Source organism: Sorghum bicolor, chromosome 3, assembly GCF_000003195.3.
Source record: "Sorghum bicolor cultivar BTx623 chromosome 3, Sorghum_bicolor_NCBIv3, whole genome shotgun sequence".
NCBI lineage: Eukaryota > Viridiplantae > Streptophyta > Magnoliopsida > Poales > Poaceae > Sorghum > Sorghum bicolor.
The window spans coordinates 71665276-71803380 of record NC_012872.2 but is presented as its reverse complement, the minus strand read 5'-3'; the positions used below and the strand labels follow the sequence as shown (position 1 = coordinate 71803380).

The window sequence follows — 138105 nt, the reverse complement described above, 5'->3', positions numbered from 1 at the left end:
TGTTTTTAAAGTAGTTATAAAATACTACCACTAGTCAAAATACTAGGGAATCCTACTAGGAGACATTTAGTAGGGAAAGTTTATACTAGATTTTGAATGCTAAAACACTAGGAGAAGTCCACCTCACTAGGAGAATTAGTAAATTGTGGTTGTGCATAGAGCACTAAATATAGACGAAAATAAAAACTAATTACACAGTTTATCTGTAAATTGCAAGATGAATCTTTTAAACCTAGTTACTCCATGATTAAACAATATTTGTCAAATAAAAATGAAAATAATACAGTTCCAAAAACCTAAAAAATTTCAGAACTAAACAAGGCATGAGTAGCCACTAGCACATGGATGTTCGTTAATGGGTTGGTTAATGGCGAGAGCCCGGACGTACCGACACCATGATGCATGGGCGTTTAACTGGGGCCACCGCAGACCGCACCGGGGCCCGTGGGCGGGTGAAGAGAAGCATTCCTCCGTTCCTCATTTTTACTGCTGTAGCCTCGGTCGCATTTGAACTGCCATGACACAAAGACATATCTTGCCAGTGACGAAGCTATGTTATAGCTTGTGGGTGCAAATGCACCCACAAGAATTTAAAAAAACACTACTAAAATTAAATTTTCACCATAGTTGTTGCTTATATTTTTACATCTACAAGAAAAATACACCATCCTCTAAATTGTTCTAGCTTCGCCACTGTATCTTGCCATGCTGGCACGATCCAAAATGACTCACATGGTTAGAGGTAAACGGTCTAAGCTTTACCTCTACTACCGTCTAGGTCGTTTATAAACAAACCAACCAAATAAGACCATATTTGGATCCTATCAAGAGTTGAGTTTAGACTTTGGGAGAGCTGCACTCCCCGATTCTTCAGTTTTGCTCTTGGATTCTCTAATAGAGTGATTTCATTGGATTTCTAGGAGGGAGCAAGATGAGAAGCTGATGAGAGTTGATTCTCTCCGCTGATTCCACCATAATATACCTAGTTTTTTTTTTGTTTTAGCTCTTGGCTCCTAATATAAATGAAAAAGTGATTCTCTTCTGACCCTAACCTGAATTAGTTGGTATTTTAAGCGTTTGGTTGGTTGAGAGCGATTCTGTTTGAAGAAATTGAAATCGGAGCTCTCCCAAAATGCCTCTTAGTTGGCTAGGTAAGAGCACCTGTGGTGCTAGAGCCAACCGGTGAAGTCGAACGAAACCAAAGTTCAATTGCTTCAGTGCAAACGATGGTTGGGTGCTCCAGTGTTCACGGTTTGATAACGAGCCTTCAGATGACAACTGCTCTAAAGATAAAGGTTAAACTTTAGATCACCCAAGCTCATACGTACGGTCTGATAAACTAATGATATTTTTATGAAGTTGTATTAATTAGCTAAATTTTAGATAATACCAGATTATATAATTAGAGTCTTATGAGTTAAGGTGGCATGAAGTTTAGTGCCTAAACTTTGGAACATGTAAGATCCAAATAGGACCTAAGTAACTGATATACTAATGAGCAGGCCAACCACCCCCAGCTGCCGATCAGCCCGATGGAGCCACGAGCCCACCTTACCTAATTGTCACGTCGGGCCAACAAGGCGCTGCACGACCCCACTCCCTTCTCGTGTCCTGGCTGGCCTTCTTCTTCTGTAGTAGTTCTGTGACATCTTTACAGCTAGACAGGCTGTACGTGAGACGAGAGATGGAGAGGATGGAGCAGGTGACCCGCATTGGCACGCCTCCGCGCCTGCGCCTGCGTGATTCAAGGACGCCAACACAGTAAAGTAATCTCTCGAATCAATCATCAATACATTTTCAAAGAAAAGGGGTTGTTCCTAACACGTGCTGCCAACCTTTTGGGCAATGCTTGGATCTCTACAAGGCTACAACTGCCAGTGAGCTGCTAAAAATTAGCTGGTGATCTATTTAGATCCTAAGCTGATAACAAGCTTAGCTAATGTCTTATCTACCCTTCAGCTAACAATTAGCTATTAGCTGAATTTTTTTTTACTAACACAAACGTGGATCCCAAGTTCCCAACACGGTCTAAGGCCTTGTTTAGTTCGCAAATTTTTTTGTTTTTGGCTACTGTAGCATTTCGTTTTTATTTGACAAACATTGTCCAATCACGGAGTAACTAGGCTCAAAAGATTCATCTCACAGATTACAGGTAAACTGTGCAGTTAGTTTTTATTTTTACCTATATTTAATGTTCCATGCATGCGACCAAAGATTCGATGTGACGGGAAATTTTAAAAAATTTTCCGAACTAAACAAGGCCTAAGTTATCAATAGCATGATATCTCTAGTATATTTCATCCAAAAAAACTTTCTCCACTGCTCTCAAATCATACTTAGGAGTCTGTTAGGGTTAGGACGTTAGTCTTTAGCCCTCTAATGCGAGTATATATTAGCAAACATGTCCTTGTGAAGGATACACAATTTGTTGCAAGTGCTTTTGCCAATAATAATGACCTAGCTATTTTCATTTAATTTTGTCATTAGGTTTGGTGAAACCTTAAATCAAATGAATTACAATGCACATATTAAATGCTACTACTATAAACGATAGATTTTGTATGTGAAATTAACAAGAGATTGACTCAACTGAAATAGGTAGCTATCGCGTGCATATGTTATGAGTAAGAAAGGTAGGCGAGCCACATGTCCACACGTGCGTCACACACGACGGCCTCAGGAGGTGAGGCCAACAGATGAGTGGTGTGATGTTAGTGAAGGTTTTGCATCCTAGCGAGAAGAGACTAAAAGAGAGAAGAGTTACGAGTAAGGAAAGGATAAGAAATATGTGAGGGATAGACAAGAAGTGAGTGAAAGATGGACTAACAACAAGAAGTGTGTGAGAGATGAAAGAGGTGGTAATGAGGAACGAACCGATGAAGAACGAGAAGTGTATGAGACGGAAAGTAAGTGAGTGGCGGATGTATGGGCAAATGGACAAGGGTGCAGAGATGAGAAACATTTTAGTAATATCAGATATAGATATAAATATGACTCATTTCATGAGAAATAGATGTGAGAATTTATATAGTATACACCGGAGAGTTGCACTAATTATAGAATCCACGGAGTTGCTCTATTGTGTTTATTACTAAATTTTATTTACTTACAAAAGAGTTGTTTTTTTAAAAAAATACAGTATTAGTTACCAACATAATAAGGCTCCTTTTAGCACAACTTCTTTATCTAACGTAGAACCTGTTTGGACATGTTCTGTGCAAAACAAGGCAAAATAAATAGCTTTCGACGTGCTATCACAAAAGATAGATGAGAGATGAAGTTGCAAATAGTAGCTTCTCCACTTGCTCTGTTGGCGTGTGTAGGATTCCATGAAAGTATGTTTTAAAGAGCTTCATATGTTGAGTTATTTTGTTAAATAGTTTGCTAAAATAGCTTCATCACTAGAGCTAATTATTGAGCTAACCACAAAAAATAGCTCTAGCTTTACCAATAGAGCTACTCTTAAAAAATAGCTTTACTAAGAAGGTGAACCTTTGCCAAAGGAAACCTAAAACAGCGTGCTACGTCATTGTAAGCTACAGCAACAAAACATTTTTTTACGGAGGTAAACTCCTGCTTTTTAAGAAAGGAAAAGAATATTTTTATGACCAATCCACGCACTTATGCTAGGATACCGTCTTACAATATCTGGCACACTGCCAAACAGCGACAAAACGAATACAAACGCCTACATAATTAAACAGAAACACCAACACAAGAGAGTCGTGCCGTGCATGTCTTTAATTAATTAATTCACTTCGAGAAACCTTCTAACCAGTTTTTCACCATGGAAGACTTGCTGTCCAAGATCTTTCTATCGTCTTTCTTCAGCTGCGCACGCTGCTGTCTCTGTAAAAAAATTTGAAAAGTTTATACTTAAATAAGACGAGTGGCCAAATTTAAAGTAAAATAAGTCAAACATTTTATAATTTCAGATAGAGTATTTCATTAGAAGATTCTGGGAATATCTTCTATTTGCCCAACTTGTTTCTGTTGTTATTACATAAACCTCAAAAAAAAAAAACAGCGGCAACAAAACACTATATGTATTATTTGCAGCCACGTAGGACGCCTTAGAGCATCCCAACCGTTTTGCAAATAAGCTTTGCATTCATGTATTTGCAAAAAAGTCTTAAAAACACTTATCCAACGGTTTAGCATTTAGACTTTGTAATTTTGTTAACTTGGCAAAAAGAGAGTAAGGATTGGCATATATGCCAAACCTGTTCACACTTGGCATTGGGAAATTGGCGCGAAGTGATTAATGTCAAACCATTGGAGATTGCCTCTTTTCACCTTTGCCATATTTTTTTGAAACTTGGCAAACTCCCTCATTTGCCAAACCAATTATGCAAAACGGTTGGAGATGCTCTTACCTACTCAATGGCACAGCGTTAGGCACATGATTAGTGCTACAAGTTGGGTAAGTAATTCCGTAATTACTGTACCCCCGGTGTAATTATAAGCTGTGACAAGTCTCCACAAACCAACCACGCACGCATGTGCGAGCAATTGGACCCGCACAACACCGCACCCGGACTCGGCCAGCCTTTGCCTTGCCTGTCTTGTTTCTGCTGCGTCACGCCACCCGCCGCGTGCAGCGCAGGCCATGTTGCAGCAGTACTGAAAACTGCACAGTACAGGGAGGCACCCGCGCCGTCCGCGCTCTCCTTTTTCTTTTCTTCCTCCCCCGCCCCCCTTCCCTGCTGTCCGCCGTCAGTGCTGCGTGCGACTAGCGGAGGCGGAGCCGAGCGGAGCGCATCAGCAGGCACCAGATTCCGCGCCCCCAATTCTCCCCCCATTGGCTCGCCACCGCCGCGCCCTTGACTACCTCGCCTCACCTCATCCCTAATCTCCCTTCCTCCCGGGGTCATCGGGTCCTGACGGCGACATCCTACCGCACACGCAGCCGAGAAACCAAACACAAACAGGGCAGCAGCAGGAGAAGAGCAGAGGAGAGGAGGGCCGCTCAAGCAACCTATCAAGCGAGTAGCCAGCAGCAGCTCCTCAGTCGGCAGCAAGAGGGGGATCAGGGCGCTCGCCCTCCTCGCTTCGGCCAGCTCTCAGGCCCCTGCAGCACCAGCAGCAGCAGGATCAAGCGCAATGGGGCCGTGCGTCGCCGCCGTGGTCGCTATTCTGCTCGTCGCCACCTGCGTCGCGGCGGCGCCGCCGCAGCAGCAGCCGCGCAAGCCCGGCAGGATCTCAGGTGCGTGCCCTGCCCTGCCTCCTCCTCCTCCTCTTCGACTCTGAGTTCGTTCGCCAAATGCCCAAATCTCAAAGCTCGCCGCCGGAACTCATACCAGCTAAAGCCGCCATCCCCCTTCCGGCTCACGACGAGATTCAGATTTGGCCGCGCGAGCTCCTCCTCCCGACCGCAATGCCGGCGCGATCCGCGCCCAAATTGATCGCGCTGCCTGCCTGTGCCTGTGCCTTTGCCTCGTGCCGCCGCCGCCCGACAACCCCCTGCCCCGCCCCGGGTCTCGTGCTCGCTGCCGCGCCGCGTTCCGTTCCGCCTGGTTTGCACGCAGCTTGGGAATTCGGAATTGGCAGCCTCTCCTTCTGGGATCGAGCAGCCGCGGTTGCTGTGGCTGTCTCTAACGGTACCTGTGTGTGTGCGGCTGCCGCCCTGTGACCCTCCGTGTGGCCGCTGCCTGGCACCAGCTGTACAGTGTACACAGCTGTACGTACCTGCAATGGTATAGCTCCCGTAGGCCGTAGCCGCTACTCTGTACTCAGGAGGAGTAAATGCTTCCGTCTCCGACTGCATCAAGCAATGCATGCTTGTTGCCTTGCGGAAGAGATCGGTTGGTAGGTGAAGCGAAATTTGTACTGTAGCAAGAGGACTTCAGCTTTCCTCTCATCCTACATTGTGTTTGCGTTGCGTCATGCTTGATCAGTTATTGCTTGTGGTAGGAGCCGTAACTAGTATCAGTGTTCATCACGGTTCAGAAGTTCACCCTAGCTCTGTTGTACCTTCTCCCCAGCCACGCATCCTCCATAGCCTTGCTTCAAGTTAGGATGAAGCAGCACCTTCCAGAATTGGTTTCTCGAACGAGTAACAGCATCCAGGATCGGCGGTTCCTGTGGGGACAACTGCTGTACTGTGGCGTGGCGCCTAACTTGTGATAAGACTATCTCTGACGATCGTCATCCAAAATACAAAATACAAGACCCATTTGTTCTTTGGGTAGCGCTACAGGTAAAAGTTTCCATACCTATTTTTAGTCTTCTCCAACAACAAGACCTAAAAGACAACATTCTCTGCAAATGGGTCTCGAGAAGAGAGGATACCCAAATTTGGATTATGCCTCTCCTGATACCCAAAATAGATCTTCTGTATGCATACTCTGTTGGAGGTATTGTGTTGGAGACCCATTTTAGGTTTGGGTTTCCAAATGCCTCTGCGGTTGGAGACAGCCTAAGATTGGCGTTCCATTGCCTGCAACGCAAGAGTTTTTCTTCTTCTTCTTTTGTGATTTGAGGGCATTGCAAATTTGCAATGCAAGAGCTCGAACTGGGTTTTTTTTTTCGAGAACATGCGCGGCATGTAGAGCTCGAACTGGTGTGATATATACAACCATAAACAAAGGATAAGTGGCAGCTAGATTGAGCGGTGGCCATCCACTCGCTCAACTGAACTGACCACTAGCACTTTCAAGTGGTTTTCAATTTTTTTTCCCTTGAAAACCGGACATGCTCACAACCAGATTTGTGTGTACCGATAAAGAAAGGAGGGGATGAGAATAGCGTATCATTAAAGTAGACACCACTTGAAAGGGATCGGTATTTTATTGATTAAAGTTCAAAATTTTGTGGTTGGTGGACTGCCGAAAGCAACAACTCCACCAAGATTTGTTGTACTCAGCGGTACTCATGTCTTTTTATGCCCTAGTACTGGAGTGGTTACTAGTATAATCATATTCCACCTTTTGTATATCCATTTTTAAACTGGTTCTGCAGAGATCCCATCTCTCTACAGATTTCCGCACATTGCATCGATGGTAACAACTACTCCCTCAAGTTCCAAATTATAAGTCGTTGCCTTTTCTAGATTTTTCTATGTACCTAGATATCCTACCTTTTATTTGTAACAATTACTCCCTCAGCACATTTCATTTTGAATCGTAACTCCAGTTTGAAGCGGTACTGAAACTGGTTCTGCAGAGATCCCATCTTTCTGCACATTTCAGCACATTGCATCGTTAGGTCCATCATAAGATATATTTTCATAGTTATACCTCTTTTTTTCTATAGAATTGATCAAACTTTAGAGAACTTTTGGCTAGGGATAAAGGTAGAATTGCGTTCTTTCCCCTTCCGATGAAGAAAGAATTGGTTTCTCCTAATATGGACGAACGTTGGTTTGGCAGGGAACGCGGTGGGCGTGCTGGACGACGACCCCGTGGGGAAGCTGAAGGTGTTCGTGTACGAGATGCCGCGCAAGTACAACAAGATGCTGCTGGACAAGGACAGCCGTTGCCTGCACCACATGTTCGCCGCGGAGATCTTCATGCACCAGTTCCTGCTGTCGAGCGCGGTGCGGACGCTGGACCCCGAGGAGGCCGACTGGTTCTACACGCCCGTGTACACGACCTGCGACCTGACGCCGCAGGGCTTCCCGCTGCCGTTCCGCGCGCCGCGGATCATGCGGAGCGCGATCCGGTACGTGGCGACGACGTGGCCGTTCTGGAACCGGACGGACGGCGCGGACCACTTCTTCCTCACCCCGCACGACTTCGGCGCGTGCTTCCACTACCAGGAGGAGCGCGCCATGGAGCGCGGCATCCTGCCGCTGCTCCGTCGCGCCACGCTGGTGCAGACGTTCGGGCAGCGGAACCACGTGTGCCTCCAGGACGGGTCCATCACGGTGCCACCCTACGCCGACCCGCACAAGATGCAGGCGCACCTCATCAGCCCCGGCACGCCGCGCTCCATCTTCGTCTACTTCCGCGGCCTCTTCTACGACATGGGCAACGACCCCGAAGGCGGGTACTACGCCAGGGGCGCGCGCGCGTCGGTGTGGGAGAACTTCAAGGACAACCCGCTGTTCGACATCTCGACGGAGCACCCCTACACGTACTACGAGGACATGCAGCGGGCCATCTTCTGCCTGTGCCCGCTGGGGTGGGCGCCGTGGAGCCCCAGGCTGGTGGAGGCGGTGGTGTTCGGGTGCATCCCCGTCATCATCGCCGACGACATCGTGCTGCCGTTCGCCGACGCCATCCCCTGGGAGGACATCAGCGTGTTCGTGGCGGAGCGGGACGTGCCGAGGCTCGACTCCATCCTCACCTCCATCCCGCTCGCCGACATCCTGCGGAGGCAGCGCCTGCTGGCCAGGGAATCCGTCAAGCAGGCGCTGCTGTTCCACCAGCCGGCAAGGACAGGGGACGCCTTCCACCAGGTGCTCAATGGGCTGGCGCGCAAGCTGCCGCACGGCGACGGCGTGTTCCTGCAGCCCGGGGAGAAGGTGCTCGACTGGGACGCCGGACTCGACAGCGACCTCAAGCCCTGGTAGTACTAGTACTAGTGTACCACTTGTTGTGCAATCTGTTCATGTTCGTTTCTTCTCTTTGATTTGACATCGGTGGATGGATGGGTGTATCACGCATTAGTTTTTGTACCACGGCCCGTTTACATGCATAACAGCAGCAGTATAATATAGAGGGTATATTCGTCGGGAGATGTCAAGTTCAGATTAACGTATAGTGATCGCTACTATGCAAGTACATCAATGATTCAAATGTGACGTGATTTCGCATTTGTAATAAATCGAGCTGAATTAATTAACTGTTACGATCCCACAGGATGGGTCCCAAATTAACGCGAGCACAAGCAGATGCTCCAATTCCACAATAAATTTAAGCACTAAATGGTACTACAATATGGTGGCTACAGTCAGGGATTTGGGAGAAGATACAGCAGGGGTTGGGAACTGGAAGAACAGAGTTCAGGAAGGAAGGCTAGCGCCTGGTTCTCGTGTCATGTCGGCGCTAGTGCTGGCCCATAATAGCGGCCCAGCCCACATAGTATATGGCGGCATTAACCTGTTTGTGCCTCTCTTTTTTTTTTTTTTGGTTTGCCATAGGAGTACAACCGTCAAATCGGCAGTCTCGGTTTCTTTTATCTCGTGCTGTCTGAAAAGCTGTTTGGAGGGAAGGCAATCGGAAGGTCAGCTCTGCAACTGACAGAAGACAACCGTGTAGGGAGAACTCTGAACGGCAGAAGATCCTGATCTGGATGTTCTTTCAGCTGTCAGTAGGGGTGGGGCGTCGTCTACCAGCTGGGGTGCTCTCATGCTGAGCGGTTGAGCCCAGCACGGCCGACCGTGAGACTGTCACGGCAAATGCTGCAAAGGGTCAAGCGGCTCTTGGGATGGGTCAAGTTTCACCTCCGATGGAGTGGCCTGCTCCGAAGCCCAAGCACAGGGGCATTTCTCTGCGTGAGCCCGTTGGATTTCGATGTACAGCACTAGCCCGTTGAATGGTACTCAATTCATTCCAAATCACAATACGTTTGATTTTTTTGACACCTCTTGTCTTATTCAAAAATTTATGCAAAACTAAAGAGATAAAGTTATTTGCTGGTGTCAAACTAAGAAGCTGCCTCCATTATGAGTTTTCAGAGTTCTATTTTCTTTTTCCTACACATAACTCTGCTTTTGGCAACTTGTTAGCTTACATTAGTGAAACCCTCAGGACTGTTTGCTCCCTTTTAAATTTCCACAACATTATAAGTATTGCTACTTTGGCTTCTAAATAAGCAACGGCTTTGACGATAGTTTGCCGTTGCTTGTTGGAGTAAAGCGCGAAAGAACTTCACATCCATGCAGAGTACAGTTTAAATATAAAAAAACTCATATATAAATGGATAAACCTATGATGGAAGACTCACGGAAACATGAACATTAGGGCCTTGTTTAGTTCCAAAAAATTTTGCAAAATAGGAATAGTAGCACTTTCGTTTGTATTTGATAAATATTGTCCAATTATGGACTAACTAGATTCAAAAGATTCGTCTCGTCAATTCTGACCAAACTGTGTAATTAGTCTTTATTTTCATCTATATTTAATACTCCATGCATACGTCTAAAGATTCGATGTGACGGGGAAACTGAAAAATTTTGCAAAATTTTTAAAGAAGTAAACAAGGCCTAGGTGGTTTTAAGATGTATGGTCATCTTCGATCTTCGAATGGTTTGTGCAGCACAAGAGATGAAGAGAACCTAGACGGTTTTGCAGCCTCCTCCTGTCATCCTGTGCGATGCATCTCTCGGGCTGGCTGCGAGCCTGCGACTCGTCTGTGTAGCAGCCAGGGGGGGGCATCAGGGTTGTTGGACTTTTCGTTGGTCCAAGGGCCGCCCCAAGTTCGCCATTTGCATTTTGCTTGCGTCACGTGTGCCTTCACGTTACGATGCCATTGACTTGAAGCATGAATACGATAAACACCACGGACCTAAATGCATACGTACAATTGAATTTCAAATACACACCTCAAATGAGCAAGATTCTACTGAGCTCCCTTAAATTCTCTTTTAAATAGAAGACTTCCTGGTGTCATAATGTTCGTCGGTGTTTCCTAAGAGCACCCACAAGTGGTGAATTATAAGCTAGTTTTAAGTGTTTTTTATATTCTATTTTTGAGCGATTTTTTATATTTTAATATAAGTAAGAGAAAATCTAGCTCTTAATTAGAGGTAGACTTATACACGTATTTCAAAAACATATGAGAGTGTCATGTAGACCTAATTATACTATGAGCAATTGTTAAAAGTTAAAATTATTGGAGAGGTTGGTTTAGAGCTAGTGACTGACTCTTACCATTGTGGATATCCTAGTAAATTCTTCTTTCATGTTATTTTTGTCATAACAGATACACTAATAGTATCCTAGGGCCATGAAAATATGTTGTTTATAACATATTAGTGAAATCTTGAAAATACCAAACACAAGCAATTTAATTATCTAGTTTTAAAATATATAAAATGCTTGCCAAAATTAGATTATGAGTGAAGTATTTTGTGAATATGTTCGACGTAAAATTAATCAGGCAAGGTATGCATGGATGCCTTGCAAATTAAACGTGACAAGTGTTTTGGACTGACTATACTATGTCGTAAAGGGGCTAAACACACAAAATTCAATATATATTGTGAAATGTCATTAAAACTTAAAACCAAGCCATGGCATATCCATCAAGGTCAACCATCTTTGTTGTGTGTGTACAACGTCAAAAATATCTTCAGCAACCCAACGCATCAATTACACCACAAACCCTGAACACACTCCTCTTTTCCCTTTACAACCTTTTTTATAGAGGAAAATGATGAATGTTTCAGTTTTACTACACACATTCTATTTCTCCGATCATTTTCAGAAACTTGGAACGTCGCTTTCACTCTAAGAAGGATGAAGAAGATGGCTTGTGGTGTACATGGTTGCGTTTCATGGAACTCGTCGAATCTTAATTTATTGTGTTGTTTCACATGTGAGGAGACGTGTGAGCATCTGTTTGGCAGCTAAAGGTATGTTACTCGAACCTAAAAATTAGACCAGACGTATCTAGATCTCGAGTAGTAATAGATACTTACATCTATAATAATAAATTATTAGCTCATTTTAGCTAGTTATACATATACTACTTGGCTAATAACTAGCCAAGACTAATCCACTGTTAGAATCTTCTGTTTATATTGGATGGACTCGAGATAAATTTTACAGAGTTGTTAGCTATAAGATCTAAATAAGCGTTGACTACACCAAATAGTGGAGGAGGAAGCGACGGGAAGACTAGAGAGGTGAATAAAGCGTAATCTAGATAGTTAGTTTTCTTATGGTGGATTCTACCCGTTCGATTCTAAGTAGTCAACTTGGAACGGTGTTGTTTGTTTTTCTTGGATTTTTTTGTGATCTATCATTCTTTTTCTTTAGGAGCCGTGTGTGTTTATGAGAGCAAAGTATGTGTTTATGAGTGTAACTATGCAAATTAGAAGACAACTTCGGCAATCAATGCCAACTCAGTCTTTCGAAGATGCTTGTTAGAGTCTGCTATATTCATGAGCAGGGTTGTCCGTGTACACGTCGTGTAATTCGCGACAGAGAATAGAAGTCAGCTGCGTCTTTGCGTTTGACAAAATACGCGGGACGGCGGAAGGACGAAAATAAAAAATGAGGCCTTGTTTAGTTCGTAAAAATTTTCAAGATTCGCCGTCACATCAAATCTTGCGGCACATGCATGAAGCATTAAATATATATGAAAACAAAAACTATTTGCACAGTTCATCTGTAAACCGCGAGATGAATCTTTTAAGCCTAGTTACTCTATAATTGAACAATGCTTGTCAAATAAAAACGAAAGTGCTACAGTGCCGTTTTTCACGAGTTTTTCGAACTGAACAAGTCCTGAGGGTTGTCCGTGTAAAAGCGGCGGGCGGAAACACACGGAGGCGTCTGCTACTTATGGATGCTGACGAGCAGCAAAACCTCGCAACAACCCCCGTCCCCGTGAGCGACCAACCCACCCATCCCATCTGCTCTTCCCACCAACAACCCCCGACGAGCGGCGATGACCGGCACGGTGTCCAAGCTAGCCGCGCCCCGGCCGGCGGCGGCGCCGCTCCGACCGGCGTCCCTCCGCACCGCCGCCCTCGCGTTCGCCCCCTCCCCGCGCCGGGTCACCGTCTCCGTTGCCGGGCGAGCCAGGAGCCCCATCATGTGCGTGACTCTGACTCCACCCTCCCTCCCTTCCCTCCTTCCCCCCTCTCCTCTTTCGCGCCCGAGCTCTATCTCATCCGTGGAATTAGATTCGCGGTCTGGTTGGCTGAAGTGGGCTTCGCATCCGTGCGTGTGCTTCAGTCAGTGGGCGGTTAATTCTCGCGAGGTTTGATAAATTAGATTCGAGCTGTTCGTTGCCTGCGTGCTTTGGATTCTTCATTCTTCGGGTGGGAGATCGATGGCATCTTAGGCTAGAATCGCGGGCCAGTGTTCTGCCGCGTCGATTTGGAGCGTAGCCCACCATGCCGCCTGGCCTGATGTGGCGAGGGACGGACCCCACGATCTGGTCCTGGATGGAGCCTCCTGTACGTTTCTGCGGTCGTTCGATTGGGAAATGGACGGGTTGGAGCCTTCTGGCATACCAGCATCTCCACTCGCCGTGCGGGCGCGAGATCCGTGTAGGGGTGGGGACTGGGGGTTCCCGTGACTGCCGTGCCCGGAGCTTCCTCCTCTTCCCGTGTCGCTGACCTCTTGATAGCAGCAGCAGCAATACGCTGACAAAAGCACCGGCGCTTTCCATTAACGTCGAAAGAATTCTAGCTGCTCCAAGAAGGATAACATGAACGCCTTTGTGTACACCACTCTTTTGCAGTCCAGTTAACCTGTGGACATGACCTTACTTGGTGAATTGCAATTTTCAGTGCGATGGCTTCTGCCAAGGAAGGAAATGGTGCTCCGACCAAGAAGACCGCGCTTCATGATCTCTACGAGCTCCAGGGCCTGTCCCCGTGGTACGACAACCTCTGCCGCCCTGTCACTGACTTGCTGCCCCTTATCGCCAGCGGTGTTCGTGGAGTCACCAGCAACCCTACGGTAATCCTCTATTTCCACATTTTGCTTTGCATTGTACGTATGATCCATTGATCGCTTGCATGGTTGCGCATTCACTCCTGACTATGTTCTCAACACAATGCAGATTTTCCAAAAGGCTATTTCATCGTCCAGCGCATATGATGATCAGTTCAAGCAGCTCATTTCGGGTGGAAAGGACGCGGAGAGTGCTTACTGGGAACTCGTTATAAAGGATATTCAAGACGCGTGCAAACTTTTTGAGCCTATCTACAATGAGACTGATGGGGCTGATGGGTATGTCTCTGTGGAGGTGTCTCCTAGGTTGGCAAATGACACTCAAGGAACTGTTGAAGCGGCAAAGTGGTTGCACAAAGTGGTCAACCGCCCTAATGTCTACATAAAGATCCCTGCTACTGCAGAATGCGTTCCTTCCATCCAGGAAGTTATTGCTAATGGCATTAGCGTCAATGTCACGGTAATTGCCGAGTTTGCCCAGTGCTTTCTTATGATAGTACTACACTTGTGATAAAACTCTAGTATAACTGTTGTGATAAGCTTATTGATCTCAAATTCATTGCTGTCACTACAGCTTATTTTCTCGATTGCAAGATATGAGGCTGTGATTGATGCTTACCTTGATGGACTTGAGGCTTCTGGCTTGAGTGACTTATCACGAGTTACCAGTGTTGCATCCTTCTTTGTCAGCCGAGTCGACAGCCTTATTGACAAAATGCTCGAGAAGATTGGAACACCTGAGGCACTTGCCTTGAGAGGAAAGGTAAATAAAACTAGAATTAACTGCCTCTTAATGTTAGAATTTAAATTGTTCACGAAGTTATGCAATATGTTCATCCTCTGTTCTGCCAGGCTGCTGTTGCACAGGCCAAACTAGCAAATCAGCTCTACCAGAAGAAATTCTCTGGACCAAGGTGGGAGGCGTTGGCCAAGAAAGGTGCCAAGAAACAGAGGTTGTTGTGGGCATCCACCGGTGTCAAAAACCCAGCTTATCCTGACACTCTTTATGTGGACAGTCTCATTGGACCTGACACGGTATGTTTTCGTGACGAGTTTCCACTTGAATCGGCATTGTTCTTATCATCACAAAAATAACTCTGGAATGATGCACTTTCAGGTCAACACGATGCCCGACCAAGCTTTGCAGGCATTCATAGACCATGGCACTGTTTCAAGGACAGTTGATGCGAATGTGTCCGAGGCGGAAGGTGTATACAGCGCCTTGGAGAAGCTTGGCATCGACTGGGACGCGGTTGGAAAGCAGCTTGAGCTGGAAGGTGTGGACTCCTTTAAGAAGAGCTTTGACAGCCTACTTGTGAGCCTGCAGGAGAAGGGCAACAGCCTCAAGACGGCAAGTGTGTAAAACTGAAATGATTGGGTACTGGCTGGTGGACGATTACTAAATAAAATGCTAGCTTGCTGGCGCTCTTAGTTTTTTTACGATGTACCTTTGCTCTCAATTTTCTGAATCGGCTTTGTATTAGAGGCTTGCCTGGCCGTCATTGTGTAACCAATGTTCATGGCTTGTAACTGCTATGTGAGTATCCGATAAATAATTTTGATCAAGTTATTTCTTCTGTCCGTATAAGTCATGTTTTTTTACGGAATTTTGTCTGAGAATGTACAGTTTATTTTACCCACGACATTATATGTGGCTCGTGAATCACAGTCGTGGTTTGATGACCCTGACTCACTTGAAACTGATGCAGCTTGTTCGTTTAAGATTATCTGTCGGATCTGTTAGTCATTTAGTAGTATTTTTTTTCGCAACTACTTTCAGCTGTTGCTTATCAGCAAACTAAAGCTCATTGTTTGCTACTGCATCTATATGCTCTCTGCACTTATCTGTTCTTGATGGCTTGCAACAGGATGTTCATAGCATTTCTACGCACTTAGGCCTTTTTTAGTTCTTACTGTAACACTTTCGTTTGTACTTGGCCATTATTATCCAATCATAGACTAAGTAATCTCAAAAGATTCGTCTTGCAAATTACAGACAAACTGTGCAATTAGTTATTTTTCGATCTATATATTTAATGCCCTATGCATGTGCCACAAAATTCAATGTGACGAGAAATCTTGAAAAGTTTTTGAATTTCATGTTTAACTAAACAATGCCTTAGGTAAAAGATTCATCATGAGATAGCTACAGCAACCACCAGACAATCTCTATGATCAGGTTAATCCGCGCTTCCATCCGAGCTACCATTTGCAAATATAACAAAGACTGAGCAAGCAAATTCTAGCATGAATTTTAGTTAGATAGCCATTTCAGTACATGTAAGAAACTGATCTCGAGAAAGAGATCTATTTGGACATCCCATAAGGAATAACTATTATTTACAATTCTCCAGCATTCCACACTCTGTAGACTGTTTCCCTTGCTCCGATGTGAGATCATGTAAACCGAATGGCTATCACGGGCTCTCGCAAAACTCCATTTCCTGCAGCGTAATCAGGTTGGAGGAGAAATTGTCAGCTCAGCAAATAAAACTACATCTTAGGTTTTTTTTTTTTGTGCGATTCTAGAAACTGATGATAGGTGATTAGCAATTATGAGATGTGAAAACACAAAGAGTGCAGAACCATCAGTATCATACCTTTCCACAAATTGGGCATGTATCACTTCTTTCCATCCATTCATAAATACAACCAAGATGAAAATGGTGACAGCACTTGGTTATAATTTTTGGATTGTCTGGCGTGTATTCTGCACAGGGAATTAATCATAATGAATCCATGGAGAAATGTTCAAGCACCAAGATAAACTGCTATGTGTTCAGGCAGATCTATATAGACACAAACCTTCAAGACAAGTAGGGCAGACATCCTCATCTTCTGAAGCGACAACTGCATAGCTGCTACTATAAGCTTTTGCCGACAAACTCTTAGTTGATTCAGAACGATGGACCATATATTCACCCTCATTTTCAGTGCTACTCCGTTTCTTCTGAGCAGCTAAATGCTCAATACCAGAGCTGCTGCCATTTCGTCTAAGGGCTAGAGACTCTTCTTGTGCAAGATTTATGGATTTTTCACGCCTGGAGACTAATCCCTCTCTTTGAACACGGGCATATCTAGGATCGGTATCATAGGGAGGTGGTCTAGAAACAAGGTGATAAGTTTCAGCGAGCGAATTGTCATTTATGTTGACACTTGGATTAGTGGATCCCGGTGGAGTAACCCCTTGAGCTGGGTTGTTTGGTCTAGACTCAAGCCTCTGGAATGTTGCAGTATACTACATAGAAGGAAATATTATAGTTAGAAGGAACTTTATATGTGAAACTGGATATAGAAAATACTACAGAAGTGCCATTAAGATGCACAACATAATTTCTCCACAGTAGAACTCGTAAAAGAACACCAGTAGGTTTACCTAGCCATGTCAAATGTGCCTACCCCTTACTCGTCGATGTTTGCATTGTCTCAACAAGCTTTGCTGTTTTGGGTTTCATAGTACTACAGAATGGTCGCTATGACTCTGTTTCCTTTTAGCACTGTACCTAATACTCTAAAAGAGGAATATAGTACTCTTCAGTTTGTAACACCATGCAATAAAAAAGGCCAATACACCTACCAGCACACAGAATACCTCTTGACAGAAGAGAAAATGTACCATTTTGAAAAGAAAAAAAAAATAGTGGTGAATATCTAAATCCCCACCAGAATCATACCAACATGCTACTGCCAGCAGTTCCATGGAATCAGAAGTATCAAAATCCACATATCAATCAATGTAACACGTGACATTTTGGATCAGTTGGTTAGAGCCTAGAATATAATTGAAAATATGGACAGAAGTTCATATTACCCCGCCAAAAATGCTGTGGAAAAAATGCCTCAAGGATATGCATTGCCTATAGATAGGGTTGTTTGGATAGACATATTCCTCAAAATCTTCAGTACTGAGGCAGCAGCAGAACCCACCCATAATTCACTGGAAAATGTACAAATCCAAAGTATCAGACACAATTAAACAGCGTCGCCGTTGTACTGTGTAATTCTCAAAAGAAAAGTTCTGCAGCTTCCACATCCAAGATGTGATCATAATGCTGACTGTCTAAATGAATATGAAATAAAGTTTCAGGAAATACCTTCAAAGTAGTCCTGTTGCCCCTCTGTAGAAGAAATTGGTTGACACTAAAGATGGAGCTGATACAAGTTCACGTTTCCCGACAGTTGATGGAAACTCTGAGTTTACCATGAACAATACTGGTAAAACATTCCCTAAGCTGGTCAACTAAAACAAAGGAATCGCCTTTAGATTACTGCATTGAGGAAAAAAAACCTACTTTTTTTTTAAAAGATCTGGGATGATTACTGGCTTATTATGAGAAGAGTTACATGTACAAGACGCGTCTACAAGTACCAGAAGTCCAGAACCAGCAGACGGCTGCATCTGGATGACGAAACCAATCAGGAGGCAAAATTACCATACAGACTCCCCTTATTCAGCTTCCTAGTTACAGGGAAGAAGGATACAATGGCTCTGTAAGTTGTAATCCTGCAGAGCTCATAACTGCGCTATGCAGCCGAAATTCAACTAGTGCATCGATTCATGAGTGCATTCTACTACCCATGGCAGGTTGACGCATGAATGCTAACTGAAAGAAAGATCGAGGACTAGGGGCCACAACTGTAACCCAAAATGCCACACTTAATTTCTGTACAGAGTACACATTCTCTTTCTTCTGGGCGAGCAAGAGAATGAAGCCATTGCCCCAAGAATACATGTGCTCAAGATCAGGCCGCTAGATCCTTACAGCTTCTCAAGGGAACTAAAAGTTGCTAGCCTGCTATGAGTGGCGCGAAGCACTTGCTGACAGCACTGGCATCTGCGAGCATAGCACAGCTGCATCAGCGGCCGATCTGCATCTTGCGCTGATAGCCTTCGAGATGAGTCCCACTCCCACAGTCCCACGCCAAGGCAATAGCGGCGATACGCAGCGTCCGAGAAGCGAGCTGGAAGGGGAGTACGGGAGCGAGGGCAAGGGAAGGCGAGCGGCGCCGACAGATTACTGATGGCTGGTTGAGGAACTGGGCACCGACTGACAGAGACAGGGACTAGAGAGAGTGGGCGCGTGGGTGGAGCTCACCTGTCGTGCAGTCCGCCGCCTGCGACGCGAGGACGTCCACGGGATCGGGAGGGGCCGCGGCGCCCGGGCGGAGGGGAAAGCGGCGAGACGCGGAGGAGACTGGACTGGAGCGCGGTGGAGTTGAGGGGGCGAGGGGACTGGGAAGGGGAAGCGGAGCGGAAGGAAGGGGAGGGGAGGGGATCGGACATGGGAGGGTGGGTGCGCGTGCGGCTTCCCCGTGCGTTGCCGTGTCGCTGTGTGCTCACGCCAGATGCTAAATTTTGGCAGTACAAAATGTGGACATGTTTGAAAAAAGTACTACGGTAGTTCGGTGGAACGAAAAAAAAGATTAGGCCTCGTTTAGTTTACCCCGAAATCCAAAAAGTTTTCAAAATTTTCTGTCATATCGAATTTTGTGGCACATACATGAAACATTAAATATAGACGAAAATAAAAACTAATCACACAGTTTGACTGTAAATCGCGAGACGAATTTTTTAACCTTAGTTAGTCTATGATTGGACAATATTTACCACAAACAAACGAAAGTGCTACAGGTCCGGAAACTTTTCAGTTTTCGGAACTAAACAAGGCCATAGTATATATGTTTGGTTCTTCTCTCAATTTCTCCATGTTTTAAAAAAGATGTAAAAAACCATGTATTTTTCTATATACTTAGATACATATCTGCATTGCAAAACTAAATATCTAGAAAAACCAAAATAAATTATAATTTGGAACACACAGAGTGGACAACATATATAGAAGCAATACATATCGAAGAAATAGACAACCACCGATACCACCATAAAAAAGGTTGTATTATCCATGAATCACCGCAATTGAATACCATTTTTGTCTACCATACTCTCTACATTCTGAATTATAGGACATTTTATGATTTTATTTTTTTTATAAAGTTAGGACAATTTAGCTTTGTAGTAACTAAAACTTATTTAATTTTGATAAGGTTTTGTAAACGATCTGCCAACATCTAAAGCATCAAATAAATTCTCATTGAAATATATCTTGATATTACATTAATTTCAACTTTTAAAGTTTAGCTTAACACAGATAAAAGTGAACATAGTATTTTTCTTTCAATATTTTGTTGCCAAAAATGAGCATACAAACAAAGGTACCTAGGGTGACTACAGCGACGCGCCAGTTACTCCTGGTCAGTGGCATGTCGCTGAGTGGCCTAAACAATGTAGTAAATACTAATACCACTGACTGTCAGTGCTAACTACCTTTTTGCATCATTGTGCAACGTCACACCGGCACTGTGCTTTGTGCTGTTGCGCAAATACACATCTTCCTTCACATTCTTTTTGTCTTCTTCTAACTTCAAGTGCTAACCACTTCATCATGTGTGTTGCATTGAACGCTAAGTAATTAACCAGATATGATGGATTAATTCACACATAAATGATACTACAGTTGGTTAAGTTGTTAAGTCCGCCGAAATCTATCAGGTTGGAAATTCAGAAAATGAGCTTAGCTCAAGTTGATACAGCCTAAGTAAAATAATCGTAAATCTAACAGAGTTTATTGAGAAAAGTATCAACAATTATTACACCAAACAAAGATATTATTTTTTATAATAAATAGATGTATTGGAAATTATATTACATGATAAATTGAATACGTTACTAACTTATATATGGACATATTTTCTATAAATTTGCTTAAAGTTACAACAGTTTGATTTTGACTAAACATGTAGTCTTTTCTTTTTACAAAGTTGTGGCGTCAAGAAAGAGCCTTTTCTCCAATCAAGGAACGTGGGGTGGCTCTTCATGACGATCTTCTTGAAGCTGCTGGAGATGATCCCATAGCTCCATGAGAGCTTTTTCTCCAATCAGGGAACATGGGGCGGGGCCATTGTTAGGATGTGATCTGAGAGCAATAGTGTTCAAGAGTGAGGAAGAAAAGGTCAAGACAACGGACGTAGTAGACCATGGTGAGGTTGAGTACGATGGGCACTGATGTTTTGAACATTGTTAAATTGGTAGCCTAAGCATGAAGGTTGACAATGTCGGTGCCCTCATGCTGGACCATATCATCATGGACGTTGAAAAGTTAGATCGGATAAATGATCAAATAATAAGAGATGCTTCAAAGCGGAGGCGCGGTAGCCGTGCTTCGGCGCATGCACGATGCCTTGAGATGGCGACCTCTTGCTTGGTGTCCTTAACCTATGCAAGAGCAGAAACATTTGTTTGTTCGCTTGAGCTTATCAGCCGAATCTGTCAGCCATTCAGTAGTATTTTTTCCTCATAAGAAATCAGCTCTCAGTTACGCTCGTGGCAAGTGCAATCAGTGGCATATTGCTCGTCCTTGGCAACCACAATTGCCACTCATGTAATCTTGTTCAAGAGTAGCAGCACCGTTGGCGCCAATGGGACGAGGGACGTCAGACATGGAAGACTAACGACTAGGATTTAGATGAAGTTGAAGAGTCACGTGATCATCATTCAAATATCTAATATGCGTGAAATATTATTGGTTGAATACTAAAACCCTATTTGGTGCCGCTCCAACCCACAGGAGCTCAATGAGCTGCACCAAGCACAATCGCGCAATGAGAAGCGCTTATGGGTGTCAATTAGAGGAGCTAGAGCCGAATCCATTTTATGTGTATGGACATAGTGACATGTTTTGGTGCTCTGGCTTCAGCGGCAAAGCAGTGCACGTGGAATCATGCCAAACACGCTGCTAAAGAGGCAACCCTAGGCGCACGATCTTTGGCCCAAACACACCACAAAGCTTAAGTCTACTAACAAAGCCTGTCTAATAGTGAAACATGCATATTAATATGTATTGAAAACTATTCTAGTGTGTACATCTTTTAAAAATTTGAGATGCGCAGGAGGAGTTCTCTTATTTATGGAGAACATTTTTAAACAACAAAAGTTGTAGACAGAGAGAATAATAACATGCATGTACTAATACAAGATCAACAAGACGGAATCCATATGTACATTACTAAGTAGGTCTTCAACTCTTCATATACATTTCTAAGTGCAACGAAACAAAATGGGCTCTTCCTTATCTTTATCATGAGTTGGTTCTCCACTGTGAGCCGATGATGATCAAGGCCCATACAACCTACAGAAATGAAACAACATGCTTCTTTAGTGACACAACTAGCCACACTCTTTCAGCAAGAGAGAGAAGAGAGAAGAGACAATGGAGATAATATACTACCACATGTTCGCTAGAATCCCCTAACTACATTGTGGTCAGAACATGTAAATTATCTTTTTGTGCAACGTGTAACTTATTACTTTATCTCTAGCACAAACAACGATCAGATCGAGTATACATGTTGTTATAGCCTAGACACTTCATATATTGACACTTGACCTATGAACACAATGTACCAGCAGACATTGATGAAGATAAACCACGTCAACACACGTGTCTTGTTGGTGATGGCACGCGATCCATGGAAAAAGAATAACTAACTAAAAATATATACAACCGCCACTTAGGTTGAATTAGGGCTTGTTTGGTTTTCCATGAATAAAATTTAGCTACTAAAACCAATGATTAAACTTTAGTCACCCATGTTTGGTTCTAATGACTAAAAGTGACTAAAGGTCATTAAAGTAGTTCAATAAAGACCAAACTACTCTTAATGAATCCACAAATCAAGGTGGAGGGGCAATAATATTAAGGGACAACCCTTGTCCATTGGGCACTTTAGCCCACTTTAGTCACTCCTGAGATACTAATAATGTGACTAACTTTAGTAGCCAAAGTTAGCAGAGGGAAACCAAACAGACCCTTAAAGACTTTAAAACTGGTTTGTCTAACGTTCTATGACACGTGATAAGAATATATATCTCCAAAAAACTCCTCTCTTTATCATAAAATTTATAAATCAAATAAAAATTGGGCTCAAATAGATTCTCGAAATCACTCCACGTCTTTTTCGCTCTTCAAAACTACCATTCTCGTTCACTAAATTCAATACTTATTGGTTTTCTTATGAATTATTTTCACACAAGAAAAACTTTGTTAAGTCATTAGAGTATAGCCTCTTCGTCCTTAGATAAATCAGTTATTATAATTGTCTGAAGTAAAACTTGTTTATGTTTAACCAGGTTTAGAGAAAAACAGATAAATATTTATATGGCACCAAATTAGCATATTATAAGGAATATATTTTATGATGTAATTAATTATACTAATTTGGTTTCATAAATCTTGATGCGTTTTTATAACTCATTCAAAATTTGAAAAAAAAAATTGATCAGAGACCACTGTAGAAATAGATTTATATCAAGAAAGAGTACTTATAAAGGTATAATATGCATGAAGTTGTTGTTCTAAATCTATCTGTATACGTGCAGAACCGATCGATAACTGCAACGAATAGAAAAAGAAATCTCAAGTGTCCACATCAAACACAACGAACTATAGGGCTATAGGCTATATATAGCCCTCATGCGAGGAGGAACTGAAACGGAGCCGTGCCGCAGTTTGACGACAAGCAAGCATGCATCGATCCACAGTTTGTTGTTGCATTGGCTCACGAGTCACGACTGGGTCACGGAGGCGCGACGTTGGGATAAACAACCAAATCGTTTGGTCAATCAAAACGTGCTTCACGCCGCCTATATATGTAGCACTCTAGTATTCTACTGGTACTGTACTACTAGAAGCAAGAAAACAAATGTACTACAGTTGTCACACACATGACAGATTGATAACAACTTCTCGTTTGTTTCCTCAAAATACTAGTTCTTTGTTAGAGCAAGTATTATAATACAGTCAGCTGTTGGCTGTAAGATTTCTTTATAGCCTTCTTGCAGCCCACTCATATAATAGTTAGCTCATCACTATTAATGCATGGCTCACTTGTCTGTCTCACAGACTTTCTTGGTTTTTGTGTCTGAGCCGGCTGTAAGCTTACAGCCCGCTTTTACTCTCTCTCCTCTTCTCTCTCCTCCACCTCAGCATTTAGCTGGCTTACAGCCTGCTATAATACTTGCTCTTAGTAGATATACTCCCTCTCAATTCCTCATAAATCAACTTTTAGAATTCATTGTTCCTCATAAATCAACTTCTTGTTTGTTAATGTACTCCCTCCGTCCTCGAAAGAATCAATTTCTAGAGTTGTCCTAAGTCAAATTTTTTAAACTTTGACCAAATTTCTAAAAAAAAATGCTAAGACTTATATATGGTATTAAATTAGTATCATTAGATTCATTATAGAATATATTTTCATATGATGCACATTTTATGTCATAGATGTTGATACTCTTTTCTATAAAGTTAGTCAAATTTAAAAAAATTTGACTGGCACGAATTCTAGGAATTGATTCTTTCCTGGATAGAGAGTAGTTTGATCTAGCTAGCTGGCTTTTGTTTGGAACAGTAAACTCATGATGAAACCTATAATACCACAGGATCGGAGATGAGGTGCCTGCTTGCGTACCTCTCCTTGCGCTTCTGGAAGAAACGCTGCAGAGATATCTTGCTTGCCGCGGGCATCCCTGCGTGCGCAACAGAACAAGAAAGGCCATTATTCCATTGCCCTTTTTTCATTTATCAAAGCATGCATGTATGACATATATAGTGACATGCACTACACTTTTTATAGTGCCGTTTCTCCAAAAAAAAAAATACTACACTTATAGGGCCAAAAAAGTAGAAATAAGGTGTATTAATTATACTACTCCCTCCGCCACAAAACGATAACTTTGTGGTATTTAAAATTTGTCTTGAAAAAATAATATTCTGTAAAAAAAATGGGATATCTGTGTTCTAATACTGCTAAAGTTATGGATGCATGCAAAACATAATTGCCAAATTCAAGAGATATACCCTAGGAAAGGAAAAGATATGAGGATATGTATGCGTCTTTTACCAATGTCTTTAATCCATATGAAAGTTTTAAGAAAGTTATTTATTTTGAGACTAGGGGGGTGGGGGGAGTATGTAATATGTTGATAGATTTTGTACATCAAAATCTGTCGAGGGTTGAGTCTAAATCTTGAGACATCTGATTCTGCTTTGTGATGTGCACCTTGGCTACCCCCCTCCCCCAACACCCCCCCCCCCACCCCCAACACACACACACACATGGTTTCTGGCTGTTTCAAATTAACATAACTTTTTTTTTGGTAAAAAATGATGTAACTTTAGCTGTTCATATCGTTTATTATAAAGATCATTTACAATTCTTCTCACAGTTTCTTCTTGTTTCAAATTTTCAGATAAATCTAAACATAGCAAAAAGATGGATTATATATTCCAGTATTCCACAATAACCGAATACAGGATGGTTAAGATCGAATGACAGATGTATTTGGTTACCAGAAAGAAAACTGTAGACAGTTATCTAAACATAGTTGATTAATGGCCTAGTACTACTATACCTTGTCTCAACTTGGCGAGCAACTCGTCGCCGTGGTTTGGCTGCAGGTGGCGGCCGCCGCCGCCGCCGTCCTCACCCGCCGCCATGTTCATGACAACCTCCGCCTGTCGTCATGGCCGCACGCATATCATCAGCATACACGTGAATAGGCACGCCAAGGCATGAGATGGAAAACGAGGCGAGATTGATCGCCGCCCGATACACACAGATGGAAGGCCATCGGGATGTATAGTATAGTTAGTCCATGGACACCTTATCTTGTGGGAGATGGAACACGGCGACGCCGCCGTTGTAGAACATGGTCAGAGGCTTCGTTGTCGTCTGGGCGCTGGAGGTGGCGCCGCCGCCGTTGGTGAGGTCGCCGGAGGAGGTGTCCATCCTTGGTCGTGACTCGTGAGCAGCGGCCGGCGGCGAGGATCGGATCGATCCCACGCACGACGACGACGACTAGCCGGCGGTACGGTTGGCGTCGTTGGAGATGTATAGAGATGGATCGATATGCATGGACAAATAAACACACGCACGCACAGAGACACAAGAAAATGGCACGAGCAATGTATAATAATAATCAGATCGACGAGATGAGGAGGAGGATGCTTATTTTGAGCCCGACCGACGTGATGACACACAGAAAGGCAAATCGATCGGCAGCAACTATACAGGAGCCGGCCGTCCCAGCCGATGATGGAGATATCAGATAGGGAGTATGTGAGGACGACGGATGGAAATATCAGGACAAGGAGTTGGAGGCTTTGGAGTTGGGTGCCCCTGCCCGTCGTTGGATGGCAGGCACAAACAAGGACACAGAGAGGAGTCGTCGAGGAGACGACAGAGACTGGGCCGTGAATGAATGCATACTCTGGCCTTGTTGAGTTCGTAAAAATTTTTAGCTTTGGCTACTGTAACACTTTAGTTTATTTATAATGATTATTATTTAATTATAAAATAATTAGTCTTAAAAGATTCGTCTCGCAAATTATAAATAAATTGTGCAGTTAGTTTTTATTTTTGTTTATATTTAATACTTCATACATGTGTATAAAGATTTGATGTGATGAGGAATATTAAAAATTTCTAGAAACTAAACAAGGCCTCTATCTAGGTACCAAAAAGAGAGAAAAATCCTTTTCAACTAGGATATTGTTTTTTTTTTGAATTTTTTGGCTTTGGCTACTGTAATATTTTTATTTGTATTTGATAATTATTGTCTAATTATTTATTAAGTAAGTTTAAAAGATTTGTTTCGCAAATTATAGACAAGTTATGTAATTAGTTATTTTTTTATCTATATTTAATGCTCCATATATATATCCAAAAATTCAATGTGATGAAAGATCTTGAAAACTAAAGAAAGCCTGGTAGTAGTAGACTAGAGAGGTGCTGGCAGTGGCATGCTGTGCACGTCTAGGAAACAATTCATCTCACCCACTGTATAGTGCATTATTCTGGAAGAAATTTATTAAAATGTCAATGAGCACGTGTAGAATAAGGTAGTGGCAACCAGATCGAGGAGATATACTATTATCTCGGTGTCGCTATCGGTTTTTTATTTGCCACGGATAACGATGAAACCAACAGGCTATTTTGGCTGCAGTTGAATTTGGATTCTATACGCTCCATCAGAGAAATATTTGGGCCATTTGGATCTTTTTATTTTTTTAAAAAATATATAATGATAGGCTATTTGGCTTAGAATTTGATGTTTCATAACTTTTCTAAGTTAGACTATCTCAAATTTATAGTATGAGACATAAAAATTGATTCTATGAATCACCATGATATATTTCAACTCTCCAACTTATTGCATGGTCTTCAACTCGTCTTTATATAGTATAAATGGAACATATAAGTAACTTCCTTGTATGACTAACAATAATATACAAACATATTCTATAATATTAGCTTAATTAATTTGTGCCTAAATTATAATTATTAGAATAAATTCAATTCAAAAGAACCAATGGGGGGATTTGAATTGTGATAAGCAATAGAGGAATTTTGTACTAGTGTGGTGCTGGTGGTCTGCATGCTAGTGGGGAACGAAGGAAGTAATGATGTGTTTTATCATCTGAAAGCACGGAGTTTATTGCAAACAAGAATGATCCATTACACAAACAATCTGCCATTTTTAGTAGGGTGGAAGATACCCCCGACAATTTAGGCCCTGTTTGGTTACTCTCGGTAAAGTTTACCGCCCGTCGCATCGAATATTTGGACACATGCATGGAGTACTACATATAGACTATTTACGAAACTAACACAGATATAGAGTAATTTGCGAGACGAATTTTCTGAGTCTAATTAGTCTATAATTGGATACTAATTTCCAAATAAGACGAAAATGTTACAGTACCTGTTACCCTCTTATAAGATGAATTGTGATGGGGCCCTTTTGCATGAGACTAACCAAGGAGGGTGGTGGTTTAAATGTTGTAGGTACAAATTCAATGAAGTATATAGTTGTATGCAATGCGATTTTAGTGTGCCTTCGTTTTGAATCAGAGACCACAGCACAAGATTGAGTATTAGATTTGAGGGTCCCTTATGTCAGTGTTTGTTATAATGGATTTGAGGGCTCTGATTTGAGAGCTAGTGCTGAATTAGATGTAGAAAATCAAGCTAAAAATGAGGGGTCTCAAATCAAGAGTAGGGGCTATAATTTGAGGGCTCTTGATAGAGGTGGGTACTCAAGGTGGCTCCAACAAAGAGAGATATGTATCGTAAAATGTACAAGACTATCTCTTTGTACACGCTAGTCTTTGTTTTTTATACTGTTTAGCAAGAAAATTGATTCAACTAACTCTGAGCTAGATCTTGACATACACGACCAACAAGATGGAATCCACACATACATTACTAAGTGGTAACTAAACCAAGCGGGCCTCCATATATGCATTTCTAAGTGGTAACTAAAAAAAACCAGGCCCTCCATCATCGAGCTGGCCTCCCACTATACCATCAACCGCTGATGATCAAGGCCCATACAGCCTGTAGAAACAAAACAACATGCTCAAACGAACTTCAGCGACATAACTAAAATCACATTCAGGATTTTTTTTTGAATGAAAATTATGGAGCAAAGCTCCCCGGCGCTTGCATTAAAACTTAACAGAGACAAGCAAGATTACAATAGGTTAGCCAAAAGCTAACTGAGGGCTACAATATTTTTTCAGGAATTGATACAGTATACTAGTCATGTTAGTTAGAATCCAGTAACTGCACGAATGTCAAAACATGTAAAATATCTTTTTTGCAACGTGTAAATTATTTATCACACAAATAACGGAGTATAAATGGTAGCTTAGACTTCCTACACTGACATTGTTTTGAAAATGTCCTATACTGATACTTGACCTATGATATGAACGCAACGTTCCAGCGGGGATTGATGACGGACAAACCATCACAACGTGGGTGGCATATGATAAGAGAACTCTAAGGAACATGACACTTTATCACTAAATTTAGAAAAAAAAATAACAGAAAAATAGGTTCCATAGATTCTCTAAACCATTGTTTATCCTTTTCCATTCTTTAAAACCACCCTTCCTGCTCTATGTTAATGAAAACATCACTCTCTGAATTTAATACATGTTAGAGGATGTTTGGAATTTGGATCACCTAAAATAAACTTTAGTTCTGGTTTTGGATGCAAAATAGAAGTACTAAGGATCTATTTGGCAGTGCTCCTCACGAGAGGCTCCTCTAGAGGAGTTAGAGCCAATCTTATTAGTTCTGCTACATGACAACCAACCTTGTCTGGTGATCCAAACACAACCTTATTAGTTCTCCTGTGAATTTTTTCACACAAAAAAAAACTATGATAAATTATTGGAGCATAGAGACCGTTACTGGAGAGACACGAGAGATATAAAAAGAATATATTCAAAAAAGTGAGTCTTTAAATACAGAGATAAAAATTATAGTTGAGATTCTTGGAATTGCTCTGAATTTCTCTATATACGACGTGCTGAACCGATAACTGCGACGAAAAGAAAAGGAATCTCGAGTTCACGTCAAGTGGAACTATCGCCCTCATCCGAGGAGGAGCTGAAAGGGAACTCTACTAGCAGCTTGTTCTTCATTGGCTCACGAGTCACGACCGGATCACGGGATGCCGCCGATGGAATCAAAACAAGGTTGGCTGTCATGTAGCAGCAGCAGCAGCTCCGGTCGCTCGAAAACCAATTGCTTGGTCAATCCAAACGTGCTCCACGCCGCCTATAGATAGCACTCTATAGAGTACACTGCTAGTATACTGTTAGGCTTGTTTAGATGCACTCAAAAATCTAAAAATTTATAAAATTTTTCATCAAATCGAATCTCGTAACACATGTATAAAGCATTAAATATAGATAAAAAATAACTAATTGCATAATCTACCTGTAAATCACGAGACAATTTTTTTAAGCCTAATTAGTCCATGATTGGACAATATTTGTCAAATACAAACGAAAATACTACAATGTCAAAATTTAAAAAAAATTTGTACCTAAACAAGGCCTTAGTATACTGTGTACTTAGGGTCATATCTTTGCTTTCCTTAAAGTACACTGCTAGCATTCTGTGTACTAGTAGAAGCAAGCAACAAAACAAATGTACTACAGTTGTCATGCATGACAAATTAATAATTCTATTGTTTCCTTGAAAAAGAAACTTCTTGTTTTGTTAATATACTCTCTCAATCTCCCAATTAAAAAAGTAAGTTTAACTAAAGTTGTTTTAAGTTAAGCATTCTTAAATATGATTAATTTTATACAATTGCACAACTAGAAGCAACAAAACGAATATACTAAAGTTGTCATATACTTGACAAATTAGTAACAAAGTTCATTTGTTTCCCTCGAAAAAGAAGGAACCACTCGTTTGGAGAAGATGGTATATATTTTGATCCCATTAAAAGATTCATCTCGCAATTTACAGACAAACTGTGTAATTAGTTTTTGTTTTCGTCTACTCTCTCTGTCCCTTTTAATTGTCGCTATTGGTGTACTGCTATAAATTTGACTCGATTTGTAAAAAATACATGCAATATTTGTATTTCTAAATAAATTTATTAAAAAACTAGATTCAAAAATCTTTCTAATGATACTAATTATGTATTATAAATATTAATATTTTTAAATATATAATTGCTGGTAGTTGTTTTTTGGTAAACGCAAGCGATAATTAAAGAAAGGACGAAGGTAGTATATTTAATACTCCATACATGTGTCATAAGATTCGATGTGACGAAATTTTTTTGATTTTTTTTATTATTAGGATGAACTAAACAAGGCCAAAGATGTGTTGCTTGACATGGGCATTGTCTCTGCGTGAGCAACAGAACAAGAAAGACGATCATTCCCTTGCCCTTTTTCATTCCCAAAGCACATGCATGTATGTACTATAGGCCTATGCATCTAAAAAAACTCAAATTCTCCATCATATCGAATCTTGTGACACATACATAAAATATTAAATAAAAATAAAAAATAACTAATTGCATAATTATATATATATATAAGTGCAAAAAGAAAAGTAGTTATCGTGGAATATATATAATCTGTGCATCTTCACTAAATAAAATATAGGACAGTTAAAAATCTGACAAGTTTATTATTTGGTTACAAAGTAAAATGTAGACGGTTATAGATTCTGAAATCAATTTACCAAATTTTGAAATCAAATTACTAGAGGTGTAATTATAAAAATCTTTTGAAAAAAGTCAGAAACGAAAAAGACGACAAGCAAGGCAAAGCAAGACCGTTAAAAGCGAGATGAGCATATAGCTCATGTACTTGAGTTTCTTGTGCGGGCACATGTCTGTCTAGTTTAAATCCTTAGTTTGACATATATGCTCATATTTTTCTAATTTGTTTTATAATTTAAAAAGTGTTATTCTATTACTACACCTATGACGTCTTCGTTAATCTCATATAATATTAGTGTTATACTCTGATTAAAAAAAATCAGAAAAATCTAAATTGTTTTAAAAAAAACTCGTAATCTCATCGTCTCGACACCACTATTAGTAGTTCAAATATTGCCTATCATATCATATAAAACCAAAACAAACAAACCGCGGGGATGGGATTAGGAATTCCCGGCAGCGCAAGGCAAGCAACCAAAATTCCAAATCCGAAAGATTCTCCGCTCAACAAACAAATTACTAATCAGAGTAATTAAGTACTACTCCAGTAATATTAATATTAACAGCAGCATTACTAATTATTACTGTACTAATTTACTACTGGCTGTATTATTAGTAGCGTGGCGGTGGCGCTGCCGTTTCCTGCAGCAGTCCCACCCCCACCCTCCTCGTCCTCGCATCCCACCCCATCGCGCCGCTCCCGACGAGAGCCAGGAGGAGGTGGCGGCGGCGCCGCGAGGAAGGAAGGGATCGATCGAGGATGGTGGACGTCTCGCGCGTGCAGAAGGAGCTCACCGAGTGCAACCGCGACCGGGAGGTGTCGGGCGTCTCCATCGCGCTCCACGACGGCGCCAACATCTCCCACCTCACCGGCACCATCGCCGGGCCCGCTGACAGCCCCTACGAGGGCGGCACCTTCGTCATCGACATCCGCCTCCCCGGTGAGCAACCCGCCGATCCTTCCTCCCCGGATTCCGCCGCTCCCGCGTCCTCCTCTCCTCGGATCCCCCACCTCCGCCCGTCCTTTGTTTGCCGTTCCACTCCTCGTGCGCGGGGGATCCCATTCCACCATTCCGGGCGATTCGTGGCCGGGTAGATTGCTTTGGCGCGCGATTGGTTCTCTCGGGGTGGGGTTTAGGGCGGATTAGGGTTTGCTGCCTGCGCCCTCCGCGCTATCTGGCTGGTTTCGATTCCGGGTTAGGCTATGGATTCACCCTCGTTGGCCGCATCGCAGTATGCGGATTCACCTTTGCATCGTTGTGCAGTGAAGCGCCGTATCTCAGCAGGCAGATGTATTCTGTTCCAAGCTAGCAGTCTACAACTCTACGCATTTCAGTTTTATCTGTTGGGATGCAAATAATCTCTTTTGATACTTACTCTCAGAGTTATGTTTTGTGTACGCTCATGTGCTAATAACTGGGGAATATACAAAACTAGAAGTCAAAAAGTACTGTCTGATTGGCTTTGGTCTTTGGTTGGCAGGTGGATATCCCTTTGAGCCTCCGAAGATGCAGTTTGTCACCAAAGTATGGTATGCAAGTTCACTCCCTGTTATGTTATTTGAAGTTGTATTGATGAATTATCATCCTGGTTACATAATGTACCTACATATGTGAGTTGATAGGTGTCCTGATCATGAACGAGTACAACTAGTGGTGATGGACTGATGGGTGTTTTATATCCTTTTCTTTAGTACAGCTCTGACTTCTCCAATCTATTTTGAAGGCATCCTAACATCAGCAGCCAAAATGGAGCAATTTGCTTGGATATTCTGAAAGATCAGTGGAGCCCAGCCCTTACCTTGAAGACGGCACTCCTTTCCCTTCAAGCTCTGCTTTCTTCTCCTGCACCTGATGATCCTCAGGATGCTGTTGTTGCACAACAGGTTTGAACTGAGTATTCCCTATCTGGTTATATTTTTTGTGCATTACAATATCGCCAGTGAAGCTACAGTTGGTTGGGAGCTAATTGAAATGACTGTTTATCAGTTTTTGAAAAAAAAAGGAATGCCTGATACTTATGCACAACTGTCTCATTGTGGCCCTGGTTGATGAATGGCAGCTAAGTAGGCATGGCCATTCAAAGTGAGTTTTGTAGCATCCACCACATGAGCTAGTGCCTGCAGCACCATTGGCTGTAATGTTACACCAGTGAATATGTTTGTGGTTATGACATCTGATAACTTTTTTCTCTCTGTTATGGATTTCCCCTGTTGTTAAATTACACCTGTATATTCTGTGTGTAACGTTAATGTGGATACTACAAGATAAGGTGTAAAGTTGTTCAATTCAATTTTCATCAAGCTCTTATTCATTTAGTTTGGTCCACACTGCTTTGTGGAAATCCGAGTGCAAGAAGTTTCTAATCAGCTATTTTCATATGTGAAGTGCACTTCTGTACTATATTGTTCACCATTAAGCATATTCTGGACTGAGCTGAAGGATAGGCATTCCAAGGAAATACCCATATTTGACATAAATGTAGTGAATAAAGCTGCCAATTGTCCAGCAAAACAGCTAGGTGTTTTCTGCTGGAGTGTACCAATGATATTTTGATGGCTATTACTTTGCTAGCCGGACTAGGCTAATAGGGTAGTCCCAGACCAGGCATTATATAGACTACAGGATGGGCCTTAGAAATTCCCTTCTGGAGTTTGTACTGGGTGTGAGGCGATGCATTATTTAAGCGTAATATCTAAAATTTCACTGCAATAATGAACAAAGCATCATCTCCATAGAGCTGTAGATGAACTTTTGAGATACCTAACTGAATCGATATTCACTGCAATCTTGGATGTAAGCATAAAATCTGAATATCACATCAATGATGAATTGGAACAACAGCCGAACAGAGCTATGGATGAACTTATGAGATACCTAAGTGAATTGCTATTGCAGACCTCGTCTCAATTAATTTATCTGTGTTGATCTGTTTCTGCAGTACCTGCGTGACTATCCAACATTTGCTGCTACGGCTCGCTACTGGACAGAGGCCTTCGCAAAGAGTGCGTCAACTGGCATGGAAGAGAAGGTACTGTGAACACTGTTTATCACTCCATTGTATAGACTGTATACATGTCATTCCATTGTGTATACAAGACATGTACGTGTTTGCCAGCGGTGGTCACCTCTTGTTTGCACTTGTTTGCAGGTGCAGAAGCTGGTTGAGATGGGCTTCCCAGAGGACCTGGTGAGAAGTACCCTGAAGAGTGTGGATGGCGATGAGAACATGGCTCTTGAAAAGCTCTGCTCTGGGTGAACCATCTGGCCAGTACATGAGCTGTAAATTGCATCCCCATTGATTATATAATATAAGAACACAATGCCTGCTAATGCTCCTGCTCAGCCATTTCAGTGTGGCCATTTTATTAAGACAATATATATAGGGGAGGTCGTGCCATGGCCCATGGGACTCGAGTGAAATTCGACTTCTTCAGAGTTCGTTCGCTTTGTTTGCTTTTCTTTTTCTCAACTTTTGCTTTTGTGTCTGGTAGCCTGAATCATCAACTCTTTGCCCATGGAACTCTGGTAATATCTGATGCAAAAGAAACATCAGATTGACATAAACCCCTTGCAACCTGGATGTGATGGCCTGATGGATAACATCTCATATTTGATTCTCATGTTAATGATGGTGGTTTGTGTCTGAGTCACGCTGAACGTTGTCTGCCACTAGCCTGATTGCAACGTTGTGGTTGATTTGATTGCATGCTGCTGTTTGAGATGGCTGTTGTGGCATATTGGCATGTGTCGAAAAACTGATTCGTCTGGAGAGGGCGTGGGGCATGAGTGCATGACGCATGAGGCCAGGATTAAGACATGACAGTGTCAGGCTTTGTTGTTGTTTTTTCTTTCTTGTATGCATAATAGGTTACGTGATAAATTACTGTCCTGCGTTGTAATGGAAGTGGGATTAGATGATAATGACTGGTGCATCGTTGTCACTGCATTGCATCCTGTTTACTGCCTTCTTACGTTTGCAGTCACGTGGTGTTATTTTTTACTTAGCTGACCCAATGGTTTACAATACAAGTGATTTCACCATCCCAGGAGCATCTTCAGACAACTGAATTGGGGCGGATCGGTGATAAGGGCCTGTTTGAATCCTTAGATTCTAGGATTGTGGATTAGAAAAATCTCAGAATCCTAAAGTCTCTTCCAATTAGATTTTGGCCCTGTTTGGTTCCCCTTCTAAATTTTAGCTAGGTAAACTTTAGTCACTTTAATAGCTAAAGTTCTAAACACATTGACTAAAAGGAGCTAAAATAGTTTAGTTCCATTAGTTATCAAAGAGTAGCTAAAATAATTTTAGCTAGCTAAAATTTAACAAAGGGAACAAAGAGAGCCTTTATCTCACAGACACGAAATGCAATATATAGAACACATTGTTTTTATTCCGAATCTTAATTAAAACCATAAAAGATCCAAACGGTGCCTAATTACTGGAGTACCTCTCTACTCTCAAGCGTGAAGTTTATTCCCTGCGAGGCTACGAGCACATACATCTCAAAAAAAAAGATGTGTTTTATTTCTGCTCTCAGTGAAATCTCATGTTGCACCACTGGAAGTCTAGAAAGGGCGACGGCAGGTGCAGGGTCTTGGTCTCGTGGCTCTGTTGGGTCAAACACGTTGAAACGAAGCCTGCGACGACTGACCAAGCTGGAGAGGTCCATTGGCCGAACTCGGTAAGCGGTAAAGCCGGGTGTGCGTTGACCTTGAATTGAAGAATAGTAAGGTCTTGTTTACTTCAGAAAATTTTTTTGGTTTTTGGTACTGTAGTATTTTCGTTTTTATTTGATAATTATTGTCTAATCATAGACTAACTAAACTCAACAATTTACTTCCACCAAAAGCCCAAAATTTTTCAAAATTCTCCATCACATCGAATCTTTAGACGCATGCATGGAGTATTAAATATAGACAGAAATAAAAACTAATTGTACAATTTGGTCGAAATTTACGAGACAAATCTTTTAAACCTAGTTAGTTTATAGTTGAACAATAATTACCGCAAACAAACGAAAGTGTTACAGTGTTGCGAAATTTTTTCCTCTACAAACTAAACACGGCCTAAATGTTGTATGGACGCGTACGTCCCACACGACAGAGCCATCAGCCAAGCCACGCACGCAGTGACGCCGCGACGGAGACGTGTATGGCACCACAAGTGGCTCTGCGTGCTTCCGGCTTCGGCTCTTGCTCCTGCTCTTGTAGGAGCTACCTGTATCAAACTTTAGTATAGAAGATGATTTTATTTGAGTAGTAGTGGTGGAGAAAGAGCCAGGATTTCTTGACTTGTTGGCAACCGTCAGAATCGAAGCTGTTTTCAAGGATTCAGCAGAATACTGCGGCCCTAGCTAATTTCATCACAGATATTATAGGATAATGGCTAAAACCGATCTGCAGGTGTCGTCTGTCAGGCACGGCCGGGCCCGAATCCCAGTAGGGTGCTGCATGCTATCCGTTCCGATCATGCATCCCTGGCTGGAGTGGAGTGAAGAGTGCAAAACGCTGAGTGGCAACTAATATAAACGGGAAAAAGGAGGAGCTGAAAATGGGGGTGCACTAGCACGGCGTCCACACCGTAACCTGTGTGTGTGTGTGTCGATCTCCACCAATGCAAGCAAGTGTTGGTTCAGCGGCGTTGCATGGTTGCAGGTCGGTCATCAGCCAGCGCGAACGACGACACGTACGTAGTGGCAGTCACACACGTCCTCCTCAAAGATCGCAACGAAAGGAAGCCCCGCACAAGACCCGCTTGCTTGACCCCAAAAGCAAGGCACCGCATGCAGTTGATCGGTGTGTGATAAACAAGCATAAACACTTATTTATTTATTTACTTATTTATTTATTGTGCCAGCTAGCAACACGAGGGGAGAGAAAAAAAAAATCATGTTACTACTGTACAAGGAGATATGTAATCCAGGAATTGCTCCATACTTTTCAGCGTCACCTTCGGAGTAGTCAAAGGCAGGAGTACACAAGCAAGTGATGAAGACGACACATGCACGCTGACACTGGGCATTGTTTAGTTTTCAAAAAAATTTTACAAAATTTTTCAGATTTCTCGTCATATCGAATCTTTAGACGTATACATGGAGTATTAAATATAAGCGAAAATAAAAACTAATTGCACAATTTGATCGAAATTGACGAGATGAATCTTTTGAGCCTATTTACTCCATAATTGAACAATATTTGTCAAATACAAACGAAAGTACTGCAATGTTGATTTTTTCAAAATAATTTGGAACTAAACAAGGCCCAGTGCAAGCAGAAGCAGCCGAGCCAAGCACGGGCACAGGGCGACCAAACCATGCACATTTGGGCAGGCATGGAGCACGGTGACCGGTGCCGGCCGAGACTAGCTGCATAGACAGCCGTGCAGGGGGCGTGGAAGTGGAACCACCCAGCTGCATGCATGGCGGTGGTGATTATTTGGTTTGGCAGAGCCCATCCGGCCGGCGTTCCGGTCCTACTAACTCCTGTGTGTAGCCATGGCAAGCGGCGACTTTACTCTACAGCTAGCTACGCTAGTCAAAGCTCCACGCGTCTATTTGTTTCGTTTTTCCGCGAGTAGTTGGCCTGCCTGACCGTGACACACACATATCAAACTGTGTGTCTAGACCTTTAGGGAGGGAAGGGTCCCTGTTCATATATTATACTTCTCTTGTCAAAAAAAAACCAATTTCTAGAGTTAACTCAATTAAACAACTAAATTTCTGCGAATCAGTACCCTTTGATACATCATATAATATGTGTATATTAGCATGGTGTCATATATATGTATATTGGTACTTTTTTCTATAAAATTAGTCGAACTCATAAAAAAATAATTACTCAGAACCATTTTAGATATTGATTTATTTAGAAGCAAGACAATAAGATCATGTTCTGTGGCAAAGCTAGAACAAATTCTAAAATGATGCACTTACATATATGATGAAATATTAATAAATCAAAAGTTTTTGTATTATTATTATTATTATTATTATTATTATTATTATTATTATTATTATTATTATTATTATTATTATTATTATTATTATTATTATTATTATTATTATTATTATTATTATTATTATTATTTGGGGGGGGGGGGGGGTGTCTTTGCGTTTGCACCCACTGCCCCCCAAATGCTCGCCCCTGAAATCATGTTGCACGTACGGTCAGTTGGTCACGGTGTACAGTACTAATGATTGGATGTATATGTTGTGTCACGGTGAAGCATGGCGATGGTCACATTTTTCCTCGCGCCGTGACGAAACGTCACGTCCACGTCCTTCCAGACGGCTGGCTCAGACGACGATCGGAGATGTTCCCGTCCCGCGCGCGTGTTCTTGTGCTTCCAGAACAGCAGAGTACTAGCTACTGTAATGTAGGAGCTAGCAGCATGCATGCTTTTGTCTCCTCTCTGCTGCGTGTTTACATACGTGATTCACATGCAATTTGGTCAGGTTAGTTGGAACTTCAATGTAAACAGGTGCTCTGCACGGTCAGGGTTGGTGCCATACCATGTGTAGGCCCTCAATGAAGGGTGCTCCAACTCTCAAAGATATGCATGCCGCTGTTAGTTAAATGACTATAACTCCATTTGGATCAGTTAAGCTTTTTATAAGATGCAATAGTTCAAGAGAAAACTACTTAATAGTTTTTTAATTATTGTATAAATTGGTTGGTTAAATAGTTCAAAATAAGCTATAAGGTGGACTATAAAATAGGTTGGTCAGATCAGCTAGAGCTTCTTTTTTATATAGATAACAACTTATTGGTCAATCAAATAGGACCTAAATCCATAAACTCGTTTTACTTTTCTTTTTGCAAACATATACTCGTTTTACTTTTAGGTCTTGTTTAATTCCCTGGGTAAAAAGTTTCTGGGTATTGTAGCACTTTCGTTTGTATTTGATAATTATTATCCAACCATAGACTAACTAGACTCAAAAAATTCATCTTGCAAATTACAGATAAATTATGGAATTTATTTTTTATCTATATTTAATGTCTCATGCATGTGCCGTAAGATTTGATGTGACAGAGAATCTTCATAAGTTTAATTTCAAGTGTAACTAAGGCCTTGTTTAGTTGGTGAAATTTTTTGGTTTTTCTATTGTAGCACTTTTGTTTGTATTTGATAATTATTATCCAATCATAGGCTAACTACGCTCAAAAGATTCGTCTCGTAAATTATAGGCAAATTGTGCAATTAGTAATTTATTTATCTATATTTAATGTTCTATGTATACGTCTAAAATATTCAATATGATGTGAAATTTTGAATTTTTTTTGAAATTTTTGGATCAACTTGTTGGGGAAAAGCTGCATCCTTCCCCCTGGTAGCGCCGGAGGTTATCCTTCACCTGAGGAACCTCCGACGCCTGAAACGTCGGAGGATATCCTTCGACGGGTAATGCTAATGTTGACGACTCGTCTGGTCGTGCGGAGTGTGTGCAGGGACTGAAGCGCCGGCGGAGGTCCGCAGGTGAGGAAAAGGTTGGAACCTCCGACCCTCCCGAGTCCGAGGATGGCAGGAGAACGCAGCCGGGCCAAGGAACCTCCGACTGGACCAGACCAAGGAGGGACTCTCGGGGTGGCCGGGTGAAGCAACCTCCGACCAGCCGGGCTGCGGAACCTCCGACACCAAAGCGTCGGAGGATCCACAACTGGGCGGAGGATCCGAGCCTCCGACCTGCTGAGGCCCCAGCCAAAGGATGAACGAAGGGTTTGCGACGTGAAATTACGCGAGTACATTGGGGTCAGTAGACTGCGATGAAAGAATATGCTGGAATATTCCTCCACCGTCACGGGGCATTTATGTAAATGTCGTCGGGTCGGTTTCCGGGCCCTATATAAGGGGCGTGATGCCGCCATTAATAGACAGAGAGCATTCACTGCATTCACTTACTGTTGAGCCCACTGTCCGTTACTGCTCAAGCCTCTCACGGCATCGAGTGAGAAGGTTCTCGATCTACTGTACTGCTGGGGTGTGCGAAGAGCATTTTCCCAACATTGGCGCCCACCGTGGGGCCGGAACTATAACCTGCGATGGCTGGAAAGAGAACAAGCACCACAAGACCTCGGGGAGAGCCCTCCAGGAGAGGAAGGCCAAGGAGGGCCGTGCGGAGCACGTACGCGACCGTGGAGGGAGAAGGTTCTGAGGGCGAGCAGCCAGAGAACGAGCAGCCGGAAACACGCCAGGAACCTCCACCCGCCGCAGACCCGGCGCAGCCCTCGGCCACGCAAGAGCTCCAGCAGCTTCAAGCACAATTGCGGAACCTTCAGCAAGAGCGAGACCGGATCGCTGCTGCCTACGCCGCTAGCCAAGAGGCAGCGGTAGCCGCGACGCAAGCGGCTGAGATCAGGCAGCAGCTTTCACTCCTGCAGGCAGAAATCCTTAGCATGCAACCCCCAGCTCAGCCGACAATTCAGCCCGCTGTTCTGAACAGCGCTGGCCCAACATTAGATGTGCAACCGACGAACTACGGCGGCATGTTGCGGGGCACGTTGGACCTTCGTTCCCCTCTGTCCGAAGGATTGCAGACCTCGCCTTGGCCAACAACCTACAAACCAATCACGCTCCCTAAATTCAGCGGAAAGGCCGATCCGCGCCAATTCCTGATGAGTTTCGAGGCAGCCGTGGCCTCAGCTGGAGGGAACGAGACTGTGATGGCAAAATCCTTCGTGATCGCAGCTGAGGGAGATGCCTTAGCGTGGTACTCGATGCTCAGACCCGGGTCGATCTATTCCTGGGAGAACCTTCGAGACAAGATTTTAGCGAACTTCCAGGGATTCGCGGTTGAATCACTAACCTCCACGGACCTGTTCCAGTGTCGCCAGAATCAGGGAGAGGCACTGCGGGAATACTTCCAGAGGTTCGTGCAGACTAAGGCGAGAGCACCCGGTGTGCCGGAGGAGGTTGCCATCGAAGCGGCCATCAAGGGTCTTCGCATAGGACCCTTCGCGGCTCATTTGGCCCGAGAAAAGCCAGCATCCATGCACGAGCTGTACCACGAGTTTGAGAAGTATTGCAGGTCAGACAACGACTACCGCAAAAGGTTGGAAGACCAAAACTCTCAGAAGAGGCAGAGCAATGATAGAAATTCACAGAAGAAGAACCTCAGCCGGGATGAACGCCGGCCACAGCGAGAGGCTGGTGGACAGATGATGAATATCGAGCAACCGAAAAATGACAGGCCGGAAGATAACCGTCCACCAGTGGAGGCGCGGAGCTCGGAACGCATACCCAATCAAGCCGGAAGAGGGAGTCGAAATGTGGGATGGCGAAAAAATCAAAGTCAGCGACCACGGAAACAGTACTGCTTCTTCCATGGAGAAGAGAAGGGTCACTCCACCAGAGATTGCCCAGATGCAAAAGAAACTCAGGAGAGGATCAAGAGCAGGTCGGCTCCGCAACCTCCGATACCAGTTGCTCAGCCTCGGGAAGTAAACCACACATTCCCTCAAACCTTCTACCATTCATATGTCGGAGGTTCAAGCCAGCAGCACCCAGCTCCACTTCAACCCAGCGCGCTAGCCTCCGCTTACTATCCCAGCTTCCTACCAGCTTGGCGCCCAGCCCAGCAAACCGCGGACCACAACCTTCCACCAAACTATGTTCCTCCACGACCTCCACATATTACGTACATCGAAACCCCGCAACCCCACCAGCAGTCACTACCTCCTCCCCCAAACCAGCTACAGCTACTCCAAGCCCCACCACCACCAAAAACCGAACCCCACCCTGATAATCAGATCGGCCCCCATACACCCCTGCCCACAATTGGAATGATCTTACCAATAGCCGGGGGGTCCTCAATGGAGTTCCAGACAAAGAAACAGAAGAAGGATCACCTCAGGCTCGTCAACAACGTTGCAGTTCAAGGGCCAGTAAGATGCACTGATTGGTCCAGAACCCCAATAACCTTCACCGAGGAAGACCTAAGATTGGAAAGCTACCCTCACACAGACGCCTTGGTCATAACAACAAATGTTGCGGGTTGGGGAGTAAGCAGGATCTTAGTGGATTCAGGGAGTTCCGCAGACATAATATTTGCTGGAACCTTCGACCAAATGAAGCTCAGCAGAAGCCAACTCCAACCTTCGGAGTCACCTTTGATCGGGTTCGGAGGAAAACAGATACATGCTCTGGGAAAGGTCGCATTGCCCGTATCCTTCGGCACAACAGAAAACGCAAGAACAGAGTACGTCACCTTCGATGTGGTAGACTTGCACTACCCATATAATGCCATATTCGGGCGAGGATTCTTGAACAAGTTCAATGCGGCCGCTCATATGGGATACCTGTGCATGAAAATCCCGGCTCTGCACGGAGTGATAACGGTTCACGGAAGTCAAAAGGAGGCAAGGAACATAGAGAAAGCAATCTACAAGTCCTTCCGGAACATAAACTCCGTAGACTCTACGCAACATGAAGCTTCCCAGCCACCAGACATGCCAAGGGGGAAAACAAACCTGGCTGATCAGGAGGAAACGAAGTGTATCCCTCTGCAGGAAGCTGTTCCAGATAAGAAGGTCACCATCTCCGCCACCCTTAGTAGAGAGGAGGAACTCGAATTGCTAGACGTATTGCAAAAGAACCAAGATATCTTCGCTTGGAGTGCCGCTGACCTACAAGGAGTCAGCAGAGACATAATAGAGCATTCGCTGGACATTGATTCGAGAATGAGGCCGAAGAAGCAGAGACAGAGAAAAATGTCTGAAGAAAGAACCTTAGCCGCAAAGGCAGAGGTACAAAGACTCCTGGACGCAAAGGTCATTAGAGAAGTCATATACCCGGAATGGTTGGCAAATGTGGTTTTGGTCCCCAAGAAAAATGGCAAAATGAGGATGTGCATAGATTTTACGGATCTCAACAAGGCTTGTGTCAAAGACTCCTTCCCCTTGCCAAGGATAGATACCTCTGTGGACAAAGCAGCTGGTTGTCAGAGATTCTCACTGCTGGACTGTTTCTCTGGTTACCACCAAATTTGGCTCAAAAAAGAAGACGAAGGAAAGGCAAGCTTCACAACCCCATTCGGCACATATTGCTATACAAGAATGCCAGAAGGTCTCAAAAACGCTGGAGCAACCTTCTCCAGAATGATGGGGAAGGTTCTAGGAAGTCAGTTACAGAGAAACATCATAGCCTACGTCGACGATGTTGTCGTCATGAGCAAGCGCAAGGAAGATCATATCAAGGACCTGCAGGAAACCTTCGTCAACCTTAGATCTGCCGGGCTGAAACTTAACCCGGAGAAGTGTGTGTTCGGGGTCAGCAAGGGAAAAATGCTGGGGTATATCATCAGCTCCGAAGGAATTAGAGCTAACCCAGACAAGACAAAAGCAATCATGTCAATGGCAGAACCTTCAAACAAGAAAGAAGTGCAAAGACTGACCGGCCGAATAGCAGCCCTCAACAGATTCATTTCAAGATCGGCAGAACGGAGCCTCCCATTCTTCAAGGTGCTGAGAGGAGAAGGTAAAACAGAATGGGGTCCAGAGCAATCAGAGGCCTTCAGGCAGCTCAAGAATTACATTGCAACCAACCTGGTGGTAACAGTGCCCGAACCAAACACTCCACTACTATTGTATGTGGCTGCCTCCGAGCACGCTGTCAGTGGTGTTCTAGTGCACGAGACAAGCGACACTAAAGGAACGGTGCAAAGACCCGTTTACTACGTATCCGAAGCTTTGTCAGGAGCAAAGCTGAACTACACGGAGATAGAAAAAATCGCATACACGGTTCTGTGTGCATCAAGGAAGCTCAAGCATTACTTCCAAAGCCATGAGATTAAAGTGCCCACTTCACAGCCATTGGGTGATATCCTTAGGAACAAAGAGGCTTCCGGACGTATAGGAAAATGGGCAGCCGAACTATCACAGTTTGATATCACCTATGTCCCCAGAACCTCCATCAAATCTCAAGCCCTGGCTGACTTCATGGCAGATTGGACACCTTCGAACAAAAACGAGGAGAAGGTAATCGATCAGCCGTGGACGCTGTATACAGACGGCGCCTGGGGTCAAGCGGGAGCAGGAGCGGCAGCCGTTCTAATCGCACCATCTGGACTCAAACTAAAGTTTGCTATACGACTCGAATTCAAAGCAACAAACAACATAGCTGAGTATGAAGGTCTCATCCTCGGGCTGAACAAAGCTAAGGCTTCAGGAGCAAAGACACTACTCATCAAAACAGACTCCCAAGTGGTGGCAGGGCAAGTGGAGAAGGAATACCTAGCACACAACCCGGAGCTGGCAAGATACCTGGCCGTCGTAAGAGGTCTGGAGAGAAGGTTCAAGGGATTCACTCTGCATTACATTCCAAGAGCAGAAAACTACGAGGCAGACGAGCTAGCCAAAGCAGCAGCCAACAACACCCCCTTGCCAGAAGGAACCTTCCACCAGATTGTTGCAACACCCGCAACCGAATCGTTGCCAAAAGCCTTTCGCTCAGTCCTGCTGACAGAAAGCGAGGATTGGAGGCAGGCAATAGCTGATTGCCTCAAAGGCGAGAAAGCTGTAGATGACGAAGCAACAGCCAAGAGGATGGAGGCAAGAGCAAGGAATTACACCTTCGTTGACGGGACCCTGTACAAGAAAGGCGTAGTCCAACCTTTGCTGAGGTGCATATCACAAAGCGAGGGCAGAGAACTCCTACAAGAGATACACTCCGGGATGTGCGGGTCTCACATCGGACCTCGCGCATTGTCCGCTAAAGCATTAAGACAAGGCTTCTACTGGCCAACTCACATTAAAGATGCTGAAGAAATAGTGAAGACATGCAAAGCCTGCCAAACCTTCTCACCAATTCAGTCAGGACCTTCAGCACTAACTCAGCTCATACCAGCATCATGGCCGTTGCAGAGATGGGGAATGGACCTGGTAGGACCAATGCCAACTGCCCAGGGGGGAAACAAATTCACAGTCGTGGCCATCGAATACTTCACAAGATGGATCGAAGCTAAGCCACTGGCAACCATAACCTCTGAAACAATCAGGAAATTTTTCTGGCAGAACATAGTCTGCAGATTCGGAGTCCCACGCTTGCTCACAGTAGACAACGGGAAGCAGTTTGATTCAGACAATTTCAAGGAATTCTGCCATCACATAGGAACCAAAATTGCTTTCGCATCTGTGTATCACCCAGAGTCAAACGGGGCCGTGGAGAGAGCAAACAGAACAATATTCTCCGCAATCTCCAAGACCTTACTCAACCTACGCAAGGGGAAATGGGTTGAAGAACTACCAAGAGTTGTATGGTCACATAACACAACAGTTTCAAGAACAACTGGGTTCACTCCATTCAAGCTCTTGTATGGGGAAGAGGCAATGTTGCCCGAAGAAATCAAACACCAAAGCCTGCGTTCCATGAAACAGCAGTTGGCTGAAGATGAAGAGTACTGCAAGGAAACCTTAGAATCAATAAGACTTGAGGCAGTGGAGAATATTACCAGGTATCAACAAGAAACCAAGAATTGGAGAGACCGCAAGGTAGTACGAAAAGACATACAAAACGGGGACCTGGTGCTCAGGAAAAAAGGAGATCACCCAAACGCTGGTAAATTGCAACCCAAGTGGGAAGGACCTTACACAGCAATACAAGCGGGAAGGTCGGGATCCTTCTACTTAAAAGACCTCGAAGGAAGAACCTCCACCCACACGTGGAACGTCGACAACCTACGTAGATTTTACATTTGAGTGTAAGGATGACCCCTGCAAAATAAGCGGCGGCATCCACATCCCTAAATACGCTTTTTTCTCTTTTTCTCTACTTTTTCACATTCCAAGGTCTGCACTCTTTTCCTCACAGGGGTACTCCTACCAGGAGGTGAGGTTTTTAACGAGGCAGAACCTATGTAAAAACCTCTGAAATATAAAGAGGAATCCACCCCAGAACCAAAGCCCAAAAAGTCGAAAAACAGCCAGCAACGAGGCTGCAGCATTCGACAAAACATCACGTGATTACAAGGACCCTCCGCAGCTTTCATCCAAAAGCTAAGAAAGCTCGGAACGTCCTCAAAGGTGAAAGAACACCAAATCCTTAGCAAAAGACCTAGCCAAGAGCCGGGCAGCAAGGTTAACATAGCCAAAAAGTGAAAAAGTCCTGTCCTTCTCAGGCATCACAACATGGCCGGAAGGAGCAAAACCTTCAAACCTGACAAAGACCTGATGAGAATCAGGCATCAGGAACTATATTATTTTTGCCAAAAGGCAGCGGACGTTTAACATTCACAAGACAGACCTCAACAAAATTCACATAACCTTCACCAAAATAAGGTCGAAGGTATCCTGCTACTCTAAGCAGACCCCCAACAAACAAAGTGTGAATACAATAACCCTCAGTCAGGTACAGCAAAACCAACTACCACAACAACCATCAATAACCCAACAATAAGTTTTAACCTAACTAAGTACATAAAATAAATGCACGAAAGCCTATAAAACCTGACTAAACCTGCCCCCCACCCTCAATCAGGATCAGTATACAAAGACCCGATCATCGAGTGCAAACCTAGCAGTCAAAAAGCAAAAATCCTAGGCCACCATGGAAGCAGGAGTTAGCCTCACAACAGCAACAAAACTTTGTATCGCACGAAGCTTCGTAATACTAGAACTACGGCGTTGTGATGAACATCGACCACAAAGTCGTGTACAGCCACAACAGAAACAATGGAAGTCAGACTCAGAGGTCTCTGAAGGGTATCGCACGAAGTCTCGTAACATCCCTTCAGAACCTCCGACTTAGACAGCCGAAGGTTCTCCTCGACAACACTCCACGGGAGTCGAGCAAAGGAAAAAAATAGCACAATTCAGCGAAGGATCCTTCGCGTCAAAAAGCTCGAAGGTTCCAAGCCCAAGAAGCAACGATCCTCCGCGCAAGAAAAAATCAAGAACTCCTTCGCAACAACAAACATCAAGAACAAGCAAGCCACAGCAACACAAATATCCTTAGGATCAACACCACCGTAACGTTGCAATATATAAGTGCTGTAGCGCGAAGGTTGTAATAAAAATGAGATCGAAGGTTGTAGCAAACTTAAAAACTTTATTATCGATGAAGAAATCATTACAAAAGTTCGTTTACAAAAAAATGAATAAAATCATCCTTCGACCCATAAAAAGTCGAAGGTTATGGGTAGCTTGTACAAGTTCAACTTTCAAACCCTCCCTCAACTAAACAACCGAAGGATCTATGAGTCACGTACAAACAATAGCGCGAAGGCTGTCAAAGTTAAAAGGTTCGAAGGCCATGCGGTAAAAATATCTGATCTTTATTAACGGTATACAATGTACATAACACAAGCTTACAACAAAAAATGAAAAACATCCTCCGACCGTAAAACTCCGAAGGTTCTAAGACCCTCGCACAATTCTAACATACGAATCTGGAAAAAGCCTAAGATCATCACAGTAATCACGTACAAGGAAATCAACTAAGTCATCTATACTACGCGTAGGATACTTGTGGCGCCACCAGTCAATTAGATAACCCCTCGCATACAAATCTCCACGCTTGAACGTCACCGGGGTAACGTAACTTCCTTCGACAAAGTTCGAAGGAAGATCTCCCAACGGAGAGGAATTGACAACCTGCGCGCAGAAAATAATAACTTCAAATCCAACAAAAACGAAGGATAAAACTAAAAAGCCAAACGAAGCTTTCGAACCTCCGGAAAACCTTGAAGAAAAGGCTCAGCAACATCCTCAGAAGCCTCCGCCACCCAGCGTACCCTATCTCTCTCACCAAAGATGCGAAGGATAGGATATGACAACTACATAAACACATCAAATCATGTCATAAAAAATATATAACCAAAACCTACGATAAACGAAAAGAAAAACAAAATCATCCACCTAAGCCGGAGGCCATGAACCTCGGCGCGCAAGCGACTGGATAAATCCAGATCCTTCGCCATCAATATCATATCCAACAAACTCGAACATATCCACCAATCTCATATTAGGGAAGGCAACTTGCCAATACTCCCACAATTCACCAGAAACATAAATCCCTTTGTAAAAAAACGAAAGGGGAGTAATGAAACGATCCTGCGCAGGTCCTCCGCCAGAGACCTGCGCAGGATCAAAGTGTAAAACAAAGGCTTATCTGAAAACAACTCAATATATTATATTTTCAACAGTCTTTACAAAATAAAACACAACCTCCGGCCTTACTTACAAAAAAAAAAAGCGTCACACACTTGGACGCCAAAAAGACTAAGAAAAACCTAAAAACTAAAAAGCCTCACACCTGAGGCGGAGGAGGAGCAGGAGCCTCGGGCGTCTCTGAAACCTTGGCACCAGATCCCTCCGGAGCTTTGGCACCAGTATCACGAGCCTCCGCTTCAGGCTGGGTCGGAGGACACACCTCACTCGGGGGACGCGAAGGTCCGGCCTTGACAACCTTAGCCTTCTTCTTCGCAATCTCCTACAAAATACCCATCTTAATAAACATTGCAAAGCAGCGAAGCAAAGTACAGAAAGAAATAACCAAATAATACAAACCTCAGCTCGACGATCCTCCGCCATTTTCTTCGCCTCATCCCGCCCAAACCTAATCCAGAACGAACTGATGAAGTTCCGGACAGATTTGCGCAGGGAAGGGGTCCCTTCGCCAACGTCCTCCGCCGCGGTAAAATCCTCCTTGGCGACTCCCTCCGCGTGAGAGCAACCTCCGCGACGCAAAAGCCTAGCGAAGGAGCTAACCGCGGCCAAAGCCCCAAAATCAACAGCACCTCCGACAAAGTCGGGGAGCATGCGGATATGAGACTTCAGCCACGCGAGGGCAGCCCCAACATCGCCGCCGGGCGGAGGAGCAGAGGTGCTTCCCCCAAACTTCGCAAGCGAGTCGGCATAGAGCTCGACAATAGCTGCAGCCTCCGCTTCCGCCTTCCGTATGCGAGTCTGCAGCTCAGCCGCAGACGTCCGCTCAGCGTCAAGCTCTTTGCGAAGGCGTTCAGCAATGTCCTCCGCCTTCTCAGCTCGCTGCAGGGCTACGTCCCTAACTCTCCCCGCCTCAGCAACACTTGTGCGGAGGACCGCCACCGAAGCTTCGGCATCCTCTTTCTCCTTCTTTAAAGCCTCCGACCCAGCCTTGTAGTCATCCCTCTCCTTCTTCAGGGAGTCAACCTCCCTCCTGACGGAGGAAAACTCCCTAACCTCCTCCGACAAACGAGCCTTCTCAGCCTCCAAGGTCTCGTTCTCCTTCTTCAGAACACCAATTGCCTCATCACGGCAGATAACCTCCCGAGAGCAACGCTCCTCTAAGGCTGCAGCCATGTGATGACCCTGCGCAAAAATAAATAGTTACAACAAACCTCCGAGTGAAAAACCGCGAAGGAAAATACAACAAAGCGCAAACTTACAAGGCTATGGTGCTCATATTGCACGCGAAGAAGCGTGTCAAAGTCCATGCCGCGAAGCTTCTGACGAAAACGATCTGTAAACCAAAAACAATTAAGAAAAACCATCGTAAGAAACAAAAAACATTTGGCGGAGGCCAGAACACTAACCTCCGACCAAGGAATGAACCTCGCGCAAGGCATCAGTCCAACCTGTGATCGAAGGTTCAGAAGCACCTGCATATAACAAAAACGAACCTTAGAATAAAATGCCAAAAACAAACCAAACCGTTGAAACCAAAAAAGAGGAAACTCACCGGGACCAATAACATCAGCAGGCGAAGGCCTGTTGGCCAACGCAGAAGGCGCAGGCTCACGCGGCGGAGGAACGGCAAGCCCTTCCTGCGCGACGCTGGCGCCTTTAGCCATCTCCTCCGCGGTAGCCAGCCCAGCAAAAACCTCCGCTGAAAGATAAACAAAAAACATGAGAACAAGTCAATCAAAACTTGCATAAAAACAAAATAATCAATAAAAAATCATTACCCATGTATAACGAGTTAATACCGTCACCAGCCGGACGAAGGGGAGCCTCCGCCCTCCTGATCCTCCGAACGGAGGCGGACTCAGCTTCGTCGCTGGACTCCACCTGAACCTCCTTAGGCGGAGACCCTCCGCCAACCGAAGCAACGCGCGGACCCTCAGACTCTGCAGGATTCGCCTCCCGCGCAGGGCTCGCCACAGGGGCCTCCGCGTCGGAGGACTCCTCCCCAAGCAGAGACGCGAAAGGCGCGCGCACAGAGGAGACCGCACGCGAAGCTTCAGCTTCAGGAGCTCCACCAGCAGCAGCGGCCTCCGCAGGCGCAGAAGCCACCGAGTTCGACTCGGCACCAGATGAGCGGGCGGAGGAAGACTCCACAGGAGTCTCTAGCACAACCTCCGCCCTCCGCTTCTTCGCAAGCTGCTTGACTGCGCCACCCCCTCTCCTCTTCTTCGACTCCGCCAAGGCGACAGCCTTCGAGGAGTCCTTCTTCTTCTCCAACCCAAGCAAAACATCCGGAGGAATAACATAATCCTCATACTCAATCCCCAATTCCTCAAAAACGCGGTTAAACCGGGGCATCGTCCCGAGCGCAGACCTCCGCTGGAGATACTCCTTCTCCGAGATCTTCCCGACGATCCTCCGCGCAGAAACCTCCACGCGATCAAGGAAGGACTCCTTGGTCTCATCCTCCGGAATACCCGCGCCGAACCGGGGAAACGGCAAACCCTCCGGAGGACCAAACACAGGAACTTGCACCATCTCAATGGTGAACTCATCGGTCCTGCGGCCAAGTGGCCAGTAGTCAGCAGCGACCATTTCCTCAACCAAATCCCGGCCTCCGGAGTATCGGCATGCCAACGCAAATGCCTTGTCACAAGCAAGTCGTTCCTCCGACATCTCCTGCGAAGGATCAACCTTCGAGAAAGGCTTCAGCTCCTTCATCAGCGACGCGTAAGGATAAACTTTATCAACGCTGCCGTCATCCAAAGTCTTCGACGCAGCGGGGGTCCTCACGTAGAACCAGGCTCTCATCCAATCCTTCTCCCACTTCCCCTTTTGGCAGTAGGAGATCTCGCACCTCGGCCCAGGCATTGTGCGGCGCGGCATGAACGCGCAGCTTCCGAACTGCGCAATGCACTCGACACCTTCGGCATCCTTCACCTTCTTAGGCTGGCGCTGGAGCTCAAAGTACGAGCAGAAGGTGTCGATGTGGGGCATGGCTCCGTAGGATTCGCACGCCCATGCGAATTTGCTAAGGGTCAGTATCCCATTGGGGCTGAAATGCTGCAGCTCCACGTTGAAGCTCTCCATCACTTCGCGAAGGAAATGATACGGAGGCATCCGAAGTCCGCAGGTGAAGAAGTCCCTGAATACCACCGCATACCCCTCTTCGGGCGCAGGCACCGTCTGACCAGCAGGAGGAGCCTCCGCACGACCTTCCTTGAAAAATCTAGCCTCAACCATGTCAGCGATATCCTCCGCCCTCACAGTCGACTGCCCGAATTCAAAAGTAATCGCCGCCATCCCCTCAAACTCCTTCGCACTTATCAGATCACCGACAGAAGCTTCGACGTCAGACAACGTCTCCTCCAGATCTTGAGCTGCAGCCACCTCAAGCATCCACTCCTCAAACTTCCGCAGCCAACCTCCGGACCTAACGCTAAGAAAATTGCGCAAAGGACCAGAAAAATCTGACCTCGAAGGACGCGGTGAAGGAAGCTGAGCCACCGTAAAACCTCCGACAACACTTCAGAACTAAACGCACGCGAACAGCTCAGAGAGAAAGACGTAGCGAAGGAAGGTGTGCAGGCAATGAGCAGCAGGGGTGAGAACTCAAAGCTCCCCAGCACCTCCTTTTATAGGGGGGGGCCTGCGACCGCGCGGCCGTTGCGATTCCCCACGCCCAACGGCTATAAGCGGAGGAATCGGCCAGACCGTTGCACTTCATCAATGCCAACGGCTAACTCCAACGGCAACAAAATCCTCCGCAATCCTCCGCAATCTAACGCGCGTAGGATACTTAGCAGCAACGATCGGAGGATCCCGGCAAAATAAAGAAACAAGAAAAATTACGACTAAGTAAAAGAAACAGTTATCCAACATTTGCTAACACACACATCCTGCGCACCAGGGGGGAAGGCAGCAACCATGCTCGTGACCTCCGCAGTGTAGCATGTTTTTGAGCACATGGACCGCAGGAGTGCCATTAGCCCAAAAAGGGGGGAACTGTTGGGGAAAAGCTGCATCCTTCCCCCTGGTAGCGCCGGAGGTTATCCTTCACCTGAGGAACCTCCGACGCCTGAAACGTCGGAGGATATCCTTCGACGGGTAATGCTAATGTTGACGACTCGTCTGGTCGTGCGGAGTGTGTGCAGGGACTGAAGCGCCGGCGGAGGTCCGCGGGTGAGGAAAAGGTTGGAACCTCCGACCCTCCCGAGTCCGAGGATGGCAGGAGAACGCAGCCGGGCCAAGGAACCTCCGACTGGACCAGACCAAGGAGGGACTCCCGGGGTGGCCGGGTGAAGCAACCTCCGACCAGCCGGGCTGCGGAACCTCCGACACCAAAGCGTCGGAGGATCCACAACTGGGCGGAGGATCCGAGCCTCCGACCTGCTGAGGCCCCAGCCAAAGGATGAACGAAGGGTTTGCGACGTGAAATTACGCGAGTACATTGGGGTCAGTAGACTGCGATGAAAGAATATGCTGGAATATTCCCCCACCGTCACGGGGCATTTATGTAAATGTCGTCGGGTCGGTTTCCGGGCCCTATATAAGGGGCGTGATGCCGCCATTAATAGACAGAGAGCATTCACTGCATTCACTTACTGTTGAGCCCACTGTCCGTTACTGCTCAAGCCTCTCACGGCATCGAGTGAGAAGGTTCTCGATCTACTGTACTGCTGGGGTGTGCGAAGAGCATTTTCCCAACACAACTTAAGCAACCTAAGTGACATGCCGCCCGGTGTCAACGCTGCCGCCATGCCGTCCATGCAGACTGAGGCTGCCTTGTGTTTTGCCTGCCTCACATCTGGGGCTCAGCCGCTGCTCGGGTCTCCCTCTGAGGGAGACTGGAATATGACTGCTCAGACTTTTTAGATTTTTGTGAAATGGCCGTTGTCATATGTAAAACCATCCGTTTCAAGAGGTGTTTGGTTGAGTTGTTAAAGTTGAATAGATACCGTAGTATTTTTGTTTTATTTAACAATTAATGTCTAATCATAGACTAATTAGGCTTACAAAATTTGTCTCGCAAATTAATTTATAGGTGTGTTTTTAGCATAAATAGTCTATATTTAGTATTTGGTTAAACATTCGATGTGACGAGCGGTAAAATTCAATGGGCGCAACCAAACAAATGTAATCCGTGCAAGGGAATTGACTTCTCATACATAATGCGACCAAAAACATCGCTGTAACCATTACGATTTGACAGCCCTGGTTCGTTTACGAAATCAGAAACAGACAAATATACTGTTAGACGATTAGTAGCACTCTCTCAAGGTTGTTTTGTCTTGCTGTCAGGGAGTAACTGCTGCTGCTCAGGGGAGGTGGCACCACGGTACTCTGTGCTGCTGCTAGTTGTCGTCGCTGCAGAACGCAGGTGGCGTCTAGGCTGTTCGCCGCTGTTGTTGCAAGTTAAACAGTGCCGTGGAACGGATGCACACCGATGGCAACTCCTTAACTAACAGCCTTACCAGAGCTGATGACCTGATGTTATCCACCACATGCATGCATCTAATACCTGCATCCAACTCTGCATGCCTCTCTCTCTCTCTCTCTCTCTCTCTCTCTCTCTCTCTCGTGAACAATTTGCTCCATCGAGAGGCTGGCCATGCATAGAGAATCTTATACGGATGATGGATCAATGTGTTCAACTGTTCTCGCCGGTAAGCACAAGATGGGCTAGACATGTAGACGTCTAAACAGATAGACGGCAACTCGTTAACAACCTATCTAATTGACCGGCTAGATATGATTAGAGGCATCTAAACTGTTTTCTCACGGCCGGCTCCAAACAGCTCCAGCAGAGCCGGTGATGAAGGAGAAAAAAAAAGATTACCAGCTCCTAAACATCTGTTTACTATATAGTGCATGCACGGAAGAGCCAGATCCAGAGCCCTACGGATGTGAGGCCTAAAGTTGCTGTTGCACTCTTGGGACAGTTAGCATAGATGATAGAGAGTGAGTAGGCCATGGCTGAATATTTCTTCAGTTGTTTTAGCCAAGCCAAACCGACGCAAGGAGAAGGTCGGCGGCGGTTAAGACCTACGAACAACATGGATCGGGAGCTGATTAAATCGCTCTGTGGAATGATTTGGTATGCCTGCTGCCCTGCTGGTTGGTGTGTGAGTGAGAAGAGCACTACTACCACATACAGTATATATGACCCAATAATGATTGCCATCTTGTGTTGTGGTGTGTTATCACCACCAACACCAACAGCAAGCAACTGCTGCTGGTTTATTGGTTCCTGTTCGTCCGGCAACGCAATGCTCAAGTTTGGCCGCCTGCTCTATCACTAGGCTCGGCTGGGCTGGCTACGCTGCTCTGCACTGTGATGTTACTGTCATGCTGCTCCTCGGCACTTCTGCTCGAGCTCAAGCCGTAGGGACAGTTTAGTTGGCGAAAATTTTTAGTTTTAGTTATTGTAATACTTTCGTTTATATTTAATAATTATTATCTAATTATGAATTCACTAAGCTCAAAAGTTTCGTCTCGTAAATTACAGACAAATTATATATTTAATTTTTTTATTTATATTTAATGATTCGTACATATATAACACGATTCAATATAAAGAAGAATTTTAAAAAATTTGTAAAATATTTGAGGAAGCCCATAGCTGCACGCTGCCTGGTAGCTGATGACACAGACAACAAACACAAGTGCAGGCTCCGAGATCTGTGCCCGGCGGTGATTCCGACCCATCAGGGGATCGGGAAAAAATGGCCGTTGATGCAGGAAAGAAAGAGAGGGAGAAGGCTGCCAAAGGACTACTGTTAAAAGAGAAACAAGGTCTTGTTTAGTTCCGAAAGTGAAAAGTTAGTACTTTTATTTCTTTGTAACAAATATTATCCAATCATGGACTAACTAGGATCAAAAGATTTGTCTCGTGATTTACAGCTAAACTGTGTAATTAGTTTTTGTTTTCGTATATATTTAATGTTTCATGTATGTGCCACAAGATTCGATGTGACGGGAAATCTTAAAAACTTTTTGGTTTTCAGAGTGAACTAAACAAGGCCCAAGTTTTCTGTCTCAAAGAATATCACTCTGCTAATAGCCTTCGTTTCCCACTACTGTACTGTCTGATAGCTACTGTGCAGTTCATGCATGCAGCAGGTGCAGGTCCACAGCGCATGCGTGGAAAACCGGATCCATAATGAATTAGTTTAATAGGTATTATAGTAATTTTATTTTATTTGATAATTAATATCTAAAATATTTATCTCATAAATTATTCTCTAGTTGTATTTTTAGCTTCGTAAATATTTTATATTTAATACTTAATGCATAAGTTTAAATATTTGATGAGATAGGTGGTAAAGTTTACCGCCTCCAACCAGGTTTGAGAGTCACCGCATCGAATGTTTAGACACAAGCATAGACTATTTACAAAACTAAAAACACAACGGTTGAACAATAATTGCTAAATAAAACAAAAATACTATCATACTGAACGTAGAATAAATTGATAACAAAATATCATCATGAACTTGGGAGTTCATGTAAATGCGAAAATCAAGTGGATTTTATTTAGACCTTGTTTAGTTCCGAAAAATTTTGGGAAATCGACACTGCAGCACTTTCGTTTGTATTTGACAAATATTGTCTAATTATAGACTAACTATGCTCAAAAGATTCGTCTCGTCAATTCCGACCAAACTGTGCAATTAGTTTTTATTTTCGTCTATATTTAATACTTCATACATACGTCTAAAGATTCGATGTGACGGAGAATGTGAAAAACTTTGCAAAATTTTTTGGGAACTAAACAAGGCCTTACTTGCGGTACCAGTGGTATGAAACGATTTTTTTCAGGTGTGAAAGGACCTTTTGAATTTTGTGTGTCGAGTGTGAACCCCTTAATTCCTGGGGAACTTTTTTATCTTGTCAAACGGATTTGGGGGTTGGGCCCCTCTCATCTATCAACTCTACTACCTAATTTTCAAATCCAAATTAGTAGGGACAGCAAATGGTTTAACTCTAGAAGGCGGCCCATTTTATATTATGTCTAATCCTAAATATAGCTCCATAGGATAGAAGAATCCTCTTTTATATGTTATTTCATACAATTGTGTATAAGGTCTTAGTTGAGATTGGACGCCAAAAAAAAAAGTCGCACCCCGTACTTGGTCAACATTTGTTTCAATATTTTTAACTATCATCTATGGCAATAAAATCATGTACCAAAAGATAAGCACAATCATTCATAATTTCATATCCATTGTAATATGCATAGTTTAGCTTCCAAAATGGAGTTGGTACTGAGCTAGAAGGTGATAATTTATTTACATTTCTTGGCATGCGCCTATTATGGAATCTCGAAATTAGTTGACCATATCCTTGTTAAGGATTTCCTTGATAGAGGTCTAACTTGAACGTTATTTGATTTACTTGTTTTTGTAGGACAAAGTTTTAAACTCTACTTCCTCTGTTTCAAATTAGAAGAAATTTTGTTTTTTTAGATGCATACATTGCTTTTATCTCGTATCTAGACATGGTATATATGTAGGTGCACAACAAAGCTATTGTATCTAGAAAAGTGAAAAGCTAAAACGTCTTAAATTTGGAACGAATGAAGTGGTTTTAGTCCAAAATAATGCACCCCCGGCACCCTTAAGAGAAAATGATGCTCTAAATAAATAAGAGATATGTTATATCTTTTAAAAAATAATTAGACAAAACAAAAAAGAACAAAGCTAGATCCATTAACTCTAAATATTAAACCATTATATCATTTAAAAATAATAACAGTTTCATATTTGATTTACTTAAGATAGGTAAGTTATGAAGTTTTTAGAGAATAAATAAGTTTTAAAATTACTTTAGAAAAAAATATAGAGAGGAAAAACTCGTTTGAAACCACCTAAATAGCCAATTCGTTCTTTTTTAATAACTCGGTGGTCAAAAGTAATTTTTTTCCAGTTTGGTGGCCAAATCGAACTCTAAGCCTTGTTTAGTTTCCAAAATATTTTACAAAAAATTTTAGATTCTCCGTCACATCGAATCTTTGCAACACATGCATGAAACATTAAATATAGATAAATAATAACTAATTGCACAATTGACCTGTAATTTGCGAGACGAATCTTTTGAGCCTAGTTAATCTATGATTGCACAATATTTTTCAAATGCAAACGAGAGTGCTACGGTGTCCATTTTGTATTTTTTTGAACTAAACAAGGCCATAGTGTTCAATGGACAAGAAAAGAACAAAATGTTTTTGATGTGAACTGAACGTAACTGGCACCAGAATTTAATTTCTCGCTTAATATGAATAATCGTATTTTTTAGAATTATTTAAAAATTAATTATTTTTTATTTTCTGATGCAAATGACGTGTCGACATCACTGATGACTTTAATCTTAGCAATTGTTATGATTCATTCAGCCTTTCAAAAATGGTCGTAGGGTTTACATATGGGCGTTCGCATAGGTGTCCGCGTAATTTGAAGGAAAAAGAAAAAGAAGAAGGCGCTGTAATATTCTGCCAGGTAGTCAAAAATCGAGCAGAGTGCCAAACCGTCGTCACAAAAAGCACAGCACGCAGCAGAGACTCGAGACGGTCTCCCATCCCACCCATTTCGCTCTCTCCCTCAACCTTCCCGCGTCCTCCCTACGTTTCCCAGCAACCGCCTCCGCCGCCGTGGGCGACCTGCCGCGCCCGCGGCACATGTCGCGGCCCCGCCATGGGCTGCATCCTCGGTAAGCTCGCCACCGCGCCCGGGTCGTCCCTCTTCTTCCCCGCCGCCGCGACCACCGCCGATGGAGGAGGAGGAGGCGACAACAAGGAAGTGCAGCTGCAGGCGCCGCAGCCGGAGCACATCGCGGCGGTGAAGAAGGACGCGTCCGGGTGGCCGCTCTGGCTCTCCGAGGCCGCCGGCGACGCGCTCCGCGGCTGGGCGCCCCGCGGTGCCGACGCCTTCCAGAAGCTCGAGAAGGTGAGTGTGAGATCCTTTCCCCCCCACGCGCCCGTGCTTGCTTGCTTGATTGTTTGTTTGTTTCCTTGGTTTAGTAGAAACTTCACCTTTTTCATGGGAGCCGGGGGTTGTTGGAGAAAGATTTCAGCTTGCCTTTCTTCTCCGTTGCTCCGATTTGTTCGTTCGTGCTTGTCGTACGCGATCGTCGGTCGCGGAATTCGGCGAGTAATTTGAGCTCTTGCTTTTTCTGGTTGTCGTAATTGGGAGTTGTTAGCGTATCATATCACCTATTCAGTACTGGGCACCCGCTGGGAAAAAAAAGGAAATCCTTCCTTTTCCTTGCTCTGAGTTGAAGAGAACAATCGATTCTTTTATGTCCTGTTATGAGTCGTAAGCATCAATCAAAGAGAGAAATAATGCAAATGATGATCTCAACACGTAAACAAGCTTTGAGTTGGGTGCCAAAAAAAAAGCAGAGATGAACTAATCCCCTGCTTTTCTTGTGAGATTTTAAAAGCCCCACAGCTCCATCATTTATGTTCATACTTTATATGTTGTCCGTGTCACAAGAATTCGTAATCCGTAAGGACGAATGGAAAAGTCAACTTGCATGCGTTCGTATTGAATTGGAGTACCTGCTAATTATCTTCTCCGGTCTTTTCAAAGAAACGAGTTGTTGTGGATTTTTCTTTTCTTTTCTTTTCTTTTTATTTTTTAAAAGAGAACCAAGTCAATGGATTGATGGATCAGTGAATAGAAAGAAATCAACTAAATCCCATTGCTTGCCTTGCGCAACTGGTCGATTTTTATTTATTTTAAAAATATAGTATTATCATTTACGATCTTTGTTTCTTTTGCTACTGTGTGCGTGCAGATTGGTTCGGGCACGTACAGCAACGTGTACAAGGCGATCGAGGTGGAGAGCGGCCGCGTGGTGGCGCTGAAGAAGGTGCGGGTGGATGGCGTCGGCGAGGCCGAGAGCGCGCGGTTCATGGCGCGGGAGATCGCCCTGCTCCGCCGCCTCGGCGACCACCCCAACGTCGTCCGCCTCAACGGCCTCGTCACCTCACGCCTCAACACGGCGCCGTCCCTCTACCTCGTCTTCGACTACATGGAGCATGACCTGACTGGCCTCACCGCCTGCGCAACTGCCTCCGGCCGCCGATTGTCCTTGCCTCAGGTATGGTCACTGTGACCGTTGTTGTGCATGTAAATTTGAGCACAGTAGTTCCCAAAGCTGAATTATAATCTGATCACCTTGTGAAATGAGCAATACGAATTATAATCATTGGTGATGCATGATAAGATTGATAACTTGGCTACCTAGGATTCTAGATTCTGATTGGTGATGTGGAGGGTTTAACCAATCTTTTGGTTTCCTGGTAGTCTGCGATTAGGAAACTTAACACAAAATGAAAATTTGGCGTCTTGTAGCTGGATTGCTTACTGCTTAGGATAGTGGGTCAGGACTACTGTGCTTGTGAATTCAACTGCAGCAAGGAATGGACTCTAATTGAACATGGAGTTTCTTTGCTGAAACGCGTTGTGAACTACTTAAAGTTACTATTTACGAATGGTGTAAGATGTGCCATTCTAAACTTCATTTGACCCCTTCTTTCGACGGAGCATAAAAGGGTACACGAGCAGCTCTCAGGTGTTGGGGAATGGGGAAAAAAAGTGAAACTGAGACATCTGTAGCGCTGTCTGAATATATTTTTCAGACAAGTCTTCTATATGGGAGACCGAATGCTGTGTAGTTGATGTAACTTATTTCATTAGTTCTAGAAGAAGTATCATTGACTGATTATTAGCAGTGGAATTCTGATTTGGCCTTTTTGCAAGAAGCAAACAAATCCATCAGACTGGAACACCACAATGATGTGGACCAGTAAATCTGTTAGACTAGGTGAAGCAGAGTATTCCTAGGTTTGAACACAGGCTGCAGTCCAATTGACAGAGACAGCTGCCGTGTGTTTTTTGTGCGCACACTGCTTCCGGGAAATCCCTTCAACGGACTACAGTCATTTCAACCGTCAACATTGGCTGCAGTTAACTGACTGGAATCTGTCTCTGAATCTCTTTATCCTGTATAAAAATGCTGTGTATTGGCGTTTGGACTAAATGGAAATGGGCCAACCTGGTTCAGTAAAAATTGACCCACTGGCATTTGAAATTGTGAAAGGTTCTCAATTACTTTCTTTTTCTGAAAAGGAAGGCTCCAACTATGAGATGTTTTCCAGCTACATGGTTACTGACAAATGTATGCCTTATTTTTTGATTACATGTTTGTACTCATGAAGCCTGTTTCCTCGTTTGCAGGTGAAGTGCTACATGAAACAGTTACTTTCTGGGATTGAACACTGTCATAACAATGGTGTTCTGCACCGTGACATCAAGACCTCGAACTTACTTGTCAGCAGTGATGGAATTCTTAAAATAGCTGACTTTGGACTTGCTACCTCTTATGATCCTGAGAACGTGCGCCCCATGACTAGCCAAGTAATTACGCTTTGGTATCGTCCACCTGAACTCTTGTTAGGAGCAACTCACTATGGTGTCGGTGTTGATCTTTGGAGTGTGGGTTGCATATTGGCAGAACTGCTTCTTGGCGAGCCGATATTCCCAGGAAGAACAGAGGTACTTGGTTTGGTCTAGCTGAAATGTGTCTTGGATATGCAGGGTGTCATTTGGTTTGTCTATTAACAAGTGGTTTGTTTAGGTGGAACAATTGCACAAGGTTTTCAAGTTATGTGGTACTCCATCAGAGGATTACTGGGAGAAAATGAAGTTCGCTCATCCTACATTCAAACCGTATCAACGGTGCCTAGCTGAAAAATTTAAAGACGTACCACCATCTACCCTATCACTTCTCGAGACTCTCCTATCGATTGACCCAGATATGAGAGGCACTGCAACTGATGCTCTGAATAGTGAGGTTAATACTACCCTATCACCCTCAAGGCATCTAAAATGAACTGCTGCATCAAACAAATACAGAAAAAATAAAATATAAACTATGACCAGACATTATGCAAAAGAATAATCCGCATCTGATGATGATTGCACGGATTAGGATAATTTGCATTCGTGTATCGTAGAGATCAGTTTTTTAATTGGAAAAATAAGTGGTCCTTTGTTCAGCTGTGCTTATCAACTTATTATTTTCTGTGGATTCAGTTCTTCAGAACAGAACCATATGCCTGTGAACCATCGAGCCTTCCACGCTATCCACCATGCAAAGAAAGAGATGTGAAGTTGAAGTACGAGAAGCATAAAAGGTTTGGTGCCACTATTTGCACTTGTTGCAGCTATTTTCTTTTGTTCATATAAAGCTTCAACTTGTGTTTATTTTTCAGGAAGTCGAGGATTAACGGGTCAGTAGAACGTCACAGAAACCGACAGCACACATCGCAAAATCCTGGGCGCAGAGTTTTTACTCCAGATGTCAATAATAAGCCACAAGCAAATCCAAAGGTGCTTATGTTTTTCCCTTTTCCTCATAAAGAATTTGATTGTATCCTCAACATCATCATGCTTAAATTCCCACCACTCATGGGCATTGTTTACATCGATGTTTTTACATAAAAAGCTATATTCAAGCAACTATGCAGGCATAGAAAACACGAATAAATGGTTAAATGTGTTAATTTAATCTTCAGGTACCAAGGTTGGTGACAAGCACGAGCACAACCAAATTTGAGAGATTTCCTCCGCCTCACTTGGATGCGTCGATTGGTTATAGTTTAGATTCATCGGCTGATGGAGCCACAGAAGAATTCTTCTCGTCATCAGTCGTTGAGCTAAAGAAAATGCCAAGCCTAATAGTTGGTCATGTGAAATCTTACCTGAATAGCCCAAAGAAGGGTATGCACAAGGCAAAGCCAAGCCTCAACATGGCGCCTTCCACCGTTCTCATTGGTGCATTCCGGCCTTATTCCTTTGGTCAGCCAATGGAAGTGAGAAGAAAGAATAGGGAGCAATTCAGAAGCAAAGGAAGAAATGCAGTAGGTGCAGTCAAGTGACATCCTAATCATGTTACCTTTTTTTTTTTGCCCTTTACCCTTTTATAGATGCTAGATAGTAGCCGGTGAATTCCAACCACATTTGATAGTTTTTACCTTGTATAGTTAGAGAGTATTATAAACTAGAGTTGTGTATAATGCATTTCTTCTGTATAAGGGATCACAAAGTTTTCATCTGCAACACAAAGCAAAATCTGAGAGCACCCATGCAAATTTGTATCTTCAACCTCTGCATCAAAATCAGAGAGAAGAGAAAAGGAAGGGGTCAAGCCGTCAAGGGGATTGTTGAAATACTTGCACATGATCTTCTTGTGTGTGCAAATTAACGTTTCCGCAACATGAGCACGCAGAATTCAAAAGTACAAATAATCAAATTACGCAAAAGCTTGGATGAATTTCCAGAATGCCCTCCTTTCCGAAAGATCTGCCCTCCTTTCCAACACTAATTTGTATTTTCTCTACAACAGGAGCAGTCCAGAGCTGATGCTCCTTGCACCATTTACAGAATCAGCTTCTCACAAACGGGGTTAGCTTACAAGAACTAACCAAGATTGAAAAATGACAGCAAATGATGCAAAGCTAGCATCAATGCATCATAAACGATGACTGAATGAGCCATGCGTGTGTGTGTTTACAAGCTGAGACGTAGTAAAATGTAGAAGATCCCATACAGCGCTGCCTGATCAGGGTTGAGAGCTTGCAGCTGAAGCGGCAGCAGCAGGCGGCGAAGGTTTGCTTCTTTGCCGGCAGAACAAGTTGTGACAAGCAGAAGCGACGACCGAAAAGCCACTGTATCTAAGCCATCTGTTTCCCTCTTTAGGTTGGGAGACCTGCACATTAATTAATCTATCAGAAATTAGCAGATGTAATATATCTCATATACCACAGCTGACAGCTGCAAGTGCATAAGCATAAGCAATGCTTAATGTTCAGATCTCATCATTAGGACTTTGCAGAGGTCATGCATGATGCCATGAAGGATATGATGTTCAGACCTCGTTGGAGTTGTGTGGCTTGGTCGCCGAGATTTCGCTCCTATTGCTCAGCTGACGCGCCGTCGCTGCATAGGAGGAGAGAAGGATGGTTCGAGAAGTGTCAGCGTCAATGGAGCTCACGATAAGACAAGGAAGGAGGGGGGAAAGCTAGCTGTGAGCGAATTATTAAGTTGAAGTACCTTTGATCGTGACGGAGCCGTCGCTGTTGTCGGCGTCGGCCACGATCCTGTCGACGGCAGCCGTCTTCTTCTGGCAGTAGTGCCGGAAGCTCGGCGAGCCGGGCCCGGTCATCGGCGGGAGCGCGGCGGTCCTCTCCTCCAGCTCCTTGGGCTCCGGCGCCACCTTGCTCCCTCGCCTCCTGCCCCCGGACGACGACTCCGCCTCCTGCCCCTGCCCTTCCTGCTGCTGCGGCTGCGGCGGCGGCGCCAGCAGACCCGAGGTGGACGCCTCGCTGTGCCCCGCCGCCCGCGCCCGCGCCCGCCGCCGGGGCTCGGCCCCGTTAGCGGTCGACGCCGCGCACCCCATCGCGGCCGCCGCCAGCGTGGGGGATGGGGGCGCCGGTGAGAGCGAGGGCGTGCGTTAGCGGGAGCGCGGTCGAGAACCGGAGCACGGGGTGGTCGGAAAGGATGGCCTCCCATGCCGCGCCGCGCGGCCGGCCTTAGTAGGGACGCGCGCGCGAGGCGGTTTCGACCGTTGCGGCCGGCCATCGGCGGCGCGGGCTTCTCGGGTCGAGGCGGGGCCCAAATTTGGCGGCATGATGCAGCGGGGTCCCACCTGGCAGAGATCCCACTCCTACTAAGACGGGCTTCGTTGGGCCTGATGGGCTGTCCAGAGATGAACGAGCGCAAAATTGGAGCCCACTTCAGCTATGGTCTTTTGGGCCTTGAAACTGTTTGACCGACCAATTCTCGATGATACCTGTTAAACTGCAACAGAACCCAAACCTCGCCGATTTTCGCTCCCCTCGGAGGTCGGAGCTCCTCACCGCGCGCGTACGCCGCCGCTGCTCACCTCACCTCAGCGAACCCTAACCCCGGTGGTCCGCCGCTTCGAGCGGGACCCTAGGCGTCGCCGGAGCCCCCGCGGTCGGGGCGAGCGGCGGAGGAACCCGGAAAGCGTTTTCCCCTCCCCTCCCCTTACCGGGGGAGGGAGAAACTAGCGGAGGCGGCGAATCAGGTCAGAGGAGGGCACGATGAGGATCATGATCAAGGGAGGCGTGTGGAAGAACACGGAGGACGAGATCCTCAAGGCGGCTGTGATGAAGTACGGCAAGAACCAGTGGGCGCGCATCTCGTCGCTGCTCGTCCGCAAGTCCGCCAAGCAGTGCAAGGCCCGCTGGTACGAGTGGCTCGATCCGTCCATCAAGAAGGTAACCGACTACTCGCCTCTCTCACGGCCTCTCCCGGCAGACTAGCCTCTCCGCCCGGTCGCCCTTCCATTACTGATTTTTTGGCGGTGTTTGGAGTGTCATTCTGCTAACGTTTAGAACATTGTCTATAGTTTTTTCTGAATCCTTGCAAGACTGCTATTCATAATGAGAGGGTAACTATCACTAGATGGTGTCTGGTTCGTTCAACAGTAGAGATGTGATTATTAAGGATTCTGGAATGGTGTTGTGACGACACAGTTTAGTTTGTTTAAATTAAACCTTTCAGCAGCCCAGCATGTTGTCTGCCGAGAAAGTGGAAATCACCACAGTTTTATAAGGGTTCGTTTGGATCCTTTCATTTGGAGGAATTGAAGTCTACTTAATAAACTAGGCTATTTGGCTTGGAAGTTGACATTCCACCACTTTCCAAAGTTCGCATGTAAGCCTATCTCAAATTCATAGGGCGAGAGATGGAAATTGATTCTATACAGCATCATGCTATGTTTTTACTTTGCAACTTATAACACGCTCTTCAACTCGCCCCTCTACGGTAGAAATGCAACACATAAGTATCTCTCTCGTATAGCCAACAATAATATACAAATGTAATCCGTATACAACCATATTAGCGTAACTAATATGTGTGTAAATTATGATTATTAAAATGGATTCACACTGTGAAAATGCACCTAGATAGATTTTTAAGTTTGAATGAATAAGCTAAACTGGCTGATTCAACGCTTAATTTGGTCAAGTGAGTTCTAATTTTACCTTCTCTAGTCTTGATGTATTTAATTACAAGAGCAGGGTGAAATATGATTATTAAATTAATTAATGTAACATTAACATGCTATAGTTATGAAAGAAAGAGTCTACTTATCTTGTTTTGGAACTGGTTAGCTTCTGGAAAATTTGTGTTCATAGATTTCTAATTATTACTGTGTAAATGATTGGTTATTACTGTCTTCTGGCCTGCAGCTATTTTAGCAAATGTCAAGTTTTTAATCAACACGAGTTTCTCGGTAACCTAGAGCTATTAATCTTTTCGTGCTTTAATATGTTTATGAGATGAATGTCCATGTAAGTTTATCAGTCGATAGTTTGTATGACAAACAAAATCAATACAACCTATGTTAGCATTTTCATCATTGTATTGACATAACCTAGAATGTTACTAGCCAGTAGCCACTATGAATCATATTTAGAAGTAGTGCATTAATGACGTTTGGAAGAACTGTGTTCTCTATATTTTTATCTCTTACTGTCAATATTCACAATTTGCTGCTTGACAAGGCCCTTTGGGTTCCTCTTTAGAATATTCAGTTATGTGTCCAGAAGGTTGCTGTGCCTGATTGGTTAATCAATTAGCGCCTTCTCTTTATTGATTGAAATGTGGACCCATGTTGTTAAAAGTATAATGGGCGCATTAATATCTTTTGTTTGTTAATATAGGCTCTAAAATCTAAATGAATGTGCGGTACACCAGTACTTGTAATAAGGTGTTCGGTTACTATACCAAGGGCACTATCATCTAATTTTTGACTTTACTGAAATTCTCTGTGTTCACATTATCTGCATGTATTGACACGAATGGTTTAAATAACCCATAACCTTCAAAATAGTTCTTTCATTGGTCATTTGCTCTATTATGGCATAGGTCTTTCTTGTTTACTGATGTCAGTCACAAAGATGATTGTTTTATTGTTTCTCACTGTGCTAACTCATTTATGTTAATTTCAGACCGAGTGGACAAGGGAAGAGGATGAGAAGTTACTTCATCTAGCTAAACTCATGCCTACTCAGTGGAGGACAATTGCACCTATTGTAGGTCGAACACCATCTCAGTGTCTTGAACGTTATGAAAAACTGCTTGATGCTGCATGTGCAAAGGATGAAAATTATGAGGCTAATGATGATCCTAGGAAGCTGCGGCCTGGCGAGATTGACCCAAACCCTGAGTCAAAGCCTGCACGTCCTGATCCTGTTGATATGGATGAAGATGAAAAAGAAATGCTTTCTGAGGCTAGGGCCCGCTTAGCTAACACTAGGGGTAAAAAGGCCAAACGAAAGGCAAGGGAGAAACAACTTGAAGAGGCAAGACGGCTTGCCTCACTACAAAAAAGGAGAGAATTGAAGGCGGCTGGTATTGATACACGCCACAGAAAAAGAAAGAGAAAGGGGATTGACTACAATGCTGAGATCCCATTTGAAAAGAGACCACCTTCAGGTTTTTATGATACTGTTGGTGAAGACAGGCCACTTGAACATGTACAGTTTCCAACGACCATTGAGGAGCTTGAAGGGAAGAGAAGAGCAGATATAGAGGCACAATTAAGAAAACAAGATATCGCCAGGAACAAGATCCTGCAGCGACAGGATGCCCCTGCTGCTATAATGCAAGCAAATAAACTAAATGATCCAGAAGCTGTCACAAAGAGGTCAAAGCTGATGCTGCCGCCTCCCCAAATTTCTGACCATGAGTTAGAGGAGATAGCGAAGATGGGCAATGCTGGTGATCCTGCTTTAGCTGATGAGCTTGGTGAAGGAAGTGCTGCCACAAGAACCTTGCTTGCCAGCTATTCTCAGACTCCAAGGCTTGGTATGACACCATTGCGAACTCCACAGCGAACTCCAGCTGGGAAGGGTGATGCAATTATGATGGAGGCAGAAAATCTTGCACGTCTTAGAGAATCACAGACACCTCTATTAGGAGGTGACAACCCAGAGCTTCATCCATCAGATTTCTCTGGTGTTACACCACGTAAGAAGGAGATACAGACTCCAAATCCAATGGCAACACCTTTGGCAAGCCCTGGCCCTGGTATTACTCCAAGGATTGGTATGACACCATCCAGAGAGGGGCACAGCTTTGGTTTAACACCAAGGGGAACTCCTTTCCGTGATGAACTTCGCATAAATGAAGAGGTGGAAATGCAGGACAGCACTAAACTTGAGCTTCGTAGGCAAGCTGAACTGAAGAAAAGCCTGCGATCTGGTTTTGCTTCTATTCCACAGCCAAAGAATGAGTACCAGATAGTCATGCCACCTATTACGGAGGATGAGAAAGAAGAAGCTGAAGAGAAAATTGAAGAGGACATGTCAGACAGACTGGCACGAGAAAGGGCTGAGGAACAGGCTAGGCATGAGGTGTTGCTCAGAAAGAGATCCAAAGTGTTGCAGAGGAGTCTGCCTAGGCCACCGGCTGCTTCAGTAGAGATTATCTGGCAATCTCTTATTAGAAGTGGAGAAAGCAGAAGCAGAAGCACCTTTGTGCCTCCTACTTCGCTTGAACAAGCTGATGAACTAATAAATGAGGAGCTCTTTAGGCTTCTTGAGCATGATAATGCAAAATATCCTCTTGATGAAAAAACTCAAAAAGAGAAAAAGAAAGGAAGCAAGCGTCAGCAAAATGGAGGACCTCTTGTCCCTGAAATTGAGGATTTTGATGAAGATGAACTTAAAGAGGTGTATTAGAATATTCATGATGAACTGTATCTCCTCTTTCTTGATAGTTTCGCCACCCACCACATGCACAGTTTCATGGAACTATTTAGGTGGACAAACAGTAACCTGAGAACCTATATCCACATCTGCTTGTATTTCACTGACATGATACTGTTCATTATTTGTGTTAATTACAAATCACATTGGGTCATTTTAACTGAGGTCAACTGGCATGCATGATTTGATTTAATAGGAAATACATAGATTTACATTAGTTATATCCTGTAAGGCAGAGGATGTAGTTAAAATAATTCATTGAAATTTCTGGTACACAAAATTTGAACATATTGGCCCTGATTGGCTGTCATTTTTAGGTTGTGGCGGTACGCTGTAGCTGCAGTTATAGAAGTAGTAGAAATCTATTTGCTGTTTGCAGCCACAGCTGCAGCTGCAAAAATCTGCAGCGAGCACAGCTATTCTTTAATACATGAGTTTTACAATTAGAATCTTCTCTTCGAGTGCGGATGATGAGAATTGTCATCTGCAAGTGATGTGTGAATTAGAACTGTCATTTTTATGGCATTCAACTTTGTACACTAGAGTACTCTATATATGCACTACAATGTTGTCAACTAGTTTGAGCTTTGCATTCTAGTTTTCATGAAATTCCTACAACATACATTGTATCTGCGAAGAAATTCATGCCAGTAACACTAAATTGGACATTTCAATGGCTGTACATAATCTACAAACATGGTAGTTATCAAACCATTTATAGTGCGTGATTTCATATGATCCTTCATTTTGATTGTTTTTCTCTTATTCTATGACCAGTCCTCTATGCTTATTGCAGTTATGTAATGATGGAATTTGTCTAAATGGCCATCTTTTTTTAATTGGCAGGCTAGTTCTATGGTTGAAGAGGAGATTCAATACCTTCGAGTGGCCATGGGTCATGAAAATGAATCGTTTGAGGACTTCGTGAAAGCACATGATGCATGCCAAGAGGACCTTATGTTTTTTCCTACCAACAATAGCTATGGTTTAGCTAGTGTTTCTGGAAATGCTGATAAGGTTTCTGCTTTGCAAAATGAGTTTGAAACTGTGAAGAAGCGAATGGATGATGAAGCAAAAAAGGCTTCTCGGCTTGAGCAGAAGATTAAGCTGCTGACACAAGGATATCAGGTAAATTTGGCATGGTACATCATCTGTAATCAAGAGCATCTATATTAACTGGATTTAAGCAATATGTCATATAGCATAGCTTCTTTAGAGTTCTCTTTATTTGGTTTCTGTATTCGTCTCTTTCCTCTGCCAATAATGGCCCCTGTTGAAGCCAGCTTGAAAAAATGAATATGATAGACACTGGACTGCTGCAAACTAGTATTGTTAGCTCTTGCTGTTTGCCTAACTGAATTTGCTCCCTTATCCATTGAAACAATTGTTGACAATACGATAACATCTTATCTCACTGCATATCCTATTTGAGTGCTAATGTTTTGCTAACTTGCTGTTTGCCTTTTATTAGGTAAGGTCTGGAAAACTGTGGTCACAGGTCCAAGATACATTTAAGCAGATGGACACTGCTGCAACAGAACTCGGATGCTTCCAAGAGCTGCAGAAACAGGAACATCTTGCCGCTTCATACCGAATCCTAAATTTGACTGAAGAAGTGAATAAGCAGAAAGCACTAGAAAGGACCCTCCAGAGCCGCTATGGTGAGCTTGTTTCTGGTTTCCAGAGGATCGAAGAACAGCTTGAGGAGCACAAGAAGCAACTCAAGGTACAGGAGGCGATAGAAGCTGAAAACCGTGCTCAGGAAGAGGAAGTTGCGGCACCAAACCATGCTGCTGAGGAAGAGGATGAAAGGAAGCCTCCCAGCTTTGAAGAGAAATCACAGCAGACAAGTAGAGCTACTGATGAAGAAGCTGCAGGAAGCAAAGGAACCACCGAGGATCAGATGGATGTGAACAGCGGGAATGGAGACGGTGGAGTCGTAGGCCCTATCCCACCAACACCAAACACTGAAGGGGATGACGATGAAGTATCAATTCAGGAGAGCGCTTCTAACACTCAGAGTAGTGACTGTACCTCCACTAAGGATGGGGCAGACAAGATCGATCAAGCCAAGTTAGAAGGTCAGGATAAATCAGATGACAGTATGGCTGTTGATGCTGGCCCTCGTGAAGAGAGCAAGGATGAACTTGTACCTGTTGGTGCCAGCATAAGTGAAGAAAACACAATGGTACCTTCGGATCAAGCTGTCTCAAAGGAGGATGAAGGCATGGCTCCTTAATGAAATATTGTTTGTTGACTATACTCCAGCAACACTACTCTAAGGTCGCTTCTTCCATCTTCCATCCACGGATGGTTACACGACACCAGCCACATTGTACAAGGTGGCAAGTAGTACAAGATGCACAATTTTCACCCCGTGTCCTTCAATTAATATCTTTTAACTCGATGTTGGACACTTACTGTTGGCAGAGACCAGAGAGCCTGCACATGCGATCTGTTGTTCATCTGTTGCCGCCTCTCGGCTGGATCGGCAGTGAGAAAAGGCACTGAAACGGACCTGCTTGCTAGCTCCCGGACGTCCGTTCCGGGGCGCTAGCATTGGACGACGCCCGCCTCCCACCATTTCCGTTTTTCTTTTACATGACGGAGAAATAAAGGACTCGGACCCGATTGGTGGAGATTTAGCCAGCTCCAGCTCTTTGGGCACTATAGTATAAAGTTGTTTTTTTTTCTTTGACAAAATATATTACGAACCGGTTTTTATAAAATATAGTGTACCTGAAAAAATAAATCCGAAGATACTGTGTTCCCTTAACAAGACCCCAAATCAACAGCAAGCCCACCAGGCCGAGAGGTAGTGTGTGGCCTTTTTGACCTTTTGTGGAGGCTGTGGTGGCTTTGGCGTTTCCTGGTCTTTGGACCCCATGGGCTGTATAGAGATGAACTGGCGCAAATGGAGCCCACTTCAGCTTTGGTCCTATAAAAAAAACTACGGTTCTATGGGCCTTGTTTTTTTTTTTTTTTGAAACATGGTTCTCCACACTGACATAGTTATTAGTACTTCGACATTGGTGTTCTTTTTCTTTGGAAAAAAAAAAGATATTTGAGGTAAGACCAGGTAGCTCAACTGCTGCATGCTATTTATGCAACTCCATGTGAATGGAACCTACTCCTACCACTGTTGTTGAATGCATAGCAGATTTGCAGTAGACCTCATTCATCACGAGTCGTAGGTTCGGTTGCGAAGGACTAGCGCGCGAAAAAAGTGACTACGGATCTTGAAATAAACAGGCTTTTGCTTTGCTGTTGGCTGTTGCTGTGCCCTGTTTCTTCAGACATTTGCATATGCAAGTCTTGTGCTTACGTTAGGCACCCGTCAAGGCACAGGTTTACAAGCAAACACAAGTGGCCGAACAGAGCCAATTGATTGCGGAACAGATGCAGCTCCCTGTTGTTGCATTTGAAGCCGTGACATGAGCCCCCTCACGCACTGGCACTGTGGTGCTGAGTTGCTATAATGGTGGTGGATTGGTGGTATAGCTAGCCAGCCAGTTGCTGCATGCTTTTGAATAGGGATGCTTGGCACCGATCGAGATGCTTGCATGCTACAGCTACTGTAGGCAATTGCCACGGACACAAACAATGGCACACCGGCCTTCTTCTTGCACCTCCTGCTGGCTTGGAGAGTTGTTGAGTCGCTTTCATGTGCCTTCGTTTCTCTGGTGATTTGAAGTCATTCACCTTCCCTGCTGGTCTATCACGGTATTTACTGCTGCCACAAGTGAAGAAGGGGATGGATTAAGGGAGAACGAGTGCGGTGGTTCAAAACTTTTTCAAAATTCTCCGTCACATCGAATCTTACGGTATATAAATAAAGTATTAAATATAGCTAAAAACAAAAACTAATTATACAGTTTGCCTATAAATCACGAGACGAATCTTTTAAACATAGTTACTATATGATTAGACAATATTTGTCAAATAAAAACGAAAGTACTACAGTATCAAAATTCAAAAACTTTTCATATCTAAACAAGGCCTCAGTTGCTGGTCTTGTTTAGTTCCGAAAACTTTTTTGTTTTCGGAACTGTAGCATTTTCGTTTTTATTTGACAAACATTGTTTAATCATGGAATAATTAGGCTTAAAAGATTCATCTCGCGATTTACAGGTAAACTGTGCAATTAGTTTTTATTTTCGTCTATATTTAGTGCTCTATGCATGTGCCACAAGATTTAATGTGACGGAGAATTTTGAAAAGTTTTTAGTTTTTGGAGGTGAAGTAAACAAGGCCCTACCTATTCCGACGGTGTCCTTCGATGGTGCAGAGCCTTTTTCCTTCCACCCCACCGGCACGGCACTTTTTTTTTTTCCCTCTGCTCCGATCCTAGCTCGTCCACCACCCCACCTCTCAGCCTCTCACTGATCCACCACATGGGTCATGCATGGGCGCTTATAATGGCCACCAATGCCACCTGTGCTGTGCTTGGAGTTGGAGTACGTGTTCGATCGCTCTCCCTCGTCACCAGATGACACGGATGGAGCAGGTGCCAAGAGAGCGATGTCTCATGCATGGTCAGCAGCTAGCATGCATTCAGCTTCAGCAAGCGCCAACAAACTAGAGTTCCGAGCATCTTATTGGGTTGGAAAACTCAAAGGACAGTAATCCCAACTTGTATATATATATATATACTATATTTGTAAGTACTACTATACATAATAATATCCAGTAGTATCTTTTGCAGCTGATCATTTGATTAATGATTAACAAGCAAGCAAATGGGCCCCCACGCATACGCACCCCGAGGCCAGACGACACCCTATCATTGTGCCATCGATGGACGCAACAGTTTTTAAATATGTCCGTCCTCCTCCTACTAGTCCATGGCATGTTGCGTCTCCGGGAGGGCTAGCAGCTGGCTGGCGCCATTTCCTGCTGGTTTGTACTCCCGGTCCCGGTGGAACCTTCGTTATTGTGGAGTCATCACAGTCGTCAGACGAGAGAAGATGGGTGGTTGTTAGCGATCATCAGACAAGCAAGCGCGGTACGTACAGGCCCGTACCCTGCGTCCTCGCTTGTGCTTGATGCTGAACGAGGCACACGCGGGCCTTGTTTAGTTCACCTTTAAATTTAAAAACTTTTCAAGATTTCCGGTCACGTTCGAATCTTGTGGCATATGTATGGAGCGTTAAATATAGACGAAAAGAAAAACTAATTGTACAGTTTACCTGTAAATCATAAGATAAATCTTTTGAGTCTAGTTAGTCTATGATTGAATAATATTTACTACAAACAAACAAAAGTGCTACAATAGCGAAATTCAAAAAAAAAATTTACAAACTAAACAAGGCCGCAGTAGCAGCAGGAGGAGGGCAGGACGAGGACCGACCCCGCCCATGATGCATGGACTTTTTGCGTGGCTAGCTTGGCTGGGCACGAAACGGAAAGGACTGAGGCCTTGTTTAGTTTTAAAAAATTTTGTAAAATTTTTCGGATTCTCAGTCACATCGAATCTTTAGATGTATGCATGAAGTATTAAATATAAATAAAAAATAAAAACTAATTACACAGTTTGGTCGGAATTGACGAGATGAATTTTTTGAACCTAGTTAGTCTCTGATTGGACAATATTTATCAAATACACGGTTTGATAGGATGGACGGATTTGGTCTTGGAAAAGGGCGCAAGCAACCCATGCAGCGCTGGCACAGCGGCAGACTGCCGTCGCCTTGGAAAAGAGAGAGGAACGGCCGGGGCGAGGTGGCGTCTGGCAATGGACAATGCATGGCGGACCCGCCCGGCCTCTGCTGCTGGCTGCTGTGGGACGACAGTGTGGGCGTGCCGTGAGCGACCGTCCCACCCAAGATCGGCAGCGGCAGTGCACCGCACCGCACGGCGGCCGCACCGGTGACGCCGCCGTGTCCGTGTGGGTGAGGCGGCAAAGCAACACCGGTCGGCGCGTCCTGGTGGGGCAGCGTGCCAACCACATGCACCTCGCTCGTCCGCACCACGGCGCAGCACAGTGACAGTGCTCTAGTAGTACGACTGTACTACTAGTTCATCCGCTGGCTAATCATCATTACATTGGGTGGCTCCCCTAATTAATCAAGTAACGCAGGCGCTGCGACGAGTATATGTAGGTATACAAGCATGTAGCATATCAAACATTCTGAATTTATGTAGTAGTTTTGTTTTCAAATTTTGTTCATAAGCGTTGAACATCCTGAAGTTATTATTATGGAATAGTTGAGTCCCGGACGCGAGTTGATGCTCCCGGGCGGGGCGGCCATCCATGGGCCATGGGAGCACTGCGGCCACCTGCTCCCATGGCCCAATCCCATGCATCCGAGAGCGAGTCACCGCCACGAGGAACAGCATCTGCGATTGATTCACAATCCATGTGCTCGCTCGGACGATCGTACTAAGGGCCTTGTTTAGTTCACGCCGCTGGAAACCAAAAAGTTTTCAAGATTTCTCATTATATCGAATCTTATGGCACATGCATGAAATATTAAATATAGACGAAAATAAAAACTAAATACACAGTTTAGCTGTAAATTACGAGACGAATCTTTTGATTCTAGTTAGTCCATAATTAGATAATATTTGTCACAAACAAACGAAAGTGCTACAGTACCGAAAAGTTTTCACTTTTCGGAACTAAACAAGGCCTAAAAAAAATGTCAATGATCCACAGACGGGGACATGACAGGCTCGTCAGCGTTTGCTCAGCTCACGATTGCGGCCTGATTAGTGATTTCTCTCCTGTTCTTGCCCAGCCCATTGTTCACGGAAAATGAAATGAAGGAAGCAAACAGGCACACGCGTAAGGGGTTTGTTTAATGTCAGGCTGGAGCTGCTGACCCCAGGACCACAAACGCAAGAACCATACTATTTGAATCTGCACGAATTTGGTATTTTGGTCAATGTATGACCTGACACGGATAGATTTATCATGGTTCTAAGGTTAACCCAACCCCCGGCAGATGCTCTGTTGCCATCCAATCACAGCTTCAAGGCAATGAATGAAACCTGGGCAATGTGTAAGTAGGTCTGGCTAATCACCAGCAGGAGTATCCGTCGCCCAGATTCTTCTTACACCTAATCATGGTAGTAGAGCACACTAACGATGTCATCATCAGGACCTGAACTCATCATACATACAAATACATTTCTTTCTAGCAGAAACCAAACCAGTGAAGACTGGCCTACAACCTATACATGGAGTATATTAAAAACAGTGCCGTGTGCGCTGCTTCCGTCTTCCATCTTTCCATCCATGGGATGGTTACACCAGCCACGAGTATGCAAATTTTTCATCCCATCTCATAACTCCTTGCTGTTGTACAAGATGCAAAATCTTCCAGCTTCCATCTTTACCTCGCTGTTGTACACTACTTGAAAGAGTGTTAGGGCTTCAATAATACTTAGATTACCATCAATAGACACAATCAGTGATTACATATAGACCATTAGGGGAGCCACTAGGGGCAGGCCCATGGGCCTTATGACTACTGTCTAACACACCCCCACAGTCTAAACTAGGAGCACTGCGTATATTAAGACTGGACCTAAACTCTGTGAACACTGATGTCGGGAGTCCCTTGGTGAAGATGTCTGCATACTGCGAAGTGGTTGGGACGTGCAGCACACGAACTTCTCCAAGAGTGACACGCTCACGAACGAAGTGAAGATCAATCTCAACATGTTTTGTACGCTGGTGCTGGACTGGATTGGTGGAGAGATAAACAGCACTGATGTTGTCACAATAGACGATGGTGGCTCTGCGGAGAGGACAGCGAAGCTCACCAAGCAACTGACGCAACCAACAAGCCTCGGCGACACCATTTGCCACTGCTCTATACTCGGCTTCGGCACTTGAACGGGATACTGTCGCTTGACGCTTGGACGACCATGAAATGAGGTTGTCACCAAGGAACACGGCATACCCGGAGGTGGAGCGGCGAGTATCTGGACATCCTGCCCAGTCTGCATCAGAGTACACTGTAAGGGTGAGAGGTGCACTCCGAGAAAGGTGAAGGCCGAGATCATGGCTGCCCTGCAAGTATCTGAGGATCCGCTTCATAGCAGCAAAGTGAGGCTCTCTGGGGTCATGCATAAACAGGCACACTTGTTGAACTGCAAAAGCGATATCTGGACGAGTAAAGGTGAGATACTGCAAGGCTCCAGCAATACTGCGATAGTGGGTAGGATCTGTCACAGGTGTACCATCAGCTGACAATTTGGAGTGAGTCTCCACGGGAGTACTGCAAGGCTTGCAGTCACGCATGCCCGCCCTGTCCAGAATGTCCAAAAGGTACTGACGCTGAGAGAGAAATAACCCATTACCACGACGCTCAACGGAGATGCCCAAGAAGTGGTGAAGCGGACCCATATCAGTCATAGAGAATTCCTGGCGAAGAGCTGAAATAGTCCGCTGAAGAAAACCATCCGAAGAGGCTGTGAGCACAATATCATCAACATACAGGAGAAGATAGGCCACGTCACTACCCCGGTGAAAAGTGAACAAAGAGGCATCTGACTTCGACTCAACAAATCCAAGCGAAGTGAGAAAGGAAGCAAACCGAGTGCGCCATGCGCGAGGAGCCTGCTTAAGTCCATAGAGTGACCGGTTGAGGCGGCAAACATGATCCGGATGTGAGGAATCAACAAAACCTGAGGGCTGAGAGCACTACACCATCTCGGTGAGATGACCCTGAAGGAATGCATTCTTGACATCGAGCTGGTGCATGGGCCACGAGCGAGAGAGAGCCAAACTGAGTACCACACGGATAGTAGCAGGCTTCACAACCGGACTGAAAGTCTCATCATAATCAAGACCGGGACGCTGAGTGAAACCCCGCAGAACCCAACGAGCCTTGTATCGATCAAGAGTGCCATCTGCCAAGAACTTGTGACGGAAAACCCACTTGCCATTAACAATGTTGACGCCGGGAGGTCGAGGCACAAGAGACCATGTATCATTAGCCTTGAGAGCATCAAACTCGGACTGCATCGCGGCCCGCCAGTTCGGGTCAACCAGGGCGGACCGAACTGAACCTGGCAACGGAGAGAGGGCAGCAGCACTGAGGTTGAGGCGATCGACCGGTTGAATGAAACCGGATTTCCCTCGTGTATGCATGCTGTGAGCATTGGCCACCGGCGTGATGGCGAGCGGCGTAGTGGAAACCGTGCGCCGGGTACCGCTGGCAACGACCTGCGAGGCAGGGGCAGCAGTACCAAGCGGAGCAGCAGCCTGGGACGTCGGGTCCCCAGGAGCAGCGGCGCCGGAGCCGTCGGGGGCGCTGCTGGCAACGGCCCGGGACGGCGAGTCCGCGGGGGCAGCAGCGCTGGAGGACGCGCCGTGAGCACCGTGGGCGCTACTGGCAGCAGCCTGGGACAGCGTGTCCGCAGGGGCAGCAGCGCCGGAGGTCTCACCGGCGGCGGTAGAAGGACCTGCAGAGGCAACACGAGGCCCAATGGGCACAGTGACAGCATCATCGTCGCTCAAAAAGGTTAGAGTGTTAGGATCGACGGGAGATGTAGACATGTTGGCAAAAGGAAAAGATGACTCGTCGAAAACAACATGTCTAGACACGATGATCCTATTTGAGTGGAGATCAAGACACCTATAACCTTTGTGATCCGCAGAATATCCGAGGAAAACACATAAAGTGGAGCGAGGCGAGAATTTGTGAGAGGCGCTGGATGACAAGTAAGGGTAACAAGCACATCCGAACACGCGGAGATGGTCATAGGACGGTTGAGTACCATGGAGCGCGAGGTGAGGGGTGCGGCCAGCTAGGGTTTTAGTGGGGTGACGGTTTAGGAGATACGTGGCAATATGTAGAGTGTCAGCCCAATAAACAGGAGGTAAACTAGCCTGAAAAAGAAGAGAACGAATAATATTATTGATCGTTCTAAGAATGCGCTCGGCACGGCCGTTTTGCTGGGAAGTGTAGGGACACGATAGACGAAGTATGGCGCCATGGGTGAGGAGGAACGTGCGGGCCGAGGAGTTGTCAAACTCGCGGCCATTGTCGCACTGGACGGCCTTGACGGAGGCGCCAAACTGTGTACGTGCCAGAGCAAAAAAGTTGGACAGCGTGGCGAAGGTCTCAGACTTGAGACGAAGAGGATAGGTCCAAGCATAATGAGTGCAATCATCCAAAATAACAAGATAATATTTATATCCGGAGGCACTCAAAATAGGAGACGTCCAAAGATCACAATGAATAAGATCAAAAGGTTTTGACGCACGACTGAAAGATAAACTAAAAGGGAGCCGCACATGACGACCTAATTGACAAGCATGGCATAAAGGTTCAGTGGTGCACTTATTATTACATGAAATAACTTTGGAGCTAATGAGCTTGGACAAAGCATCAGACCCTAGGTGACCAAGACGGCGATGCCATAGGGTAGGCGTGGCAGTAGTGGCAGCAAGGGCGGTGGTACTGGTGGTGGGTGCAACAAAGAACGGGCATAGATCACCCGAACTATTGCACCTGGCGATCACGCTCCTGGTTTGAAGATCCTTCACAGAAAGACCGAACGGATCAAACTCGACTGAACAGTTATTATCAGTGGTAAAGCGGCGAACGGAAATCAAATTCTTAATAATGCCAGGAGCAACAAGAACATTAGAAAGAACTAGTGACCGACGCGGCGTGATAAAAGAGGAGGACCCGACGGAAGTAACGGGGAGAGACGCACCGTTACCGACAATTATAGATGAAGGATGGGAAGGTGAGGGACAGGAAGATGTGAGTATACCAGCGCTGTTGGTCATGTGGGAGCCGGCTCCCGAGTCGAGGTACCACTCGTCGGCGGGAGATGGTACATTGAGCGACATGGTGCTGAAGTTGTCGATGAGGGAGCCTTGGTTCCATGACCCACCAGCCATGGGAGTCCATGGAGCCTGCTGCTGCTGCTGCTGCGGCGCCATTGGTGAAGAGGGCAGCCCGCCCCCATAGCCAAAGCCAGGAGGAGGACCGGCCATCCCCTGCGGCAGCATGTAGGGCATCTGCTGCACGTAGGAGGGCTGTACGTGGAACGCGGGCGGCGGCGAGGGACGATGTGCTGCGACGCCACCGGGGCCGTAGGTGTGCGGCCAAAGCGGCACGGTGCCGGCCCACGGGTTCGGGATCGGTGCTAGTGGCGGTGTGGGGCCAGGCCGGGGTCCACCACCCGGGGCACCAGTACCCTGGCCGGCAGAGCCACCCTGACCGCCGGAGCCGCCCTGTCCGCCGTTGTTCTTGGGCTTGCCGCGGCGCCGGTTATTGCGCTGGCCACCACCAGCGCCATCATGGCCGCCACCGGAGGATCCAGCGGGGGCGCGCCCTTGACCCCCACCGGACTGCCCGCCAGGGTGGTGGTGAGGAGCACCGCCGCCGGACGTGTAGAGTGCCGCAGGCGGCGGCGGACCGTCGGCAGCCGCGTCCTTGAGGTCAACCTCCTCAAGGAGAAGAAGATTGCGCGCCGTGTTGAAGGTGGGGAAGTGGCGCTGGAGTTTCAGATGCGACATCATGTGGCGGAAAGTGCCATTGAGGCCACGGATCAGCGTCATCACCAAAGTCCGATCGCCGACCGGATCACCGAGTTCACCTAGGGCGCTGGCCATCGTCTCCAACCGACGGCAGAAGTCGGTGATGTTGAGGGCGCCCTGCTTGAAGTTGCGGAATTCGGCGGAGAGGAGGAGGGCGCGCGATTCGCGCTGCCCTAGAAACTCGTCGTCGAGGACCATCCACGCGACGCGGGCAGAGGGCTCCTTGAGCATGACCTGCTGCTGTAGATCGGCGCTGATCGTGCCATAGATCCACGACAGCACAGTGCACTCCATCTGCACCCACGCCGAGCGGGAGGGGTGCGCGGCATCGGACAGCACGTGGTCGGTGAGCGCGTACTTGCCGAGGATGACGAGGAAGACCTTGCGCCAGCGATCATTGTTGTTGGCGATGCGATCAAGGGTGATGGGGATCAGCACCTTGATGTTGACGACGGCAAGGGCCTGGGCGTGGACCGCGGCGTGCTTGGCTTCGAGGGCGTCGAGGGCAGCCTCGCGAGCAGCCGCGGCCTGGGCGGCGGCGGCCGCCGCCTGGCGCTCGGCCTCGGAGCGCTGGTCGTCGTCGGCCATGGGGAGGGGTAGGGTAGGGAAGCCGGCTGCAGGGTGCACTCAGCGGCGGCGCGGAGGGATGCGCCGGCAAGAGACCGGGCGGCGGCGGCTCTAGCGGAAGCGGGATCGGGAACCGAGTCGTGATACCATGAAAGAGTGTTAGGGCTTCAATAATACTTAGATTACCATCAATAGACACAATCAGTGATTACATATAGACCATTAGGGGAGCCACTAGGGGCAGGCTCATGGGCCTTATGACTACTGTCTAACACTACTGTTGGCAGAGTGCCATAACTCCCTCCTTGTTTCTTTACCTCGCATCTGCCTCGTGTCCACAGATCCACAGCTTGGCAATGGCAACCTTGCAAGTGTGATATCGCTCGGCACCCGCTGCCTGCACTGCACGCAAGAAACAGGCCGGGCCAATCCGAGACGTGGTTCTCCTCCCAACTGATGACCTGACCAGTGAGCAGTGACCACCGGCCATCCCATAAGCGATGTGCTGCCGTCACCGGCGGTCGAACAATTGCGTGCGGGGCTCACCAACATGTTGCCATTCTCCCAGCAGGAGCAGGGCGTCTTGGATCGGTTCGCCAAGGAGGACCGCGGCACCATGCGGTCACGGTGCACGGACACGCATGGCGTGGCCGTGGCGGCAGCCGGCAGGCACCGCGCCTGCATGCTCCTCTTCGCAAGGCAGCCTGCCTGTGCCTGTCCGTCCGTCCATCCAGCTGCTCCGGCGGCCTGTTGCTTGCGTCCGCCGACTGCCATGCTTGTTCGTGCGTGCGACGCGACGCCGTGGCATGCGTGTTGCGTCCGCGGCTCAGCCGCATTCAAACCGTCCCAGCCGTGCAGAATCAATCCGTCCGTCCGTCGCTTCGTCCGTCGATTGATGGATTGCGATCTCCCTCAGTGCAGTGCGATTGCCGCTGTCTCCTCGTCACCGTCCCGCTCCCGACCAATGACGACGTCGACCCCTGCATTCTTAGGCCTGGTTTAGTTGCACAAGATGTCAAAAATTTATAAGATTTTTCGTCACATTGAATTTTCCGGCAATACATATAACATTTAATATATATATATATATATAAAATAAGTAATTTTACAATTTATCTATAAATTACGAGACGAATCTTTTAAGCTTAATTCTTTAATAATTGAACATATTTATTAAATAAAAACGAAAGTGTTACAATATTAAATTTTTTAAAAAAAGTGCATCTAAACAAGGCCTTGGGAAAAAGAAAAGAAAAACCAGCTTGAAGCTTGATTTCTACAGTATGACTCTCCTGCTGATCGAGCTGTCTTGAATTAGCGGCAACCTCCTGTGCTGTGTTGTGCGGCTGCGGCGGCGGCATCTTTTGGCTGAAGAGCGGTGATCTGGTGGGTCTCCCTGCTGTTACTGTCCAATCAGTCAGTCAGTACGGCCTTGACTCCGCCGCTTACACGATGCTGACCAGCTGTTAGCGACTAAGGCCTTGTTTAGTTCCCAAAAAATTTTGTAAAATTTTTCAGATTTCCCGTCACATCGAATCTTTAGACGCATGTATGGAGTATTAAATATAGATGAAAATAAAAACTAATTATACAGTTTGGTCGAAATTGACGAAACGAATCTTTTGAGCCTATTTAGTCCATGATTGGACAATTTTTATCAAATACAAACGAAAGTGCTACAGTGTCGATTTTGCAAAATTTTTTGGAACTAAACAAGGCCTAAACCATGTCCTGTTACTGTCATCTGCGTGCCTCCAAGGCTCCAATGTCCAACTTCGAGAGCAGTCTGAACCCTGAAGAACGACGAGGAGCCCGCAAGTCAATCCTGCCGCGATGCGTCGCCCTTCATGTCGTGGCAACGAGTTCCTCCGATCTTCCTCCTGTTCCTCTTCCTCCATGGTGCTGCATTCAACAGAGACGGCGGTTTCTTTCTATGAGCTGAGCTGTCAGGACTCAGGACTCAGGACCGAGGTTCCTTTTCAGTGAAGGAAAACCTCCGATGATGCTGTCTGCTAAACAGTTTCCAGTCTTCATGCTGCTAACCACCAGTGTTTTTCTTGTTTGACGCCAGCTGCTTACGTCCGAATCTAATGCAATTGCAGCAACAACAGCAACAACTACCCGGTAGTGGTGAACGGTGGACCGGTGATCTCACCTGTGCGTCATGACCACCGCGGTTCTAAAAGCTACACCAATCCTCTGCTCGTGACTTGCCGACCTAGCCGCCGCAGATGGAGCAGTAACGGAATCACGAACGCATCCGCCTCCGGCTATTACTCAGGAATAGGACAGTGACAGTGCGTGCCGGCTCAGTGCGCGCCGGGGGTGAAATTCGCCCAAATCTTTCGTCCCGGTTGAACGGATTATTCGCTGGGATTTGATTCAAAGCGAGGCGAGGCGAGATGCCTCCTCGCCTCGCACGAACGTGTGTTGAGATGAGGAGGCGCGGGGACAGATTGCGCCAAGATTTGTTCCTTGTTCGTCTTCCTCCTGCTGGCACTGGCAAGCAGGTTCGGAGGTTCCTTATTCCTGTGAGAAAGAAAGGCCCCTGAAGAAGAAAGGCATCTCTGCTCGACGCCCCTCTTGGCAGCAATGAGTGAGGAGTATCAGGAACCTCGAACCTTATCGTCACGTCGTCTCCTTTTCTGCATCCTCCTAAGTGCACTGCCCTTTCTGACCTACCTTTCTCATCCTCTCGCCACTGTTCACTGCTCTCAGCTCAAGCTCAAGCTCAACCTCCCTCGGACCAGCTTTTATTCTGTGACCCTTTTCTGTGCCCGGTGATTCTTGCTTTGTGTTGTATACATGCCCTGTCCTGCTGTTCCTTGCACTCCAGTCACTGATGAAGCTATTCCAGATTGTTGGGGCATCGGTTCCTTGTGGAGCTTGACTTGCTTTAGCTTCCTATTTCTGCTTGGTTTGGTTTTATCACTGCCAGTTGGCACAAGCGCTTGTTTTGGTTGGTGTCGTCTCACAACAGCAGCAAGAAATCGAAACGAGGAAGCAAAATGCATCACAGTACAGCACAGTACAGAGAGTGAGATTGTTTTTGCTTCTCAAAACAAGGCAAGATGAGCTACTGAACATTGGACACAGGATGAAATGGTGATTAATTGCCGAAAGGGAACTGATTAATTTCTCGCTAATTAACACTCTGGATTGGATTCGCGACGAGCTCCAACAACAACATAGCACCAAAGCTCTTAGCTTTTCTTTTCTTTTTTTGGTTGTTGTTGTTGTTCATGGTTTGTTGGAGCTCGATCTTCTTCTCTCTATTGATTGCTACTAGGTACTGATGAGGGTTCTACGGCAATTAGAACATGGCGCCCGTGATTTGATCGACGGGCTAGCCAACTCTTCTACTCAGTCTCAATTAGAGGAGGCGACGCTGCAGCTGCTCCCTTCGTCGCCGTCATCCTCTTCCTGGTCCATGGCCTCGGAGGCGTCGGTGACGCACGACGACGGGGACGACGGGCTCTCCTCCGCCGCGTGCTCTTCTTCTTCTTCCCTGCCGCCAACAAGGCGGGCGCGGTGGGCCGGCCTGGCCCTCCTGAAAATGCGGCAGACCACCCAGTCGGCCGCCGCGCCACCACCGGCAAGGGAGCTCACCTGGATCACAGATTCAGGGTACATGAAATAGCATGTTAGCGCCGTACGGTCGTCGCGACGCGCAAGCTACAGTAAGCCAGCCACAACCAGGATTGGCGCTTACATTAGTGGGCGGAGGCGCGTTGGCGGCGCAGCCGTGGAGGTTGAGGCCGGCGGGGAGGAGGCGGTATTCGTGCATGGCCCAGTCGGTGCGGGCACCGCCGCGGCCGCCACGGCGGGGGCAGAAGACGAGCGTCCGCTTGGTGCCGACCGGGCGCTTGCAGCGCGGCGACACGACGAGGGTCTCCTTCCCGGACGGCCTCCAGACGCCGGTGCCAGCCGCCCTGGCCGCGCCGCCGCCCTTGCGCCAGCACCGCGTCGCCGGGCGGTGGAAGAAGAAGCGCTCCCCGTCGGCATCGGCTGCCCCTGCAGGTTGGTTCGAATTCGGTCGGGAGTGCTCGTCAGGCAAGGGGCGCGAATGGAGTGGACGACGGGCAATGCGTGTGACAGACTGACGGGTACATACCTTGTACGGCGGCGGGGAGGAGGTCCCAGGGGTGGAGGCGCGCGAGGTCGGCGTCGGGGATGACGCCGGCGGGGAGCGGGCAGGCGAGCGCCTTGCGGCGGAGGTAGTGCAGCAGCAGCTCCTCGTCGGTGGGGCGGAAACGGAAGCCGATGGGCAGGCCCGCGACGGGCGCGCCGGGCCCCCGCTGCTGCTGCTGCAGGCGCCACGCGCCGCTCCGGCCCTCCATCACCGCCGACGCCGACCGAAGCAGGATTGGATTTTGGATTCGTGTGGGTTGCTTGCGCGATCTACCTGCCTGGCTGATGGATGTCAGATAGTAGACGGCATCGGCGACCTGATTTTTGGCGTGTTTGGGGGATGGATGGATGGATGAAGAAGAAGATGGATGGGATCCGTCGCCTCGGCGTCCCTCGTCGTGGGGAGGAGCGGAAAAGAGGGGGCCGTCGGCTCCGCCGTTTTATAGGGTAGCGGCGGTGGCGTGAACGGGACTCCACCCCCCCGTCCAAAGTCCAAACACAACTGCCCTCCCCCGTGCCCGTCCGCCTCTTCCTATTCATCAGCTTTCCTTTTTTTTTTCCTCTTTTTGTTTGGAGCCTCTCTACTATGGGCCTGTTTAGTTTCCCACCCAAAATTTTTTCATCCATCCCATCGAATCTTTGGACACATGTATAGAACATTAAATGTAGATAAAAAATAAACTAATTACACAGTTTAGTTAAGAATTGTGAGACGAATCTTTTAAGCCTAGTTACTCCATGATTAGCCTTAAGTGCTACAGTAACCCACATATGCTAATGACAGATTAATTATGTTTAATAAATTTGTCTTGCAGTTTCCTGACGAGCTATGTAATTTGTTTTTTTATTAGTTTCTAAAAACCCCTCCCGACATCCTTCCGACACATTCGATGTGACACCCTAAAAAATTTCGTTCCCAATCTAAACAGGCCCTATATCCTGTCCTGCAATGCAACATGGGAGGATTGGCGGCGGCCATGACTGCAATGCAGCCCGTTGAATAATTTCGTATGTTCACCTTATCGGAACAGTATTTTTCTGTCACATCAAATCAAATCTTGTAAATCGTGAGATGAATCTAATTGCACAGTTTATCTAAAAATCGTGAGATGAATCTTTAAGTCTAGTTAGTCCATGATTGAACAATAATTGCTAGATAAAAACGAAAGTGCTACAATACTGAAAAACAAAAAAAAAGCGGAACTAAACAAGACCTCAGAATAAATCGACATGTAATTATTAATTTCTACTGTGCTAGTAGCACCATTGGATTAGCATATCCTTCTCCACCTGGGCTGAAAATGAAAGAGCAGTGGCCATTGAGCAACAAGGCAAGGCATTCTCTCGAGTCACGTCTCGTGTCTCCCCGGTGGTTGAGTTCAGTGCCCTCTCGGTTTCCAAGGTACGTACGGTCGGGCGCGGTTCCTTTCCGGGCTTTGCTTTGCTTGTGCTTGTGCTTGTGCTCGCGCCTCCCCTCCGCGCTGCCTTTTCCGTCTCCACGAAATTCCTTCTCGTCGTGGGTCTCTCTACCTCCTTTCCCCAACGGGAGCACAAGGAGAAGCTTCCACGCCATGGCCACCGCGCTCCTCACGACCTCACCTGACGCGCCGCCTACCAACAACATTGGATCCCCACATTCACCCTCGCCATCTTGCCAGTTGCCATAGCTTGTTTAGCACGCCGCTTACACACACACATGACACAAAAGAAAAGGAGCCCAAAAGTTACCGACGTCTCTCGTGCAGCTGCGCTACAGACAGACAGACAGAGAGGCGCCGCGCCCGCGGTCATCGCTTTTGTCCTCTTTCTCTCCCGCTGGCGATGACCGACCGCCGTGCGGTATGAACAGCGTGGCGTGGCGTGGCGTGCCGTGCGTGCGCGTCCGGCGTCGTCAAATGTCAGCGCGTTTTGACCTGCAGCTGCAGGCAGCGCCCGATTCGTTCATCACCGACCACCGCCGGTGGTCGGCGTATCGGGCGTCGTCAGAAAGGCAACACCAACACGGGTGGGTCTTGCCCTGCCTCGCTCGAAACAGGCGGAAACGCCACGAGCAGCGGCGGATTTTGGTTTGCCAGTGATGACTCGTGAGGCAACAAAGTGGCATGCCACTCGGTGCAGCGCCATGCAGGCATCGGGCGCGTTGGGGCAAGGCAACGCCTTTTGCAGTTGGCAGTGGGCTTTTTGGCATTTGCGGTTGCAGTTTGCAGCGAGAGAGACGAAAAGGACGGCGGCGAGCGAGGGCATAGAGGAGGGTGCCCGGCCGTGCCCTGCGCGACGGGGGAGGGCACCACGGGAGCCATGCATGGCGTGTGGCGTGCACGGACGACGTGACTGACGCCGGGACGTCGTGCGCGACACGATTATCGGCCCTGCCCGGCAAGCAAGCCGGCGAGCGCCCAGCGCTCACGGACGGACGGACGCCCGCCCCGTCACTAGTGTCGTCACGTGCACTGGCCCGTGGGCGGTGGCCGCTGCGTGCGTCCATCCCCATTGACTGCTCTCGCGGTCGCGGATCCTCTCCTTCCTGTCAAGACTCCAACTACTCAAGACCCCGGCCCGGCCGGTGCCGTCCCCGCAAGTGCCACCCCCCGGCGCCGACCCGCGACAGACGGAGGAGTGCCCACGGGACGGGCGCACGTCGCCTAGGACATCCGTGTGGGGCGCGCGCACCACGTCGCCTTTTTTCCCGGCACCGGACCGAACCGGACGCCGCGGTTTGCTCGGCTTGCACGCAGAGCGCCGAGCACGTCTTGTTGCCTCCTCTCCAACCCTGCACGCTGCTCGGGGACGTCCGGGTGGTTGCTGGCACGGAAGGGAGAGGGACGACGTGCCACCCGTCTGTCTGTCTCGGTGCCGTGGCAACCCTGCCTTTGCCTTTCGTGGATCGCTCGCAGGGAATGCCAACTCCAGCGAGCCCTTGTCTTACAGAAAGGATATTGCGTACAGTACTAGAACCAGTTTGGTGCGTCGCTCACGTCCGCTTTCAGTCCTGTAGTGTAGTGTAGTGGGGGTAAAAGATAGAGAGCTACTACAAAGCTAGCTTACTTTCCACTTGGGTAGGGTCGGAGACAAATTTTTCGGGGGTGTTTTCTGTCCCTAACCTGAAATAAGTATAGTACTACCACCGAGCACGGCGACTTTTTCGGCCTTGGATTGGATCAAGACGACGAGAGCTACTGGCCGCACGGCCCAGCCGAAGCCTGTTGGGCCCGGACGCGTACCAAAGCCCCTTTCCCACTACGACGTGTTGGATGTCAATCATGCATCCTGGCCCACGGAAAGCGACTGGGCCCTACTTCCACACTGGGCCCACGTGAGTGTTACTCCGCTTGTTGATAGTAGGGTACGCCTGGTCCAGGTTGGATCCTTGCAAAAACAGAGAGAGGAAAAAAAAGGGACTCTGATACAGTGATACTGATATCATTACCAAGAGATGATACGGCAGTTTAGGGATCTATGAGCATCGCAATGATTAGGGGGCTCTCGGTTTAGGGCGAGGAAGGATCCGAGCGGCTGCCAAAAGCTTTCCGGAAAGCGAGATGGCATGAGATGCGCCGGCCGGCGGTCGCAGCGGTCCAACCCCAGCTCACCGCTTTTCAGCCTGGTTTTACATTTCACACCCTATGCTCCATGAATGATTTCCCTTCTTGCTCCAAAATCTCCTCTCTGCAAGCAACAATTTGGAGGACAAGTAGTCCCCCTTCGGCCGCACTAACTAACCCCAATCAAACACACTTTCTGCGGTCACAGAAAGTTGACACGAAACCCATTTTATAGAGAATCAAGATTAAACAAAAAAACATTCAGCAATAACTCTCGTGTTCCTCACTTTACAGGCAAGCATGGTGTTCAATTACAAGCACAACTGCTCTCATGCAACTCAACTATACGCTGACAAAACCTAGGCTTCTAAGGGTAGTCAAGTAGACAAGTACCTTTGAAGGCACTCTGATACAAAGGAACAAACATAGTTATCAGTTGAAAGCTCCCGAAACTGCATAGATGAAGTCCAAGAAACCAGTCCCCTTGAGGAGGCCCTTGCCAGTTAAAAGCTCGAAATCTATCAACAAGAGAAAGCCGATTATAGCGGCTTTTCCATTGATCAGTTCATTCTCGCTGGTGAAACCAAAACCTCCAACATCCTCGTCGACTATCATTCTCACCTGACAACGTAAATAAAGGGATATAAGTTGGATGTAGAAGTTCAGTGAAATTCTCATTTCACTGAAAATGAAGACTGAAGTTAATTAGAAAAGCAGGAATCATATAGAGCAGGCAAAAGAAAACATGTCTGAACTCTGAAGGTGGCTAGCATAGTAGAGAGAGAGAGAGAGAGAGAGAGAGAGAGAGAAAATCTGATACCTCTTCCACATTGACATCCGATGCAGTAACGCCAGGTTGAGCTTTCCCGCTGAATATAATCTCTGCTGATCCTACACTATCAGACCCACTGATGCTAATGTATATGTTTTCGTCATCTGTTTTCACACGGTAAGTGAATAGTTTCCTCAAAGCCGGCGTAAGAGCCCTTAGGACAGGGTTTTTGGGATACCATTCTTTTATTTCCCCAGTGCGAAGGTCAAATGTACTGTCTGTTGATGGGCAAACAATGCACCCATCCTGAAACACCAAAAAAAGGAAAAATGCAAGGTTACATCTTCGTGAAGGAAAACAAAATTATCTCATCTAAGTAATACACAAGAAAGGTATTACTCCCTAGTCCCTACGACCCTACCCATGAATCCATGATGCTTCAGACATGTTAGCAGAAATTAAGGATTGACTGTTTTGTCTTTTGCCCAAAACCTTTAAGGGCCTGTTTAGATCCCAAATCTTTACATCCCAAAACTTTTGGCTGTATATTTTATATTCAAGTAGGTGTTTAGGTGCTTCCCAAATTTTTTGGTCTGCAAGACACATGACATGGGTCCCCAAGCAAGTTACATAGTTTTGAGGCTCCAAGGTTCCAAATTCCAAATCTTTACAGCCAAGTTTACAAGCCCCTGTTTAGATCCATTCTTTCAAAAAGTGCTCATTTCTCCAAAAGTTTTGGTTGTTTGGCTGCATCTGAACAGGCCCTAAGAATATTCGATGACAGGGTTTAGAAGTTGAAAAGCTTCATATAACTGAACGATAGACTACCATGAACATTTCAGTTTTGTAAAATGTACACAGACAGAAGCCATATAAGACAGTGCTATAGGCAAGGCTCATTTCATTTGCTTGTGAAACCAATAAAGCTTTACTGAGCATTTCTAAATGTCACGTTTGTTATAATCAATCATAAAGAAGAGTTATTTAATTAGTTCATGAAGCGGGTAAAGATATGTGTATAGTCAGATACATTTTCTCCAAACATGGGTTCCTAGAATGACTTAAAGATGCATCATGGTACAGACAAAAGAAGCATAAAGTTGATACCTGCTCACACCAAGCAGGCAAGCACACAAGTTAGAAGTAACATTTAACTTGTTTTGAAACTCTAACACCATCTAGGGAAGTTTATTAAGGGCCTGTTTGGTACAGTGTTTTTTTTTCCAAACACTTATTTCCAAAACAGCTTCATGGGTGAAGCTGTTTTCCCCCTCCTCTTACAAAAACATAAGTTGGATGAATCTGAAAAATAGTAGCTTATTGCAGCTTCTCCCTCATTTCTCTCTCTCAACTATGCATGAAGTAGTTGGTGAAGCTATTTTGCCAAACACTTTTTCCAAAACAGCTTAGCTTCATCTAGAAAGTCACTCATGAAGCTATTTTCTAAAAAAAAACAGCTTTACTAGTGAAGTTGAGCTGTGCCAAACAAGCCCTAACAAGGAATTTGTAGATTGTTTCAAAACAAAAGGTGCTTTGACGGGTTTGGTTGTCCATCGTTTTCTGTTTGCATACTTTTTCATACGGTATATCCATAACAGGTAACGCCTGTGTCACTCGCGGGCACGGAAAAGCTAGTAGTCAGCTGCGCGCGGCGCATGCAAGCCGGCATTGGCGTGAGCTCGAGTCGATCGAGACGCACCTGCGTGAGCTTGGCGTTGAGGAGGCCCTCAGTGTAGGCGCCCTCCGCTGGCGATCGGTTCTCGATGGCGAAGACCTGGTCCTTGTACCAGAGCAGCAGGATCTCCTCCCCGTCCTGCACGATCACGCGGCGCTCCCCGCGGGGCAGCGCGGCGAGCGGCACCACCGGCACCCACGACGCGCCCCTGCCTCCTCCCGGGCCCTCCGCCGCCGGCGCGGACGGCTCGGCCCCGGACACCTCGGCGGCGCGGCAGGCGAGCCTGGAGCTGGAGCTGGGGTGGCGGGAGTGCCACGCCGCGGCGCGGAGCGTGGCGCGCGGGCAGTGGGCGGGGCTTCGGCGGTGGAGGAAGGAGGAGGAGGACGCGCCGGCGGTGGCTGTGGTAACGGCCGCCATAGGGACGGGAGGGGAGTGGGGACGAGGCGAGCGAGATGGGGGTGGGTTTGAGGAGGAGGAGGGGGACGGGGTGGTGGTGGTGCGTGGTGGAGCGCCCATGGCCACAGGTTGGCGATAAAGCGACAAGGCCGGGCGTGGGGAAGAGAAGCGGACACATTTATAGGTTCCCGTCCAGTGAACTCCTTTGAGATCCGGAGATGCACGGCACGACGAAACTTGTCATCCATTTTTGTCCTCCAGCAAGCTGCCACTTGCCACTATAAGCCGGGCGATGAACGGAGCCGGGCGGATCCACCGTTGAGCTCGCCCCCGCAGGCTACCACCATCACGACAACTGGCAACTCCAGCTGCAGTGCAGCAGGCCGGCAGCTCTCGATTTGGCGGAGGCTCGCCACCGCCGCGACCCAGCATGCCACGCGCCCCCGCGTCGCAGCTCCGCCGCCACCGCGCCTCAGCTCCTCCGCCCCCGATGACCCGCCGCAGTTGAACAGAGGCAGGCACGGGTTCGTGAGTACTCATGGTCACACGAGGCCACAAGGCTTTTTTTCCTTTTGAGAAAGAATAGGCATTGTAGTCCTTTTCCCTCATCTTTTTTTCCAAACACTTTTTGGTACATTATTTAGGGAAGGAAGTCGAATATGAGACTAACATTTAGAAAACAAAGATAAATCTGTAAATAAAAAAAACAGGAGCAAATGTATGATTAGAGTTAAAACGATACCATTAACACAGATGTAAACAAAACATCTCTAGCAAATCTTCTTTCCTATCTCAAGTTTGAGTTTGGAAGCTTCGGTGCCTCCGTCAATGTCAACTTTTTCTTAAATCTCCTATCCTCTCTCTCCCTCTCTCTTTCCACCCCATCCTCTATAGAAAAACTAAGGTTTATACAGATTGCTAATCATAGTCCAACAAAAAGCTCAAGTTGTTTCGAGCCAAATATCGCTATTGAGATCCCACAAATTTGATCCACCTCATCATTTCCCTATACATAAATAAACAATAATAGCCATTGTGGGCTTCCGAGCATTAGACATGTCCTAATGCATGTATAAGCCACTACTAGGCCAAGCCATGCTAGACTTGCTCAACTCTCCCGATCTTGCTGGTTAAGAGTTCCAACTTCAATAAACGTATGGATTTCTTAGAGCTAGGTATTTGTAGCTCTAGAAAATCTAGGCTCAGAGTTGAAGATATGCAAAAAAACATTTTGGGTTCAAGTGCTCATATTCACTCGAGTATCTCACCTTCGATTAACATTTCCAGTTGCCTCGCATGGCTGCACCACCACTGTCATATCTCTCAATCGTGTACTCTTAGATTGAAATATAGGATGTAGGTCTAGCTTAAGTACTATGGTGTGAGTGTATCAGTGTATTCACGCGTGTGATGTGTGTTGGTGCATCGGTTCATATACTACAACTTATACTCGAAGGTTAAGACAATAAGAAAATATTTCTATGAATTGTTCTGTTTATAGTTTTGATAAAATATAAATATTTAAACTATTATAATTTCGTTTATAAAGTATAAACCCAACATGGACATTCAAACTAAAACTATGCCAAACGAACCCTTTTATATATATTCGGAACTTGTAGGTTGCCCTTCAATGACCCTAAGGATAGGATTGGGGCTCTTCAAATAAGTTGTTTCTAGGATGTGAGAATCGGGTGTTAAATGGATATGGTCTCATTAGGATAGTTGTTGAACAAGCGTATTTTATCATATGCAAACACTAATGTTCAAATAGTCAATTGCATCGGGTAAGAGAAGTGCTCGACATTGAAACACTATAGTTTGAAGTTGATGGTCTGTGATATGTGTTTAGTGTTTCCGATAAGAATTTTCGGTTCTCAGTCATGCCAACATCTTCTCTGATTCTGAATCTGATGTTCTTTCTTTGGTGAGCCTTCCTAATTTTGATTTTTTTTGAAATTCAAAGTGGTTAATGCCTCTTTTTAATCGGTTTTTTTCCTACAACACGACTTTCACGTGTATTTCATTAAAAAGTCTTTTCAATTGTTTTCATCCTTTCGCACTTTCTTTCAACTTGGTTTTTAAATTTTCACACCTTTGCTTGTGGTGCTTGCTGATGATGGCTTTCTTGCTTCCTTTTTATGTTATTATTATAATGAGTTATTCCTTGCATAATTGTTAGTTGACATCCTATATATATCCTGTTTTTCCCAACTCATTGATGACTTCATGGCTCAATGGGTCTTCTCTTCCATCTTGCTTCCAAATATGGTGATCACAATGAACACTGTGGCCCCTTTCAAATGTAAAAATATTTTATGTTTTCTCCGTGAAAATAAACTCATTCTCATGATATTTCAAATTCGTGCGTTTGAAATGGAACCTATAGGATCTGAGCTCATGGTAGCACGCAAAGAAGAACGAAGATCTTATAATCTCCGTATTTTTTTTGCATGGAACCATATGTACCCGGACTTGGCAATTTATAAATAACTAGCCAGATGAGACATATAAATAATAAAAAATAAATATTGTAATTCAGGGTTATGAGTTGTGAGAGAGGAGTTTCTAAGAAATCGTACTAGACTAGCTATTTAGGAGTAAGAGTCGTTAGCTATTTGATTTCTCTCCTTGTTAGCCAATATAATTCTTTCTATACTAGTCCCTCCGTCACACAGTGTATTCTAAAAATTTTAAGACAACTTAAGAGAATCCTCAAATGACGTCGGTACCTATAAATTAATGTCAATTAAGGTGTTTCTCCTTAAATTATAGTTTTCTTTTAATAAACCTTTTCAAATCTATGCATTGACACCTATAGAATATACTATTTCAGTATAATATTTTTAAAAATCATAATGCTCTATATTTAGGACGAAGAGAGTAGCTATTTAGGAACCATTAGGCCAGTCTCAATGCATAGTTTCATGACACAGTTACCAAGACTATAAACTAGATAACCGAGCCACAAGAGTTTCATGGGGATGAAACTCCTCTCTCATCTGATGAAACTCCTTCATTTAATGACCCTGCCAAGTCAGCAATTTTGCTTATGTGGCACCCTATTTAATGTGCATGACACTTCCATGAAACATACATTAAGACTGATCTTAGAAACACCCTTTTAACTCCAGCCATCATTATTATGCGGGCCAAAGCCAACTGATTCCACTTCAAAAGTTGCTCAGCTGTGGACATGCAGAAGAAAGGGGCATCAGTTTCTCTTTTGACCTGACAATGGCTTTTGTCGTTCCATAAACCAAACAACAACTAAACCATTACAGGTGCAGCTGAACCACTAACCAAACAACACCTTCTTAAGTTAGCACACCGCAGTTTGTTCTGTCACAGCTCTCAAGTTAGCATCTGGGAATCCAACAAAACCCTCCCGAGCTTTGTTCACCCACTTGCACCAAAATCTCCTGCGTGCCTGCCAGCAAGGATTTGGGCCTTGTTTAGTTCCAAAATTTTTAGCAAAATGAGCACCGTAACACTTTTGTTTGTATTTAATAAATATTGTCTAATCATGGACTAACTAAGCTCAAAAGATCCGTCTCATAAATTATAGAAAAACTATGTAATTAGTTATTGTTTTATTTATATTTAATGTTCTATGTATGTGCCGTAAGATTCAGCCGTACTTTTTGTGCCAACCGGTAGTGTTTTTATTTCACAATAAATCAGTCAACAATATTTTCAGCCTTAACTTTTCGGACCAGCGAATAGACCCTCAATGTGACAAGAAATTTTAAAAATTTTATAAATTTTTTTGGAAACTAAATAAGACCTTGGTGGACATGTAGCCCTTCGGCTGCCCTAACCCCAATCAAACAAACTTTCTGCAGACACAGAAAGTTGACACAAAAATCTTTTGAAATTTCTATATTAACAGAATTGAAAATTCATTCAGAAAAGCGAGGAAGCTACCTACTCCGTACACTGTGCATTGCGCAAATGGCGGGGCTTTGCTGCTCGCTGCCGCGCGGGGAGCCCCAATTTGAAGAACTCGGAGGGTCTTTATGCAAAAGTTTAGGGAAGAAGGGACCACCACGAGATATTACTACATGTCCCCAGCAGAGGGCCTCCATTTGGTCTCATCTCATCTCGCTTCTCTCCCTCCCGCGACATCAGCGGCGGCGCAGCGGTGGGGTTGGGGGGGTGGGGGGACGGCATTGCGAGCTCACGCCACCTGCGGCGCGGCGATCTCGGGAGGTTGCTGTGCCGCCCCGGCTATGTAGTGATCTGGGCCGTGATCTCGACGGCTATTCGCGGCTGAGCGGGCGGCGGCGATGAACGGAGCGAGCGCCAGCGCTGGCGTCGGCACCGGCGCCGGCGCTGCTGGGGAGGCGCCGCTGGTGTACAAGGCCTGGAAGGGTAACAATGTGAGCGAAATGCCCCTCTCCTCTCTCTTCCCCTCTGCGCCTTTCTCCCTCCCCAAGTTCCTTGGTCGCGGGTGTGGTGTGGATCTGTGCGGCCTTGAGGTCGCGACTCAAATTAACTGTCCCTTTCTTTCTAGGGACCGGCACTAGATTGACTCGTGTCTGCGGTGTCGTTGGCAGATGTTGGGATTCCCTTGCTGAACTTGGCAAAATCGTTTGGTCATTGTTGCCTCCAAAAATAATTGATTACTCGATTTTCCCCCATTTGTTTTATGATTTTGTACTGGGATTCTGGGAATGTAGGTTCTAGGACAGCTGGACGGGTTAAAGTCCACTGCCTGGCCTTTCTCAGGACAAGAATCCTAAGTTTTAGGACTGGACTAGTGCATTAATTATACTTAGACTGAGTGTCTATTACATCTCAGAATAATTTCACCCTCTGCTTTCTTGAGTGAGTTGGGCATAGACAAAGTTGACGATGGTACCCACATAGGCACATAGCTTGAGAAGAAATGTTTCCTACGAGATTTTCAAGCTGTTTCTGTTTATGATTGAACTAGAAAGTGTGATTGACGGTAGCTTCCATCTTTTGCAGGTGTTTTTACTGAAGGGGAGGTTCATATTTGGTCCTGATGCAAGATCCTTGTTTGTCACCATGTTCCTTATTATCGCGCCAGCATCAATCTTCTGTGCATTCGTTGCGAAGGGATTGATGGATAGGTTCTCTTATGCCCTGGGATTGCCGGTTATGATTGCAGCAGTTCTATTCACAGCATATGTGAGTATCGTTCTTAGCCCTTTTCAAATCACCACACTCATTTATTTCCTGAGCTGTGCGGTACAGGTACTGCTGCTTAATATATATGCAGTTATTGGAACAGTACGAGTCTTTAACAAAGCTGACAGCTTCAGTTTTTCAAACGATGCTTGTATTCTGTCTATACTGGTTGTGTCTGGCATGATCGCTTGGTTCAGTTTTATTGCAATCAAAGTATATGATTAGAAACTGGAAATTTGCAGTTTCACATTTGCCTTTCCAATACATTGCATTCAACTGGGCAAGTGACTCTCTGGACGATACACTGCTTAAGAACTGTTATTTAATTGCTCCTAACCGTATGGGACTCTGATATTCTGCTTTTATCATGTGTCATGTGTTAAATGGCAAAGTGATTCCGAATTATACAATGTAACTTAGTTCTGGATGTCATCAAAGGGGATTATTCCTTTCGCTTCTGCATTAATTATTTTATTATTCATTATATGCTAATTGTGCAAGCGGCTCTCCCCAGATGATATAGTACATGTCAACTGTCAAATTTAATTGCTCGTAATGGCATCGAAATGTAATATTCTACCTTTATTAAGCGTCATGTGTTAATTGAAGTGATTCCTGATTTTATCTAGAAAAGGGGATTATTCGTCCTGTTGTAGTATCTTTTTAACTTGTTGTCCACTGGCACCAAGCATATTTTGCTGGTGCCCCTACCCCTATCTTTTAATTTGGTACATACACAAATTTATCTTTAGTCATGGTCATGCTGCCATGCTGGTAAAGAGAAGAAGGTATAGAATGAGCATATCTTCTAACCTGTTTAAGCATTATGCCTCCTTTCAGGATCTGAGTCTTCTGCTTCTAACTTCTGGGAGAGATCCGGGGATCATACCTCGCAATGCACATCCTCCAGAACCTGAAGGTTTTGATGGCAATGCAGAGGTTGGGGCTAACCAGACTCCACCTGTGCGTTTGCCCCGAGTGAAGGATGTTGTTGTCAATGGGATCACTGTGAAGACAAAATACTGTGACACTTGCATGTTGTACAGGCCTCCTCGCTGCTCTCATTGCTCTATCTGCAACAACTGTGTGGAGCGTTTTGACCATCACTGTCCATGGGTTGGACAATGCATAGGACTTGTAAGTTTATTAACTAAACACTTGTGAGTCAGAAAGCCTGTTTTGCTGTTCATATACAATCTTTTGCCAACACTTTATGTTAAATCTTGCAGCCCCTGTTGTCCCTTCATTTAATGCATCAATTGTATTTGCTTGTTCCACCACATTACTAATATGTAGAGCATCTTTTCCTTTTAGAATGAGATTCCTGCTTAAATTTGATGGATTGTAAAAAACTTCAAACACCTTAGAAGATTTCTTATGTTTGTGCAGAGGAATTACAGGTTCTTCTATATGTTTGTATTCTCAACAACTCTGCTCTGCCTGTATGTCTTTGGGTTCTGCTGGGTGCTCATTGTTAAGATCAGAAATGCAGAGCAGATTACAATTTGGAAGGCAATGGCAAAGACCCCTGCATCTATTGCTTTAGTCATCTACACATTCATTGCGGTTTGGTTTGTTGGTGGCCTCTCTGTGTTCCATTTGTATCTCATGAGCACAAATCAGGTAAAAACTGATTCCAAGAAGGATGCCTTTATATCCTTGCCTGATGAAGTATGTTGCGCCAATTGCTAATCAGTTGCCCTACTTCTGCTTTGTAGACAACATATGAGAACTTCAGGTATCGCTATGATCAACGAGCCAACCCATACAACAAGGGAATCATAGAAAACATCAAAGAGATCTTCTTTACAACAATCCCTCCTTCCAAGAACAACTTCTGTGGTAGGGTCCAACAGGAGCATGGTCTGAGGCCTCGTCCAACAAATGGTTTCATGAGTCCAAACATGGGGAGAGCTGTTGGCGACATTGAGATGGGTAGAAAACCAGTGGCATGGGATGAGCCTAGGATGGCAGCTGAGATTGGTGATTTAGGAGCAGGTCTGAGCAACTTGTTGGAGGACAAGGATGGCAGGTTTCGTAGCGCATCTCCAGATCTCAGCCGTGACGCCCTTGCAGTTGGAGGAGGCTTAGAAGAGCAAGGCTCCTCGGCGATGAACCCTGGGCGTTCAAGCTGGGGAGTTGAAGCAGGTCGATGATGGCATTGACCATGTAAGCGACTGTAGTGAGATGCTCAGGGTGGTTAGTGCCAGTTCGTCGCTAATTTGTTGTTTTGTTTGGGATTTGTGGTCACTAATGTTATTAGACTCATGACCTGTATGGCGGTTGTTTCTGGACTTTCTTTTCTTCTTTCTCTTAATTTGCGATGTCTTTCATGTCTATTTTTTGAAGCAGTTGGTTTGTGATGTCTCCAGTTTGGCACTGTCAGGTTTCGTCTGTATATAATCGGAGCAGTAAGCCTAAAATAGGTTTCAGTTGCTTGGATTTGGATGGTATTCGTTGTGAACAATGTTGAATCTTTGCATTGCAGTAAATGAACATCGCATGATCTGAGTGCCCATGTTAAGATTTATTTCCTTCTTTGTAAGTGTTAGTTTATCGCTAAGTTATCTTGACTTAATGTGCTGTAATCTTGTTCCTTCTCTAAAGTTCCTTGAGACAAAATGACATTTTGCTTTAATATCCATTTTCAACAGTATATGAGTAAAGGTTTTCATCTTGTAGCGCTGAGACAAAGTGGCAAACAATCATCTGGAGTTAAGTCATCTGGGGATTTGGGCGAACTGGAACATTCTATAATATTCTTGACTAATTATCTTGAGCCAGGTAACAAAACAGTAACACCTGGTTCATCTGACATATCTACCGAAACAACTTTGGTAAGCTCAATTGACATGGAAAAATGTCTTCACAGCTCCGACGAGAACAAGTATTTTCCCTGACGGGAATGGATGTTTCGTCAAATGCTATCAGAGGACAGAGATGGTATTCTTGTCTACTCGTAACACACTTTATTCCTTTTCATTTCCAGATACGTAGCACTGTTAAGTAGAGGCATGGTATCTGAATCTGATCATTACAGCTTGGAGAAAACAGGCTTCCGCTTCTCCAGGAAGGCTTTGATGGCCTCCTTCAGATCATTCGATCTCATCATACCCGCATTCCATGTGGCTACATGCTCCAGGCCTTGTTCTACAGTCACATCCCTGCTTCTCAGCAAAACCGCCTTGGTTCCCATCACCGCCCATGCCGACTTCTCAGCAATTTCTGAAATTATCAGCCAAATTCAGTCCAAAACTAGTCAATAATATGATTGATCATGTTCATGCACGAGTGAGCTCAAGATAATTCCCAGTTTAACCCAGCATATATCAAGTAAAAGAGCACTCATACACGATTCAACACACTAACACAAAACCGAGAATAGGTACAACACTATGCATTCTCATCATAGAAGGGGAATGAGCGTGTTGAAAACCCACAACACCACCGCTAGGTGCCTGACCACATGGGTGTCCCTTGGAGGTGGATCTATATGAATTCCAGGAGCATAATACTCCTAAAAGCTAGTTAACCTTGTGCTTGATATATTGGCGGTGCAAGGGTTGTCAAAAGGGCTGTGACAGTCCTTGTGCTCACTAGAGCTGCATAAGTACAGTTTGTTGCTTTCAGCTCTGTAGCAGTAAGTTTTAACATCTCATGTTAAACAAGGTAGCAAAGCAAGAACAATTATACTGTACATGTTTGTACCTTTGGCAATATTTGCAACGCCGGCATCCAATTCTTTCTTGGAATCGAAGACCCTGGTAACGAGGCCCATCTCCTTGGCCTCCATGGCGGTGATCTTGCGTCCGGTGAGCGCGAGGTCAGCAGCGTTGCCGTATCCGACGATCCGCGGGAGGCGCTGCAGCGCGCCGAGATCAGCGACGATGGCCATATCCACCTCCTTGAGCACGAACGTGGCGTCCCTGGAGCAGCACCTGATGTCGCAGGCCGCGACGACGTCGACGCCGCCGCCGACGCAGGCGCCGTGCACCGCCGCGACGACGGGCTTCCGGCACCGCTCGATGGCCGTGAGCGCCGCCTGCATGTCCAGGACCGCGCGGCGGAGCGCCTCCGCGGCGGCCACGGGGTCGGCGGAGGCGGAGGCGGCGGCCAGCGGGTTCCCGGGCCCGCCCAGCTCGATGCCCGCGCAGAAGTGCGGGCCCGCGGCGGACAGCACCACGGCGCGCGCGGTGGGGGTCCGGTCCAGGAGCGACATGGCGCGCGGGATCTCCGCGAAGGCGGCCGGGCTCAGCGCGTTGCGCTGCGCCGGGCGGTTGAGGCGGACCTCGTAGACCCCCGCGGAAGGGTCCGGACGCGTCACGGCCAGTGTCTCGAACCCCGCCCGGAGCTCCGCCTCGGCCGCCGCCGCGTCGGATGCGTCACGGTTGCCGCCGGCCATCCGTGTTGTGTGGGTTGCTGTGGCGTGGGGTTCACTGCTACCTGCCCTTTTCTGGTGGTTGCGGGATATGAAGCCGCGGGTGATTTGTCGCCACGTTCTCCCCTGCTCTGCTCTGCTCGCTCTTGTTCTTGTTTTTGGATCTCGGAGATTCCTAAGATAAGCGGCGACGGATAGGGATAATCATCGTGAGTAATCTCACTTCACTTGTATCGCTCTTGGACGGATCCGTAACAGCGGCGGTAAAATCGATTGTTGTTCCATGTGTTTCTTGGGGAATCCTGATTGGCCAGCGGAAATCTTTTTTTACTTGACCAAATCTGCACCATAGCTGATAGCCTGATAAGCCCAGCCTAAACGAATGAAGCTGGGACACACGTCACACGCCGCACCATGGTGCCCACGAGCGAAAGAGGCGTGCTTGCGATGGTGTTAAGTGTTAACACAGACAACGTTTGACTGCGCTTGTCATTCAACAATATTTTTTTATCACAACGAATAACTATTTATCAACCAAACAAACAATCTATAAGACACGATGGTGTGGTGTGAATTGATTTCTTTTGTTTTTCCTCTGGTTCTGTCCACGAAAAGGTGTTCAATGACAATTTTGACATTGTTGTGCTTTTTTGTTGTTTTAAGGGGACAATATCACAATACAGACATTTCTACAAATAAGCAAGGACTTGTTAATATCGATCATCAGGTGCATGGTTGAGGTTTTCATGCATTTTTCTCCCTAAACAATTGATCACTGCTATGTTTGAAATTTTGCATCCTTCTCTCCCATTCTGAACTAAAAAACATGCCTAGATCTCCACTCGAATAAAAATCCTTGCCATTTATTAGCATGAGAAGCAAAAGTAAAAAAATAAAAAGTAAAACAAAAAATTGAGCTACTGTACTATCCCAAGATATCCATAAATTACCATGCACAGCGTCAGCACCTAATTTTGAGCTGTAGTTGAAAAAATTGTATTAGTGCCATTCACATCTATTTTGATAAGTTATGTAGTACACCTAAGATAGGTTCCGGTATTTGAATTAATTGATTTCTGTTCTGTACCATGCAGGAAGAAGACAGTTACTGAGCACAGCAGTGGGTGCCAAAGAATATTTCTCTGTCTTCAAAAGATTGATGATCATTCGTCGTATTCAAAAATTTTGAGTAAATTATTTAATAGATAAATTATTATTAAAATACCTCTAATAATCAAATAAGTCATATCAAAATAAATAATATTTATATAAAAAGTTTTAATAAGACAGATGGCCAAACAAAATATAAAATTAACAATAACAGTTTTTTTGAGATGGACGGAGCTCCTATGGGCAAACGAAATACTCAGATCAAAGGCGTTTCTAGAGCTATTTAGATATTACCTTTCTCTCAATACTATTTCCTCATCTGGTGAGATCCCAAAATGTAATCAATGTTTGCATATTTGCTAAATTCTAGAACTTGCATCGGTAATTATACTTGCTGCAATTTATCATACTCTTTATATTTCAGCGTGCACAATATGCAGGAAACAATTAAGAAGAAATCACATTATTGGCTGGGTTCATCATATTTCATGCATTCTATATGTAATCTTGTATGTCCACCTACATACAAATGAACTTGGGAGGACCTATTGGAGAAACTATAGGCAGCGATTTGCTAGCTACAAATTTGGCGAGCTTCACACATCCTTGCAAAGTACTTTACACCAGTAATTGATTCTTTAAACCACATACTCTTTACAGTGATTGCTACAGTTTTCTCCTCCTGGTCGGCACACTTTTCAAGGGCGGGACGCAAAATAAAGATTTGGATGATCCCTCTACCCCTAAATAAATAAATTCAAGAACTATCTTAAGCCAAATTCGGTAAACCTTGAAATTTAACTTAAGACAACTCTAGAGACTGATTTATTCAAGATGGAAGGAGTACTAAACAGTTTGCAACCTATTTACCTATATGAGTTAGCACATTAGTATTTCAATATCACTATTGCTAGACCATTGTATGTGCTATGTCTTAGTTTAGAGCTAGGAACTTTTCGTCTCTCAGTTCAGTTGAAGACTTTTTATTTATTATAGTTCAGTTTTTTTTGTCAATACCACATGTATTCAGTTGAACCTATTTACCTATAGTTCAGTTGAAGATCATTGTATGTGCGTCCTTCCCCTTAGGCTTCTCTAACTGTCAGGGTGCTCCGACCACCGAGACTAGAGGACGCACTACCCTACCTCATTATCCACATCTTGGACATGCTCCACCACCACCTTCTACCCACGCAGAAAACAAACATTCAAACCGTTGATAATAACTTAAGAGAAAACAACTGATATTCATGTTTAGTGTAACCATGCAGGTTTATGCAATGTTAGAAATAAGATGTGGATTGATATCGAAGAAATTTCCGAGGAGTTCTAATAAAGTTTTCCACAAATCTTTATGTTTTATGCAGAAATGGTGAATCTTATTGAAAGAGCGGGATGTCGGATACAGAGATGATAAAGTCCAAAGAATGAAAAACTGGTTGTTTCTTTTTGAAGAAAACTGAAGACCTTGAAGTTCTCTATGTCTGTTTTGTCTGGCTTTTCGCTCAGTGTGTTAGTTTTGGTCTTGAGACTTTAGCTTGCTTCTGCTTAGTTGTTCGGCGTTCGGTCCCTTTCTTTGTAATGTGTTGCTCTTAGCTTTCTATAAAAAATGGGTTTACCTCTATCAAAGAAAGAAGAAAAGAAAAGAACTGATATCTCTCTAAAATCTGTGGTCTAAACAGCTGGGAGTTTTTATTGTCTACTAAATCCTGATACAATACAAATTCCTATAGTCGCTAGGCCATCCACGTTACCCAAATCTCGGCCAGGCTTTTCGAATTTGGACATTCCTCCAAAGAATCTCTAGGCCTTGTTTAGTTCCAAAATTTTTTCGGATTTTGGCACTGTAGCATTTTCATTTTTATTTGACAAATATTATCCAATCATGGACTAACTAGGCTCAAAAGAGTCATCTCGTGATTTACAAGCAAACTGTATAATTAGTTTTTATTTTCGTCTATATCTGATGCTTCATCCATGTGCTCCAAGATTTAATGTGATGGAGAATCTTAAAAAGTTTTTGGTTTTCGAGGTGAACTAAACAAGGCTACTTCAGATTCTATGTCACAAAACAAGGAAGGAGCCAGGAGGGGTAGATAGAATAGAACAAATTAAAACGAGACTAGTCTTTGATTTGTGGTTGAGGGCTTGTTTACTTTCTCCCAATAATCAAAATTTTTTTTAAAAAAATTCGATTATATCGAATTTTAGACGCATGTATGAAATATTATAATATAAACAAAAAAATAAAAAACTAATTATACACCTTGTCTATAATTTACGATAAATATTTTAATCATAATTAATCTATAATTAGATAATATTTATATTACGGTGTCAGGCAGCGAGGGCCTCATTTTGCTCAAGTCCTTGTCAGTCACCTCGCTGCAGGTACCGCATCGTTTTTAGGTGGTTCGGTAAGGCCTTGTTTAGATGCAAAAGGTTTTAGAATTTTGACACAGTAGTATTTTCGTTTTTATTTGACAAACATTGTCTAATTATAGAGTAACTAGACTTAAAAGATTCATCTCGTAATTTACAAGTAAGCTGTATAATTAGTTATTTTTTTATCTATATTTAATACTTCATGCATGTGTCGTAAGATTCGCTGTGACGGGGAATCTTATAAAGTTTTGGGTTTTTCGGTGTATCTAAGGCCTTGTTTAGTTTCAAAATATTTTGCAAAATGTGAATAGTACTAATTTCGTTTGTATTTGACAAATATTTTCTAAACATGGAACTAGGCTCAAAAGATTCATCTCGTCAATTCCGACCAAACTGTGTAATTAGTTTTTATTTTCGTCTATATTTAATACTTCATGCATACGTCTAAAGATTCAATGTGACGGAAAATCTAAAAAATTTTGCAAATTTTTTTGGAAGGAAACAAGGCCTAAACAATGCCTAAACCAGTGCCTCCGTGGCGCCAACCGCCAAAATGTCTCACACTCTCCTAGCCCCACGTCCCCTTCCTTCCGGCTTCCTTCAGCCTCGCACCGCAGCCGCCGGTGTGCAAAGTCACCGTTCGTTCCTTCTAGCTTTGCACGTGCGGGCATCAATGCAAGTGTGTGTTCACATCACACTTCACTGGTGGCCGGGGCCCTGGTGTCGACGAAGACGGCCACCACGACCTGCTCTGCTTGTGGTCTTCTCCCCGCCCGCCGCATTGACTTTGACGCCACCAACTCATCTCAAAGCGATGCGCCTCACTGCCCACTGCCACTGCCACTGCTGAGCTTCGCCTCGGTCGCTATACATATCCGGCGGCGTGCCAAGTTGATCCGGACCGGCGCACTGAGCACCACTACTGCCTGCGTTTGGAGCACCTTAGCACCAGCAGCAGCATGGCGGAGACGGCGATCACCACGGTGCTGGCCAAGGTGGCGGAGCTGGTGGCGTGGGAGGCGGCGGTGCTGCTGGAGGTGGGCGACGACGTGCGCCTCCTCCGCGACAAGCTCGAGTGGCTCCACACCTTCATCCGCGACGCCGACCGCCGCCGCCGCCTCCGCGACGACGAGTTCGTCGCCGTCTGGGTGCGCCAGACCCGCGACGTCGCCTTCGAGGCCGAGGACGCGCTCGACGACTTCCTCCACCGCGCCGTCCGGAGGCGGAGGACGCCCGCCCTGGGTTCCCGGTGCGCCATCGGTGCGGGGTCGTGGTGGTGGCCCGGCCGGTGCGCCGGCCAGGTCGCGCTCCGCCACTACCTCTCGGGGCGTATCCGCCAGATCAGGAAGCGGCTCGATGAGATCTCCGAGAACCGCGCTGTCTACAACATCGAGCACACGCCCGCGCCGGCCTGGGCCGCCGCCGCCTCCTCCGCCACCACCCTTGCCGCCTGGTACGAAGCAGTGTTTGCGGTCAATTTGAGTAATCCTCCTGCAAATCTGCGCTTCTCGTTCCATCCTCCGGCCAAGATTCGTCTGGATTTTCATTTTGACCGAATTTATTTCTGTGCAGGGACGATCTGGAGGAGTACACGGTTGGGCTGGACAAGTACAGCGACATGCTCAAGGAGCAGCTCCTCGACGACTCCGTCCCCGCGCGCGCGCTCGTGGCAATCGCCGGCGAGAGCAGCATTGGCAAGACGACGCTCGCCCGGAAGGTGTATCAGAGCCTCGAGGTCCGCAACCACTTCGAGATCCGCACGTGGACGGTGCTCCCGCACAAGTGCCGCGCCGCCGACGTCCTCCGCGACATCCACCGGCAGATGACCAACCAGCTGCGGCGAGCCCCGTCCGCGTCCAAGCAGGCCGCGGAAGACGCCTGCGACGGCGACAAAGCCTTCGGGTCAGGAAAGGACATCAGCAACCAGCTGCACAAGAGCATGACCGGGAGGCGGTACCTCGTGGTCGTCGACGGCAGCGTGTCCGTCATGGACTGGAACAGCCTGCGAGCCTCCCTCCCCGACGAGGGCAACGGCAGCAGGGTGCTCCTGATCACGGACCCGGATGGCCTGGAGGTGGTCGGCCTCGGCCACGCTGGCCACACGTACGACCCGATCGTGCTCACCCGGCTGAGCCCGGAGAGCACGTACGAGGTGTTCCGGCGCCGGGTGTTCGGCGCCCGCGGCGACTGCCCCGGCCGGTACAAGTCGAGGTACTACCAGGACGTGTTCCGGATCACGCGCGGCCTGCCGCTGTCGATCGTCGTCCTCGCCGGGATCCTGCGGTCCAAGGAGCTGCCGGCGGAGTGGGACGAGGTGATGGCGCAGCTGGCCCCGCCGGCCCGCGAGCAGCAGCACAGGGGCGGCGGCGGCAGCAGCAGCAACAGCTGGCCCCGGATCATGTCGCGGGCCTTCGACGACCTGCCGCACCACCTCAAGTCGTGCTTCCTCTACCTGGCGGCGATGCGGGAGAGCACGCCGGTGGACGCGCAGCGCCTGGTGCGTCTGTGGGTGGCCGAGGGGTTCGTGCGCCCGCGCCGCGGGAGCACCATGGAGGAGGTCGGGCAGGGGTACCTCAAGGAGCTCATCTCCCGGTGCATGGTGCAGCTGGTGGACAAGGACGACTTCGGCGCCGTGCAGACGGTGGTGGTGCACGACCGCCTGCACGCCTTCGCGCAGGACGAGGCGCAGGAGGCCAGCTTCATCGAGAGCCACGACAGCACCGACGTGCTCGCGCCGGCCACCGTGCGCCGCCTCGCCGTCCTCAACTCCACCATGGACAGGTACGTGCAGCTCAGCAACGCGCTCCCCAAGCTGCGCTCCATCATCTGCGACTTCGTCGAGGTTCGCCGAGTCAGGTCGTCCAGCAACATCATCCACACCAGCGACCTGGGATTCCTCCATGCTTCCAAGTTCCTCCGTGTCATTGACATCCAGGGACTCGAGCTCAAGAAGCTCCCAAACGAGATCGGCTCCATGATCCACATCAGGTACTGTGATCGATTCCGAAACACTGGAGTAGGAGTTGCAGAGATGAGATTAGAGGCTAGATTAATGTTTGGTCATGTGTTTTGGTATGAGCAGATACCTGGGCCTCCATTGCGGCGACCTGGAGAAGCTCCCGAGCACCATAGGCAACCTTGTCAACCTGCAGTCGCTCATCCTCGGCGGCCGGCGCGTCCTGGAGGTGCCCGCAGCGTTCTGGAGGATCCCCACGCTGCGGCACGTTGTTGCCCTGTTCACTCTGCCGAGCAGAGCCCTGGGCGACCTGCACAGCCTCCAGACGCTCCACGGCGTGCATCCCCGCGGGTGGGGCGGCGACTACAACCCGCTGGGGAAGGCCGCCAACCTCCGGTCGCTGGAGCTCGGCGAGCTGACCGCCGAACACGCCGATGCGCTCGAGGCCGCGCTGGAGAGCCTCGACCTCCTGGAGCACCTGGAGCTGCGAGGCGACCCGCTGCCGTCGAGCGTGTTCAGTATCCCGAACCTCCGCCGGCTGCAGAGCCTGAAGCTGTTTGGCGCCATGGATGCTCCGGAGGGGCCTAGAGGCGCGGAGGACGTCCGGTACATCCGGCCGAACCTGACCAGGCTGTCGATGTGGAACACCGAGGTGGGGCAGAAGTTCGTGGACATGCTTGCCGAGCTGCCGAGCCTGGCCGAGCTGACAATGATGTTCGACGCCTACGACGGCGATCGGCTGGCGTTCATGGAGACTGGGTTCCCGAGGCTGCACAAGCTGAAGCTAGGCCTAACGAAGCTGGAGGAGTGGACGGTGAGCCCAGAGTCCATGCCGGGGCTCGCCATGCTGACGCTGTGCCGGTGCGCCAAAATGCGGATGCTCCCGGAGGCGCTCGCCGGGATGACGGAGCTGGAGGAGGTGGTGCTGTACAGCATGCCCGACATCGTGGACAGGATCAAGGAGGGCGAAGGCCAGGATTACCACAAGGTCAAGCACGTTCCCGTCATACAGACTATATACTGATCATCACCATCTGGCGAGTGGTGATGCATGGCTTGTTGTCAGCACTGCTTCAACTCATGAACGACTATGATGATACGAAGAAGCGAGGACATTGCAGTTCGAGTGTTAAATAATGTCACTCTGTAGTGTGTAGACATATTAGGGGCCATTTGGAATTTGTTCAAGGTTTGCCACCCTATTTAGGCACTTAGATTGGGCTATTTGATCCATGCCAATTATAATTTTTGTGTTTTTAGGATATGCCATTACTCTTTGTCTTACCATTAGACTATCTCTAACAATATGACCTTAAACTCGAGACCCATTGTAAGATATAGGTCATGCTGTGCAAGAGAGTTCCATATCTAAAAGTTTCTTTCTCCAACAGCAGACACAAACTTGGAATGGAACTGTAGTTGCCGCACGCCCCCTTTCCTGGCCGCCAAGCCGCCGCGCCCTCCCCGACCCTGAAGAAGTGGCGGCGCACCTCCTCCCTGGCCCCAAGCACCGGCGGCGCACCTCCTCCCCGGCGCCAAGCAGCAGTGCACGCCTCCTCCCCGGCCCCAACAGCAGCGGCACGCCTCGCACGGGCCCACACCAGATATTTGCATCGAGGAGAGAGACGATGGAGAGATGACACATATTTGGGTTTCCTCTCGCCCCGCACGTAAAATAGGTCTGTGCTTTGCCTGCTCTGTTGGACAGCGTTTATTTCCTGTGAGCGATGCAGTTTAGGTTTGAGTAGCCGTTTGCATATGTTGTTGGAGACAGCCTTACAATTTTATCTCTACCTCATCCGTGCTATTTTCTGCTTCTAGAACCATGTCAGTACCACATGCAGGCAGGCCACTATATTTTCGTATGTCTAAAATACCCCTGTCATTTTTTTGTCTCTGTACTCACTGCCCTAGAGGGCCCACACGTCATTCTCTATTACCTTTCTTCTTCCTCCTTCCACCGTTGTTTGCCTGAACGGGCCGCCGCCCACCCTTCCCGTGGCCGCCTGCCTGCGAGAGGCCCTGATCTCAAGCTCACCGACGCCACGCGCTGGACCTGCGCCATGCTCCGGTGGATGGCCGCTGTTGGTGTGCTGCGAGATGGATTGAACTGCCATCAGGCTGAAGACGGCTAGCTAGGCTCACGCTCGGATCTAGCCATCGCCAAGCCTAGGGCGACAAGCACGTCATGGAGCTAGGCTGAAAGCGCCAGTGGGGGATGGAGGCTGACGCCGCCGGTTGGCGGAGGGCGCTGCTGGAAGCGCCAGTGGGGAGCACCAGAGCAGAGGCCCAATTCCACTTTAGCCTTTGTTTGGATGTAGTTGAATTCAGATCGATTCACATGCGTTGAAGTGGATTGGAGTGGAACTTGAACTAAATTCTACCCCAATCCACACCAACCCACGTGACAAGGCCTAGCGTTTGTTCATTTGCTTTGAATTGAGCAAACGATGGGTCCAGCTCGTTGCGCGGCATGCGGATGTGGACAGGTGAACAGCCTATGTGTTTGTGAATGTTTTCTATTATTTTTTATTTTTTTCTCTATATCCTATAGGAGTCGAGCGAACACGTTTGGTGCAGCCGAATTTTTGTCTCCGTCTATGTGACTCACACAGATGTTTAAATTTTTGTACTTCAATATTACCTTGTCTGGATTTGTAATATCTTTTTTATTTTTATATTTCTTTAAGCAGCATTGACAAGTTGTATAGAGTAACTTATATACACAAGTTGTATATAATAACATATAACTTATATACATAAGTTATGTTTCATAGATTCTGTGTATAAGTTGTCTTTCTAATTTTAAGTTAAATATTAAGAGATGCTATGAAAACGAACTAGCTAACAAGTTAGTTCTTTATTTTTGTGTTTTAGATTTTTGTAAATGAGTTATGTTTCATAATTCTTGTGTTTTCAAGTTTTCGTATAAGTTGTATGTTATAAGTTATACAGTCTAAGTTATATATTATAAGTTAAGCTTATAAATTATATATCTTAAGTTATATATCATAAATTATATGTTCTAAGTTAGTATATAAAATTTTTTACTAAAAACAATATTTGTTTGAAACATATGCAAGGTCTGTTCGTCTTGTCATGTAAAATACATCCGTGCAAACAGAATTAAAAAGAAACATACCGTTTAGAAATTATAGCATTTTAAAATAAATATTTTACTTTTTCATGGCTATATGTCAGCGCTGACATCATAGAGGAAGTGAGGGTTGAGGCTTTGTTTGTATTTTGACACTGTAGCAATTTCGTTTTTATTTGACAAATATTGTCCAATCATGGTGTAACTAGGCTTAAAAGATTTGTCTCGCGATTTACACGCAAACTGTGCAATTAGCTTTTGTTTTTTCTATATTTAATGTTCCATGCATGTGCCGCAAAATTCAATGTGACGAAGAATCTTAAAAAATTGGTTTTTGAGGTGAACTAAACAAGGCCTGAACGGGATGGGGTGATTCAAAAATAAAAGTAGGTGGGATTGTTTTTCCTAAGAAGAAAGTTTGGTTGGTTGGAAAATTGTTGGCTTGATTTAGGCCTAGCTTAGTTTTATTTTTTTTGTAAAATGGACACTGCAACATTTTTGTTTGTATTTGACAAATATTGTCTAGTCATAGACTAACTATGCTCAGGTAAACTATGTAATTAGTTATTTCTTTTATCTATATTTAATATTTTATATATGTGTCGCAAGATTCGATGTGACAGAAATTCTGAAAAAAAAAATTACAAATGTTTTTAAAAACTAAACAAGGCCTTAGTTTGGGTGGACGTTCGCCGATTAGCGCCATCCGAGCAAAGGCCGACGTGCGCTGTTGTCGGAGTGGAGGAAGGCCAGGGGGAGTGCCATAGGGGAGGAGGATGGGGCCTTGGGCTCCAATACGGAAAAGAATGGCGCTCATAGCATTCACAAAAACATTATTGCCTAACTGCCTTATACAGTTTGTGGCGGTAAACTCACCGGTCCAAATATCTCATCAAAAAAACAAACTTGAGTCTTGGATCTAATACTAATACTAATCTATATCAATTATATCTATATATCTATCTATTATATATCTATATCTAAATTTTTTTAGTATCACATTTATATTTGTATCCATATATCACTCTATCTATATCTCTATCTATTATATCTATATCTATATCTATATTTATATTTTAAGTGTCATTTATATCTATATTTATATTTTTAGTGTCACATTTATATCTGTATCCATATATCACTCTATCTATATGTCTATCTATTATATCTATATCTATATTTACATCTATCTATTATATCTATATCTATATTTATATCTATCTATTATATCTATATCTATATTTATATTTTTAGTGTCGTTTATATCTATATATATATATCTATGTATCACTCTATCTATATTTATATCTACATTTATATATTTTAGTGTCATTTATATCTATACCTATATATATTGCTCTATGTATGTAATCTATACATCTTATTTTCAAGGGTGTGCGCTCTTCCATGGCGGACTTCCACACGAACCTATCAAAGAGGATCGACGATGTGGAGGCCGCTCTTGGTGCTCGCTTCACCACCCTAGAGAATGCCCACAAGTTGTTCGAGGATTGGCGCCCTGAAGTGGATGCGACCATCGACAACTTTCGCGTTGAGCTAGGTGCGATGCGTAAGACTATGAATCGAGTGGTTCCCGATTCCAAGGCTGCTTCATCGGCAGACCTTCCCACCAAAATGAAGATGACCGCGACATCAACATCCACCGGTAACCCGGTCATCGAGCCTGACAGGCACCACATGAACACACATCACCAGGGGCCTGTGTTTCAAACCCATCTCACAGATAAGGGTATGTGTGGTTTCCCTAAACCCAAGCTCATTCAGTCTAAATCCCATTCGTTGTTGGAGGGTTTGGGTCATCAGGCTTCACTAGCAGGCCTCCTCACCAAGCCGGAGATGGCTACAACGTCAGCATCTGTCGGTAACCCAGTCATCGGTCCTGTTGGGCATCACGTCGACACACATCGTCGGGGGTCTAAGTTTCAAACCCATCTTCCAGACAAGGGTACGTGTGGTTTCCATGACCCAAGCTCATTTGGTTCGCATCCCATTCGTTGTTGGAGGGTTTGGGTCATCATGCTTCATCAGCAGGCCTCCTCACCAAGCCGAAGGTGGTTGTGGTGTCAGCATCTACGGGTAACCCGGTCATTGGTCCCGATGGGCACCGCGTCGACACACATCACAAGGGGTCTAGGTTTCAAACTCATCTCCCAGACAAGGGTACGTGTGGTCTCCCTGAACCCAAAATCATTCGGTCAACATCCCATTAGTTGTTGGAGGGTTTAAGTCATCATGCTTCATCGACAGGCCTCCTCACCAAGCCAGAGATGGTTGCAGCGCCAACATCTGCCGTTAACCCGGTCTTCGATCTTGATGGGCACCGCGTTGACACACATCACCAGGGGTCTGGGTTTCAAACCCGTCTCTCAAACAAGGGTATGTGTGGTTTCTCTGAATCCAAACTCATTTTGTATGCATCCCATTCATTGTTGGAGACTTTGGGTCATCATGCTTCATCAACAGACCTTCTCACGCTTCATCGACAGGCCTCCTCACCAAGCCAGAGATGGTTGCAGCGCCAACATCTGCCGTTAACCCGGTCTTCGATCTTGATGGGCACCGCGTTGACACACATCACCAGGGGTCTGGGTTTCAAACCCGTCTCTCAAACAAGGGTATGTGTGGTTTCTCTGAATCCAAACTCATTTTGTATGCATCCCATTCATTGTTGGAGACTTTGGGTCATCATGCTTCATCAACAGACCTTCTCACCAAGCCAGAGGTCTTCGGTCTCGATGGGCACCACAACGACACACATCATCGAGGGTCTGGCCGTCTCCTAGGCAAGGGTACGTGTGGTTTCTCTAAACTCAAACTCATTCGGTCCGCACCCTATTCGTTATTGGAGGGTTTGGGTCATCATACTTCATCGACAGGCCTCCTCACCAAGTCAGAGATGGCTATGGTGTCAGCATCTGTAAGTAACCCGGTCATCGGTCGTGATGGGCACCGCGTCGACACACATCACCGGGGGTCTAGGTTTGAAACCCGTGTCCCACCCAAGGGTACGTGTGGTTTCCCTGAACCCAAGTTCATTTGCTCTGCATCTCATTCGTTGTTGGAGTGTTTGGGTCATCATCCGTTGGGTGCACGTAAATACCGTGTAAGAGGCATAAGAAATATATGAATCTAAATATTCCTATGTCCAGTAGAGATGTCATGTGAACTTGCCTCTTTTTCGCTTTCTTTCCCTAATTCTTTCCCCTAATTAGCTGGTTGTTAATGGAAACCACATCATTCGTTAACATGTATTTACTTGTTCACATCAGAGTGCAACATCATCCACTAACATATGTCATGATATTTAGCCGTTCGTGTAAATAATTATAAGTAGTATATAATTTTATACCAAACAAATTCCCTGTATTGCCCTAGCCATCCGGCGGTCCAAACATGCCGCCTGAAGCTGCAAGCAAAGCACGAGTGAGCCACACGGCCCACGAGGGCTCTTGGCACACAACTCCAGACTCCACGTCGCAGGCCGTGGCTGTGACGATGAGCTGTAGTGTACGTCACTGCCGACGTGGACCGCGTCCCACGCTTCTCGTCAGCCCGCTCTCGCCTCACGGCCCTAGCCCCGGCGCCACGACGCGCACCAGCAGCAGCAGCAGCAGCCCAAGGAAAGCAACGGGACCGGGGGCCGCAGGTGCACACCCCACGTTTCTCGCTCGTCTCGTCTCGTCTCCAACGATCCGCACCGCACCGCACCGCAGGCAGGCCCGCCGTGCAGTGCAGCCCACCCAGCAGGATCCATCCATTTCCATCCACCTCACCTCGCGTCGTCGTCCACCTCACTCCCCCGCCGCGCCCGCGCCCACGGCTCCCCCCTTCCCCCTCCTCTCTGGCTCTCTTCCACCTCGCCGCGGGTCACGCGCGCAGCCAGGCGCCGACCAGCAACTGACGCATATCTCCTTCCTCCCCCTCTCCACTCCACCCCGTGCACAGGCCCCTCCTCCACAAATCCCCAATTAAACCCTAGAATCCCCCCTCCCCCTCCCAATGCGCGCCCCCTCCTAGGTGGCGCCCCCCGAATTCGGCACCGGCTCCGCGGAAGGTTCGGGATCTCTCGCGCCCCTCTCCCTCTTCTCCTGCGCTGGCTTTGATCTTGCTCGGAGCTCGCCGCGCCGCCGCGTTTTGTAGTTCGCCGCCGGCTCTGGGATTTAGGAACCGCCGCCGCTGCTGCTTTGGGATGCTCGTGTGTGGGAATTTCCCCCCTGATTCGGTTTTGGTTTCGTGCCGCGCTGGTATGATTTCAGCCGGAGTCGGGTTGTTTGATTAGGCGGCAGCTTGTTTTTCTCTGGGTTTCTTGGAGTGCACCTGCTGCTCAAGCTCAGCTCCTGCGCGATGTCTGAAGCTGCAAGGTTTTGCTCTGGCGTCGACGACGGTCATGCCTTGTGCTCTGCTCTGGTAGTCGGGTTGTTAGTCACAGTCTCCGCTTCTGCTTCTGCTGATGCTCTCCAGGACAGGATTACAGGTCTGTCATAACGAGAGGCAGTTCTCATTGCGGCTTCCCTGGCTCGGCATCCTTTCTAGGGCTGCTTTTACTGCCTTATCGAAAAGGCTCGAATTTTGTTGCCATCTTTTGCAAAGCCAGAGTAGGATTCTAGCTACTAGTGTCGGCTATCAATGACTGGTTGGTGAGTTGGGAATGGATTTTTATTTGGCTTCCAGCTGCCTCTGTGGTTTACCTTTGATTCTGGTTTTGAATGGTTTCCTTTTGAGAACCTGAATATTCGGTGCAGTTACAATGTCAGAAACAACAGACAAGAATATCTACTCTACTTCTTAATTTTTTCCATGATCATTCCATCTTCGGGACATTATTTCAGCATGAAGTGATTTCTGGACTGTAGGTAATAATGACCTCCCAATGTTACGTGTTTTGCAGGTGTGCAAGACAGGGTGCATACAATGAGTGCGGGTTTCAACAAGCAGATACTCGCCCAGAAGCTTTCGAAGCTTAATAGCTCACAGCAGAGCATAGAGAGTATCCTTCTTGCCAGTTTCTCAACCCCCATTAACTTAACACTTTCTTTTGTGCACAAAGTATTTTTTATCCCAACTTCTCATATGAGTTATTATCATATTTTATTGGCTTGTATAGTTGTGTGGTTTGCAAAGTGCCAAATCATAGCTTAAGATAACAGGGGAAAAAAAAGGTAGTTTTGTTCTCTTAACATTCCGGACCACTGTGTCAATAATTCCCATTCAGTTGATGATGTTTCATGCTTCTTGTGACCAGTTCTTAGCATTATGCTAGTCATTCACTGCCCCTTGCTCAGAGATTGCTACCTACTATTGCTGCTTGTGATTATTTTCTCAAGTGCTACATTATTTTATGCATTCACGTAATGTCATCCTTAACAAAAAAAAGCTTTATCACATTGGTGTGTCTTTCATCATCGTTACTGCCAACAAGTTGTAGGAACATGGGATTGCGAGTTCCATGCAGCTCCTGAAGAGAGGAGGGTAGCTTTGCTGTACCTTGCAAATGATATTATGCAGAATAGCAGAAAAGAAGGTAATGGATATATAACTGAATTCATGAGGGTCATCCCTGCTGCCTTGAATGAAGTGTTGACTGCCACAGATGATTTTGGGCGGAATGTCCCAAAAAGACTGGTACGTTGTACATTACGTCTATATATATATTCATGCAAGTGCATTATTACTCATGTCATTCAAATCGTGGTTTTAGTTATCATCATAACAAATATGTTAACAACTTCATGTCCATATATATGTGCTTTAGGGGCAAGGTTATTGGAATGGTAACCACTAAGCTTACTAGTTGATATTTTTATTCAAGATACTCTTTGGGCAGTAAGACAAATAGAGCATGCAAGGGTTCATGAATAGTATTTCTAGCCTCTAGGAATGGGTGCAAAAAAAATCATGTTTATGCCTTCACTCCTCTCAACCACTTTCTTTCTCTTAAAGCAATTGGGCAACATAACTCTCTCCCTTCCTCTCCCCCTCTCTTCCTCTCTTTCAATCCCTCTTTGGTGTATGTTGTTGAAAAGCTCGTCATACGAAGCAAGCCTCAATAGGGCACCTATGCTAACACTTAGATGTGACTTTCATGGTAGAAGGGGCAAAGGGCATTGCACCATGGAACTCGCTTAACAATGGCCTATTAGTGGGCTCGCGGATAAACCCGTTGCATCCTAGTGTTCAATGCCCTAGGTTCATTGTCTTTGTAAGTTGGATGACGTGGGTCGATATTTGGGATGACAGGTGGGATGACATCTTGAATGTTGCCATGATATATCCGTATAGGTTCATACTCTAGATCCCAATTAGGTGGTGAACTTTGGTTAGGGTGGCGCGCTTGCATGTCCCATGCAGGTGGTGAGGTGATCAAGGTTGGGGAGGCGAGCTTGGTGGAGGAAGGATTGGCAATGGCGTGATGTTCTGTTGTCTATGGTGGTGTGAGATCTCGATTCTAAGTGCTGACATCATGCGTTAGTGATTAGCTAGTCTGCTAGTGTTGAGCTCAACAAACTCAAGTGCTGCTTAGATGTCTTGTATGTTGGACATGCAAAGGCTAGATTGCAAGCTTATTTACGTGGAAGAAAGCGAAGGAGATGGAGTGTTTATTGCTATTGCTCCTTTTTTTGACAAGAACTTTTCTTGAGGAATGATCCACATCTTCTATTTTGACTGGTTGCTAATTTGTTCGATAGGCTTTCTGGCGAGGTGGGTAATTACCGCAACTTGCTAAACCCGCCCTGCAAAATCACGTTTGTGGCTCATGTGGAGTAACTACAATTGTTTTGTGGGTCAAACTGCCAAACCCCCAAGTGTGTGCTTTGGTCCGCAAGCGGTCATTCTCAGCGATTAGAAAGCTTCCATTGATGTTCGCTTCGCCTACCTAGCTTTGATCCCCTCATGTCAATACACACTGGCCGATCATGGTATTAAGCATGCTTGTTGGGCTGCTTCAAACCAATGTAGGAGCATGGAAGCTGAAAATTCATTCGCAGCTTGTTGACATGCGCTGTGATCTTGCTGACGACAGGCGTCATGAGGCAAGCGAGGCACTCATTGAGTTAGGTGTCTTTTGTGGTGGGTTGTCTGCGCCGACGGGGCCACACACGATGCAATTGGCACGCATCAAGAAGATCGTGAAGCGCTCCGTGGGGGAGATCGTGGACAACATCAGCAGGATGAGCTCAGGCTCAGGTGAGGTCCACGTGGTGTTCTCCAAGGCCATCGCTGAGTTCACGTGCTGCAACTAGGCAGCCATTCTGTCTGTATTGTGAACAACACCGACCTGTTCAACTTCCTCATCCACGGCGTCATAATAGACAACGCGGGTGGGTTCGGTGGGCACTACGACAGCGGCAAGCTGGGTGAGCTGAGAATAACTTCCATGATTGTATGTCGGGATGTCACAAAGTCTGTAAAATACTAGCGGTTCCATGTGGGTTTGCTGCAAATCCTATGAGGACCCTAGCGCCTTGTGCGGGCACTTGGCGGACAACCACAGATGAGCCCGCCTGCAATGCTATTGTTCGATGAAATCCAGTTGAGGCATGTTTCCCTATGTAATCTCCTAGATTTTTGAACCTTATTGAGGATTGGTTGTCAAACTATTGTCCAAATAAAATTTGATTCATGTGCCACACAACATGCTACAAATGGAGTATGGATTTCCATTTTGACCTTGTATTGACCTAGCAACATGTAATAGGTAGTCTTTCATGGATTTCTATAACTGGATGCAATTGATTTGCACTTCCTTTGAAGGAATCGTACTCCTACACTAGAGTAATATATTGTCTATTGTGTGCAATTTTCTCGTTCGTTGTCGATTGAGATGCTCGATCCGTCATGTTATTGTTACCTATCCATGTGACATTTTGGCTAGGATTGGTGACCATTAGAGCTAAGAAAAATCTCTTAGGTGTTGTCGAGAGCCAAGTGATAGCCATGGTATGGCTCTGAGCCTAGGCTTCAACCATGCCCAATGCCCAAGGCAGGGCTACGTGAGGGCGTGCTTCACTTGTGAACGCCACAAGTCAGAGCACCTGCAACCTCTGCCAATCCTAGAATCAATGTGGTCTGATGTCATGATGGACTTCATGAGGGACTTCCTAAAGTTGATGGCAAATTAGTGATCCTCAACCGTGATTGATCAAGGACTTCCCAAGGTCGATGGCAGATAAGTGATCCTCAATCGTGATTAATCGGCAGAGATGGTGGCCTGATTGTTCTTCGTCGAGGTCATCTGCTTGCATGACATTGTGTCTTCCATTTGTGTCAAGCATGTTAGGTTCCATGCACCAACCAAGTGAACCCAAAAGATTAAGCGATTGGGAAGAGGTGGGCAATCTACTAATGCTTCACAGCACTCACACTCGCATGTAGCCAGAACAAGGCACAAACGTGAAAATAGATAAGGGAGCGGAGGACTTAAAAGATGCCTCTACCAGGACTCGAACTTGAGATCTTTGGCTTTGATACCATGTTAGGTTTCATGCACCAACCAAGTGAACCCAAAAGCTTAAGTGATTAGGAAGAGTGGGCAATCCACTAATACTTCACAATAGGACACACCTTGTTTTCACTTCAGCTTCCGAAAGGTGTTGTTCGATGCATCCGGTTCCAAGCTTCACATGAGCTCCGAGGCAACTACAAGGTAATTGCCATGTACTTGCTATCTATGATAGGTGCCCATCCTCGATAGTGGGTAAAGTGGCTCCCTTGGGCCCAATTCGTTTGCAACAATCTCTACCACTTGGCGCTCCGTGATGATGTTTTGGGTGCCAGTCTGCTCCTATGAACCGAGCAAGCTATGTGTCATTTCAGCACCGCATGCCATGCAAGAATGTGACGAGTTTCTTGTCGACATCCACGGTTGTCTCAAGCAAGCTTAGCACATTGCCAAGTGCAATTATTACCATGGCCATCATGCAACATCCTTTGTTGTCGAGGATTGGGTGTGGCTTCGCCTTTGTCATCACACACTTGTACCAATGGCAACAACGGTGCGTCCACCACAAGAGAGCGCATGAAGGGAAGGTGCCAAGCAATTGACGGATTCAAGACGTGTGTCCACCTGCGTGTGGAAGGTATCCAAGTGGGACCCACAGACATTGTAAAGCTAGCTAATATAGCTAGGCACTTGTAAAAGGCAAGACTATTAGAAACATGTGTAGTGTAGAGACAAGTTAGAATTGAGTAAAACTCAAATCGGGTTAAAGGAGACTCCCTCCTCCCCAAGTTATCTGTGTCTGATCCTTGCCACCATTATTCACGTCGATGACAAATCGCTGGCGGCCACGGGTGTTACAACACCCTTGCCTTGGACGACTTCCAAGGGGAAGCTCTAGCCTTGCTTCTATGGTCCAAATACAGGATCAACGCTCAAACCTGCCTGGTGGCTTTCAAACTTGAGCTCCCACCTAGTGCATGCACCCACGATGTCTCCACATCGGCCTGCCCAAGAATTTCTTGGGTGATCCTACTTAATGCAGTGGGAGAGTCCCGCTGCAGTACTACTGCTCCACCATGGCGCGGCCTCTCTGTTCATGAACGAGCACTGAAAATGCACTTGGCTCACGGTGTTTACCCACTATTAATCAAGTGTGAGGACCAACCTAACTCTACATTGTGGGAAGACCTAGAGCTCTTTTAGAGGAAGTACCTCTCGTAGCCCGATGACGAGTTGTTGCTTTAGGGAACTGAGTGATGTTGTGACCTACAGTTGCCGCAAGAAGAAAGAGCAGGAGAATCATGAAGGATTAGAGGAGTTAATCCAGGCACTAGATGGAAGGCACCATCAGTAATTAGGCTTGCCATTTGCTGTTGAACAACTCTATTAGGATAATTGTTTGGAATTTAAACACATTCTACTTTCGGTTGTAAGCTCTTATATCTGTAGGAGTTCTGTCAATTGGATAAGGAAAGCAAATAATTATTCCTAATTCCCCTCCCATCTCTGTGAGCTCTTCTGTTAGTTCCAAGGAAGCAACGCAAGGATATTGCCCTCCTGTCGAGCACCTTCACCAGCCACTCTCACAACAGACAACACAAGAACAAACTTCTCAGCTTTTGCTGTATAATGAATATGTCATCCTCTGGTCTGCACTGGTTCCCTGTGCGCCAGTTGTGCGCAGTATGTAGCCACATGTGCACTGTCAAATGGAAAACGTGAAGAAAAGTATGGTTCATGAGGTCATTATGCTAAGTTCCTTGCGTCTCAAGCTTCAACGCTAATTTGAACTTATGTTCGTTGATTTTTTTTTTCTCAAACAAGCTTGCATTTATCTATAGTGCTGGAAAGCCCGTTAACCATTTGCCTTCCCTTTACATGGCTTTCTTTACATGTTTTCGCTTGTTGGCCGTGTCACTATAGTGCTTGCTTGTTAGAGTACATTGTTTACTATGCCTATTGTATTTCCAGATATGTAGGGTGCCTTGTGTAAACGTTAGTATGCATATCAACCCCACTTTGCACCGATTGCATTACAAGCTTTCTAAGTTACTAACATGCTATTAGAACCGTTGAACCGGCGGTTTATTGGTAGAAACCGGTAATAAAACTGGACTTTGAACTGAGAACAAACTAGGCGGCCAACACCGCTACGTGGTTCTGGGCATGTGGAAGTAGCAGGAGGGGAGAGAAACTATGGGAAGTTGGTGTAAAAAGAGGAAGCGAGGGGATTCGAACCTATTCTGCGGGTTGGAGAGTAGTAGCTCCACCGTTGCATTACAATATCTGTTGTGATAATCTTGCATGACTCATTCTATTTGAACGTATTAAACCACCGGTTGGACCAGTCAAACCGTGAACCGAGGCTTCAACCGGTTCAATGTCTGGCCTGGTCCTAATAACTATGCCTTAGGCACCACATGGCCGAGCTTCCACAGGCCAAAAAGTTTTGTTTCTCCCCCTTTATCCCCCTTCGCCAAGGAGCAGTAGTTTTCATTGCTATATTTACACTCCTACTGTCGTGGGCTCCTTTGTGATCACACATATGAAGGAGAGGACGCCGACAGCCCCGTCAGACAAGACGCCAAGTTATTCTTTTTAGGAAATAAATTGAATAAAATTGAGTTATTTCCATATTTGAGAAAGGACCTCATATATAAATGCCGGTAGATTGTATTAGTGCAGAATTCTATCGAAAGAAGAGCTCTCAGGTTGGGGGTGGGGGGTTTCTCTTCGGTTGACCGGCACCATGGAGAACAGGCGCCTCTTCGGTTGCTACCTTCTCCACTCCAATCCTAATTCCCGTGCCTCTCCACTTTCTGCCTTGCACACTCTCCATCGACAACGCCCTAGTAATGATCCTGATGCCATCATGGCCAACCTGGATCGCATGTTGATGGGGGCGTGGGGCTGACCACGATCGAAAACCGCCTTGACATCCATGATTGTCGGATCACACGCACCGAAAAGTTCTAGATGGGCAGCGACTGTGAGGTGGACGAAGGTGGTGCCGATAGGACTCCATCAGCATCCACGTAATGTCTCCCATGCGACGGCGATAGCGTTGATTGTCGGCGGTCACTGCTATTATCGTGACAACTACGACGATGATGACCAGGGGCTTCCATCCGTGCCACCCGGAGCTCAAATTTCCCCGCAACGATGGCGAGTCTGATCGCTTGCCTTGGCTCAACAAGTGCGACTTCTTTCGGGGTCACCGAACCCTGGAGGAGGAAAAGGTGTGGATGGCTTCTCTTGACCTAGTCAGCGCAGCAGGGGAATGGTACTAACAGATGGAACGTGATTTCGGGATGGTGTCATGGCCGCACATTGTCAAGTACATGAACCTATGCTTTGGGCCGCCCATCCGCTCGAACGCTTTGGGTGAGATCAAGGCCCTCCAGTTACGGGGTCGGTGGAGGATTACCGGTGCCAGTTCCTTGCCCTACTGTGCTGCTGAGAGAGCCTCACACCACAAAATCAGATTGATCTCGTCACTGCTGGTCTAGGGCAGCCGTGTGCTCTGGTGCACCACTTAAAAAAAGGAATGAAACTATCCCTTTGCACATCATTTTGCGTTCCCTCTTAGATATAAGTTTCTTCTTTTCTTCCTTAGTTCTGTCCATACTTCCCCTCTGTGCTGCCTCTTGGAAAGGCTGATGTTAAGCTTCCTCAAAGCACTGTCTGATTTGCCCTAGTGAACTGTTGAAATGCAACTTGCAAGTTAGCATCGGTAGATCTGTGCGACCTAGTATAAATTAGCTTGCACGTTAGCAACTATTCTACTTTCCGCATTATTTTGTCTTGCACTTTAGCATAGCTTAGCTTGCACGTGAGCACCTATCCTAGTTTCTGCATTATTTTGTCTTGCACTTGCCCTGGTGAATCCTTGTGCAAAAATCAGAAAGTGGTTGCATACTCTCATGTAGTAAGTCTTAGCTCCATTGTAAGTTAATCACTTTGGGATGATAACCTGTGTGTTTATACCTTGCTTTCCGACAGATAATTTTTTGTTTCATCTCATTTTTTTCTCTCAACATTACAGATTGACATATGGGAAGACCGTAAAATATTTGATACTCAGGCACAAAGCCTCAAAGATGACTTTTTCAGGAGGTTAAAGGACATTAGAAACAAGTTGGTAAGTGAGTTGATTTATTTCGATTTTATGACCCTCTGACCTCTGTTGAGTGAACAGTCATGGTTTCCATATTAACAGAAAAATACGGGCAATGAGCTGCTGGAGAAGGTTGTCTCTAGCTGCAAACATGTCCTGAATGCTCCTATGGATGAGGATACTCTGATGCGAAAATGCCAAGCAGCTCTTATCAGTTTTGATGAACTCAATAAAACATATGGAAATAACTTTGTTTTAGGTAAGCTATATGTATTCAAAGGATATTCTCACATGTTCTGTTATTATTTACTAGTTAATATGTAGCTCATAGCATGCATAAACTAGTGATTATGTGGAGTTTGGTCTGCAAGTTCTTCACCTCTGAGTTGTGGTGCGCCACATCTGCAGGGTTTCCACAAAACCAACAAACTACCATGGCCTGAAGCCATAACACATTGATGTTTATTTGGGCATGGGTTTGTTGTACCTAGTTTGACGTAGCCAATGCGCAAATGGTTTGCATCACACCTGTGTTGCAACTGAGAGATATTTTTGAGCCTTGATGGTTTGTATAAAGAGATGCACTGTATGTTCAAGACCCTCATTTCCATCTTTAGCGTGAGGAGGTTCAGTGACTAGATTCATTGTGTTTCAGTCCTATGCCCTGATGGAATTGTCAATGGGACTTCTGAGCAATTTCTACAGTTGCCTCACAACAGATACATCAATTGCATTCTTCCACTACTTAGTTTCTTCAGCCTTGACTAGATTCAGGGGTTGGTGTCATGGTGTTTCCTCTGAAATATGGGCAGCAAGCAGAAGCAGAAGGACCTATGCTTTTGATGACCCTTTCATACTCACTGTTGGTTTATAAGGGCTATAACAAACAACTTCAAGCTTAGCTTTGTGACCACAATGAATGGTCCCTTGGCTTCTGAGGGCACACACTCAATAAAAATCTAAACAAGTGAAATTGAATATCATATGTCACACGGTATGCTATGGGGAATTGATTGATAGCCTCATAGGTGGGACTTGGCACAACCCAGTTGTTGTCCCAACCTCAGTCCAACCTGCTTAGATCCAGCTAATTTTAATGAGGTTGCAAGGTAATAACTAGATTGATTGTCTTCTCTGTGCTGTAGCTTGAATTTTCTGTTGCATATTGGCAGGTAGCAGCAATCGATCGGGCTTTATGCAGGAGCTGCAGGAACAACATAGCATTCTCAGAAACTCCATCGATCAACTCAAAACGTCAGAATCACTCAGGGCCACTCTGATTTCTCATTTGAAGGAAGCGCTGAATGAGCAGGTGCTGAAGCAAATAACTCTGCAAGGTCTGTTTTATTTGTTACATGGATCTTCCGGTGCTTAACAGTGATTCATTTATTTTCAGGAGCTCAAAGTGGAACAAGTCAGAAGCCAGCTTCAGGTAATTTCCTTCAACCTGCATTGCTGTTTCTTCTGATCAAAGTTCACTTTGTGGATTCCTAACCACAATACACCTTATGGAGTTATTATTATTATTTTTTTTAAAAAAACATTGCTATGCACTTATGCTTCTCAATGAATAGAACTTTTGTATTGTAGAATACTTACAATTTACTTCACCTTTATGTGTTTGCATAATGTTATATTTTGGGGCCATCGGTTTTGGGTTTAATGAGACTGTTGATTCCCCTTAGTAAAATGGTCGCAAACTACTTAGAAGCAGGACTGACCTTTGAATCTAACAGTTACGGCTCTCTATGTTAGGGAAAGAAGCAGTTTATCAGATTACTAATGCTTTTCCATCATGAATCAGGCAGCTCAGCCCCGATTCAAGAGAGCTGCTGAGCTCTGCGTGGGGCTTGGAAGCAACATGGAAAGGCATCAGCCATCAAATCAAGGGCTTAAGAGGTCCAGCCTCTCTGATCCACTTAGTACTGTTGCTCCAGAAGCTGCGAAATCTCTTCAAAAGGGACAATCAACTGCAGTGCTGTATTCAAAGGAGGGCAATGGTGTTGAACACAATGTGACAGAGACAAAGCTTGCTGCAGGTGCTGCTTCAGACAATTTGCCTTCACGAGTCAATGGGGGTAACACCATGCTGAAAATAGAAGAGCACACTTCTGGTAACAAGAGGCAGAAGCTAGAGGATGACACACATATTTCTGAGCCAAAATCACAGTCACCACCACCGCGGCCACCCCCACTCCCTCATCCTGATGCATTCAAACCACCACCACCACTATATCCTTCATCACCAGAGCCTAGCCCACCACCACTGCCGCCAAATTCACCGCCACCCCATATAATCCCCCCACCGCCCCTGACGCCACCGCCCGCAATGCCACCCCAAATGATCTCACATCTACCAGCTCCAGCTGGTACATTTGTACCTTTTCCTGCTGGACCACCTGGTCCAATGTATTGCACTTACCCACCTTTTACTCCTGTGGTCAACTTTCCCATGACCAGCCAACCTGGTTTCCCTAGTCCAAACCCGCCTCCACCTTTTCAAGGATTAGCGGGTACATTCTATGGCCCTCAGTTCCCCACCCCACCCCCACCAGCAGACAGGAAATAAGAGTAGTAACCTGCAGATTTGTAGTGCCAGCAGCTTTAGCAAGTATCATACTAGTTTTTTTTGCTTCAACAGAGGATATGACTGGGGATGCATCGCCGTGTGTTGTGGAGCTGAGAAGATTGTTCTATTGTTGTACATTTAGCCAGTCAGCGCGCAACAGTTAATTTTCTGAACTAGTTCTGGTCTTGGTCCTGGAGTAGAAGTGTAGAACCTGTAGATTTCGAGTGCTAGAGGGAATCTGGAGTTCTGAGGTGAGAGCAAATGCCTGCGACAGTTTTATAATTGACTGGTCTAGTATTTCTGGTCTTGGTGATGGAGTAAAAAACTGTAGATTCCGACAGCTTAGAGAGAAAATATGGAATCCAATAGCCAAAGACAAATGTTGTAGCATGACATGTTGTAACTCATCACAATTGTGTTCTTTGCTAGATCATCCGGAACATGTAGATGTTCTTGTGATGTTTTGAGCGTGTAATTCTGTTGTTTGGTGTAAGATATGACTTTAGCTGCTGTCGATGGTTGAATCTTTTGCTCCTGTTTTTAATTACCCTTTTGCTCTCAGCTATTCTAGCGCCAATTACCTTTTGCGTCTACTGTCGCATGTGTTCCCAAGTAATCTACTGGTCTGCCTTGGTTTCCATGTGTATAGGAAAGCTATATCATGTTCTGGCGCTTCGGCATTGTTTCTCTGCTGCTGGCTGCTGCATTCAGGTAGGAATGTTTCAAGCACGGCTGGCTATATTCCCTACGAATCTCTTGATAAAAAGGTTTTTTTTTTTGTGGGTGCAGATTGTCGATGGTGGATTGGTGGTTGCAGTGCCTTGGATGATTGATATTGGCTTTGAAGCATATATATAGGGACAATAATGCCTTGATTTAGTCCCTTGTGCAGCACCACCGATCCCGAGAGTGTTCCATGGCTAACTTGCCGGTAAGTCGTGATACATGGTGGTCCTGGTGGCCCAACGTCTGCAATTTCCTAGCGAAAATATGCGTGCGATTCCTTCTGCAGTCTGCACCCATCGATTCCTTCTGCAGTCTAGCTGAAGACAGAGACCTTTTTCTTTACATTACATTACGGCCTTGTTTACTTCCCAAATAATTTTGCAAAATTTTTCAGATTTCCCGTCACATCGAATCTTTAGACGTATGCATGAATTATTAAATATAGACGAAAATAAAAACTAATTGCATAGTTTGGTCGAAATTGACGAGACGAATCTTTTGAGTCTAGTTAGTGCATGATTGGACAATATTTGTCAAATATAAACGAAAATGCTACAGTACCTGTTTTGCAAAATTTTTTGGACCTAAACAAAGCCTACATTACAGGGGGAAACAACTTCGTTCGTAGCCGCGTGCTAGAGCCCAGTGCAGAGCCGTGTTGCCCAATATGACAGCGGATCGTGTTGCGTCCTTGTCGAGTGCCGACATACATAGAATCATGTCACCCCTATAGAGGCCAGTACCCATTGACCAAGGTAGAAGATTACGGAGAAACAACAAACTTCAGTTCACATTAGACACTTATTGGGGGCCTGGATACATACCCTGATGTGCCATGTCGTGGGCACATCTCTGTAGGGCTTTGACCTTGAGAGGGAGAGCTTCGGCTTCGCAGTCGCCTGTCGCCGTCGCGAGCACCCGCAAAGTCGTGAATCCTACACCCCCAATAATTGCGATTCGTGGGAAAAGCAACATGACACAACACGGGCCAGGTAAACGCTCTCGCACACTTTTTCTTCCCTTGCTTGTTGGCGTTCCAGGATCAAGATGGCTCCATAATTGTCTGTCACGCGAACAGAATCTCAGTCTTGCACTCGTGCTGCGTAATTTTCATGGCCTCCTGGGGCCCGCTACATACGAAAGTCAAATACTGAAAGGTTCACGGCAACATGGGTCTATATATATATGTGATGTCAGGGTCAATATCAAAGGCCTATTATCAACCTGTTTGCTTGGGCTTATTAACTGTCTTATTCAGCAATGTTTTTTTTTCTCATAACAAAACAGTAAACAGCTGTCATGGCTTATCAGCCAAACGAACGAACATGACACTCCCATCATCAATCCATATCATATAAAAGTAAAAAAAAAAAAAAGCCAACAGAGGCATGGGTTTGTCTTCCTCGCCACTTTGGATCTTCCTTGGCGGGGCAACCAAACCGGGAAGCAAGGCGCACCGGCGAGGCTGGTCACGGGGGCTTCCATGACTTGCAGAGCAAGGGTGTCGCCAGCAACCGCCATAAAGCCAACCCTGCTCGCGCCCTCCATTGGTGCCATTGCCTTGGACCTGTATGGAAGGTGAGGCTGGGGATGGCGAGGTGGCTCTGTGGCGCTATGCTTGGCAGGCGGAGGAGCATGTAGAGCGAAGACATAGCAAAGAAAACGTGAACCGGTATGCAGAGTGCATAAGGAGTGATAGTGGTGGTTAGTTTTCTCCAACTCCACAAATTTTGTTGTTTTCATAGCACCCCATCCATAAATTTGAGGTCTAGATTTATGCTTTTGTGGATCTAGAGTTAATGGAGCTAGCTGGAAGTGTACAGCTCTCCCAAACGTACCCTATAGACCTTCTCCCAAACGTACCCTTGGATTTTATACTGTCGAATCTTGCCTACCGCACCTTCGGCGGACAATGGCTATCTGGAGTATTTTCCAAAAAAGTGATTGATGTGTTTGTGATGCACCGGGCTTTTGCGTGACAATCCGCCGGCCTTACACGAGTGCATGCAGGACCGGCCAACGGCCATGCATCCAAACAAATCCTTTGAATAATTGACCTTGCAATTGCATGGATCTCCTCGCAGCCAGCAGCCAGGCAGCCAAGCGCCTTTGAAAGTTCCTGGACAGGACTGGAACGATGGGTCAACGCTAGGTCATCATGGGCGCACAGTTCCGGACGGCGACCCCACCGTGCGTGCATGGTGTACCAAGTCAAAGCTCATGCGCCACTAAAAATTGGTGGACAACACGCACGTCAAGTCTAGCACAAGGAATTCAAGCAGCCCCTCTGAGCTCTGACCTGACTGAATGATCCATGCTGTTTTGAGAAATCGACACCGTAGCACTTTCGTTTGTATTTGACAAATATTGTTCAATCATAAACTAACTAGGTTCAAAAAATTCGTCTCGTTAATTCCGACCAAACTGTGCAATTAGTTTTTGTTTTAGTCTATATTTAATACTCCATGCATGCGTATAAAGATTCAATGTGACGAAGAATCTGAAAAATTTTGCAAATTTTTTTAGCAACTAAACAAGGCCCTAGGGAGGCAATACGATGTGTATATGGAGGTTATTCGAATCAAAAGGGGGTTTCTATATATATCTAGGTATTTTAAACTAGCTGAACCTGAAACCCAGTGGTTGTCTTTATTTTTCTTCTCTACTTTTGAGAAAATGTGAGGTAGGTTACGTAGGCACAGTACTCCCTCCGTCCACGAAAGAGTCAATTTCTAGAGTTGTCCTAAGTCAAACTTTTTAAACTTTGACCAAATTTCTAGAAAAAAATGCTAGAATTTATAGTATCAAATTAGTATTATTAGATTCATCATAGAATATATTTTCATATAATGTGTATTTTATATTATAGATGTTGTTACTCTTTTTTATAAAATTAGTCAAACTTTAAAAAGTTTGACTGACACGGATCCTAGGAATTGATTCTTTCCGGGACGAATGGAGTAACTTTTATGAAAATGTGAGGTAGGTTACGGTACATAGGCATAACAACCTTTTTCAGTTAATGCATTCACATATTTCCCAACCATGCATATGGCTACATAGGCTAGCTACTTCAAAGAAGAAACCCGAGATGCATGCTTTGTGATCCAAATTAACTTTGATACTACTCTATCCGTTTGTTTTTACATGTCACATTAGCTTTGTCTTAAATCAAACATTACTATCTTTATCATCTATTTAAAAATAATCCATATAATTTCATAACATATATATTTTATATTATGAAAATACTTACCATAATGAATCTAAAAATATAAATCTTGTGTCATAAACCTTATGTACATTTTTAACATCGATGGTCAATCTTCCGCAACACTCGCTTGGTGAAAGCACTACATGTTTTCTTACATACTAAAAGGTTTTTTTTTGACAATTCATACTAAAAGGTTGAATGCTTGATACCTTATATTTTAGGATAAAGTGCTCCCACCATGCAGAGCTTTTTACTGGGACATATAAGGCCCTGTTTAGATGGCTGATGAAAATTTTTTGGTGTCACATCGGATATGTCGGAAGGATGTCGGGAGGAGTTTTTAGAAACTAATAAAAAAATAAATTACATAGCTCATTAGAAAACTGCAAGACAAATCTATTAAGCATAATTAATCTGTCATTAGCACATGTGGGTTACTGTAGCACTTAAGGCTAATCATGAAGTAACTAGGCTTAAAAGATTCGTCTCGCGATTTTCAACCAAACTGTGTAATTAGTTTATTTTTTTATGTACATTTAATGTTCCATGTATGTGTACAAAGATTCGATGGGATGGATGAAAAATTTTTAGATGGGAAACTAAACAGGGCCTAAGTATATAACATACCCTTCTACAGCTTTCATCCTCAGATCCGATTTTCTCCATATTTGACTATAACTGCAGAATTCTTTGTGATAGCAAAGACAGAACAGGTGAAACGACGCAGTAACATGTCACGCCCAATGCGAATTCAAATCGAAGACGGCGATGCACACACACATCTGCACCTGTACTCTTCACACAGGACGAACGAGCATCAATCCATCTGCGCAATATTCAACGCACTGTCTGTAAACTCAGCACACGCTTCCATGCATGCATGGCTACAACATTTCATACCTGGATCAGACTAAGATTAGGCCTTGTTTGGATGTAGTCGGATTCACATCAATCCACATGTGTTGAGGTGGATTGGAGTGGAATTTGAACTAAATTCCACTCCAATCCACACCAACACACATGGATTGAAGTGAATCCGACAACATCCAAACAAGACCTTAATTGTTCACGTACAGTACCTGCAGCTCTGCTCTGTATAAAGGGGTTAGTAATTCAACAGGAAGCTGCGGCGATTATTCCGGCCGCCGGCCGGCCGGTCACCGCGCGCTCACCAGCAGCAGCCACGCCGCCGCCATCTGCATCACGCCTCGATCAAGAAGAAGAGCCAGACTGCCCGCGGTTGGCCGTAGCAAATACATACAGGACGGGAACGAAGACTATTCCAAGAAACGATCGAGGGAGGGTCATGTCATTTTCTGGTCCAAATACTTCATTTAAATGTCTTGACTATGACTACGGTCGAGAAGTTCGTATCTTGACTGAAATATAAATTGAATTTTGGAAAGATTGGCTGATCCTATTCCTATTGCTAATGATGATCCCCTAGTCATCAAGGTTTGAAACTGAAAGTGAAAGGGGAAGGAACAAACGAAGAGGACGCAGGATCACTGATCACACAATAAGCAACTAATGAATGCAAAATCATCCAAACTGCTGTCCCTCTGTCTCTTCGATCATACTTCCCATGTATTTGATGTGTAGTACAATAGAAAAGGTAAAAAAAAAAAATTGGAGCGATTAACGCTCATCTGGAGTAGTAGGCATGTTAATTCTTGACGGGAAAATCTTCTGTTATTTGTTAGCCAATCAAAGCCCCCTCGTTAATTATATATATATTAAGACCTAGAAATTGCTGCAAAATAAAAATCAGAGTACATGCTGATAAATTATCCACCAGATCACCACAACCGTACCATTCCTACGCAAAAATTAACCTAGAAATATATTATACTCCCTCCGTACTCACAAAGGAAGTCGTTTAGGACAACGATAGTCTACAAAGTCTAACTTTGACTCCTTATTTTTATAAAAATATTTATCAGAAAATGGTATATGTATATTTTTATAAAAGTATTTTTCAAGACAAATCTATTCATATGATTTTTATATTTTTAAACTCAACAATATAAAAGATATTCATAATTTATATTCCCAATGCCCAAATCTTGTCCAAAACGACTTGCTTTGGGAGTACGGAGGGAGTATCTATTTCTCCATTACCAACCTATTACATCATTATTAAAAAGTAGCTTCTTTATGTTGTCTAATTAATTAAATCTTCATCTTAGAATGAAAGGAGAATCCAGAATTCAATTTATCTTTTGACATAAAATGTAATAGGGAAAAGAACTATACTCCAATATGAGAGTTTAAGAAATTAAACAATTTCAGAAAAATCACAAGATGAGACACGACTAAGGAGTAATAACTAGAGATAATGGTAAAACTTTGATATCCAATGATGAGAAAAGGAATGCCGATGATATACATGGAGATATGCTATTATACCAAAAAATTGGGTCACATATATAGCTCGAGATCATGTGATTAACCAACCAATGAAGAGAGAGATAACACATACTCTCTCCGTCCCACTCGTGTTGGTCAAACTTTCTCAAGGTTGACTAGATTTATATAAATATTAGCAATATTTGTATCTCCAAATAAGTTTATTATGCAAATATATCCAAAGGTCTATCCAACAATATTAGTTACGTACCATAAATATTAATTATTTATTATATATATTTGATCAAAATTAAAGATAGTTGATTTCTTAGTAAGCGAGAATGACTCTTTTTATGTGACAGAGGGAGTAGACATTAGAGTGGGACATGGGAATAAAAATGGGTGAGAAGAGTGCAAACTTGGTCTCCTTGTTAATTCATTTATTCCAATACTTTCTAGAAGCGAGCAACAATTATCTTACTATTACTAATTATAAGCCTCAAAAGAGCCTCAACGTTCATTCACACGAGATATATATAAAAAGTCATCATCATTGACTATAACAACCACTTGACCTTTTTTAAAAAACAAATTATGTACCCACATCTGCTTTTATGAAAAATAGCATGAGCAACCTCCTACATTTTCATTTAAATTATCCAAAAAAACCTTTATGGAAGATAATCTAAAGTAACTCCTAAACTTACATCGAAATTACCAACCTCTGCTATTGTTAATAGATAACATAGCTAACTCCTTAAGTTTTTGCACCTAATTAATTAAATTCCTAATGGGTGTGTCTCATCTCATGTTCTTGTAGCAGGCAGTGCTTCCACATATATACATATACATGGCAGGCAGGCGTTGACCACTGGAGATAGCATCATGCCACCACGCACAATTATTGAGCATGCTTGTGCTCCTTCAGCTCCCTCTCAAAAGCAAACAAAATGCGCAGCCCCGGCCTACATATGTACCTGTGCGGCTGTGCCACACATATATAGCTGAAACTATTCGCAAATAACTATATATGCATGCAAGTTAACCATTGCTTTCTTGGCGTACATCACTCTTTACTTCTTCCTATGGTCTCCTCCTGTGTTTGTTCTTCTCTCACGTCGCCGCCCCATCTCTCTCTGCTTTCTCTCGTATAGCAGCCATCTCTTCATCACCCTAACATATATAACAGATGACATGTTGTGCTAGCTCCCAACAAGTCAAGAAAATCTGCGTCAAGTCGATTAATCTACTAGGACGATAGATCGCTATCTATAGACAAGCAGACAGCTAGATACCGCCGGCCTGTTGCTATTAGCCTGCAGTGTTTGTACTGTACCATGCATGCATATGCAAATAGCTACTAGTATAGCAGCGCTGGCTGCTTCGTTCCCTCCTCGTCCTGGACCGTCTCCTTTATAACCTGATCCTCGTCGCCGCTCGTCTCGGCTCAGCTCAGGCCTGTTCTTCGAAGCAGCAGAAGGATCGGAGCTGCTGCTTTTCTTGTACTCATCATCCATATAATCTATCTAAGAAGAAGAAGCTTGACCACCCATGGCGACGGTGGATACGACGACGTCGATAGGCAAGGTCGGGAGGAAGAGCGGTCTGATTTCAAGAACCCTGCAGCGGTGCAAGTCCGGGCTGAGCGCCGGTGGCGGCTCCGGGCGGTCGTCGTCGCCGCCGGGGTGCTTCTCGGTGTACGTGGGCTCCGAGCGGGAGCGGTTCGTGGTGCGCGCCGAGTGCGCCAACCACCCGTTGTTCCGGCGCCTCCTGGACGACGCCGAGCGCGAGTACGGGTACGCGGCGCAGGGCCCGCTCGCGCTGCCCGGCTGCGACGTCGACGCCTTCCTCGACGTGCTGTGGCAGATGGAGAACGCCGACGCCGACGACGGCGGCCAGCAGCAGGTCGCCGGCGCCGCCTCCTCGCCGATATGCGGCCTGCACAGCGGCAGTAAGGGCCGCGCAGCCGGGTACCGGATGCTGAGCCCGCGGTCGTCGTCGATGGTTGGCAAGAGGAGGTGACATGAGCAGTTGAAAGAAAAGAAAAGATTTATCGGTCGAGCATGCATGAACTAATGATGATTAGTGAGCTAATAATGGTGCATTGGTGCTGTCGTGTGAACTCTAGTGGTAGTTCTCTACTGCTATGCATGAATAAGTTGTCATTCATAGCACAGACTCGTTGGCTTTTTGGTCATATAGTGTATATCGACTCTCTTTCTTTCTATTGTCTTTGGAAACGTAATACCAATTTTCAGTATTAGCTAGGCTAGCTGTCTGTATGTACGTACATGTCTAGTTTAATCTGAAGCTTGTTTATTTGAGCTTATTTCTGCCATAACTTATTGGTCAAATGAATAATGAATCAAAGTGACCGATCCAAACAACTAAAACAAATACTGTTGTACACAAGATCTGATCCTCCACGGACTCCTCCGCAATAGACACGCATCACTAGGAATATATACAAAAGTTTGCTCGTCGTTTTAGTTTTAAGTAATTAGTACAGGTTATTTTAGGTCAGTAGCTAGGTTTATTCTATATCGAAAGAGCAGCGTACTATTTGCCTACTATAATATGCTGATGATGCAATGTAGTACGAAAGATTATTAATCACTACTATTTATTTATTTTATTTATATTTATATCTATATCTATATCTATATCTATATCTATATCTATATCTATATCTCTTCTCTTTTATCTCTACACCTAAGAAGATTCTAAAGTCATAAGCTATTTTATGATACCAAATTTTGATCCCTGCTCACGCGTTCGTGTCCAACATGAATCATACTGCACTTAGAGCTCACACGTTCACGTTCTACCCGGTTCCGATATGAAGACCGGATCATCGTGTCTACATCCAATACGAAGTCCTTAGAGTTCGTACATCTGCATTTGGGGTGATCTCGTAGTTCCTACATGGGGTGGAGGCAATGGGGTCGTCCATAGATTTTCTTTTCTTTTACCACATTTCGCTCAAAGGGTTAAAGGCAGATAATGCATCAAGCTATTCGCAGGGGCCAACTTGATCCTCTTCCCCATGGATTCCAGAAGAGGGAAGCCTAGGATAGCCGCCAACTCCACTATATCGTTCATGTACAATCCATACTATATCTAACCAACCCTAACTCCTACACCTTTTTGACAACCTTTTTTTGTTTGAGTAGGGTCTTTCGGTGGCATCTTTTAGTCCTCTTTCTTGTTACATAGAAAAAATGAGCCACCGGTTCAAGTACAAGATATTCAATTTTAAAAATTATGACCGCGGTGCAACGCATGGGCATGTATATCAGTCTAGTATACATCTAAAAAGACTCTAAAGTCATTGTCTACCCAGTCCTCAGTGTTGGATATGCCCCTCGAAGGAGAGGTCAACTTTTGCTAGGCAATGTTGTGGCAAATGAAAGACAAGATAGCGGACCCACCGTTGGGTACTGCCAGTCTCAAGGGACCTAGCAACTAGGATAACTTGAATGGAGATGAGCACAAGTGTTAGAATCTGATAACCCTAGTTATGCATAGTAACCATCAGATCATTGAAAGGATATTTGCAAGTATAACACAAGTTTGTATTGTATCGTATTGAGAACGACATAGAAACCCCTAAATAATGATGTTAAAGCAATTACGATAAGAGATTAGAATTTGTCAAAGTCTAATTCTATAAGCACCATCCAAAATAAGTACAAAGTAATTGTTGCTACCTCACAACCCTACTTAATCCTGATCCACCGATTCTTATCCTATACAAGATTCTAATTAATGCAATAGAACTATGCCCAATCCTCTCCAGCGTTCCAAAAATTGCTCTGGATAAGCCCTGGGATGAGACTCTTGTGTTATTGTGTTAGATTGGTTGATGCCTATATAGCCTTCACCCTTTGTTTATATAGCTCCAGCTCCACTGGTAAAATTACTTATGGAGCTGCTGAAGGGACAAAAAAGAAGAAACTTGACCAGCGTGAAGTGCAACTTGCGCTAGTGCTTCTCTTGTAGTGGCCGGTATACATGAACAGTAGAGCTGAGGCTGCATACTTCCAGCTCCAGCCGCAGCAAGCACGCTGCAACCACGCCGCATATCGATTCCGTTGACAACCCTTACACGAGTGCAGGACCAACCAAAATCTTTGAATTTTGAATAATTGATTGACATTCGAGTCTCCTCGCGGGTCGCGGCCAGCAGCAGCCACTGCCATTAATTCCTGGACTGGACGGGCCTGGGCCGATCGGTCAATGCTCATAATCATGGGAGGGACTGCAAGTCGAAACTCATGCGCCACTTTTGGTGGACAACACGCACGTCAAGTCTAGCTCAAGGAATTCAACTGTTCAAGAACAGCCTCCCTCTGACTGACTGAGGTCTTGTTAAGGTCTTGTTTAGTTCACCCAAAAATCAAAAAGTTTTCAAAATTCTCCGTCACATCGAATTTTGGGTACATGTATGAAGCATTAAATATAGACGAAAACCAAAACTAATTATACAGTTTGCCTGTAAATCGCGAGACGAATCTTTTGACCCTAGTTAGTCTGTGATTAGACAATATTTGACACAAACAAACGAAAGTGCTACAGTAGCGAAATCCAAAAAGTTTTCGCATCTAAACAAGACCTTAGTTCACCTCAAAAACCAAAAAATTTTCAAGATTCCTCATCACATCGAATCTTTCGGCACATGCATGAAACATTAAATATAGACCAAAATAAAAATTAATTACACAGTTTACCTGTAAATCGTGAGATGAATCTTTTGATCCTAATTAGTCCATAATTGGACAATATTTACCACAAACAAATAAAAGTGCTACAGTAGCGAAATCCAAAATCTTTTCGCATCTAAACAAGGCCTGAATGATCCATGCTACTAGGCCTGTACTTGGAAGTTTAGTCCATGTTTTGGATGCTAATTAGAACTCATTAGAAAAAAAAAGAATTTTTTTATTAGTCCATATGTTTAGCTAATTATCCAATGATGCATATACAGGCCGTCCTGTGCTTTTGGTTTTCGCTAGGAAGGCAAGACATGGTGCAACCATGCATTATTGTGATTGTACACACATAATATACTCTCTCGATCTCTTTTTGAGAGAGTGATATATAATTGAATGGTTGCTTTGGCTGGTTTCTTTATACGATGTATATGATGCTTACTCCCATATATGGATATCTAGCTAGCTATATCAAACTGACCTCATGGTTCTGTGGTTGCCTTTTTTTTCTTTTATCTTTTTTTTTAAAGAAAAATGTTAGAGAACTTTTCTGAGGCTGGAGAAGTTGAGCTTTATTAATTCACTGGAACGTCATCGTCCGATCCGATTCGCCCCAAATTTGACTAACTGCATAATCCTTTGCCCACACTCCTATAAAAAGTGGCATTATCATTTTTTAGAAGTCAAATGTTTTTATTTTAATAAAATATATAAAAATATATTAATATTTATTATAATAAATAATTAGTAATGTTAGATATATAGTTGGATATGTTTTCATAATAAATTTGTATAGAGATACTATATTACTAATATTTTTTATAAATCTAGTCAAATTTAATAATGCTCGTCATGAATCATGTGGCGATACTTTTTTAGGGGATGAAAGTACGTGGTATGTGATAATAACGAAGACAGAACATGTGAAACCATAAAGTAAACATGACATGCATGGCTGATGCAAATTCAAAGACGACGATGCATGCACATATATATAGAGTACGATCTGCACCTGTAGTTTTCAGCCGAGCATCAATGTATCTACAGACGTACTACAGTTGTGCGCATTGGTATATATTCAACGCTGGCGCTGTCTGCAAACTCAGCACGCTTTATCATATTCCAAGGCTAATCAAACCGTCATCAGTTCAAACTTGGATCAGACTACCGTTTGCTACGGCTCTCGCCGGCTTTTATACATTATTTATAAGCTATTTTTCTCTTTCCTATCTCCGTCTCTCACAGAGCCAGTTGAATTAGATGAAGCTAAAAAAACTGGCTTCACCTGCTCCCACCGGCTCTATGAGAGGATATGAGTGAGAAAAAAAGCTCCTATAAACAATGAATGCGTTAGAGAAGCTGAAACTGGTAGGAGCTGTAACAATACCAGCATGCGCCTCTGCATGGGCTCATCAGGGGTTAATAATTCAACAGAAGCTGCCGACGGTTGATTATTCCGGTCACGGCGCGCCGCCGCGCCTAGCCGGCCATAATTAGCTATCGCGCCGCCTCCATTGCATCATATATATCACTTCAAGAAGAAGAAACCAGCAGCTGATGACTAGATGAACCCAGTTAAGCCACGCTGCGCATATTTAAGCTGCAAGTAGATCCAAACAAAACCTGGTATGTAGGAGTACGGCGATTACATAGAAGACAACAGCGCGGTATAGCGTACACTCAGTATGTACCCTACACTACTGCAGTTCTACGACTAATAATTCTAAGAAACGATCGGGAATACTTGGCACAATAAATATTCTTACTAGAATCCTACCACCGTGTGCTTTGCCAAAATGATGTGTAGAATCACGTGATCAACCTCTTCCTCAACTGTGCCCCTTTGTTATTGCTTGTTGGGGTTTGCTTGGCTTTGACTTCACTCCAGCAGGAGCCTTCCGATATATTATCATCCTCCTGAGAGATCAGCTTCACTCGGCTTCATCCTTATGAGCTAAACAATCTGGTGCACTTTAAATGACCTCATTTTCTAAGGAATCCAGTCAAACATCATGGTCTCGAAAAAACAGTTTGAAAGGGGACTATCGTTTAATAGAATAGGAAATGGTAGTTATATAAAAGTATGATAAACAAAATAGTTTCCACTTACACGTGGATAAAAAAGTTTGCAACAACTAATAATAAGATCAAAATTTAAAAGTGCAAATCTGAATTCGTGATGTCACACAAGGCACTTGTTACAACAAGAGGTTACATATAGATGTGCAATATAAAAGGATAAATTATTAATATGAGTAATTGATATCACAACGATTTGTGATATCAATTACGTATATTAATAAATTATGTATATATTTGTATAATGTGAGATTTGATGCAGTATCGACCCCGTTGACAATCCGGCCTTACACGATCAAGTGCATGCAGGAGCAGGCATCCAAACAAAACCTTTGAATAATTGACCTTGGCCTTGTTTAGTTCACCCAAAAACCAAAATCTTTTCAAGATTTCCTGTCACATCGAATCTTGCGACATATGCATGAAGCATTAAATATAGATGAAAATAAAAATTAATTACACAATTTATCTGTAAATCACGAGATAATCTTTTAAATCTAGTTACTTTATGATCGGATAATGTTTGTCAAATAAAAACAAAAGTGTTACAGTTCTGAAAACTGAAAAATTTTCGCAAGGCCCTTCCATTCCATCTCCTCGCAGCCAGCGTGATGCA

At 45.3% G+C, this 138105-nt stretch overlaps 16 protein-coding genes and 1 long non-coding RNA gene across 22 annotated transcripts; 9 read left to right on the top strand and 8 right to left on the bottom strand.

Moving 5' to 3' along the window:
* LOC8079829 (probable glucuronosyltransferase Os01g0926400) lies at nt 4587–8765 on the top strand. Of its 3 annotated transcripts, XM_021457582.1 has the most exons (3): nt 4587–5206; nt 7371–8311; nt 8357–8765. In XM_021457582.1, exons 1-3 carry the CDS (start codon nt 5104–5106, stop codon nt 8513–8515), a joined length of 1203 nt encoding a protein of 400 aa, XP_021313257.1. In that variant the 5' UTR covers nt 4587–5103; the 3' UTR covers nt 8516–8765. The 3 variants fall into 3 exon arrangements, with proteins under 3 accessions (XP_021313257.1, XP_002459015.1, XP_021313258.1); XM_002458970.2 differs by having other exon boundaries at nt 4591–5206; nt 7371–8765; XM_021457583.1 differs by lacking the exon at nt 4587–5206 and adding an exon at nt 6217–7001 and having other exon boundaries at nt 7371–8765.
* LOC110434038 (transaldolase) lies at nt 12450–15179 on the top strand. Its single transcript, XM_021457581.1, has 6 exons — nt 12450–12710; nt 13412–13583; nt 13687–14037; nt 14152–14340; nt 14430–14612; nt 14695–15179. The coding sequence occupies exons 1-6, from the start codon at nt 12562–12564 to the stop codon at nt 14938–14940; spliced, it is 1290 nt and encodes a 429-aa protein (XP_021313256.1). The 5' UTR covers nt 12450–12561; the 3' UTR covers nt 14941–15179.
* Nucleotides 15680–18894, bottom strand: LOC8079828 (E3 ubiquitin-protein ligase At3g02290). Of its 2 annotated transcripts, none has more exons than XM_002456836.2 (6): nt 18674–18894; nt 17672–17817; nt 17389–17514; nt 16383–16815; nt 16178–16287; nt 15680–16021 (listed from the first exon to the last, which is right to left on the bottom strand). In XM_002456836.2, exons 3-6 carry the CDS (start codon nt 17506–17508, stop codon nt 15995–15997), a joined length of 690 nt encoding a protein of 229 aa, XP_002456881.1. In that variant the 5' UTR covers nt 17509–17514; nt 17672–17817; nt 18674–18894; the 3' UTR covers nt 15680–15994. The 2 variants fall into 2 exon arrangements, with proteins under 2 accessions (XP_002456881.1, XP_021313259.1); XM_021457584.1 differs by having other exon boundaries at nt 17672–17809; nt 18674–18888.
* Nucleotides 21518–25812, bottom strand: LOC8059386 (protein TIFY 9). Its single transcript, XM_002456835.2, has 4 exons — nt 25296–25812; nt 25045–25147; nt 24102–24159; nt 21518–21763 (listed from the first exon to the last, which is right to left on the bottom strand). Exons 1-4 carry the CDS (start codon nt 25419–25421, stop codon nt 21748–21750), a joined length of 303 nt encoding a protein of 100 aa, XP_002456880.1. The 5' UTR covers nt 25422–25812; the 3' UTR covers nt 21518–21747.
* Nucleotides 31287–34314, top strand: LOC8059385 (ubiquitin-conjugating enzyme E2 27). The gene is made up of 5 exons (XM_002458969.2): nt 31287–31616; nt 32158–32206; nt 32401–32560; nt 33616–33705; nt 33826–34314. Exons 1-5 carry the CDS (start codon nt 31436–31438, stop codon nt 33931–33933), a joined length of 588 nt encoding a protein of 195 aa, XP_002459014.1. The 5' UTR covers nt 31287–31435; the 3' UTR covers nt 33934–34314.
* LOC8079827 (probable serine/threonine-protein kinase At1g54610) lies at nt 57277–62015 on the top strand. Its single transcript, XM_002458968.2, has 7 exons — nt 57277–57721; nt 58575–58880; nt 60020–60337; nt 60420–60635; nt 60878–60978; nt 61057–61174; nt 61360–62015. Exons 1-7 carry the CDS (start codon nt 57470–57472, stop codon nt 61720–61722), a joined length of 1674 nt encoding a protein of 557 aa, XP_002459013.1. The 5' UTR covers nt 57277–57469; the 3' UTR covers nt 61723–62015.
* On the bottom strand, nt 61166–61638 carry LOC110433523. The gene is made up of 2 exons (XR_002450972.1): nt 61546–61638; nt 61166–61456 (listed from the first exon to the last, which is right to left on the bottom strand). It is a non-coding gene; the product is annotated as an uncharacterized LOC110433523 (long non-coding RNA).
* Nucleotides 62135–63318, bottom strand: LOC8059384. The gene is made up of 3 exons (XM_002456834.2): nt 62897–63318; nt 62718–62782; nt 62135–62552 (listed from the first exon to the last, which is right to left on the bottom strand). The coding sequence occupies exons 1-3, from the start codon at nt 63240–63242 to the stop codon at nt 62406–62408; spliced, it is 558 nt and encodes a 185-aa protein (XP_002456879.1). The 5' UTR covers nt 63243–63318; the 3' UTR covers nt 62135–62405.
* LOC8079826 (cell division cycle 5-like protein) lies at nt 63497–70170 on the top strand. Its single transcript, XM_002458967.2, has 4 exons — nt 63497–64086; nt 65827–67551; nt 68434–68715; nt 69059–70170. The coding sequence occupies exons 1-4, from the start codon at nt 63910–63912 to the stop codon at nt 69824–69826; spliced, it is 2952 nt and encodes a 983-aa protein (XP_002459012.1). The 5' UTR covers nt 63497–63909; the 3' UTR covers nt 69827–70170.
* On the bottom strand, nt 76983–79684 carry LOC110433776. Its single transcript, XM_021456346.1, has 2 exons — nt 77289–79684; nt 76983–77004 (listed from the first exon to the last, which is right to left on the bottom strand). Exons 1-2 carry the CDS (start codon nt 79682–79684, stop codon nt 76983–76985), a joined length of 2418 nt encoding a protein of 805 aa, XP_021312021.1.
* LOC8079825 (NAC domain-containing protein 83) lies at nt 82683–84290 on the bottom strand. Its single transcript, XM_002456833.2, has 3 exons — nt 83778–84290; nt 83376–83677; nt 82683–83272 (listed from the first exon to the last, which is right to left on the bottom strand). Exons 1-3 carry the CDS (start codon nt 84001–84003, stop codon nt 83033–83035), a joined length of 768 nt encoding a protein of 255 aa, XP_002456878.1. The 5' UTR covers nt 84004–84290; the 3' UTR covers nt 82683–83032.
* LOC8059383 lies at nt 87549–90314 on the bottom strand. Its single transcript, XM_021456380.1, has 3 exons — nt 89808–90314; nt 88157–88414; nt 87549–87957 (listed from the first exon to the last, which is right to left on the bottom strand). The coding sequence occupies exons 1-3, from the start codon at nt 90297–90299 to the stop codon at nt 87769–87771; spliced, it is 939 nt and encodes a 312-aa protein (XP_021312055.1). The 5' UTR covers nt 90300–90314; the 3' UTR covers nt 87549–87768.
* On the top strand, nt 94275–97842 carry LOC8079824 (probable protein S-acyltransferase 7). The gene is made up of 5 exons (XM_021456379.1): nt 94275–94561; nt 95154–95336; nt 96177–96473; nt 96726–96959; nt 97055–97842. Exons 1-5 carry the CDS (start codon nt 94469–94471, stop codon nt 97490–97492), a joined length of 1245 nt encoding a protein of 414 aa, XP_021312054.1. The 5' UTR covers nt 94275–94468; the 3' UTR covers nt 97493–97842.
* On the bottom strand, nt 98068–100099 carry LOC8059382 (delta(3,5)-Delta(2,4)-dienoyl-CoA isomerase, peroxisomal). The gene is made up of 2 exons (XM_002456831.2): nt 99045–100099; nt 98068–98561 (listed from the first exon to the last, which is right to left on the bottom strand). The coding sequence occupies exons 1-2, from the start codon at nt 99736–99738 to the stop codon at nt 98371–98373; spliced, it is 885 nt and encodes a 294-aa protein (XP_002456876.2). The 5' UTR covers nt 99739–100099; the 3' UTR covers nt 98068–98370.
* LOC8059381 (disease resistance protein RPP13) lies at nt 103724–107553 on the top strand. Its single transcript, XM_002458965.2, has 3 exons — nt 103724–104662; nt 104782–106197; nt 106292–107553. The coding sequence occupies exons 1-3, from the start codon at nt 104169–104171 to the stop codon at nt 107187–107189; spliced, it is 2808 nt and encodes a 935-aa protein (XP_002459010.1). The 5' UTR covers nt 103724–104168; the 3' UTR covers nt 107190–107553.
* Nucleotides 110715–124970, top strand: LOC8059380 (formin-like protein 3). Of its 3 annotated transcripts, XM_021457181.1 has the most exons (9): nt 110715–111228; nt 111315–111443; nt 111531–111659; nt 111770–111898; nt 111986–112072; nt 112160–112288; nt 114172–114270; nt 114658–114905; nt 115970–121761. In XM_021457181.1, exons 1-9 carry the CDS (start codon nt 110829–110831, stop codon nt 115988–115990), a joined length of 1371 nt encoding a protein of 456 aa, XP_021312856.1. In that variant the 5' UTR covers nt 110715–110828; the 3' UTR covers nt 115991–121761. The 3 variants fall into 3 exon arrangements, with proteins under 3 accessions (XP_021312856.1, XP_002459009.2, XP_021312857.1); XM_002458964.2 differs by lacking the exons at nt 110715–111228; nt 111315–111443; nt 111531–111659; ... (1 more) ...; nt 111986–112072; nt 115970–121761 and adding exons at nt 121769–121864; nt 121943–122099; nt 123013–123152; nt 123237–123272; nt 123645–124970 and having other exon boundaries at nt 112269–112288; XM_021457182.1 differs by lacking the exons at nt 110715–111228; nt 111315–111443; nt 111531–111659; ... (2 more) ...; nt 112160–112288; nt 115970–121761 and adding exons at nt 112993–113337; nt 121769–121864; nt 121943–122099; ... (1 more) ...; nt 123237–123272; nt 123645–124970.
* Nucleotides 131909–133018, top strand: LOC8059379 (auxin-responsive protein SAUR50). The gene has a single exon (XM_002458963.2). The coding sequence runs from the start codon at nt 132250–132252 to the stop codon at nt 132718–132720; it is 471 nt and encodes a 156-aa protein (XP_002459008.1). The 5' UTR covers nt 131909–132249; the 3' UTR covers nt 132721–133018.

Coding starts and splice junctions, on each gene's coding strand:
- LOC8079825 (XM_002456833.2), bottom strand. CDS start 84,003: ATGGAGGGCCGGAGCGGCGCGTGGCGCCTGCAGCAGCAGCAGCGGGGG. Junction 83,678..83,777: donor CCTCCCCGCCGCCGTACAAG/GTATGTACCCGT, acceptor ACCAACCTGCAG/GGGCAGCCGATGCCGACGGG. Junction 83,273..83,375: donor ACGCGCCTCCGCCCACTAAT/GTAAGCGCCAAT, acceptor TCTGTGATCCAG/GTGAGCTCCCTTGCCGGTGG.
- LOC8079826 (XM_002458967.2), top strand. CDS start 63,910: ATGAGGATCATGATCAAGGGAGGCGTGTGGAAGAACACGGAGGACGAG. Junction 64,087..65,826: donor TCGATCCGTCCATCAAGAAG/GTAACCGACTAC, acceptor TGTTAATTTCAG/ACCGAGTGGACAAGGGAAGA. Junction 67,552..68,433: donor ATGAAGATGAACTTAAAGAG/GTGTATTAGAAT, acceptor TTTAATTGGCAG/GCTAGTTCTATGGTTGAAGA.
- LOC110434038 (XM_021457581.1), top strand. CDS start 12,562: ATGACCGGCACGGTGTCCAAGCTAGCCGCGCCCCGGCCGGCGGCGGCG. Junction 12,711..13,411: donor CGAGCCAGGAGCCCCATCAT/GTGCGTGACTCT, acceptor TGCAATTTTCAG/TGCGATGGCTTCTGCCAAGG. Junction 14,613..14,694: donor GTCTCATTGGACCTGACACG/GTATGTTTTCGT, acceptor ATGCACTTTCAG/GTCAACACGATGCCCGACCA.
- LOC8059382 (XM_002456831.2), bottom strand. CDS start 99,738: ATGGCCGGCGGCAACCGTGACGCATCCGACGCGGCGGCGGCCGAGGCG. Junction 98,562..99,044: donor CGTTGCAAATATTGCCAAAG/GTACAAACATGT, acceptor TGATAATTTCAG/AAATTGCTGAGAAGTCGGCA.
- LOC8079828 (XM_002456836.2), bottom strand. CDS start 17,508: ATGGGTGGGTTCTGCTGCTGCCTCAGTACTGAAGATTTTGAGGAATAT. Junction 16,288..16,382: donor CTGCCCTACTTGTCTTGAAG/GTTTGTGTCTAT, acceptor TTCCCTGTGCAG/AATACACGCCAGACAATCCA. Junction 16,022..16,177: donor CATGCCCAATTTGTGGAAAG/GTATGATACTGA, acceptor ATTACGCTGCAG/GAAATGGAGTTTTGCGAGAG.
- LOC8059386 (XM_002456835.2), bottom strand. CDS start 25,421: ATGGACACCTCCTCCGGCGACCTCACCAACGGCGGCGGCGCCACCTCC. Junction 25,148..25,295: donor TCCATCTCCCACAAGATAAG/GTGTCCATGGAC, acceptor CCATGACGACAG/GCGGAGGTTGTCATGAACAT. Junction 24,160..25,044: donor GCTCGCCAAGTTGAGACAAG/GTATAGTAGTAC, acceptor TTGCGCACGCAG/GGATGCCCGCGGCAAGCAAG.
- LOC8059381 (XM_002458965.2), top strand. CDS start 104,169: ATGGCGGAGACGGCGATCACCACGGTGCTGGCCAAGGTGGCGGAGCTG. Junction 104,663..104,781: donor GCCACCACCCTTGCCGCCTG/GTACGAAGCAGT, acceptor ATTTCTGTGCAG/GGACGATCTGGAGGAGTACA. Junction 106,198..106,291: donor GGCTCCATGATCCACATCAG/GTACTGTGATCG, acceptor TGGTATGAGCAG/ATACCTGGGCCTCCATTGCG.
- LOC8059379 (XM_002458963.2), top strand. CDS start 132,250: ATGGCGACGGTGGATACGACGACGTCGATAGGCAAGGTCGGGAGGAAG.
- LOC8079827 (XM_002458968.2), top strand. CDS start 57,470: ATGGGCTGCATCCTCGGTAAGCTCGCCACCGCGCCCGGGTCGTCCCTC. Junction 57,722..58,574: donor CCTTCCAGAAGCTCGAGAAG/GTGAGTGTGAGA, acceptor GTGTGCGTGCAG/ATTGGTTCGGGCACGTACAG. Junction 60,979..61,056: donor AAGTACGAGAAGCATAAAAG/GTTTGGTGCCAC, acceptor TTTATTTTTCAG/GAAGTCGAGGATTAACGGGT.
- LOC8059384 (XM_002456834.2), bottom strand. CDS start 63,242: ATGGGGTGCGCGGCGTCGACCGCTAACGGGGCCGAGCCCCGGCGGCGG. Junction 62,783..62,896: donor CGGCTCCGTCACGATCAAAG/GTACTTCAACTT, acceptor CCTCCTATGCAG/CGACGGCGCGTCAGCTGAGC. Junction 62,553..62,717: donor AGCCACACAACTCCAACGAG/GTCTGAACATCA, acceptor ATTAATGTGCAG/GTCTCCCAACCTAAAGAGGG.
- LOC8059385 (XM_002458969.2), top strand. CDS start 31,436: ATGGTGGACGTCTCGCGCGTGCAGAAGGAGCTCACCGAGTGCAACCGC. Junction 32,207..32,400: donor CAGTTTGTCACCAAAGTATG/GTATGCAAGTTC, acceptor TCTATTTTGAAG/GCATCCTAACATCAGCAGCC. Junction 33,706..33,825: donor CAACTGGCATGGAAGAGAAG/GTACTGTGAACA, acceptor ACTTGTTTGCAG/GTGCAGAAGCTGGTTGAGAT.
- LOC8079829 (XM_002458970.2), top strand. CDS start 5,104: ATGGGGCCGTGCGTCGCCGCCGTGGTCGCTATTCTGCTCGTCGCCACC. Junction 5,207..7,370: donor CAAGCCCGGCAGGATCTCAG/GTGCGTGCCCTG, acceptor TTGGTTTGGCAG/GGAACGCGGTGGGCGTGCTG.
- LOC8059380 (XM_002458964.2), top strand. CDS start 114,195: ATGAGTGCGGGTTTCAACAAGCAGATACTCGCCCAGAAGCTTTCGAAG. Junction 114,906..121,768: donor GGAATGTCCCAAAAAGACTG/GTACGTTGTACA, acceptor TCAACATTACAG/ATTGACATATGGGAAGACCG. Junction 122,100..123,012: donor TGGAAATAACTTTGTTTTAG/GTAAGCTATATG, acceptor GCATATTGGCAG/GTAGCAGCAATCGATCGGGC.
- LOC110433776 (XM_021456346.1), bottom strand. CDS start 79,684: ATGGCCGACGACGACCAGCGCTCCGAGGCCGAGCGCCAGGCGGCGGCC. Junction 77,005..77,288: donor TCCTATGACCATCTCCGCGT/GTTCGGATGTGC, acceptor TTGCCTCTGCAG/GTCCTTCTACCGCCGCCGGT.
- LOC8079824 (XM_021456379.1), top strand. CDS start 94,469: ATGAACGGAGCGAGCGCCAGCGCTGGCGTCGGCACCGGCGCCGGCGCT. Junction 95,337..96,176: donor CAGTTCTATTCACAGCATAT/GTGAGTATCGTT, acceptor GCCTCCTTTCAG/GATCTGAGTCTTCTGCTTCT. Junction 96,960..97,054: donor ATCTCATGAGCACAAATCAG/GTAAAAACTGAT, acceptor TCTGCTTTGTAG/ACAACATATGAGAACTTCAG.
- LOC8059383 (XM_021456380.1), bottom strand. CDS start 90,299: ATGGGCGCTCCACCACGCACCACCACCACCCCGTCCCCCTCCTCCTCC. Junction 88,415..89,807: donor TCAACGCCAAGCTCACGCAG/GTGCGTCTCGAT, acceptor TTGGTGTTTCAG/GATGGGTGCATTGTTTGCCC. Junction 87,958..88,156: donor CGGATGTCAATGTGGAAGAG/GTATCAGATTTT, acceptor TTACGTTGTCAG/GTGAGAATGATAGTCGACGA.